This window comes from Sinohyriopsis cumingii, chromosome 6 (genome assembly GCF_028554795.1).
Source record: "Sinohyriopsis cumingii isolate HCF-2022 chromosome 6, ASM2855479v2, whole genome shotgun sequence".
In the NCBI taxonomy this organism is placed as follows: Eukaryota; Metazoa; Mollusca; class Bivalvia; order Unionida; family Unionidae; genus Sinohyriopsis; species Sinohyriopsis cumingii.
In genome coordinates, this window is record NC_142966.1 from 138,945,103 (window position 1) to 139,089,281 (window position 144,179).

The 144,179-nt window shown below is 36.0% G+C and overlaps 5 protein-coding genes across 5 annotated transcripts; 2 read left to right on the forward strand and 3 right to left on the reverse strand.

The window, feature by feature from the left end:
- Positions 1-29,009: 29,009 nt before the first annotated feature.
- Positions 29,010-33,725, reverse strand: LOC149798099 (uncharacterized). The gene is made up of 7 exons (XM_089960536.1): positions 33,650-33,725; positions 33,429-33,507; positions 32,467-32,632; positions 31,605-31,708; positions 30,970-31,095; positions 29,932-30,207; positions 29,010-29,330 (listed from the first exon to the last, which is right to left on the reverse strand). Exons 2-7 carry the CDS (start codon positions 33,484-33,486, stop codon positions 29,284-29,286), a joined length of 777 nt encoding a protein of 258 aa, XP_089816662.1. The 5' UTR covers positions 33,487-33,507; positions 33,650-33,725; the 3' UTR covers positions 29,010-29,283.
- A 9,184-nt stretch (positions 33,726-42,909) lies between these two features.
- LOC149798100 (uncharacterized) lies at positions 42,910-61,452 on the forward strand. Its single transcript, XM_089960839.1, has 8 exons — positions 42,910-43,365; positions 46,967-47,138; positions 47,842-47,945; positions 50,215-50,340; positions 52,807-52,992; positions 53,881-54,002; positions 57,937-58,057; positions 60,950-61,452. The coding sequence occupies exons 1-8, from the start codon at positions 43,287-43,289 to the stop codon at positions 61,450-61,452; spliced, it is 1,413 nt and encodes a 470-aa protein (XP_089816965.1). The 5' UTR covers positions 42,910-43,286.
- A 6,918-nt stretch (positions 61,453-68,370) lies between these two features.
- LOC149798101 (uncharacterized) lies at positions 68,371-89,885 on the forward strand. Its single transcript, XM_089963187.1, has 9 exons — positions 68,371-69,030; positions 69,988-70,085; positions 75,651-75,773; positions 76,099-76,284; positions 80,298-80,413; positions 83,658-83,775; positions 85,306-85,652; positions 86,802-86,861; positions 87,535-89,885. The coding sequence occupies exons 1-9, from the start codon at positions 68,816-68,818 to the stop codon at positions 87,877-87,879; spliced, it is 1,608 nt and encodes a 535-aa protein (XP_089819313.1). The 5' UTR covers positions 68,371-68,815; the 3' UTR covers positions 87,880-89,885.
- A 4,603-nt stretch (positions 89,886-94,488) lies between these two features.
- On the reverse strand, positions 94,489-110,596 carry LOC149798102 (uncharacterized). Its single transcript, XM_089960538.1, has 7 exons — positions 110,471-110,596; positions 103,332-103,512; positions 101,620-101,783; positions 100,927-101,025; positions 100,093-100,239; positions 96,107-96,437; positions 94,489-95,553 (listed from the first exon to the last, which is right to left on the reverse strand). The coding sequence occupies exons 2-7, from the start codon at positions 103,498-103,500 to the stop codon at positions 94,769-94,771; spliced, it is 1,695 nt and encodes a 564-aa protein (XP_089816664.1). The 5' UTR covers positions 103,501-103,512; positions 110,471-110,596; the 3' UTR covers positions 94,489-94,768.
- A 21,610-nt stretch (positions 110,597-132,206) lies between these two features.
- LOC149798103 (uncharacterized) lies at positions 132,207-141,217 on the reverse strand. Its single transcript, XM_089963188.1, has 2 exons — positions 140,637-141,217; positions 132,207-135,132 (listed from the first exon to the last, which is right to left on the reverse strand). The coding sequence occupies exons 1-2, from the start codon at positions 140,665-140,667 to the stop codon at positions 134,789-134,791; spliced, it is 375 nt and encodes a 124-aa protein (XP_089819314.1). The 5' UTR covers positions 140,668-141,217; the 3' UTR covers positions 132,207-134,788.
- Between the last annotated feature and the right edge of the window lie 2,962 nt (positions 141,218-144,179).

The following is a 144,179-nucleotide window of genomic DNA, read 5'->3' on the forward strand; positions in this document are numbered from 1 at the left end:
GCGGATGTATGAGTCGCAGAGAGGGTTAGCGATAATTTTCTTTTTTTATTTATATAAAGACACCAATGCATCTGCTGATAATAGTCCTGTGGAGCGTCTAGAAGATTCAGATAATGACATGTACTTTCCGCAAAAATGAATTTCTTATGGTTTGACTGTACAACTGTAGAACGGCGTTTCACGTGCAAGCTCAAACGCATGACAGACTCCAGTCTACATGATGCTGTACTAAAAATAACATATTTACAGATGATCACAGAATTTTGGAATCAAGCATCTAGTTTCCCAGCTATATGTTTACACATAATAATTTTCGAGTATAAAAGCCATTATCTTTTGTACAAAGAGAAAAGAATTATAGAAATAATGAATGCCGTTTGAAGAGAATACTGAGATACAAATAATTCTTGATAGAAACTTACCAAGCATTTAATGTCTTTACAAAATATTGCTTTTGGCAAGTATGCTAATAACAGTATTGTTGGGCATTACATAAATTGTTTTGTATCGTGCATAACGTTTCAATTACAACAAAATTTATAAATGCCTGACTTTTCCTATTCGAAGTGTTTGTATCCAGAAATTCAAATATATTGTTATATCTGGGATTAAATCAGTCTGACATATATGATTTGATTATTTCTCTTGGCATTCTGTCTAATCTACCCTGCAAAATTCATTTTCAACATTGAAATAAAGTCTTATCATTCCACTTTGTTTGAGATTTTTTTAGGACAAGGTAACGCCCTTCTGCTTAAATGTTGTCTGGATTAAGATATGATAAACCAAATAAAGCTTCCTGAGGTACGATGTTAGATATGTGGTGGAGTAGTGATATGGGGGGGGGGGGGGTCAGTGTCGGGGATTGATGTACTTTTTCTTTATCTTACTTCTGTTCCAATTTTAATAACCAGAGGTTACAAATAATCTTTAACTGACAGGGATCATTTTCTTTGGAAACTGAGAATCTACATGGAAGGTGGGATGTATTTCTGCTACCATACATATCGTAAACTGACAAAAACTGGGACTATATTTCATATTATACGATCTAAAATGCAAATTATACAAATGTAGCTTTTGTTTTTGAAGTAGACTGATTCTGCCCGTGTTTAACTTTATAACATAAATGCATGAAACCTAGCCATTGCTTAACTAACATAATTAAAGACAATAATATTAGAGTTCATTTGTACGATTGTGGCGTTCAAAATGAGAAAATACAGAGCAACAAAGTTTGTTTCATACATAATGATAGGAGTGTTCGATCTGCTTTGCAATCATTGCACAGTGCGTTGTAATGAAAATAACAACTATGCTATAATAAAGGCCCATTCTCTATCTTCAGAATCTGCTAGCATTGAAAAATCGGCTTTAGCTTTAGACCTCCTGCTTCCAGTGCGTAATAATATTGTTCCGGTGTGTTGGCATAGTTGCTGGCGGGTTGTGATTGTTCAGAGAGAGAGAGAGAGAGAGAGAGAGAGAGAGAGAATTACAGTGTCCAAGGGCACATCAGCACATTCCTGGCTATATATTCCCATGTTCTACTATTTTCGCTGCGCTCATGCCAGCTTCATTCTAAAATGATCTGTAGTGTAAAAACAATTGTGTGCCCCAATGCTTTGCATAATCTTGCTATATGGTAGCTACGCCATTCCACTAAATGGACATTCAAAATAATGTCAATTGCATGTTATTACATCGCTTGGTCTGTATTATAAACAAGATGTAGTTGTGTTGGTTTTTTGAATAAAAAAAGAAATTCTTCGTTCGAATAAAAACACAATATTCCGCGTATTACATGATGCTGCATATACATGATGTTGCGTATTCATTTCCTTTCAGTAATTGAAACAAGCAATGGTGAGAGAACTTTCTCACAGCCAAGTTTTCTGGATTCAAGTATGACTGCAGCATGTAACAGACCGGAGCCTTACGAGGCTGCAACATTTGTGACCTTGATTAAGGAAGGTGTGTTTAAACAAATTCTAACTTGTATGTGAACACATTACCCTCCCCCCCCCCCCTTTCTTTTTCTTCTCTAGCTCGGGTAAAACAATCATTTCTGTTATACATTAAATTAAACTCCCACTCCCAAGCTCCCCATTTTAATTTAATTGTCTCAAAGAACACATCAATGGTATGATGGACAATCGATGCGTCTAGTATATCTAGTATACTATTGCTTTACAACCCTGTTATTCGGAAACACCCATTACCTGTTATTCGGAAACACCCATTTTATAACTCATTTATATCTTTCTCACTTTCCCTTTCCATCCCTATATGCATATTCACCTACCTACCCATATACATATTGTAATAAATTAGGAGTATCCGCAAGTAGTATATGGGGCCACCCTAGCGACAATGGGAATTAGCATTACAAAACCCCTTGGGCCACTCTAGCGACAAGGGAAATTTAACATGGAGAAAAACCCTGGGTCACTCTAGTGACAAGGGGAATTGAACATGGAAATTGAACATGGGAATGTCACCTGGGGATCAGTGGGAATTAAACATTGGTAACGTCATAGGTTTATAGGGTCAAAACCTTTTATAGGGTGAAATGTATTTGTAGGGACAAAGGGTTGATAGGGACAAACATAGACATACAGAAACAAACAAATACACATTGAAACACACAGAAAAGAGGACAGAAATATTCTAAAGAAAGACTGACAGATAGAATAGAGACTCGATAAAGAAAAGTCTGTTGTATGGGTTCAAAACATTTATTCAAGTACATATATACATGGGCTCTCTGGCCTGTGCTTTGGTCTAAGCACTATCCATTAAATACATAAACATTTGAACATAAAAGAAACATATTTACGAGTTGTTTAGTTATTGACTCTAGTAAACTAATGTTTAAAATTAACGTTCACTCCTTTCTAAAATCACTTCATATGCAACGAATTTACATTAAATGTTCGTTTATAAGAAAAAGTCAAAACAAAACAAGTAACAAACAATCAAATAAGAGAAAGTTCGTGTTTGTCTCTCTATCCGTTACACACGTTGTTTAATATCTGGTCAGCTACCACTTGTGTCCCAGCATAGATGTTTCCGATCTCGTATTCCCTGTCAGTCGTAAATCTGCTGTTACGTCCATCGTGCTAGGTACACTTATCGGTAAGCAGATCAAGAGCAGTGATCGTCTTCTTCCCATGGAGGTGCAACATATGCCATATGAATAGTCACTTTTCCATCGGTGATGTCAAATTTTTCTCTCACCGACCGCACGTCTTCAATAGCCCTCAAAAGTTTGGAAGAAGTTATTTCTGCAGGTGTGCTAAATCCGAGACATACAGGCGAGTTCAAACTGTCGTGATACATAGATAGGCTCAAACGACCTTCATCTTTGACTTGGCAATGACATTTGAATTCCTCTAACAGTGAGTCAAGTAGATCCGTAATGAAACCTGATACTTCCTCGGCTGGAACGTCAGACGCGAAGTCTTTAAATTTCATCGTGTAGGTGTAAGTTGTCGTTCTAAATTTTCTCGAGGTCGCTGTCTGGGTCATTTGTATGCTAAAATACTCCCTTAGGTCTATTGAATCCTTTCCCTTCTTGAACGCACTTTGCTGTGACGGTATGGTGGTGAAAGAGGTCAATGATGTTTGTTCCTTCTCTTTTTTCTTCTGCGTAGAGTTGTTCATCTTTCTCGTCGCTTGTCCTCGCAATGAAGTGTCGTTCTTGGAAGTCGTCCCTTTTTATACTGGGTGATATCAGCATGTCCATAAGGTAAAGTTTTGTGGTCTGGAAGTTTCACTGGTTGCACGTAGTTTGTCATGGCATTAGTACATAACAACTAAGATTTGGTATTGCATTGGTGATGTGATCGTGAGGCATAGAATCACACCCGAGTTTCTCGTTGGACTTGAGTCTTACGCTCTATACTTGCTGTTTGAAAGGATTCATTTTTGTCGATTGGTCTTGGTAGTGACAATGAACTATTGGTCTTGGACGCTGTCCCTTTTTATATGCTGACCAATATCGATGTGACCGTACGGCAACGTAAAGTGATTGGGAAGTCTCACTCGCTTCTGGTACACGATTTGATAGATTTTTTCCAGGGGTCGATTGACGATGTGGTGAGTGGGTAAACGTACAATCTTGTTCGGTTGGTGAGTGGTCACTTTAAAGTTTCCATCCTCTCGCGATTGCAAGGCTTCTTTCAATACCCCAAAGTTGACCACTCGACTGGTACGATAATTCAGAGTCAGTCCTTTCACTTTGCACTCCGTGTGCACTTCTCCTTGTTTGTCCCGGTATTGGTAGCCGTAATTTTTAGGACCTCCACTCGCGAAACTTAGAATCTTGTCGTCGGGATGTTCGTCTGTCCAGGCTCCTAAACGGTTTTCCTCGATGTTAGGGTGTTGCTGACCCGGTCGATCGATGTAGATGCAACTGTCCGTGTCAAAGTACAGGACGCGTTCCCCTAACAGTTCTAAAACTTCGTACAATTTTAAGCGAGCATGAGCTGTCACGTAAGCCGCAATGATGACATTTTCAAAAGGGTCGTCTTGTACAAAGTCCAGATCTTCTTCGTAATTGACCAAGATCAAATTCTCTCGAACGACGTCCACGTGTTTCATGTATTTGGTTTTGTCGTGAATCATCTGGAAGTAGCGGGAAGGTTCTGTCAAATATTCCGTCTTGGGTAAACACGGTCGTTGTGCCATTTTACCCCACAAGCAATTTAACATCACTTTGGCAAACGATCGCCTGCCTTCGTTTTTCTCGATGTGGTCTAAAGAGATGCCTTCTTGTTCATAGTATTTCTCTTTGAATTGTATTTGGTCTTCGGGAGTGTGACACCAGGAAGGATAGCCGCTGGCTTCTTGTTTCAGTTTCAAAAAGGCATCCACGTAGTCAGCGAAAATGCCTTTCTGACTGGGATCACCCTTGTGGTATTGTTGTGTCTTGGGAAAGTGGCAAATTTCGTACACTTCTAACAGTTGGTATCCCATGTCCAGAGCTTTGAACAATTCTACGCTGACCCAGGTTCCCGTCAAGGCACGTTCTTCCTGGGTGTGCTGACAAGGTTGGTCTTGGTTGCACGTTTCGGCACAAGTACGGCACAATGGAAACATCAGTTTGCCTTGACAATGGTGAGGTAAGACGGGATGGTATAGGTTCGTGGGAGGCAAAACTTTACACTTGATCAAGCCTTCGTATTGTCGAATGTTTTTCAGGTCGATGTGTTCCGTTAACAATTGCGGGTGCCCTACAGGAAAGCGACAATATTTGCACACGTAGGGATACAGCGAACACACGTCCAAGTATTTGATTTCTTCTCCTTTCTCTTCGTCGGCTTGGTACAGCAAACAGGTGGCATTGGTCCTTCCTCCGTACAAACTATCCCTCGGGTTCAGCGGGTCCATGAACTGGTAACTTTCCACGAGGCGTTTAAACTCGGGATCGGTTTTCAAGCGGTGATCGTATTCGTGTTCCCACATTTCCACCACTTGGTATCCTTCCTGTTCCAACTTTAGGCGTCGCTGACAAGTGTCCTGGTACAAGTCTTCCATGGTTCGTTGTAAAAACTGATTTTTAGTGCTACGATCAGGGTAACAGACGGGACATCCGTGAAATAAGCAACCGTTAAACTCGTACACGATCTTGGGGTTTTCTAAGTCCCAGCCATCTACCGAATATGTTCCGATGGTCTTTTCACCCCCTCCGTTGCGGGCATGCTGAATCCATTTGTTTTCCTTGTCGCACAAGTAATGTAACCAACGTAGGGCTTTGACCGAGTATTGACGTTTGACAAAGTTGGTCGTTTGAGGGCTGATGACAGCCACGGTGTTTTCAGGCATGAATCGTTGTCGATACACTAAGGAACACGCTTTGGCAATGGTGCAAGCTTCTTTCAAAGGATCGACCCCTCCGTGTTCCATGAACAGTTCTCGAAATTTTCCACAGCAACGCCGTAAAATGTCCACGTCGGAACGACAATACTTTAGCATTTCTTCCTGAAAGTCGAAAGGGTCCGAGGCGTGAGCCTGGTACCAAGCGTAGAAAGCTTCTCGTTGTTCGGTACGCATGTTGTCGGGGTCGTAATAGTGAGCCTCAGGTAAATGGGGTAGAACGGCGTGTTGATTGACTTCCGTATTGAAAAAGTGTGGAAAGTACCCTTTAGCCATTTCTGTCATTCCAAACGTTTCAGGCATTCGACTCAAAGGCATGGCCAAATAGCTCATCGAATCTTTAAACTGTACTTGTCCCACTTGCATGAAAATGCTTTTGGCTCCGTTCAAAGTCACTTTAGGACGTTCGGTGCCATGTTCCGTATAGTATCTGAGAAGAAACTGTCCATCGTATCCGGAGAAATTGTGAGCCATCACCGTGGCATGACGATGACAATCTCCGTAACGTTCGATGTCCTCTTGGCTCCACGTCTTGTCGATCCATCGAGCGAAATCGGCTAGCGTGTTCGGTCCCCGAAAGATTTTTTCACGTCCTCCAGGAATCTTGCTGCAGTGAGGGCAATGACTCACGATAGGTTCTTGAATGCACTTCTCGCACGCTCGATGAGCCACGCAGAAATTAGGAATGTGAATGCCAGTCTCTTGCATGCATTCGAAATCGAAAAAGATGAAATTGCTTTTCTTCTTGTGACCATCCTCTTTCTCTGGTTGGGGTTGGTATTTTTGCACGTAGCATTGGTGTTTCAAGTCCACGATGTGATGACAAATGTGACATTTCTTTTTTCCTGAACATACGTGTGCCTTGGTACTATTGGTACGTATGCCTTGTCCACACGTAGGGCACAATCTCAGGAGTTGACAAGCACATTTCTGCTGTGAACCTTGCGTCTTCAGATGTTGTTGGTAACAGGCAGGGCTGATAAACGTGCGCAGACAAGCAGGACAATGCAATGGTTTTTGCCCTTCGCTCAGATAGGGTGGAGAGGCCAAACATCCTCGGCATTTCGATCCACAATGTTTGTGTTGCTCTCGATTATTATAACCACGGTCACATTTCTCACAGTAATATCTGTATCCCAGGAATCCGGGGATGGCGGTAATGGTATCGAAATGTTCATCGTGATAATAGACATGAATGTATTTTCCGTCCTTAAAGTCTTGGCTCGAAACAACAGAGGTCCGCGCACTTCTTGAGGGTGCACTTTCAAGGTGTATCGTGGAGCTAGGGCATCTTGCAATTTTTGCATCTCAGGAATGCCACAGGGTGTGTCTCTGGACAGTCCGGCTTGTTGTAACAGGAGTTCTGCTTCATTTCGTTGTTTGGCTCGATCGGATCGTTGAATAGTTTTCCAGGTTCTTTTCCATTCTACCGTGTCGTTCTTGTTGGCATAGGTTCGTCCCACCGCGATGGTACGGGCTAAACACATCTGGTCTTGAGGGTTGTTAATTCGGACGAGACTTGTTTTGGTGTTGCGAAGGTCGTCCACCAATAAGACCTTTTTGCGTCCAGTCCCTTAAGGAGGAGAGACGTTGGCCATTTTCAGTGTGGCTTTACCATCGGTGATGTCAAACTGATCATTAGATTGTTGTACGTGTTGAATCTTGTCCATGACTTTGGAAGGGGTTAGTTCTGCGGGTCTGCTAAACTCGATCCAAACAGGGGATTTCAAGCTGTCGTGATCTATGGATAGTGTCAAGAAATCGTCTTCTTTGGGTTGACATTGTTGCTTTAGTGTGGTGAGCAAAGAATCCCACATCTCGGTGATAAACCCTTCTGCTTTCTCCAATAGTACGTCGGACTTGAAATCTTTAAACTTCACCGTGTAGGTGTAAGTCGTGGTTCTAAATTTTCTAGAGGGTCGCTTTTCCGTCTATCGATCGTGATAGTACTTTTCAGGGTTAACTGGTGGACTTTGGTTTGGAGTGGGCTCTCTGTGTCTGGTCGCAGACGTGGAAGGTGTTGGTTCAGGTTTGCTCATGTCTTCGTTTTGAGCGAACACTTCTTTTCGTGTGTGAGGCGATACGTCACTTCGCTGCCTCTTACGTTCTTCTTCTCTCTCACTGAAATCGTGCGATCGTTTCATCTCGATTGCTGATTCAGAAATGATTTAACCAAGTTCATTCTCTCCATATATACCCTCTCTACCTCTTGTTGTCACAATGACTTGGTATATTTCACAAGGGCAAGTGAAAGCCAAGCATATAGGAGCCCAACGACAGCGGTGCGTCTTAAACACCTCATGCATCTTGATGACCCTTCGATTCAAACCCTACCACGAAAGAAAAAAGTTGCAAGAAAAAAACCCAGACAGTTGGTGTCTTCAAGAGAGCTAGAGACGCCGGCACTGTGTCGCTGGGACACGTACGTACTCCAGAAAACTACGCCACTCGACAACGTTGTCTCCTTCTCTCAGTCACTTCTACTTTGTCGCTGAATACATTCTACCAACTCTGTTTTAACACACGTTTCTTCATCTGATATTTTTAAAAAAATATACTAAACGCATTTTTAAAAGAACTACCCTTTTTCGACAGCAGTGACGGCGTCTCCTGCTGCTGTTACCACTGTTGCTGCACAAAGATGATCTTTCCTTAAGATCAAAATATGAGACAGAGCAAGTAAGTTGTGAAGTTGAGCGGAGGTGTCTAAACAACAACTGTCAAGCCCCTATGTTCCATTTCTGTTTGTGATAATAACTTGTGATACTTCACATTTTCTAAAGTGGAAATCTTTACAAACCGTACAAAAGTTATATGACTTTGGCTTCTGACAGTTGTACAGACTCTTCACTTTATAAGTATCACGAGAAAATAGTGTATCCAAGTTTTACCATTTTCCAAAACACCCACACACTTGCAACGTGACCAGAATCTGTACTTCTTTATTTGTGGATATCCAACAGACCCGTCCCAGCATATATAGCTGGTTAAGAACTGTAGGAATATCACCTCATTTTTTTTCCAGAAATATCAAAGCTTTTATGTGTATCTTCCCTGTTCCACCCTTTATTAGTGCTTAGGTATATTCCCTAAACAACACAAACAATTTGGAACAAAATTAAATTTTGAATTAAGGTTTCTCTCTGTTTATACATTTTTTTTCAAGTTGTTGGTACATGGCATATGACATCCAAATACTTTCTCAAACTGAGAGGCATTTCTACACATGTCATTGCCGTTGTTAAATTCGGTTTTGTTGGTTAGTCATCGTTAATCTTTAATTCTATTTTTATGATGTATTTCTTTTTTGCTAGAAGATTTAATTTATTTATGTTGTTTAGTCTGCTGCTGCAAAAAAGAAAATGCATGTATCTATAGCAAAGTGTTTCAGTTTGTTCAGTTTTTTATTTCAAGCTCTACAAAAGGTACCAAGTTTGTCTTGCAAGGGGATTGAAACTTTAAGTTACGCGGACGTGAAGGAAAACATACCTTTGTTACTACAATTTGCTGTCTTTGTGTTCGTTCTAATCATGCTTGCCTTATATCTTTTTGTTTTAGGATCATATTTCTTCTGATGTAAATACATACATCAATGGATAGACAGCTTGGGTTATCATCCTTGAGGTTCACTGTACTTTTAGTTTCTTTACTTCATACAAACCCCAAAATCACTAGCTTGAAGGGAAAAAAATAACAAAAAACTGACACCTGGTACTGTAACACATCTGTCTCTGTTGATGTGAGTGTGCTTGACAAAATGTTTGAGTAAGATTAAAAATGTTTGTCAGTTTCAAAACTCGAACCAGTACTCTAGCCGTTTAATATTTTCATGTGGCAAGAAGGAATGGTACAATACGCAACAAAGGGTTTGTACGTTTACACTCCAATCTGTCTGCACTGCAATGGTAACAACGCTCTTGCGTTGACATTATTTTGCCACACTACCTAAGAAAAAACAATTCATCACTCATCATAAACGATTTCATTGGCTATACATATTTTCTTACCGCTTTCGCTTCGAATTGACTTCAGTACCTTTTCGCACAGTGACAAGATCGGACGTGTTTTTTGCTTTTTTTTTATTCTGCGGCTGGTCGCTACACTACTTGCTCTGAATTTACAACCAAACATTGTGTTACGCATTTTAAGTGACTTCATTGGGCCAACCGATATTTTACACTTCTGTCTCTATTCATATGAGTGTGCTTGTCAAAATGTTTGAGTAGGATTAAAAATGTTTGTCAGTTTCAAAACGCGAACCAGTACTGTGGCCGTTTAGTATTTGATCTGGCAAGAAGAAATGGTACAATACGCAACAAAGGGTTTGTACGTTTACACTCTCCAATCTGTCTGCACTGCAATGGTAACAACGCTCTTGCGTTGGCGTTATTTTGCCACACTACATAAGAAAAAAAACAATGCATCACTCATCATAAACGATTTCATTGGCTATACTTATTTTCTTACCGCTTTCGCTTCGAATTGACTTCAGTACCGTTTCGCACAGTGACAAGATCGGACGTGTTTTTTTTTTTTTTTTATTCTGCGGCTGGTCGCTACTCTACTTGCCCTGAATTTACAACCAAACAATGTGTTGCACATTGTAAGTGACTTCATTGGTCAGTCGATATTTTCCACCGCCTTAGCTTCAAATTGGTTTCACTTGTTATTCGCACCGCGAAATAATCAGACGCGTTTTTCTGTACCTGACCATCAGTCACTTCACAAACAATAAAACTAACACACAAATGATCACGCCATGGGCGACTCATGGAAATTATGTTAGTCATGTTACGAAATATATCACGACTTGTTTGGATGTACTTTTCTGTGGTCACTCTTTAATCACATGCGTCTTCAGTTCACTCTTGTCATGTCTTTTAAAGGGTGTATTTTTTCTATGGATGTGATTGTTATGTTCTATATGTTCTTTTATGTTTTCAGTGATTTTACTTTATATCTGTATTTTAATTTAGATGTATAGACTATGTAGTCTGAAATAAAGAATTCTTATCTTATCTTATGTAAGTGGAATGAGTGTTTCTTTGAAACTTTCATAAGGCAAATATACCGTAAAAAAACAAACGTACGTGTCGTGATATTTTTAAAGTAGGAATACATGCTTTCTCTCTCTCTCTCTCTCTCTGTGGTTTTGATTTATACCCTAATGAAATATGTTCCCGTTTGAAGATACCTCTCCAAAATTGTGATCAGTGGTCACCATAATTACACGAACTGTTCCGTTTGTCATCTTATTTTTTTCAAAAGTTTACACTCTAAAAAATTGTAGAACGATTTTTTTTCTTCCATCAGTAAATCTTTGGATAAAATAGAAGCTTGAGTTTGCACAATTCTGGTATCTTAACTTTATCCTATTTTGGAACTGAAACATGTCACGGAATTTTTTTTTCTTCTAACATTAGATTTACAATGTTCGTCTTAGGAGGATAGGATGAACATTGTTACATTTTTTCCTGAACCCATGTTTTGACTTTAGAATTCAGAGTTAACCATAGGCAGGGTTATACAGTGCAATGTCGCTTGCTTCATTCTTGAAAAAGCCGTGTGATTGTCTTTTTTCTGAAAAACTGTAAATCTAATGTTAGAAGAAAAAAAAATTCCGTGACATGTTTCAGTTCCAAAATAGGATAAAGTTAAGATACCAGAATTGTGCAAACTCAAGCTTTTATTTTATCCAAAGATTTACTGATGGAAGAAAAAAAATCGTTCTACAATTTTTTAGAGTGTAAACTTTTGAAAAAAATAAGATGACAAACGGAACAGTTCGCGTAATTATGGTGACCACTGATCACAATTTTGGAGAGGTATCTTCAAACGGGAACATATTTCATTAGGGTATAAATCAAAACCACAGAGAGAGAGAGAGAGAGAGAAAGCATGTATTCCTACTTTAAAAATATCACGACACGTACGTTTGTTTTTTTACGGTATATTTGCCTTATGAAAGTTTCAAAGAAACACTCATTCCACTTACATAAGATAAGATAAGAATTCTTTATTTCAGACTACATAGTCTATACATCTAAATTAAAATACAGATATAAAGTAAAATCACTGAAAACATAAAAGAACATATAGAACATAACAATCACATCCATAGAAAAAATACACCCTTTAAAAGACATGACAAGAGTGAACTGAAGACGCATGTGATTAAAGAGTGACCACAGAAAAGTACATCCAAACAAGTCGTGATATATTTCGTAACATGACTAACATAATTTCCATGAGTCGCCCATGGCGTGATCATTTGTGTGTTAGTTTTATTGTTTGTGAAGTGACTGATGGTCAGGTACAGAAAAACGCGTCTGATTATTTCGCGGTGCGAATAACAAGTGAAACCAATTTGAAGCTAAGGCGGTGGAAAATATCGACTGACCAATGAAGTCACTTACAATGTGCAACACATTGTTTGGTTGTAAATTCAGGGCAAGTAGAGTAGCGACCAGCCGCAGAATAAAAAAATAAAAAAACACGTCCGATCTTGTCACTGTGCGAAACGGTACTGAAGTCAATTCGAAGCGAAAGCGGTAAGAAAATAAGTATAGCCAATGAAATCGTTTATGATGAGTGATGCATTGTTTTTTTTCTTATGTAGTGTGGCAAAATAATGCCAACGCAAGAGCGTTGTTACCATTGCAGTGCAGACAGATTGGAGAGTGTAAACGTACAAACCCTTTGTTGCGTATTGTACCATTTCTTCTTGCCAGATCAAATACTAAACGGCCACAGTACTGGTTCGCGTTTTGAAACTGACAAACATTTTTAATCTTACTCAAACATTTTGACAAGCACACTCATATGAATAGAGACAGAAGTGTAAAATATCGGTTGGCCCAATGAAGTCACTTAAAATGCGTAACACAATGTTTGGTTGTAAATTCAGAGCAAGTAGTGTAGCGACCAGCCGCAGAATAAAAAAAAAGCAAAAAACACGTCCGATCTTGTCACTGTGCGAAAAGGTACTGAAGTCAATTCGAAGCGAAAGCGGTAAGAAAATATGTATAGCCAATGAAATCGTTTATGATGAGTGATGAATTGTTTTTTCTTAGGTAGTGTGGCAAAATAATGTCAACGCAAGAGCGTTGTTACCATTGCAGTGCAGACAGATTGGAGTGTAAATGTACAATCCCTTTGTTGCGTATTGTACCATTCCTTCTTGCCACATGAAAATATTAAACGGCCAGAGTACTGGTTCGAGTTTTGAAACTGACAAACATTTTTAATCTTACTCAAACATTTTGTCAAGCACACTCACATCAACAGAGACAGATGTGTTACAGTACCAGGTGTCAGTTTTTTGTTATTTTTTTCCCTTCAAGCTAGTGATTTTGGGGTTTGTATGAAGTAAAGAAACTAAAAGTACAGTGAACCTCAAGGATGATAACCCAAGCTGTCTATCCATTGATGTATGTATTTACATCAGAAGAAATATGATCCTAAAACAAAAAGATATAAGGCAAGCATGATTAGAACGAACACAAAGACAGCAAATTGTAGTAACAAAGGTATGTTTTCCTTCACGTCCGCGTAACTTAAAGTTTCAATCCCCTTGCAAGACAAACTTGGTACCTTTTGTAGAGCTTGAAATAAAAAACTGAACAAACTGAAACACTTTGCTATAGATACATGCATTTTCTTTTTTGCAGCAGCAGACTAAACAACATAAATAAATTAAATCTTCTAGCAAAAAAGAAATACATCATAAAAATAGAATTAAAGATTAACGATGACTAACCAACAAAACCGAATTTAACAACGGCAATGACATGTGTAGAAATGCCTCTCAGTTTGAGAAAGTATTTGGATGTCATATGCCATGTACCAACAACTTGAAAAAAAAATGTATAAACAGAGAGAAACCTTAATTCAAAATTTAATTTTGTTCCAAATTGTTTGTGTTGTTTAGGGAATATACCTAAGCACTAATAAAGGGTGGAACAGGGAAGATACACATAAAAGCTTTGATATTTCTGGGGAAAAAATGAGGTGATATTCCTACAGTTCTTAACCAGCTATATATGCTGGGACGGGTCTGTTGGATATCCACAAATAAAGAAGTACAGATTCTGGTCACGTTGCAAGTGTGTGGGTGTTTTGGAAAATGGTAAAACTTGGATACACTATTTTCTCGTGACACTTATAAAGTGAAGAGTCTGTACAACTGTCAGAAACCAAAGTCATATAACTTTTGTACGGTTTGTAAAGATTTCCACTTTAGAAAATGTGAAGTATCACAAGTTATTATCACAAACAGAAATGGAACATAGGGGCTTGACAGTTGTTGTTTAGACACCTCCGCTCAACTTCACAACTTACTTGCTCTGTCTCATATTTTTGATCTTAAGGAAAGATCATCTTTGTGCAGCAACAGTGGTAACAGCAGCAGGAGACGCCGTCACTGCTGTCGAAAAAGGGTAGTTCTTTTAAAAATGCGTTTAGTATATTTTTTAAAAATATCAGATGAAGAAACGTGTGTTAAAACAGAGTTGGTAGAATGTATTCAGCGACAAAGTAGAAGTGACTGAGAGAAGGAGACAACGTTGTCGAGTGGCGTAGTTTTCTGGAGTACGTACGTGTCCCAGCGACACAGTGCCGGCGTCTCTAGCTCTCTTGAAGACACCAACTGTCTGGGTTTTTTTCTTGCAACTTTTTTCTTTCGTGGTAGGGTTTGAATCGAAGGGTCATCAAGATGCATGAGGTGTTTAAGACGCACCGCTGTCGTTGGGCTCCTATATGCTTGGCTTTCACTTGCCCTTGTGAAATATACCAAGTCATTGTGACAACAAGAGGTAGAGAGGGTATATATGGAGAGAATGAACTTGGTTAAATCATTTCTGAATCAGCAATCGAGATGAAACGATCGCACGATTTCAGTGAGAGAGAAGAAGAACGTAAGAGGCAGCGAAGTGACGTATCGCCTCACACACGAAAAGAAGTGTTCGCTCAAAACGAAGACATGAGCAAACCTGAACCAACACCTTCCACGTCTGCGACCAGACACAGAGAGCCCACTCCAAACCAAAGTCCACCAGTTAACCCTGAAAAGTACTATCACGATCGATAGACGGAAAAGCGACCCTCTAGAAAATTTAGAACCACGACTTACACCTACACGGTGAAGTTTAAAGATTTCAAGTCCGACGTACTATTGGAGAAAGCAGAAGGGTTTATCACCGAGATGTGGGATTCTTTGCTCACCACACTAAAGCAACAATGTCAACCCAAAGAAGACGATTTCTTGACACTATCCATAGATCACGACAGCTTGAAATCCCTTGTTTGGATCGAGTTTAGCAGACCCGCAGAACTAACCCCTTCCAAAGTCATGGACAAGATTCAACACGTACAACAATCTAATGATCAGTTTGACATCACCGATGGTAAAGCCACACTGAAAATGGCCAACGTCTCTCCTCCTTAAGGGACTGGACGCAAAAGGGTCTTATTGGTGGACGACCTTCGCAACACCAAAACAAGTCTCGTCCGAATTAACAACCCTCAAGACCAGATGTATTTAGCCCGTGCCATCGCGGTGGGACGAACCTATGCCAACAAGAACGACACGGTAGAATGGAAAAGAACCTGGAAAACTATTCAACGATCCGATCGAGCCAAACAACGAAATGAAGCAGAACTCCTGTTACAACAAGCCGGACTGTCCAGAGACACACCCTGTGGCATTCCTGAGATGCAAAAATTGCAAGATGCCCTAGCTCCACGATACACCTTGAAAGTGCACCCTCAAGAAGTGCGCGGACCTCTGTTGTTTCGAGCCAAGACTTTAAGGACGGAAAATACATTCATGTCTATTATCACGATGAACATTTCGATACCATTACCGCCATCCCCGGATTCCTGGGATACAGATATTACTGTGAGAAATGTGACCGTGGTTATAATAATCGAGAGCAACACAAACATTGTGGATCGAAATGCCGAGGATGTTTGGCCTCTCCACCCTATCTGAGCGAAGGGCAAAAACCATTGCATTGTCCTGCTTGTCTGCGCACGTTTTTCAGCCCTGCCTGTTACCAACAACATCTGAAGACGCAAGGTTCACAGCAGAAATGTGCTTGTCAACTCCTGAGATTGTGCCCTACGTGTGGACAAGGCATACGTACCAATAGTACCAAGGCACACGTATGTTCAGGAAAAAAGAAATGTCACATTTGTCATCACATCGTGGACTTGAAACACCAATGCTACGTGCAAAAATACCAACCCCAACCAGAGAAAGAGGATGGTCACAAGAAGAAAAGCAATTTCATCTTTTTCGATTTCGAATGCATGCAAGAGACTGGCATTCACATTCCTAATTTCTGCGTGGCTCATCGAGCGTGCGAGAAGTGCATTCAAGAACCTATCGTGAGTCATTGCCCTCACTGCAGCAAGATTCCTGGAGGACGTGAAAAAATCTTTCGGGGACCGAACACGCTAGCCGATTTCGCTCGATGGATCGACAAGACGTGGAGCCAAGAGGACATCGAACGTTACGGAGATTGTCATCGTCATGCCACGGTGATGGCTCACAATTTCTCCGGATACGATGGACAGTTTCTTCTCAGATACTATACGGAACATGGCACCGAACGTCCTAAAGTGACTTTGAACGGAGCCAAAAGCATTTTCATGCAAGTGGGACAAGTACAGTTTAAAGATTCGATGAGCTATTTGGCCATGCCTTTGAGTCGAATGCCTGAAACGTTTGGAATGACAGAAATGGCTAAAGGGTACTTTCCACACTTTTTCAATACGGAAGCCAATCAACACGCCGTTCTACCCCATTTACCTGAGGCTCACTATTACGACCCCGACAACATGCGTACCGAACAACGAGAAGCTTTCTACGCTTGGTACCAGGCTCACGCCTCGGACCCTTTCGACTTTCAGGAAGAAATGCTAAAGTATTGTCGTTCCGACGTGGACATTTTACGGCGTTGCTGTGGAAAATTTCGAGAACTGTTCATGGAACACGGAGGGGTCGATCCTTTGAAAGAAGCTTGCACCATTGCCAAAGCGTGTTCCTTAGTGTACCGACAACGATTCATGCCTGAAAACACCGTGGCTGTCATCAGCCCTCAAACGACCAACTTTGTCAAACGTCAATACTCGGTCAAAGCCCTACGTTGGTTACATTACTTGTGCGACAAGGAAAACAAATGGATTCAGCATGCCCGCAACGGAGGGGGTGAAAAGACCATCGGAACATATTCGGTAGATGGCTGGGACTTAGAAAACCCCAAGATCGTGTACGAGTTTAACGGTTGCTTATTTCACGGATGTCCCGTCTGTTACCCTGATCGTAGCACTAAAAATCAGTTTTTACAACGAACCATGGAAGACTTGTACCAGGACACTTGTCAGCGACGCCTAAAGTTGGAACAGGAAGGATACCAAGTGGTGGAAATGTGGGAACACGAATACGATCACCGCTTGAAAACCGATCCCGAGTTTAAACGCCTCGTGGAAAGTTACCAGTTCATGGACCCGCTGAACCCGAGGGATAGTTTGTACGGAGGAAGGACCAATGCCACCTGTTTGCTGTACCAAGCCGACGAAGAGAAAGGAGAAGAAATCAAATACTTGGACGTGTGTTCGCTGTATCCCTACGTGTGCAAATATTGTCGCTTTCCTGTAGGGCACCCGCAATTGTTAACGGAACACATCGACCTGAAAAACATTCGACAATACGAAGGCTTGATCAAGTGTAAAGTTTTGCCTCCCACGAACCTATACCATCCCGTCTTACCTCACCATTGTCAAGGCAAACTGATGTTTCCATTGTGCCGTACTTGTGCCGAAACGTGCAACCAAGACCAACCTTGTCAGCACACCCAGGAAGAACGTGCCTTGACGGGAACCTGGGTCAGCGTAGAATTGTTCAAAGCTCTGGACATGGGATACCAACTGTTAGAAGTGTACGAAATTTGCCACTTTCCCAAGACACAACAATACCACAAGGGTGATCCCAGTCAGAAAGGCATTTTCGCTGACTACGTGGATGCCTTTTTGAAACTGAAACAAGAAGCCAGCGGCTATCCTTCCTGGTGTCACACTCCCGAAGACCAAATACAATTCAAAGAGAAATACTATGAACAAGAAGGCATCTCTTTAGACCACATCGAGAAAAACGAAGGCAGGCGATCGTTTGCCAAAGTGATGTTAAATTGCTTGTGGGGTAAAATGGCACAACGACCGTGTTTACCCAAGACGGAATATTTGACAGAACCTTCCCGCTACTTCCAGATGATTCACGACAAAACCAAATACATGAAACACGTGGACGTCGTTCGAGAGAATTTGATCTTGGTCAATTACGAAGAAGATCTGGACTTTGTACAAGACGACCCTTTTGAAAATGTCATCATTGCGGCTTACGTGACAGCTCATGCTCGCTTAAAATTGTACGAAGTTTTAGAACTGTTAGGGGAACGCGTCCTGTACTTTGACACGGACAGTTGCATCTACATCGATCGACCGGGTCAGCAACACTCTAACATCGAGGAAAACCGTTTAGGAGCCTGGACAGACGAACATCCCGACGACAAGATTCTAAGTTTCGCGAGTGGAGGTCCTAAAAATTACGGCTACCAATACCGGGACAAACAAGGAGAAGTGCACACGGAGTGCAAAGTGAAAGGACTGACTCTGAATTATCGTACCAGTCGAGTGGTCAACTTTGGGGTATTGAAAGAAGCCTTGCAATCGCGAGAGGATGGAAACTTTAAAGTGACCACTCACCAACCGAACAAGATTGTACGTTTACCCACTCACCACATCGTCAGTCGACCCCTGGAAAAAATCTATCAAATCGTGTACCAGAAGCGAGTGAGACTTCCCAATCACTTTACGTTGCCGTACGGTCACATCGATATTGGTCAGCATATAAAAAGGGACAGCGTCCAAGACCAATAGTTCATTGTCACTACCAAGACCAATCGACAAAAATGAATCCTTTCAAACAGCAAGTATAGAGCGTAAGACTCAAGTCCAACGAGAAACTCGGGTGTGATTCTATGCCTCACGATCACATCACCAATGCAATACCACATCTTAGTTGTTATGTACTAATGCCATAACAAACTACGTGCAACCAGTGAAACTTCCAGACCACAAAACTTTACCTTATGGACATGCTGATATCACCCAGTATAAAAAGGGACGACTTCCAAGAACGACACTTCATTGCGAGGACAAGCGACGAGAAAGATGAATAACTCTACGCAGAAGAAAAAAGAGAAGGAACAAACATCATTGACCTCTTTCACCACCATACCGTCACAGCAAAGTGCGTTCAAGAAGGGAAAGGATTCAATAGACCTAAGGGAGTATTTTAGCATCCAAATGACCCAGACAGCGACCTCGAGAAAATTTAGAACGACAACTTACACCTACACGATGAAATTTAAAGACTTCGCGTCTGACGTTCCAGCCGAGGAAGTATCAGGTTTCATTACGGATCTACTTGACTCACTGTTAGAGGAATTCAAATGTCATTGCCAAGTCAAAGATGAAGGTCGTTTGAGCCTATCTATGTATCACGACAGTTTGAACTCGCCTGTATGTCTCGGATTTAGCACACCTGCAGAAATAACTTCTTCCAAACTTTTGAGGGCTATTGAAGACGTGCGGTCGGTGAGAGAAAAATTTGACATCACCGATGGAAAAGTGACTATTCATATGGCATATGTTGCACCTCCATGGGAAGAAGACGATCACTGCTCTTGATCTGCTTACCGATAAGTGTACCTAGCACGATGGACGTAACAGCAGATTTACGACTGACAGGGAATACGAGATCGGAAACATCTATGCTGGGACACAAGTGGTAGCTGACCAGATATTAAACAACGTGTGTAACGGATAGAGAGACAAACACGAACTTTCTCTTATTTGATTGTTTGTTACTTGTTTTGTTTTGACTTTTTCTTATAAACGAACATTTAATGTAAATTCGTTGCATATGAAGTGATTTTAGAAAGGAGTGAACGTTAATTTTAAACATTAGTTTACTAGAGTCAATAACTAAACAACTCGTAAATATGTTTCTTTTATGTTCAAATGTTTATGTATTTAATGGATAGTGCTTAGACCAAAGCACAGGCCAGAGAGCCCATGTATATATGTACTTGAATAAATGTTTTGAACCCATACAACAGACTTTTCTTTATCGAGTCTCTATTCTATCTGTCAGTCTTTCTTTAGAATATTTCTATCCTCTTTTCTGTGTGTTTCAATGTGTATTTGTTTGTTTCTGTATGTCTATGTTTGTCCCTATCAACCCTTTGTCCCTACAAATACATTTCACCCTATAAAAGGTTTTGACCCTATAAACCTATGACGTTACCAATGTTTAATTCCCACTGATCCCCAGGTGACATTCCCATGTTCAATTTCCATGTTCAATTCCCCTTGTCACTAGAGTGACCCAGGGTTTTTCTCCATGTTAAATTTCCCTTGTCGCTAGAGTGGCCCAAGGGGTTTTGTAATGCTAATTCCCATTGTCGCTAGGGTGGCCCCATATACTACTTCCGCAGTTGTATATAGCTCTCCATTTTTAGGATTCTTATAATTTTATGATTACATGTTTGATTATGGAAAGTCGGTGCTGAGGAAATAGTCATCAGCCCGAATAATTAGCCAATTACTAGGAGCAAACGTCACTGAGTGTAGTGTTGGTGAGATTTCACGATGGCATGGCTTATTGTTAGTGCGTTCAGGTAAAAGTCGTATAAGTGAGCTCAGCAGTCAATATTTAAATCTAATTCTGTGGATTGATTGTGTGACTCTACGTGCAGTATTTATGATTGGGGACTGGTAAATCGCACATTGGAATAATTGAAATGGGACTGTTCCTCATCTGGAGGCGCCCTTTATTGTTGCTATGATGGTAAATATGGTGTAGAGTTACAGGCGAAATGAGGCTTAAAATCATGATTTGACTGGCCTACAGTAGCGTAGAAAAAAGAGTTCCCTGTATTAGGTGGTTGAGTTGTATATTTTTCTCGGCGTGAAATACTGACGCTACGTTACGGAAATGAAATGAGGAGTGAGGAGAAACCATGCAATTGTGAGGTTGGAAGGCAAATTGTGAAGTTATGAGATTTGTGATAATGTATTAATTAGAGGAAAATTATTTATACTGTTGGGGCGTTGGAATTTCCAGTTTACAACAGTAGTTGTATAGAAGTCCTTTGACGATATTTCTGGGTCTGCCGCTGTTGACGGTGAGCTTAAATTTTAAGTTAAAACGAAGTAGGTACTGCTAATTCATGTCCGCCATGATCGGGAACCACCAAGAAACCACATTATATCCGTTGTGTCATACAAAAACTGAAGTTTTCATTTACATTAGAATTTCTGTTAGAAGTAATTTTAACCATGCACCGGTATTTTATACAATGTGGGGATTTTTTTGATATCCCTAGAGGTTGTATTACAGTCAACAACGTTTAAACATAAAATATCATATTTCGATAATTAACCCCCCGAATCTGTGTTGAAAATGATTGACGATATGTCTGTCTGATGTCACCTGTTCATTAAAATGTGCAATTTTGCTGCATGCAAATCTTTCTAACACAAACATGCGTACACTTTTAGTAACAACCATATCTAGCGCGAAATTCAAAATGGCCACAGGACAGGTTTATGTTATTCCACGCAGATTACGAGTCACCAAACATAAGATTTGCTCCGGAAATATAATGTACATGTCACCAAAAGAACCTTTCAGCCTCTTGTGGGTCGGTGGTTTTTTCCGGGGTTTTCCCGGGTTCACCTCCACCATTAATACTGGCCGCCATGTATGGCCTATCGTGTGCTGAAAAATGGCGTTAAACACACCAACAACAACAACCTTTCAGACGACGGTAGTTTCACAGCCGCAAGAAATACCGGTAAATGCATAAAACGTACACTGATGTGTGCAGCCAAATTGGCTGCAGAATTTTGCAGCATTTAATGATTATGTGATATCAGCAACTAAACCGAAAATCAGTATCATCACGGGGGAAGGGCGGATTTATCGGCCTTAAAATATCGCACCTTAAAGTTATCCCAGATATGCACAACATGAAATCAAGATTTCTGTTTCAATTGATCCTATTCCCTGCCACCAATTTTTTAAAAGTTCAATTTTCTTTCCAAACTAAATAATGGATTCAATATAGCGTAGCATTCAAGACAGACGGAAAGCTAATACTAGTTTCTTTTGATTTAGGTGCAGTAGAAAACAACCTCGTTCAGGAGACATGTCCAACGGATTGGCTGGCCGTGTTTGATTCTGTCAGTCTTTCTTCTTCCGGTGGTAGCCCTAAGTGTAATAACGTCAACCTCAGCGTTTGTGAGGATAGAACACAGTTTAGATATGTTCATAATAACTGTAGCAGCAGTCTGAAATTTTCTTGTGAGTTTTCATTATGTATTCTTAAAATGCATACACAATGAATCAGTATCAATGATGATGTAAAGGCGAAACTATGTTAGATATTCGCAATGTCTTTTACAGAACGTTTTCTTAAAGAATAAGTTTTCTCCTACAATATCCGACATTAAAAATATTTAACACGTACGTCTTTGTACAGTTTCATTAACATACACTGTTTATTATTTTGGGGAATCTATCAACAATATTTGTTTTGCTAGTAGACGAGCAGATTATGGATATCAAACAATATTTCCTATCAAATGCCCATATTAAATAATTTACAAAATTCACAAATCCGCTACACAAAGCAAATATACGTTTGACTAGCTTCATTTTAGGGATTAATTTTATATTGGAAGTGGGGTTTGCTTCTTGTTGTTTGAATTATTTTAATTACTTTGTGCGCTTTATCAGTTTTCGTGGATTCTGTGTAACTACCAATCACGAAATAAAGACCCAACTTGGGACAATCAGGGAAAATAAATCAAGTTACATGTCTTGCTAGTTAGACTTTCATAAATTTTAAATTTCTTTATTTCTGTGTGGATATGAAATGCTCACTTTATTATTATTATTATTATTATTATTATTATTATTATTCAAATGTACATATTATGGATATGTTTATGTTCTTTGTAAAGCGACTGGGACATATCACTGCATGCATCACCTGAGCAATGAGACGAGCGGAATCAGTTATCTGCAGGTGTGGAACAATGACACAGTTGTAGTTGCCAACACCACGTACAGAACTATGTGCTATGTCAGTTTAGGTCACGTCCTCCGTATAATACCTGTGTTCTGTTCTCTACAGAGCTGTGTGCTGTGTAAGTGCTGACCACGTCTTCCTCCGTATGCTGATGGTGTTAACTTTTTAAAACGTTTAATTTCCTCATTAAGGGCGGATTGAACATACTTATCAATAATATGTCATCAATAACGGCCTAAGCAATCATGGGTCCCGATTTTGATCATTTTAACCAAACCCCACCCCCGGATTTACGAGCTGGGCCCCCTGTAAGCACGGCATTGGGAAGTAAACTTTTAAACAACTTTAAAACAAAGTTTTAAATAAAAAAAATTTCCATCGCTTTAAAATTACTTTCTCTCTCTATATTTTTAAAAGTTACCAACGCGCGGGCCCATGTAAGCGTGTAGCCGAATTGGGCCAAATCGGTCCAATGGGCCTGACGCCAGCCCTGTCTGTCTTGAAAATCTTCTTTGGCTTTTTCTGAGTTCTAGAGCTTGGCTTAGTTCAGTTTTAGTGTTCTTCTCTTAGTCCTGGAATCTAGTCTATCAAACGCATCCAAATGGTAAGTAGCACACTTGACAGAAACCCAAACTAACATGTTTTATTGGCGCAATACTATTTTTGCAAATAAAGACGACATCCATTTGACTTAGAGAGCTCTAGAACCAGCCCCAAAATTTTGACAAGGAAATGTGTGAGTGGCACGATCGCAATGATTCTTTCCAAGCTTCTTTGCGTACATATATTCCCTCGTTATATGGAATACTGATATAAAAGGACCATGGTCGCCATGACATAGGATCAAGGGAGGGGGGCATTTACCTCACCCTCCCTGATTTCACTTCTAAACATGTTTTGGCCTACATCCATAAAACCAACCACTGTATGTGTGCCCACCCCCACCCCCCACAAATAATCTGCAGGATCCCGTGAAAAGAATAGTACAATTAATGATGCAAGCAATAAAGCAATGTGTTCGATGGCAAAGCATCTCTGAATTTACTTTTCATGAGATAATCCCGTGTGTCCAGACAGTAAGAAGTAATGTGTGGCCATAGGATGTCACGTGATTGGTCTAACAACTGCGATAGGTTTTTTGGATGACCATTACCAAAAACTACAGACATACCTGGATGTAAAATCTTCCTGCCTGCAGGGTTCCACGGACCTTGTTTTTTCCTTGGATTTTCTGGTGGTGGTGGAGAGTTACATGCCGATTTACAAGCATTTTACTGTTGACATTTTCAATGTTCTTGTCATATTTCCATGTTGAATCATACTCCAACGCTTTGTACAAATTCATATCAGTCAATTGTCTGTTCCGTTTATGCAATCCTTTCACTCCATAACAACAACTGACTTTAATTTCTAGGCATATAAGAGGATCAAGGGCACCATGAATGCCACCAAAAGGCCCGGAATTTGTGCTGTGGACCAGAATACCACAGCAGTCGCATCCCCTGGGGTCATTGCCGTGTATGATAATTTATCACGTAAGTCTACCTCCACGCGCGCATGTTCGTGCGCACACACAGACACATACACACAATTTCTCCGACTACAGTTAAGTTTACCAGTAATAGTTTCTAATATCAAGCCCGGAAGGGGGGGGGTCCAGAGTTTCCGGAACCACCTCACCCCAGGCTATAAAACAGTATACATACACACAAACATACAGTGACTTGTCTATATATATATATATATATATATATATATATATATATATATATATATATATATATATATATATATATATATATATATATATATATATATATATATATATATATATATATATATATATATATTATGAAAGGTTAATAACTGCCGCCTCCTGTCAAATTTTCATAATACAATATTTTAGCGCAATATATTTTTAATTTTCAATGTTGTATTTATCTTTGTTTTAATGAAATATGTTAGATAAGGAACACTTTTTAAAAAATCTAACATATATTTCAAATATATTTCTTTGCATTAGTTAAATATATAGATTCCGATAGTTTGAGATCATTTTCTTTATCTTATCAAAATTATTAACAATACTAATTTGACTCTTCTTTTTTCAGTTTCGTGTGGTAAGTATATCGTGTGGTAACTGGTAAGTATATCATGTGGTAAGTATATCTTATTAGCAGTAAGCATATCGTGTAGTAAATATTTAATTTGGTAAGTACATAGTGTGGTAAGTATATCGTGTTATAAGTAGTAGGTATATCGTGTGATATCTTATGGTAAGTAGATAGTGTGGTAAGTATATCGCATTTAATCATTTGTTGTCATTATTTGATATTCACTTTAGCATAAGAAAACACAGCGAAGTCAATAATAATTATTCATTATCACGATAAGTGTGGAGCCACAGGTTCCATATTCGTCTTTCTAATAATAATGATGACTATGAAAATGACGATGACTATGAAAATGATGATGATAATAGCTTGTCAGTGCAATCATTGTACTGCATTTAAAGTGTTACATTTTTTTTTGTCAAATCTTTAAAAATAAATCTAAATAACCATCAAGCCCACTGTCAGAATGAATTACGTTGAAATCGTCATCAAATTATTGACTAGTTTTATTAAAGATATTACGGTGTATTTTAGGCCTTTGTGGTTTTAAAATTTACCTGTATTAATCATACGGTGACAGAGAGTCAGTTATGTATACCCAACTTCGTAATAAAGCAGATAAAATTAATTGCAGATATAGACACACACTAAAAGCTTTTTTCTACTCCTTTATTTTGATGTATGCTTTATCATTTTGTCGCGACAGTCAAACAGTTATTTAAATTGGTGTATTCTCTTTATAAATAACTACGTTTTATAAGACCACCTGCTGCTGATACATACACGTGAATCAAAACGTTTTACTTCCATCACAGTAACCCTTCCACTATCAGGAACCAAAGAGTCTGTTGTATTTGATGCCACCATTCTTCTAGCCGTCTTGATTTCATCAGCATTCCTTGTTCTTCTGGCTCTGGTCATTTCCATCACAAAATGTTATCGCCTAGTTACAAAACTGAAATGTCCTCAAAGGAAGTCAAAACTGAAGAAGCCTCACCTTCGAAAAACTGTACCGAAAATTGGCAACATCGTTTCGAGTAGCCAACTTCCGCTTCAACTGACCCAACGCCCACTCCAGAATAACTTCACCGGAAGGAAACCTATCAAGACTGGACCATTTGTCGAAATGCATCTTCAGCCGCCACCAAAGCATCATTATACGTACCAGTTGGAATTGCAACCACGTAAGGGACGGGTTTTCTATTCCAGAGGATCGTCCTTGGCGAGTCTGTGGAACTGGGTCTTGAAAGAAGAGGATGAGGGAAAGAAGGAAAAACTAGAATTGACCGACTTAGATGGGTTTGAAACATGTGCGTGAAATATAACCCTTTATTATTAAAAATGACGAGCACCAAAATATGAAACAAAGATAATTATATGCCATGATTTAACTGTTAGAATGTTTTACTTATGTAAATGGAACTTTTAAAGCACGCATTATTTCAATAAATATATTAACACATTTTCTGAATGTAATACATTTCATAGAAAGTTATATAATGCATTCTGTCTGTTTCCAAGGATATGATTATTTCAGGATTTTGGCAGAAACATTAAATTCTGATGAAGATGGGCAAAACTTCCTCGTACCCATGGAGGATAGAATCGTCGTTTTTATTTTACAATGAGAACTCAAGAATAAACAATGTAACATTTGTTAAATCCAGTACTCGCAAAAATGTACGAGAGCTGTTTATACGTGTCTAAAGCAAATGTTCTTATGTATGTTTACTGTTTTATTCATTATAATTGTAAATTAACAGAAAATCATCAAAATGGTAATTTTTTTCTTTTGAAATAAAGTTTTCTTGTTTTTCGGTATGAAAAAAGACTGAAATATAATAATTGTATCGCAACATTTCATTGGCTATGTGTCGATCTTTATTTTTGCATACATACATGCATACATACATACATACATACATACATACATACATACATGCTGTTAAGTTAATTATTTCTGCCAAAGAAAGGAAAGCACGGCAACTTTTTCAGTCATCCGATACAATGTTGTATTCTTTTTATTTCACTCCTGTTACTTTTATCTCATTAATGATTCGGGAAAAATGTTACGCTTTGCTATTTGATACAAAGTTTCTTTGTACTTTTCTTTAAAAATATAGATTTCACTGACTTGTACATGAAATGGCCAACACACACATATTCTTGGTATTTTTATAATGTGCCTTTTGTAAAAAATTTAACACTGTTGTAAATGTACATGTACGTGTGATGCCTTTGCAGACCGTATTATGACCGAAAAACGAACTGGAAATCTTTTGCAAACATGATCCACACACCTTTTCTGAGTCAAAGACTCCCCTTTTTCCAACTAGTGTGCATCACACACCTATCCCAATCATACTGCAAGTTTTCGAGCATATCTTCATTATCTTCATATCTTCGCAAACTAGCTAGTGAGATAACACAACAGAATATATGTTTTTCTTCATTCGGCTTACAAAAGGGAAAGAATGAGTAGAAAAGGAGGAATAAGAAGAATAAAATGAAGACGATAAAGAAGATGAAGCAATTAAAATACATGTTCAGACAGTAAGAAGACAGCAAATAGGCACAATGTTTGAAGTGAATAACTTCACCATACATGTGTGGAGCAGAAGAAAAAAAGAGGATGGAAAGAAGAGAAAGAATTAGGAAGAGAAGGTAAATAAGATAAAGGGACACCATGGTAAAAGAGTATGTGTATGAAGTAACTACACTATAAATGTAAGGCATGACATTTGATAAAACATCCACGGTCGATATTATATATTCTACATAAATGTCGTATGGATGTCCAATAGCCGTAATCTTGTTTCCTGGCAAAATGTGCTACACAAACGACTACATAACCTTATCATAAAACACATTAGACGTAAATCTGTTTCCCGGCAAAATGTGTTATACAGACGACTACATAACCTTAGCATAAAACACATTAGACATAAATATGTTTCCCGGCAAAATGTGTTATACAGACGACTACATAACCTTAGCATAAAACACATTAGACATAAATATGTTTCCCGGCAAAATGTGTTATACAAACGACTACATTACCTTAGCATAAAACACATTAGACATAAATCTGTTTCCTGGCAAAATGTGTTATACAAACGACTACATAACCTTATCATAAAACACGTTAGACAAATCTGTTTCCTGGCAAAATGTGTTACACAAACGAGTACATGACCTTAACATGAAACACATTAGACATAAATCTGTTTCCCGGCAAAATGTGTTATACAAACGACTACATTACCTTAGCATAAAACACATTAGACGTAAATATGTTTCCCGGCAAAATGTGTTATACAAACGACTACATAACCTTAACATGAAACACATTAGACATAAATCTGTTTCCTGGCAAAATGTGTTATAAAAACGACTACATAACCTTATCATAAAACACGTTAGACAAATCTGTTTCCTGGCAAAATGTGTTCTACAAACGACTACATTACCTTAGCATAAAACACATTAGACGTAAATCTGTTTCCTGGCAAAATGTGTTATACAAACGACTACATAACCTTAGCATGAAACACATTAGACATAAATCTGTTTCCCGGCAAAATGTGTTATACAAACGACTACATAACCTTAGCATGAAACACATTAGACATAAATCTGTTTCCTGGCAAAATGTGTTATACAAACGACTACATAACCTTAACATGAAACACGCTGGTACTTTTAAACTGTTTTGAATTAATATTATTTTTCTTCCTTTATTTATTATTGTTATACAGGTCAAGTTTATTAAATTAAATGTTCAATTTTGATAACAGATCTTTGGAGAGTAAATTGTTGTTCAAAGACGTTTATAAAAACAATTGGAGGCTGATGATATCGATAATTATTTTTTTTTTATTCAAATGAAAGAGGTGTGTATTGATATTTTACAAACGACATGGTTCTAAATTTGTAGAAAACCAGCTATCGCAGCACCATGCAGTGATACTACTATCTTACGCAAATATATATCCCATATTGTTTTTTCTTTCGGTTCAAAGAAACGCATGTACATTTTCAGATTACACAAGCTTTGTGTTTCCTTGTTTCACAAGAAACATCATATAATGAATCTGGAAACATTATCCAATTACACGTCATAGTGTATTTTACTGCATTACTTTCTTTTCCTCTTCCTCGTTGCTGGGTTCTGTATCTGTAAGGAAAAAGAAGTCAGACAAGTTTATCTTATTCCCCCCCCCCCCATAAATGTATTTCTACGACAAGGATTATGTAGAAAGATAAATGAGTCTCCTCAAAAATCTGTCTAAATATTTAAGAAAGCATGATAGTTAATGAATTCAATAATATTTTTGTTAATATTGTATCGAAGTAAAATTGTATACGCCTATATTTTAATTAATATTCTGCCTTAATATTTACAACCAAATCAACTGAATGTAACAAATCTGAAGGGCATTTGACTTTGAGCTTAATATTTAACCGTTATTTTCAAAAGTATTGATAATTATTCAAATTCTATTATGTACTATGTTACAAGTATGACTGAAGATTGACGTGAAATGCATAAGTAAAATACACACGACTTTGAAGGATATATCTCACAAAGTCACAATATTACAATCGCACACACACACACACACACACACACACACACACACACACACACATATATATATATATATATATATATATATATATATATATATATATATATATATATATATATATGGTTTGTTTTAAATTTATTTTATATTGATTATTTCCGATCTTCATTGAAAATTTATAATACTTACGTTCTTTTTGGAAGACTGATGTTGAACTTGTGAAATTTATCATGTATCTCGATGATTTTGACTTCAGAGGAGATTTCTGGCGACAGTAACAAAAAGCCGCCATGACGGCAAGTGCTCCAATGACCAATACGCCTCCAACAACCCCAGCAATCAGAGTTGCATATTCATCCTGGCCCTTATGTGTGTTGCCTTCGAAATAGAGCTGCACAGTTGGTCCAGTTGTCTGAGCACTTGATACTGGTGTTTGGAAAACTGTAATCTGTGAATCGTTCGTCTCTGAAAGTAAAGATCTCAGTCGGTCTTTATATGGCTTATTTGAAAACTTTAGGGCATGAAAATCTACATTAAAAGACTTGATAAACTATTTACATCTAGATTATGACGAGTTATAAAATAACCAATACACGTGCTTTTCAGCAGAAATTTACTATCAATGGAGCACTTAGTGTTATTGTTGTTGACAGCATGTTTTCATACTTATCAGTCTTGGACCTCGTCCGTCACAAACAGCTAAAGCAAAGCCCTTTTCAATAGCTTATCTCATACAATAATCTCAGCTTATCTCAAATAATAGTCTCAGCTTATCTCAGATAATAATCTCAGCTTATGTCAGATAATAATCTCAGCTTATCTCAAATAATAATCTCATCTTATCTCAGATAATAATATGCAATCAACAGACTGTACAATTACTCTAAACCATGCATCAAGTTGTAGTTGTTACTCTTCGTGTCTTGCCCACATGTTTAAGTTGAAACAATGTAAAAAAAAAATTGTACTCTCTGTCTCTGTCTGTCTGTCCGTCAGTCTGTCCCTTTCTCTCTCTCTCTCTCTCTCTCCATAGAGAATACATAACGTTTTGCAATTGAACTGAGGCATTGAGGAATCGACAACAATAGTAAGCAGTGTGTTTTTTGTTAGATGATGTTTGGAGCAGCTGATAGTAGAAGCAATACATGAGCAGCAACACAGTGGTGGCAGACACCGTAGCTTGAAGAAAAGTGTATTAACAACAAAGGTTGACTTCTAGCAACTTACCTATCTTGTCCAGCGTAATGAGGGTTTCCTCCTCGTAGGGCTCAGGTCTGTTGCAGATATCGGCAAGAACTGGGGTGTTCCCTGCAAACCTTGTAACCACCCGTTCATTTAGACTTGGATCCACAACTAACCTCAAAACAAAAACATTTACATTAAAACTTTGAAACAAAGACATTAACACCCTTTTTTAGGATGACTCAAGAACCTATTACATTTGCTTTCCACCTTGCGTGTAATAGATTAGTGATTATCTATATGGCCTTGTTACATATGTCTTTGTCACCATTATTTTCTTTTCTTGATATATTTAATATCTTTGACCATCAGAATCATGTATTGTATTAAAAGCTTTCTAATGTCACACATGTAAGACCATTTAAGAAGACAGTATTTATTTTTTTAAGAATTTGACAATATCTTATGATTTACGTAAAAGGTAGTTTTGTTCCAAATGCTGGGTTAAAATAATTGATTTGTATAGATATCAAATTAGAGGCAAAAATTTACAAAAATACAGCCAATGTTCCAAAAGGCAGAAATACTGTGTGCATTTTTGCTAAATTATCAATGTATTCGTTTTGTTAGAACTTAAAAGGTTAAAACCCAAAAACATTAAGATAGTAATTTGAACTCACCAGATGCCAGCTGATAGGTGAATTTTGCGTTAGATACTTTGTAGAATTCAACACACAGGTAAGCATCAAACTCAAATGTGTTAAATAAAAACGTCGAACTTGATCTGGAAGGAAAAAATGATACAATGTACGCGAAGAGGCAAGCTGATAATTAAGAAGGAAATAAGTCCAAAGAGAAAGAAGAAACGAGAATACGAAGGTTCGGTTAAAATATGCTTATGGGGTATTCCAGGAAGGTGAATATATTAGACAGAATGGATTACTAATGTAAATACAAATCTTAACCTTGAAAGCAATTCCTGTCATGATCGCTTGCAGTGAAGCAGTTTCACACACACCTGCTGATGAAGGACTATACCAGTTTTTGAAGAGAAATTAGAATCTTCCGAGACTACTAATCCTGCATTGTAAAGTACCATCGTTCACATTCACAAATCCAAATTTAACTTTTTTGCATTTAACGCAAAATTTGACCTATTCTTCCAAAGCAAAAAATAGTTTACTGCCTTCCAGTGGAGGTGCGATATTGACCTATTTGTAACTAAATGAGAGACATGGAAATGATGTATTAAATTGCTGCAATAAGAACGAATACATATGTATATATGTCTATATTTAATTGACTACACTTGCAATATACATGTTTCTGGTAATAATGTTAATTTTGCATAATTGAATACCAAATTACATACTTTAATATTGTTGACTTTACTATAATACACAGATAAATGCTCCCATCCACTACGCATTTGCCGTTGCTTCATTGTGTCACATTCACGGCTCTTTTGGATGAATAAAATCTAGAACTTATGTACGTTTGAACGGAACGCTCCATGCATTATTGCGTGTTTTAATCACTTACTTGAGAATGTATTTTCCCTGGTAAAGGTCGTGACATTTAAATGAAATGACATTCAGCATGACCGTCAGATTGATCCGATAATCATTAACTTCATCCGTTGTGATGACCAACTGACCACCGTCCGAGCTTGACCACATTCCGACGAGACCAGTGGGGAAAAAACAAGCTAGAAAAATGATGGAATAATTTTTTTCATTTAAAAAGCGAGTAAATAAACAAATCATAACAAGATACAAAGATAAGAAAAGGAAAGCTGGTTTAGATCAGGGTCTCAGACTAAAATCACCACGATGGCCATTGGCCCAACGGCCGCATAACTGAAACCTTTTCATACAACGAAAGCGGCTCACATAAAAGGTAGCTAGTTGAACTGTTTTAAACAAGAAGTAAAAGATGTGACAATCGAATTTTTATCAAAATTTGCTGGCTGTGAAGAAAAAAAAATGCATTATTAATTTTTTTACAAATTCCGGGTGTCGTTGGGGGGCCGGTGGTTTAGATGAATACAGAAGATTGGGAAGGCAAATTATTATTGTTATTATTGTTATTATTATTATTATTATTAGTAGTAGTAGTAGTAGTAGTAGTAGTAGTAGTAGTAGTAATAGTAGTAGTAGTGGTATTATTACTACTATTATTATTATTGTTTTGTAGTAGTAGCAGTAGTATCATCCGAAGGAACAGAAATAGTGAACTACTAATTTGGTAACATGAACTGAAATCATCATAGTCGTCATCATCGTGAATAATAATAATAATAATAATAATAATAATAATAACAACAACAACAACAATAATAATAATAATGACAATAATAATATCATGAACAGTAGTAGTAGTGTTATTATTATTATTATTATTAGTATTACTCCTGCTACAAATATAACTATTATTATTAATATTACTACGACTGTAGCAACACAAATGACGAAAAGAAAATTATTATTGAAGACTGTACTTACCGGCGCCAGTTCCATATATATTCATTAGCAGAAACAGAATTAGGACCCGTATCAGCATTCTACCAAGTGTCCTGTAATTCTATAAAAAGAAACCGTTTAAAATTTTAAATCCGTGAAAAAAAGAAACCATCAGTTTCAAATTTTAAACCCGAATTAAAGTTTGATTCTGAAACAAAACAGTAACCGACATGTAGTAAGTAAACGGAACAAAGTTTTCGTGCCAGAGAAACATCGGTTTAGCAAATATAGTCAAGGAAGTGCGCCCTTTGCTCATAAAAGGCAAATAAACTGGTTTTGACGTGCAAGAACTACTTTTAGGGTCACTTAGCGCACAAATAAAGAATTAATATTTAACACAAAATTTACAAAGCGAGCATTGTCACGATCGCCATCAAAAGAGTGTCATTGTTCTAACTCCAGCTAACAAGCTTGATGAAAGCAATCATTGTGTTTAATTCTTTCACGGTACAAGGGAGTCAACAAAGAATCAAAGAGCGTGTATAATGCCCAGAAACTACCCTGTAACCGTGTATTAACCATACACTAGGGTTCAATTAAATGTAACGGCCCTGTAACCGTGTATTAACCATATATTAATGTTCAATTACATGTACGCGCCCTGCAAAAGTTTGTCCCTTGTGTTAGTATTACTGTGGACAATACAAGATTTTCACTAACGAGAAAACACTTCAATCACAAAATGATAAATAATATAATATTTAAAAACCAGGACATAGATCTTAGTTTAATTTTCCTTCACCTGAGTTTGATTCTCAGAAAGGCAGTTTATTTTTTAATGAACAGTTTAATTAAACAGTAAGTTAATACAAACTGAATCATAAAGTCACACGGTGGCTTCTGATATGAATATTTCGTCTAATTCGGAAACGTTTACCCGATAAATTTAGCCTCGTTTCTTTGATCACGTTTCCGCTTTGTTTCTTTCTTCATCTGGAAACAATAAACTAGACGAAACGACTGCTGACCATTTAGCATTACTTAATATGAGCTTCGTTTAAATTATATTTTGTTGAAAGAAGAACACAAAATGTAACACGGCTTTACGAAACTTCCTGTCCATGTGAAACACACGAATCTTAATTCAAACTGTCCTGAGAATCATTCTCCGCAGTCTTCTGCTTGATCAAGCAACAATACACGAGATTGGATGGAAACTGTTATTTAAAGATAATACTGTAAGATCTCATACTGGTCAAGGTCAATATTTTAATCAGGCCTTAATACACGAGACTGGACGGAAGCGATCCGTTTAATAATTAGATGACCAATCGGCAATTTTATAGGTGGTTAGCATCTATCAAAAGCATTGTTATTTAAAGACTGTATTGTAAGAAATTCATACCGACCAAGGTAAACATTAAGCTGAGCAAAACAATCGGTCTCTCTACAGAAGTCTTTTTTGTCCAATCTTAATGTCTGCAATGCCACCTTTATAAAGCATTCACTTGTGTAATGTGGACATATCTTAAGGTTCTCTGTTTCAGAGCATATGCAGCCTTGGCCTCTGACGAGCAAATAGTTATTTGTTTGGAAACTTCTTCCAATTGTACATTTTATGTTCACTATCGCGATAATTGGAATAAAATTAGTTCCTCAGAACGAAGTCCAATTTGTCCTACAAATATGTACAGCATTACTTGGGTGTACAGTTTAAAGTTGGAAATACATCTCTCTCTCTCTCTCTCTCTCTCTCTCTCTCTTTCTCTCTCTCTCTCTCGGGATGGAGATGGCATCAAATATTTGCTAATAGAGTTCTCTGTAGACATGAGGTGATGCAAATGTAACAACAATTGTTTATGATCCATGGCAATCAGGTTTTATTTTCTCCCTAAAATGTTTGCCAATATCCGACGAAATGCAAGTTGGATTACATTTGACTCCGATGTGTGTAACTGAAAAAGTACAATTGTACAACCAATCCATTGCACATAGTTAACCAAAGTAAAATTCAAAATTTCAATTGGATATTATCCAATCAGCACAAGAAATGAACTGCAAATTTACATGGAAATTGAATAATGTTCATGCTCCCATTTAGATAATCTATTTGTGGGTGACTGCCCTAAGAGGGACAAATGCAGAAAGTCTTTATATTTTAAGGACAAATCTGCCTTGGTTCAACTGTTCATCGGACCCTCTACTCGTGAGTCATATTGATATCGCATGACATGGAAATGTAATTGAATATAAACGATTTTTTGTGTAGGCCTCCTACGACATGGCTACTGATAAAATAATGTATTGTTTTCATTTGATTTATAAGTGATTATTTTTTAAATTCCTAGCTGCAGGAGGGGGCACACTACAGAGGTTCATTGCTTTTGTTCACGGGGAGAAAATTGGTCCTTCCACCCATCTAGTTTCTAAATATGGTCTACACGTGATAAAACCGGATGACTGCGTTTATTGTTAAATGATTTTGATAACAGAAATAGTACTTTGACCTCATTCGTGGCATTTAAACAATCTCTGTCGAGACACATTCTAACTATGTTTAAAGTTAAAAATAATACGATTTCAAGTGGCTTATACGGTATCGTAACGGCTGCAATCAATAAACGAATCGCCGTTTTAAAACGCGTCGAAGTAGGCAACATAAAGTTCACTTCCTGTTTAATGAAAAATAATTTTCAGATTTTGCTAATCCATACATCTGAAAATATATTAAAAAAACAGTTTGGATGAATACAAATGAGTATTGAAACAAATAAGCAAACAAGGGATAATGAAATAAATAAAATCATTGACTTCTTTTTCTTCTTCTTCTTCTTCTTCTTCTTCTTCTTCTTATTATTATTATTATTATTATTATTATTATTATTATTATTATTATTCATACCTTCAAGGGAGGTCAACCCCAATTAGAGGTTACTTTGTATCACACAAAAGTAGTGTATTTTTTACACATTGTTTTTCCCATCAAGAAAGGCTAGACGTTTTAGATATCTGCAGCTCACTGACCAGGAAGGTTGAGGATGGGGCTGTATTATTATTATTATTATTATTATTATTATTTTGCTGAGAAGCACAAATAATGCGATTGAAATGAAATAATCAGTGTCGTCGTCATTATTGTTATTACTACTACTACTACCAATTCCGCTGGTAACAGCAGTACTACAGCTACTGATATAGCTACTAGTACCACGATAACTAGTACTACTAGTACCACGATAACTAATACTACTAGTACCACTATAACTAGTACTACTAGTACCACTATAACTAATACTACTAGTACCACGATAACTAATACTACTAGTACCACGATAACTAATACTACTAGTACCACTATAACTAGTACTACTAGTACCACTATAACTAATACTACTAGTACCACGATAACTAATGCTACTAGTACCACGATAACTAATACTACTAGTACCACTATAACTAATACCACTAGTACCACTATAACTAGTACTACTAGTACCACTATAACTAATACTACTAGTACCACGATAACTAATGCTACTAGTACCACGATAACTAATACTACTAGTACCACTATAACTAATACTACTAGTACCACTATAACTAATACTACTAGTACCACGATAACTAATACTACTAGTACCACGATAACTAATACTACTAGTACCACGATAACTAATAATATTCCTAAGGCTACAATGACATCAAATGCAAGGAATTTTTATTATTATTAAGCAATGGACTCACCAGCAACAGTGACGTATATATTCATCAACTGAGACCAAACAAGGACCCAAATCATCAGTATAGAATCTAAAAATTGTCCAATTAATGTTAAAAAAAGCTATCTTAATTTCAATTTTTAAGTACTCATTAAAGTTCCATTCTGAATTGAAATAGTTCGCGAATCGCAAAGCGTAAAACAAACAAATACAAAATACATCAAATTAAAAATTGTAGCCAGGGATGTGTGCTTTTTGCTAATTGAAAGCAAATTAAACTTGTTTGTCGAACGAAAACTCTTTTGGGGTCATTTAGCGCATAATTAAAAAAATAAACAATTAACACAAAATGTATAATGAGAGTATTGTCATGATGTCACCAAAAGCGTGTAATTGTTATTAGTCTTATGTCACTTGCATAGGCTCGAACAAACAGTAACATAAGAAAGAGTGAAAACAGTAAGCTTTTAAAAATACATTAATTTATTTCATTGGAAAAATTCTGTAAAACTGACAAAATATGAACTTACGGTTTATATGAATCAAATCGAAAAATAATCCAAGAATAATCCAAGAATAAAATTTTAGAAGTCTTAATAACAAAATGTTCTTCTAAATTTACGTTCGAATCCCGGCGAAGAATCCAAGATGGAAGACGATGACGTATGCTGCAATCTGTAGTGGTGAAGTCTACAGTTCCTTGTAGAAACAAGAATTATCACTCCGGTTTCTGATAGCTGAATAAATTTTTATTTTAAAAAAATGTTCTTGTTCCACAATATTACATGAGTACACGTATTTTCCAGAAAAATAACAGAATTAATCCCTTTGAATCCAAGTAATTTGAAATAACTCCTAACAGCACAACATATAACAGTTTAACTGCCCAGCTTTTACTGAGATTAATTCTCCAAAACATGGGTAATATGGGCTTTCTAAAACGTAAACAAGGGTCACGTGATCATCTTCTGGAAGTTTATAAAAGCAAATACTTGTTACAGATCACGTTTACCCAGTGACCTGACGAAAACCAATCATATTTACTCTAAGAAATAAAAAAAAATGTTTATATCTTAAAGACAAAGTTCCATCATGACATTGGAAACAACCAATTAGTTTAAAATAAAATAGAACTTGTTTACGAAGGTTTCTACAAATTCTGAAACAAGATCATGATTTAGATCAACACCTGGTGTTTATAAACTAACATTCACGGTCAAACTATTTTCTAAAAATAGTATCATCTCTAGTGAATAAATTTACATTACAATATCATGTAATGAAAAATAAAACAAATTAAAACTGGCAAACAATTAAATTGAAATAAATATATAATAAATCAGATATAATTAAATCAAATACACATAACATTAGTCCCGCTAATAACTTTGATGAAAGCAACGATTGTGTTTAATTTCTTTCACGGTGCATGGGAGTCAACAAAGATTCCAAGAAAGTGTAACCGTTTAATTAACCATACATTAGGGTTATATTACATGTAAGCGCCCTGCAAGAGCTTGTCTCAGAGGCTGACGAGGTTTTTCGTGGGGTTTTACGACATTTTTATCACATGAACTAAATCTACTGAAAAATCAAATGAAAAAATCTATACATGGCAATCAGTATCAGTATATTTGGTGGAGGAAGAACCCGGAAAGAAGCACCATTCCAAGAAAAGATACTGGCAAGTTTTCTCACATACACGCGGGGCCCCGAGTGGCCAGGTCGTCTAAAGCGCTCACTGTTACGGATCATTGCCATCTCACCTCTGTCTGCGTGGGTTTGAGTCTCGGGTTCGGCCAATGTGGCTATGTGAGCTATAGTAGCTTCTCGTGTGTAGGTGGTTCTTCCCGGGGTTTTCCTGGGTTCTTCCTCCATCATTTATACTGGCCGTCATGTATAGCCTATCTTGTGCTGAAAAATGACGTTAAACCCTACAACAACAACAACAACGACACATAAACGCGTTGGTCAAGCCGAGACTAGACAGAGGTTAAATGTGTGAGTGATCTGTAAACGTGAGTTCCTTAGACGACTCGGCAATCAACACACCTTAGACCAATCGGCAATCAACACACCCCTGTGTTCGATATTAATTTGGACAATACAAATGGCTTCATATTGGTTTATTGTTTTATTCCTATTTTCATCGACCCCACCTCTCATATTTGTAATTTTTCCATATAAATAGTGTTTCAAACTAAAATAGTACAATAATATTATTTTTAATTTATTTTAATTTATTCCTGGTTAGCAAGATAGATGTGTAATGCATAGAAAACACTAATAAAATGACAATAAAATTATATTTAAAGATGATGGTATAGAGCTTAATATTATTTTCCTTCTCCTGGTTTTGATTTATAGAACGGAACGGACTTTGTAATAGAACATATCTACTTTGTATTCTTCAATTATAATATGTTCAAATACACTAGCAAGCTAGTTAATCTTTCAAAACAATATCCTTCTTGGCTTTCTTTCTTCGACTGGAAACAATAAATTAGATACACAGCCCATTTAATCTGAATTGTGCTACTGGTATGCACTATCATTATTATTTTTAAAAGGAAAAATGTAACAGGGCTTTATGCAGGTTCATGTATTGGGCGAGACACATCAATCTGAAAAAAAAGAGGTTCTGATATTTATTTTCGGCAGTCGTTTGCCTGATTAGTCATCAATACACGAGCTTGGATGGAAAGGAACTGTGTGATAATTGATTAATGTATCGACATTTGTATAGCTGGTTAGCGTCAATCAAGTCTTTTATTTAAGGATTGTATTGTAAGAAGATCGTACTGGTCAAGGTCAATAGTTTGATAAGGTCTTACTACACGAGACTGGACGGAAGCGAACCATGTGATAATTAGATAACTGTTAACCTATCGTCAATTTTATAGGTAGTTCGCATCAATCAAAAGCCTTGTTATTAAAGACTGTTTTGTAAGAAATTCATGCCGATAAATGTAAACATTAAGCTGTGCAAAACAGTCGTTCTCTCTACAGAGGTCTTCTTTAGTCCAATCTGAAGGTCTGCAACAGCACCTTTATAGAACACACACTTCTGTATTGTGGACATACCTTAAAGTTCTCTGATCAAAGATAACAGTTTTGGCCCAGATCGAGTTCTCCGTGTGGAAACGTCTTTCTTTTGTTTCCATTGTTTCCATTCACACTCGCGAGTTTTGGGATACAACTAATTGCTCATATTTAAAGCCAAGTTTGTCCTGCAAATATTTACAGAATGTTTATGGGTACAACTTACAGGTGGAAAGACCAGCAACCCCACCCACCCACCCACCCACCCCTCTCTCTCTCTCTCTCTCTCTTTCTCTCTTTCTCTCGCTATGCTCTTTCTCTCTCTCAGACCGCTCCGGTGGCAGGGTGGTTAGAGCGTCCGCCTCGGATGCGGGAGGTCGCGGATTCGAACCCCGGCCGAGTCACACCAAAGACTTACAAAAATGGTACTAACTGTAGCACCGCTAGGCGCTCAGCATTAAGAGGTTAGTGTTAGGACTGGTCGGCCAGGTGTCAGAATAATGTGACTGGGTGGGAAATCATGCTACACGTCTGCGGCATTATTATAAACTGCCACAATGCAGATATCGTAACGATATGACTGAATTTTTTTTAAAGCTACGTTAAAAATCCAAATCTCTCTCTCTCTCTCTCTCTCTCTCTCTCTCTCTCTCTCTCTCTCTCTCTCTCAGTAACTGTAGCTTAATACATGCTGTTGAATCATTTAAAGGTCTACTTCCAATCGAAACCGCTTCAAATAATTGGCACTAGATCTTTTAGTCGATGTGGCGTGGTGCAGATGGAAAATCAATTTTATATGATCCACGGTAATTCTTTGTTTCCATCAAATTATTGCCAATATTAATCTTGCCACCAGACGTAATGTAAGTCTTATTATCTTTTACCCTGTAGAATGAAATTTAAAAAAGGTTTAATAATACAAATACTAAAATACAAAAACCTGCACTTAGTTAACAAAAACAAAATAGGATTTTTAAAAAAGTCAAGCCTCAGGAAACATTCCTTAATAGAATTCCAAAAGTACATGGAACATGAATAATATTCAAAACCTCATTCAAAAATTGCTTTGAGGTGGGTGGGAACTTCTAAGAGGGGACAATGCAGAATTTATGTTATTTTGTTCCAATCTACAATCGCTCATTGAGAATCCGACTCTTGTATCATGAGTAATGCTGTTCAAAAAAGATACATACTTTTGAAATATATCGGAATGTAAATGAAACTCTTTGCATGCCTCCAACGAACAGTGGCATGGCTACTGGTGTAATAACATAGATATAATAACGCATTGTTTCCCTTTGATTTATGAAGTGATTAATTCCCTGGAGGCGACACGATACAGAGGTTCATTACCGAGAGAAAGTTGGTCCTTCACCAGATCGCCGCCTGGTGTCTAAATCTCGTCTACACGTGATGAAACGGGAGACGTGTGTTCATTAGTAAATTATTTTTTATCACGAATATAGTACATTGACCCCAAGAGTGGCAATATAGTATTCTCGGTTTAGACATGTTTCCAAATAATTTTGAAAATTTGAACTATTTGATTCAAATTTGCTTTTGTACGGTATCATAAGGATTGCACTGAATACATGAATCGCCATTTTAAAACTCGTCGAATGTAAATGTAGTGATCGATTCTTTCAGAATTTTCATTTAGTATACATATATCTTTCATGTAATTTCTAAAGAATTCCTGTAGCTCGTCTACTGTTCCGTCCTATATTGTTACATGTGAAACATATATTCTTCTATTATCACATGTGATAATTATACTCTTCCATTATCATATGTGATAATTATACTCTTCTATTATCACATGTAATAATTATAATCTTCTATTATCACATGTGATAATTATACTCTTCTATTATCACATGTAATAATTATAATCTTCTATTATCACATGTAATAATTATACTCTTTATTATCACATGTAATAATTATAATCTTCTATTATCACATGTAATAATTATACTCTTCTATTATCACATGTAATAATTATAATCTTCTATTATTACATATAATAATTATACTCTTCTATTATCATGTGATACTTATACTCTTACATTATCACATGTGAAAATATAAGATTTTCCATTTTGCCTTTCGACCTTTCATGTACCAATGTCTCGTTGTAGCAAAAACGATATATCTTAACTCGTGGCTTACACGTAGTGTGTTGCATTGCATCGGATTTTTAAGAAAAGACGTTTTCTCTCGAATTGTGGATATTTTTCTGCAATACAGTAGCAATAGTAATATAACTTTATTAAATTATGGTTTTGTTCACACGTTTTCTTTTCTTCGATTTTAAGTTCCTTCACTAATAAGTCATTTCTTTCCCCCAAATGAAAATTACTCTTTGTTAAATGTTCTCCTTCTTCGTTATCACCGTTCACCTCAAACACAGCCATAATTTAGATCAGATTCAGTGTACACGTAGAATGTCACATTTTACAGAAAGTGAACGAAAGAAAATAATTGTAAATAACAAATTACACGTATGTAAGCAACGTTTGATAAATTCAAGCCATAAAGACACATTTTCTTCTTTTACGCAATATTTAGTTTTAACACCCCCTGGCGAACAGAGTTCTGCTCAAGAGAGAAGCTTATTGTTTAATGTACAATGTCCAATTATGATTCATATCAGGTGATTTTCATACGTAGGCCAGTGTTCGACACACTCCTGAAGTTCAAGAAAAGTTGAATTCTTTTCTAATTTGTGGCAGGGGGAGGTAGAAAAATTGATCTTGCCTATCTAATGGGTGTTCAATAACAACGCCATGAAAATTATATTCTACAAGTTAAAGAAAACAAAGCACATTATACCTAGTGGTAAGTGCAAGGTGTGTTTCCCTTGGCTGTTATTAATGATATGAAACCCAGTCAAATTGCTTTGTTTCTGCATCACTAAGTTATTTAGTGCGGTCTCTAAAGTGGAGATTCAATGAAATAACAAATCCAAAGTTTGGATCCACGTCAACTGGACAAGAAATCTTCGATAATTTTAAGCGATTTGACAATTCTCTGGTTTGGCAGAATTAAGAAACGGCAAGGAACAACAGTAAATTCTAAACTTTCGTTCAACTAAGTGCATAGTGCTTGGTTGTATTCCATAAAAGTAAATGTACGGATGATGCACAGAGCCAAAATGCCTGTATTCTCCACTTGGTGTATCGTGTGCACTTTTTGTACCCTCTGGACCTATCTGAGTAAGTATTTCCTAGTCATTTGACAAATATCATTACTTTGCATGGCTTCGAATAAATTTAAAAGCATGCATTTTGGAATTTAATTACAAATATTATTAGATCCATACAGATCAGAAGGTTTTATCGTAAAAGTAAGTACATTGACACAATTGTTTAAAAGTAAATATTCATGTGGTCTCTCAACTCTGTAAAACAAATGGGGTTTAGTCAAAATAAAGTAACAAGAAAAGGAAAAAATCATAATGTTTATTAATTGAAAAAGAACGGAACAACTGATAGTAACTTCCTGTAATCTTTGTTTCATATTTAATATATGATTTCACAAAACAGCACATTGTTGGAATTAGAAAGTTTGACCCTTTTCCTGCTTTAAAAACTAATGTTACACAAATTTGATTTTTATGAAGTCTCCGATAAAAACTATGCGTTTCCTACCTAAGATAAGTAAATAAATAAATAAATAAATAAATAAATAGACGAATAAATAAATAAATAAATAATTATAAAGACTAATAAATAAATAAATGATTATATAAACGAATAAATAAATGAGAAATAAATCTAAGAGACCTTTGAGAATTCAAAAGCTTAGAAACCAATATTTAAAAACGATGTGCTACCGAAATGTCGGTAAATTGAACATCTGTGCATTATGCAAACCGTCAAAAGAATTTCGAGTTTTCGGTTTGTGCATTTTTTGTGACGGTCTATAAAGATAAATTGTAGATTGTTTTGATTTCTAACCTGCTCTTATTAAATAAATGACAGGGAACAATTGGATATTTAAACATATTTTTTAATAAGATAGAATAAATATAAGCTAAAGAAGTGTGTTTTTCCTGCTGAAATAAAATTCCAAACTTTGTCGGCATCGTAGTCTAATTTGTACCTGAAGTTACGCTCGGCATTTGTCTTTGTGTAATTTATTTTATGTTCGATCTGTTGTTTCATTTCTCTCAAGTATTATGCATAGTATTGTGGAACTCCAATTATTATCTTGCAACCAGTCTTCCTACCAACCAGTCTCTCTATCTATCCATTTGTATTTGGGAACTCCAAATATTATCTTGCAACCAGTCTTCCTACCATCCCGCCTTTCTATCTGTCCATTTGTATATGTGTGTATTAATGCAGCTATGTCTTTCTCTATAGTTGTTCATTTAGTGAGATGACAAGATGATGAGTTATCTGTCTTTCTAAGTATATTTCCTGCTTACGACATTTAAGTCTTTCCTCTACAACTAAATCTTATGTAAAGTAACATGACTTATTTGGAAACAATCTGTCTCTTAGTCTGAGAAACAGGACTGCAGACATAAATGTTGTCCAGCCTGCGTACGCATAGTAAGATATTAACAGTTTCCGTCGGTGTCGACGCCGTCCACACTGTTAAATGGCACAAATTTGTATCTTCAACATCAGTTACTGCATTTATATGAAATTTTAGGATAATATGACGTTAGCTCTAAAATGTATGATGTTATATGCAGAAGTTTCTGTCTCGTCTGCTTAAATAGAAAGTTAGCTGTATTTTGAGGAGGAATTTGTTGTGTTAACGTTTTTGAAAGTCTACATGAGTGAGTGCGTTCAACTCAAACAAAAGAATACTGTTGCTAGGGTCCTAAGTCTTGATTGTATCGATTTCTTAAGCAGAAAGTTTGTTGCATCAGTGTAAACAATGTTAGCCTTTTTTATGTTAAAGATTTTGAAAGTCGCATAATTTCTACATCAGTTGCTGCATTCAGGTAAATCGTTGGATAATATCGCTATGGATTCTACAGTTTATGCCGTGATATGCTAGGAGCTCCTATCTTGTCTGTCTTTCTGCTTGAAAGGAAATCTTGTTGCACCATTGTAAGCAGTGTAACAATTCTGTGTTAATGTTTTTTAAATCAATATATCTTCTGCATCACTGCTGCAATCAATTGTTTCCTATCTTTGAATGGCAAAAGTATTTTATATCAAAGAATGAAACAGTAAAAGTTATGTATGGACCAAAAATATATATAAAAATACAGGTTACCACTTGCTTACTTATTTAACACTGCCGTGGTCTTTATTTTCCAAATACATATTATTAGAGAAGCAAGAGAGCTATGGTACCGCAATTTAGAATTTTTGTCTACAAAAGAAAGAAATAAAATAGTTGAGCCCATATATGTGGATAAATTGTATTTTTACTTGCCCACTCAAAAACACTAAGGTCACATAAAAGCAAGTGATCGCTGCTGTATGGAATCATGAGAACGGAAAGTTGATGAAATATGCAGACTCGTTCACACATTATTATTTTTGTACAAAGTCCAATCAAAAATATCTCTCCCACCCAAAATCTCTCTCTGTCTCTCTCTCTGTCTCTCTCTCTCTCTCTCTCTCTCTCTCTCATGATATATACATATTGTAACTGAACAACTTTGTCAAAAACCAAAAACTCACCGTTATTTTTGACTAGCTGGATTTGTTTTATTCTACATGATTTTTTAAGACCTCTGAATCTCTACAAAAAAATTCTGAATAGTTTGTTATAACGTTTTTGTTATCTGAAGCTGTGGTTAAACTTAATACCGATCGACCGAAAACATAAAGTTCTATCAAATTATCTGCAATTGAATGTACAGCATGAGAATCACCTGCAGATATACGGAGAAGGAGAACGTTTCTGATGTACAAAGAGCATACTCTAAAATCTGGGTTTTGGTAAACTCTGCCTGATATCAAGATCGACTTGGATAAAGATTACAAATGTAATTCGCCCTCAGATTCAAGAATTACGAAGTGATTTATTCGTTTTAAAGATAGTTGCGAATCCGTGAAAGATGCACCACGTTGACTGGTGTCTATGATTAGGTGAGTGGGCTTTGGATGTTGTGAGGCGGACAATTGATGATGAAAATCAACACATAATGGAAGATATTTCTATCGTCACAAGCAGGCATTCGCCAAACGTTTTAAATATATCGAATAATTATTTGAAGCCCCGAATGGTTTGTACCCAATGGATCCCGCATTATTGACAAATGATGAAAAACAGACTTAGGTTGAAATCGTAAAATATGAAAAGAGCGACCAGAGATGTTTGAATGAAATTCTCACAGGAATTACTTTTTGAGCCCTACTCAAGAGAAACTAAAAACAAGCCTGTGTCAGAGAAAACGAGCATAGGCCACAATTCGTCAGACTGTCAGGAGGGATTTATACGCAGTATTTTTTCGATACAGAACGCCCGGTCATTGCGGTACCTGTCTCGGAGTCCTGAATCTGATAGTGTCTCTGTACGGTGTAAAAATGTTCATAACTTAAAATACCTTTCACATTTTCAATAAGATCATACTTCTTTATAACACGATGACAATTTTTATGAATGTGTGCAAATAATCATGCATATGGTACATACAGGGAATGTATACCATAATATCTGTGAAACCAAAATCAGTGGAAAAGGTAACTGTGTGAGGTTTGTTTTAGTCGGGTATATTTTTTAAGCTTATTTTTGCTATCTACTCTGAGAGATATCATCGTTTCTGCTACATTCGCAGTCATTTTATTATTCGAAAGTGAAGCGTATTTGCATTCATTTTTATGTCTTTCTTTGAATGGTTAGACGCTGCATGCACGTTTCCAGCAGATCTGAGGGGTTCTTGGTACAGTTTTGAAAAAGGGACCCTCAACTTCACCGAAGATACCTTGGTGAAATATCCGGCACAGCTGACCATATCTGCAAAGGACTTTTCATATAAATGCGACCAGGTGTCTGGTAACAAGTACTTACTAAAGTAAGTCATCGTTTTTTAATAAGAATATTGATTTACATTTTTAACTATTATTATGCAATGAATTATTTTTCGAATTCACCTGTAACATTGAATCTGAAATGAAATCGGAACGCTAATTTAGTTTTGATAGGATACCTTGTTTAAAATTAGTCACGTAAAACCACGTGCTACAGACTGACAATCACCATAAGACTTCGGAAGATGGTGCATTACAGAATGGAAATCTGGCCACGTTTGTTACAATACCTTGCTTGAAATCAGCCACATAAAACCACATGCTGCAGTCTGACAATCCTCATTAGACTTCGGAAGATGGTTTATTACAGACATCGAAGAACGTTTATCACAACATATGTGATTCGAATGACTCTCATGAATTGCTTGAATATTTACATGTTATGACATTCCCAAAACTGTATATAGATATATAAAATTTGAAAGACTAAAATGTTCAATTACCCCAAAGGGAATAAATATTTGAATAATCTTTCACGTTACAAAAATTTGAATTTACAAGTGCCGTTTCTTACGTCGAGAAATGCAGATATATTGTGATCTTTCCACCACTAAAATTCCACACGGTATAATATTAACCCTACACATGCAGGTTTTATGTTTTAAAGGAAGATATGTTTTAATGGATGATATGATTGTTTTCCAGGTAATACAACGGTCGCTAATGAATTTATTTTATTTTTTGCAGGTCTACAACAACTTTTTCAGCTTACTATTTATCCTGGTACGCCTATTTGTGCTTCGATCTTCACCTAGTCAAATCTAACAAGTATTACTACCAGCTTGGAAGCCGTGAGTTTGTATAATACTTTGTTACTCAACCAGATATATTAAAGGGCACCTAATTATTTCCATTTTCTCAGGCTTTTATCTCTCTCTCTCTCTCATGTACGCTGTATCAATGATATACCACGAGATGTATACATTTTTCATTAAAAGGAAACGAGGATTGCCGAGTCTCCTTGTAATTAAAAATTGAAACATTTATACATAGATAGATAGATAGATAGATAGATAGATAGAAAAAACAGATTTTCTTTAATGTGTAAATGTACTATTTAAAAGTACAGATTCAGTTAAAGACGCATGTACCTTTATCTTGTGGGTTTGGGAATTGCGCGTAAATCCCGTTCCTGTGTCTCGCTGTACCACATGCTTCATCTACTTACCACAGATACACCTATAAAAATACGTTGTATCTTTTGTTTAGCTAATATTGCATGACGACAATGAGGGTGTAGTTTATTTGTACCATTACGCTCTAAATAACAAGTAACGAGCGATATTTCATATATAACGGCAACATAGTTGTATCTGCGTTGCAACCTAATCGTTGTACAGTGCATTGTAATGAAATTCACAACCATAAAACATGCAATGTTCACTCTCTATGTTCCAAAACTGTCAGGGTTGTGTTGATACAATTTTTATTTATTTGTTGCAAGCATTCAAATCGGTCAAATCGGCCACAAAAATTTAAAAAATCGAAAATCTTTCTTGAATATGCAAATGTATCTGCGTTGTTATCAAACGATGATAAGTTTTACAGTCAAGCCTTAAATGATTCATTGTTATGGAAACTAAAGGTTACATGATGAATGGTTTAGACATTCCGTGTGACCATTACCAGTAACAACATTATCGTTTCCATATGAAGAAAAAAAACCCCATAGAAATCGATCAATAGCCCTCTCCCTGTCTCCTGCTTCCACCGTATTTATCATTATCAATGCGTATAACTATCATTGCCAGTGTACTGCAATTGTTTTTGTTTTTGTTTTTTTTTGGGGGGGGGCAACAGACAGATCCCCCCATTTCCAAAAAAAAAGTATTTTATGTTTTTGTGTTTTCCCCTCAGATATGTAGTATGTTTTATTTAAAATAGAATTTTATATCAAAAATTTAGTCTTAGAATTTTTGATGGGGTTTTTATGTTTCCTCAGTGTTATCTAAAAGGTTGTTCGTCCGAGCCTGTTTTTTTCCACTGCAATTGTTCAGTGTGAACATGTGTAGAGACTTTTTCAGCTGAGTATTGGTATGCATATTAGATGAATTAGAAATATTTGCTTTCCATAGAGTTGATAAAGCCTGAAAGAGGCGCATACTCTTGTGCCGCATCCCATTGTTGTTCTGAGAAAGGTTGCATTTAAAATACACTGAAAAGGACCAAATAACCAATTTTGTCAATATGTATAATTCGTCATACTATGTCACATGTATAATTTATCATGCTATGCCATTATGTAGCATTCGTCATACAATGTCAAAATGTATCATTCGTCATACTGTCAATATGTATCATTTATCATACTATGTCATGTATCATTCGTCATACTATGTCAAAATCTATCGTTTGTCATAATGTGTCAAAATGTATCATTTGTCATACTATATCAAAATGTATCATTCGTCATACTATGTCAAAACGTATCATTCGTCATCCAATATCGTTCTCTTAGGGCTCATTGTGCTCAGGAATATAGGAAACTTAAAATTAGTATTGTTTGCTAACTGTGATAAATCATAACCTGCTTAGCTTGATATTTTAAACCAATACCAAAGAAGCCCATGTAAAAACCATTTGATTCAACCATTCTGCAGTCATTTAGTGTACGAATAGTAATTAATTATCAGAATTACAATACATTGGGAAAACAGGAGACTTCTCGTACTGCATAAGGGCAATCTGTCCCTTTAAAATTTTATTATTTTTTGTACAAAAATTTTAATTTTTTTTTAAATCCTTACTATAAAGACAAAATGTGCTGACGTGCCGCTACACTCTATTCGTCTCCTACGATAGGCCACGAAGCTGTGGTTATTCTGGAATAAAAAATATTGCGTTTGTCCATCTTGTAGGTTCGATGGCTCACCTTAAGAGTAAACTGGATCCTCAATAGTACCCATCAATGTTTTCCCGACTATTTTTCCTTATAAACAGGATACGGTCTTTTTTTTTTTTTTTTTTTTTTTTTAATCCTATCAATTGACTAAGAAAAGGCAAGTCCATGTATGATACGTTCAGTGTTGAATCTTCATGTGTACATTCATTTCCTTTCAGTGATTGAAGCCAGCAATGGTGAGAGAACTTTCTCACAGCCAAGTTTAGTGAACGTAAATATGACTACAGCATGTAACAGACCGGAGCCTTACGAGGCTGCAACATTTGTGACCTTGATTAAGGAAGGTGTGTTTAACCAAAATTTCAACTTGTATATTCAAATTGTATATCTGTACCCTCTCTCTCTCTCACTCTCTCACTCTGAGACACACACACGCACCCACCCCTCACCCCCACCCGCACATACATAGCAAGAAAAATATTAACCCCATGATCCTGCAAGAGAATACGTGAGAGTTCGGAGGTTTTCTTCCCCGTGTTACAGTCGAATATTATTTTATTGTTTGGCTTAAGAAACATATATTTCTCCTGTGGAGGACGATTCAAATATAGCTTTGTTTTGTTTTGTATTGTTTTTTACCACACAATAAAATACATATGTTGTTGATGTTCTTTAAATTAAAATGCAACGTCCAAGACCCCCACCTCCTTTTTTGAAGCTACTTATCTGAAGATTATATAAATATGTTGATGACATGTACACTTGAAAACCGTAGGGTCAAGATAACCTGATCTTTTAAAATGTATCATGTATTAGAGGCCATCTGATGTTCTCAGACAACATGGGCATGTCATGTCGAGTGAGAAGACGCCGTTTTGATTCAACTTTATTTTCCCAGATTATTTTCAAGTTATTAGTGTATGCAAAATATAAGATATAGATGACGTAGTAAAACGGAAAAAGTGATACATATATGGAAAGACAGCAAAAACATGTATGTATGTATGTATGTATGTATGTATATACCTGCTATTAAACATATATGTCATACTCAATTTCTCTCTTTTCACTCTCCCTCCCTACATATCTATCCACCCACCTAAACAACTAAATACATGCGTGCATACTATTCAATATTTTTGTATTTAATCGTATTTTCATATTGGGGGTGGGGATGGCAATAGATGAGAGGATATTTACAGGACAGTGTTTCCACTGTTTTATTTGCTATCTAACAAAACATGAATTTGTTTAGTATTTAATAACACGGTTACTCTGTGAAGAAAAAAAAAGATAACCAAACTGTCTGTTATCAATGTGTAATTTTTGGGGTACTCGTCACTGCAGCCAATCAGGTGTCATTGAGCACGAAACAATCTGAACCTTTTCTGTGATAATTTTCTTTACACTTAGATGATTACAATTGTGCCCTGTAGACGCTTAAAATGAAGAGACCTCTATGGGATTTTCTCCCTGAGTCCATGCCTGGGGTTCCGTCCCACAGACGTCCCCATGTTTATGCCCCCGACCCTAAACTCCTTTCAGCCCACCCACCCCTTGTCCCTAACAATATCTTTGGATGCGCAGCTGCTGATGCGGAAATAAAAACCCAGTTTTACAATAGTTGTTGTCAGCCATGTTTGGGAACCACCAGGAAACAACACTGTTGCATCATATCAAAAGCTCATATATGTGACTAAAGTTAGTCTACATGTACTTTGAGAAATTTTCTTTCTCAGAGGTAATAAAAACCGTGCACTGATATTTCATCATTTAGGGATTTTCATTGCGTGAGAAATTCCTTTACAATCAAAAATCATTGGACCAAAAAAAAAATATCGCATCTTAAAATTATCCCACACCTATGCAACATGAAAATAGCATTCATTGTTCAGTTGCTCCTGCTCCCTGCCACTAATTTAGCTCGAGAAATTCAATTAACCTCCTCAATCGTTAAACAAGAAATATTGTACTTCTTACGACTCTAGATCTTAATCTATGTAAAAGAAAGAAACGAAACCAGTAAGTTTAGTAAAATAACAAATCATTTATTCCTCTAAGTTTCGAAATGAAAATTTTAGAAACACGAGCGTGAATTAAATCCCCAATAATCCTTAATGTCCTATCACAAGTCCAGAAATATAGAATTTTCTGAATGCATTCCAATAGTCTTGAATATCCTGATGTACCAGAATGATACAATCCATGATGTCTTTGAATGTTCTCAATAATCCCAAAGTTGTGCTTTAGTCCAAATAGTAAATGAGCACTTTGTAATTCAAATGAATAATTTAAATAAATAAGTCTTCTTAAAATATACCTGAACATAACTGTAAGTAATTCCACAAACCAATCTTAAAATAGGAATGAATAATTTGTTTGCAAAAATCTCTCTTTATGCATATTTCACTTGACATGGGAAGCAATAATATTTTCTGGAAAATTAATGGAACATTCCACTAACTCAAAAGCAAGGTTAGGCCTTGAACTCAGATTATAATAAACATCTTGTTTACCACTTACAAGCATTACAAATGTCAGATAGGTAAAACTCTATCCTCAGCCCTCAATCACAATCATAACAACAGTCAGGTACACAAAATAAATTAAGTATTAAGTATATATTACACGCATTAAAGTTGTCCCGCACCTGCTCAACATAAAAGGAATATTCCTGCTTCAATTGCCCCTGTTCCCATTGCCATTAATTTTCATCCAAGTTTCTTTCTTTCCAAACTAATAATGAGCTGAATTTAGCTGAACCTTCACGATATTTAGGAAACTAATATCTTTTTTATCTTTCGTTCAAGGTTCAGCAGAAAACAACCTCGTTCAGGAGACGTGTCCAACGGATTGGCTGGCCGTGTTCGATTCTGTCAGTCTTTCTTCTTCCGGTGGTAGTCCAAAGTGCAACAATGTCACCCTCAGCGTTTGTGATGATAGAACACAGTTTAGATATGTTCATAATAACTGTAGCAGCAGTTTGAAATATTCGGGTGAGTTTTCATTATGTATTCTTAAAACGGATACATAATAAATCATTATCGGTTATGATATTAAGGCAAAATTGTTTTAGATTTACGTACAGTTGTACAGATTTTATTCTTCCGGGACATTTGTTTTCTCATACGAAGAGCCAAGATTAAAAATATCTAACACGTACGTTTTTTTAGTTTCATTAACGTAAAATGTTTGTCTCTTTGGTCAGTCTATCGACAATATTTGTTTTGCAATTTGTACACGACAAACTGCATGTAAATAGTAAAGCATAACATTCTTTTCGTTCACAGGTCATCATAAAATACCTTTCAAATGCGCTGCACATTTCAGTGTAAAGATAGATTTAACTAAATATATTTTATAACCATTAATTTATGGTGGAAATACTTTTTCATGTTGTTTCAATCGTTTAAATTACTGTGAACCAACTTTTTCGTTTTTTTTTCAATTTTTTTAATTGGATTTTGTGGTAACTACCAAAGCGATTAAAGACATAAATGGGCATTATCACATATATACTATCAAGTTACAGTTCTTGTTAGTTCATTATGTTTTTCACATTTCAAATGTATCGAATAATGTATGCATATATAATGCCCAGTTATTAACAAACTGGAAACACATTATTATTATTATTATTATTATTATTAATCGTTATTATTATCATTATTATTATTATCATCATCATGATTATTATTATTATTAATATTATCATTATATTCCTCATCATCGTCGCCATTATTATTATTATTATTATTAATCGTTATTATTATCATTATTATTATCATGATTATTATTATTATTATTATTATTATTATTATTATTATTATTATTATTATTATTATTATGTACATATCATGGATATGCTTATGTTCTTTGTAAAGCGACTGGGACATATCACTGCATCCATCACCTGAGCAATGAGACGAGCGGAATCAGTTATCTGCAGGTGTGGAACAATGACACAGTTGTAGTTGCCAGCTCCACGTACAGAACTGTGTGCTATGTAAGTGTAGGCCACGTCTTCCTTCGTATACTGTCTGTATTCTATGGTTTTAAGCTATGCAGTAGAAAGTAGCAAAACCAACAAGTTTAGTAAAATCAGCAAAGAATTTATTTTCCCTGGAATAAAAGGTGAAAATTCAAAAGATACTTACATTATTTTGTATCAAATCCAAAAAATCCTACATGTCCTATCACAGGTCCAAAAGTATAGAATATTCTGAATGAATTCCAGTAGCTTGAATGTCTTGATGTAACACAAGATTGTTCTCCTCAGTGTCTTCGAATGAATCCGCAATAATCCCAAAGTAATGACGTGGTCCAAACAGTCAATGAATAAATTATAATTCCAGTGAATAACTTAAAAGAAATAATTCCTTTTAAATTATATCTGAGCACAATTCTAAGTGATTCCACAGACTGGTCATAAAACAGGAATGGAAAATTGTTAAACAAATCCCCTTTATATACAGACTGTCACCTGATATATTATGGAATAATATTTTCTGGAAAACTAATGATTTCTAATGGCATATTCCATTAAATTTTAAATAAGTTTAGGCCCGGGGCATAAATTGTAGCAAACGTCTTGTTTACCACTTGTAAGTAGGCAAAACATGATAATAGTCAGGTAGGCTAAACCTCTACACTCAGTCACGGACAACATATACACTCAATCACGGACAAAGATCAAGCAAATGGCATAAATTAAATATACATACCAATACTTATCATTCATTTGTCATGTGTACCTTTGTTGACTTTCTCTTCGACTCAGAGTAAAGTTGAGTTCAGTTTAGTTTAGCTTGACTTTCTATTAGGACAAGAGTTTAGGTTAAGTCTGACTTTCTTTTAGGCCTGGAGGTTCGGTTAAGTTTAACTTTCTATTAGGCCTGGAGTTTCGGTTAAATTTGACTTTCTAGTAGATTTATAGTTACGGTTAAGTTTGACTTTTTACTGGACCTTGATTTTCGGTTAAGTTTGATTTTTTATTAGGCCTGAGTTTCGGTTAAGCTTGACTTTCTATTAGACCTAGAGTTAAGGTTAAGTTTGACTTTCTATTAGATCTTGAGTTATGGTTAGTTCAGCTTACCTTTATAGATTTTTACTTGTTAATTTCTAAGCTATAAGATATAAATTGTTGCAGTTATTGCCTCATTTGAAGCTATTCAGTGGAACTTCAACAGCTGGAGTAAGTCCATACTGATAGCCTGTTTCGACGAAAGTCATCAGGTTGAAAGACGTACATTCTGCATTTAGATTTGACAAAGTCGTCGGACTGAAAGAGGTACAATATGCATTTCGGCCAATGTGGGTATGTCAGAAAGCTTGCCAGTAGCTTCTCTTGGGTCGGTAGTTCTTCCCGGGGTTTTCCCGGGTTCTTCCTCCACCATTAAAATACTGGTCGCCATGCATAGCCTATCGTGTGCTGAAAAATGGCGTTAAACCCAACAACAGCAACACTAACAATATGCATTTAGATTTGACGAAGTCGTCAGACTGAAAGAAGTACGTTTTGCATTTTGATCTGAACTTATTACTTCAACTTTCCTCAGACAATATTGATGTTTCCCCACATTTTTTGATCTTGGTTATTAGAGGCACAAATTTTAATCCTGCGACTTCTAGCATATCTTTCCCATATATATGGCATTCGTCCTCATGTATTCAGGCGATTCTTTTAATAACTTACCGTTTATCTGAATATGTACTTAAAAGGGGAACGTACTACATGGGCCAAAAATGACCCCACCTCAAAATATATTCATTGTATAATCTATGGAAGATGTAATAGGTAGTTATGAAAAGAATTTTAAGAACTGGATAAAAGACCTTTTACAGGAAAGGTATGGGACAATGGTCACCTCCCTTGCAGTCGTGTAATTTTATGATAATATGGCTTAAAACTTGCATATATACAATTGTATTTTATTTGTTTTTCACAAAATAAACTGAATACAAATATGTTTGAAGAGAAATATTATTCTAATTAGTTTTATAACTGAAGCATAAATACATTGTATTATATGTTGCTCGTGAAACATAGCAACAAACGTATAGGGACCTTGGGCGCCGCGAGTGTTCGAGTGGTCTAAAGGTCTACGTTACAGATCACTGCCATCTCACCTCTGTTTGCGTGGGTTCTAGTCTCGGATTCGGCTAATGTGGGTATGTGAGAAAGCTTGCCAGTAGCTTCTCGTGGGTCGGTGGTTCTTTCCCTGGTTCTTCCTCCTCCATTAATACTGGCCGTCATGTATAGCATATCGTGTGCTGAAAAATGGCGTTAAACCCTACAACAACAATTACAACTAGAGGGGCCTGACTTCCAGTACCCACATAAATACCTCACAACATCTAGTAAATGAAACGTTTGCTAACATCCCACACATATGTTTTAAGCTGTGTATGTAATAAAGTGAGTTTTAAAATTACACAAAAGCACATTCAGATTCCTCAAAAGTTATGATTTTGTGATTTATGTTTGTTTATGATTTCATGAGATGGTGTTATATGATATGAGTTAATATCGAAAATGTATTGAATGGATTTATCAAACAAGATAACACAATCATCTGAATAGTGCGTCACACTTCCTGTGCTCGTGAACCCGCAAATTACTATTATCCTCCATTTTTGTGAAAGGACGGTGTTCAAACTCTGTGATACTTAAAATAAGCAACAGAAAGAAGTGAAACGAACAAGTTTTATAATAGCAAAATTCAACAAACAATTTATTTCCTTAGAATACAAAGTCAAAAGTCAAAAGACACTTACAGTATTGTGAATTAAAACACAAATATTTATAAATGTTCAACCACGAGTAGAAAAAGTATAGAAAGTTCTGAATCAATTCCGATATTGAATGTGATGATGTACAGATAGTTTTGAATGTGCTGATGTACCATTAATTGTGATGTATCACAATGATACAATCCAGAATGTCTTTCAGTGGATTCACAATAATTCTAAAATCGAATTTTAGTCCAAAATGTAAATTAGCACTTTGTAATTCCAAATAAGAATTTAAATATATTATTCCTCTCAAATTATATATGAAAGCGAATGTAAATGATTCCACAGACTGAACGTAAAGAAAAATTACTAATTTTCTTGAAGACAATCTTATATGCTAATTATATGCTAATTTCATTTGACCTATGACACAACAAAATGGTTAGGATGTGGGTCAGACTTGGGTTTCCAGAACATTCAATGTTTGCAAATAAGGCTATACTTTGAACTCAGATATCAGTAAATAATTTTTTTATTATAACTTACAAACATGACAAAAACCAGGTACGCAAAAAAGCTATTCTCAATCAGGGACAAAAGTCACGCACACAGCTTTATTTGCGCTTGAGGACGCCATTTGTGTCCCCATTATCGTCCAATTAATTTAGAGAGAGTTGAACTCAACTGCATTGAGTCGTGGAACAAGCTTCACTGGTCTGACAAAGAAATGTGTGCGTGGGATTTTCAAAATTATTATTTTCAAAGTTTGCATGCATTTATTCCCTCCTTATATGGAATACTGGTATGGATAGATGTTACAGCTAGTGAAACATTCACTGTGTCAGATAATAAAATCTATCTGGCTTTACTTTCCACAAAATAATCTATTGTGTCCTGAAAGTAAGAAGTAATATGTGAACATACTTTTTCCTTTTGGATGGCTCGAAAATAAACATCTGCTTGACCTTATGGACCTTAGCGAGAAGGTAAATATTCCTGCCTCCAGTTTTCCCAGAATCACGTATTCTTCGTGAATTTTGTTGTTTTGTTTTCTTTTTGTTTCTATATGACAAATTTCAAACAGTTTACTTGTGACATTTTCAATGTTTTGGGCATATTTTGGTGTAAGATCATTTTGACACCTATTTCATTCATGCTTTTATCCTATCGCTCCATAAGAATTACAGCTGACCCTTAATTTCTAGGCATACAAGAGAATCAACGGTACCATGCATGCCACCAAAAAGCCCGGAATTTGCGATATAGACCAGAACACGATATCAGTTGCCTCCCCTGGGATTATTGCCGTGTATGACAATATATCACGTAAGTTTCTCTCTCTTTCTTTCTCTCTCTCTCTCTCTCTCTCTCTCTCTCCACATACACACACACTTTTGCTTGACAATGTTATGTTAACATTAAGTAATAGTTCATAATAAATAAAACTCATGTAGATAAGAATAGACATATGATGTTGCACTTTCAAAAGTAACTGAAACTATTCTTGTTGCATTTACATAAAATTTTACACAGTAGTATATATCATGGTGTTATCAATACAGTAGTATATGTCATGGTGTTATCAACACAGTAGTATCTATCATTCTGTTATCATGATGTTGCCATACATAGTTGTATCTGTCATGGTGTTGCCACAGTACACAGTAGTACATGTCATGGTGTTGCAATACACCGTAGTATCTGTCATGATGATACCTTACACAGTAATATCTGGCATACTGTTGCCTTACACGATAGGATCTGTCATGGTGTTACCATACACAGTAGTATCTGTCATGGTGTTGCCTTACACAGTAATATCTGTCATGGTTTTGCCATACACAGTAGTATCTGTCATGGTGTTGCCTTTCATAGTAATATCTGTCATGGTGCTGCCATGTACATTAGTATCTCTCATGGCGTTTCATATGAAGTTTGATATTTGGTAACAATGGATTGTCTTGTTCATTTTTTATTTGTTGGTATTGTTATCTTGTCCGCCCAGAAAACGCAGCAGCGCCAAGACTAATATGCATTGAATTTACTGACATCTTATAACACATTTTGTAATATACAGGTATCATATATCGACTTTGAAAACTGTAAATGAAAAACACCTTTTTAAACTATATAAGTATATTGAATGTTACGAGTCTTTGCTCTTAAAATAGGTAGCAGAAAAGAGTGAAGATAACTAACTTTGTAAAATTAGCAGATAATTTATTTCCCTAAAATACAAAGTGAAAAATGAGAAAAAAAACTTACGGTTCTTACGGTTTTACGAATTAAATGCAAATCGTAATCCAAGATTAAAAAGTCACAAGTCCTACCAATGAAAAGTTTTAAGGGAATCTCAGCTCAAATCCCGATGAAATTCAAGATGGAATGCGATGACCTATGAAATAGTCAGCGTTGTACTTATGTGTCAGCAGCGTCTTGTTGAATCACAGAAAATATTATTCCAGTTTTGAACGCCTTATAAATTCTAGTAAATGTCTTTGTCCAAGAATTATCAGAGCACTTTTGTATTTCCAGGGAAAACAATCACTTGATTTCAATAATTTGAAGGAAAAAAATTCAACCCAAACTTGTCACAACATAATAAAACTTAACGTGTCAAATGTTTTAAGCCCGAGTGATATAACGTTTATCAGAACATCAGTTATACATCTAACTAAGACGCAGAATAGATTCCCAGATGGGGGGGGGGCAAAAGTTAATCCTTCTGGGATAAAAATAGAAGCTTCTTTACCAATTTACACATGCTTAATGACACGTACTCCAGGTATGACCTTGACTCAACCTACTGATTCTTACTCTGAGAAAGATAATATTATTTTTAAAGTTGTTTACCAAAACTGTCATTGATTTTAAAGCTCAGCAACTAGTTACAATGTTTCAATTCTGGTCACTGTCAAATCCAGTAAACAATATTACATTGTAACATGTAATCGATTACAAAATTTAAAACTATCAGACAAACAATTAAATTAAATATACATAACATAGATATCAATATAAATATGAATTTTACATAGATGCTTTATTTTAATATTTGGTATTTCATTTGTTTCTTCGTGAATATCTATAAATATACAAATGTAGTCTTATGTACGTGAGCCTGATATTAAATAGGGTATAATAAAAATAGTACACTGCGTTGATGGCTAAGAAAATGGCTAGGCATTATACATATTGCAATATGTAATGCTTAAAATGTAATGCTTTAAAAACACACAACACAGTTCTAGTCCAACATGTGTTTCTTAAGTAATGCTTCACTCTTATGTAAGCCAATCATATGTATGTATGTATGTATGTATGTATGTATGTATGTATGTATGTATGTATGTATTTATATCAAACATAGATGCTTCATACGAAAAAGCTACTGCTTCACACTGGGAAGATTTGTTTGTATTTAATGTTTTCATTAAATGTGTAAAATAACATTGATGTTTTGTTTTGCATAAAATTGACCAAATATTATTGAAGTTTCGAATACATTTTTACTTAGTAAAATTTTAATTTTAAAGCAATGGCTGCTTTCATTTGCTTATAAAAATTATCAACAGTACTAATTTTAGTCTTCTTGTTTTCAGTTTCGTGTGGTAAGTACTTCATTCTCGTCACATTTTTATTTTATATTCACTTTAACATAATGAAACACACAGTGCTGAAATTCAAGTGTCTAAAATCGCACTTAATTATTTTAATGAATGCGGATACAGAAGTTCCACTTGAACATTTTCATTGACGATGATGAAGAGGACGATTGTCAGTCTAATCAGTAGAGTATTTAAATTGTTACAAAAGGCCTATCGTATCTGTAAATATACGTGTCCTTCTTGTCAGTTTAGAAGATTAAGCACATCTTCAGAATGTATTGCGGTGCAGTCTTTATTAACTTACTTTTATGAAGGCACCAAATGACTTTACATTTTATCAGTGTGGAATTTACGGTGGTAACTGGTATCCAAATTTGCCATTATGAAGTTAAAATCAAAACTGCATATATAGACAACTAAGTAACGATTGTTTTCTACTCTTTCTTTTCATGTATATTGTATAATTTTCTCTCTCTCTCTCTCTCTCGAATCACTAAATTAATTTAAATTGTTACAAGCTATTTATTAACGTGTCTGTTTTATAAGGTCACCTGTGATGGGTCGATTGATATATGTACTTTTAAATCGGAATCTTTCACTTCCATCGTAGTGACCGTCCCAGTATCAGAAACCAAAGTGTCGGCTGTGTTTGATGCCACCATTCTCCTGGCCGTCTTGATACCTACAGCCTTCCTTCTCATTCTGTCCCTGGTTATTTACATCACAAAATGTTATCGCCTATTTATGAAACTGAAATGTCCTCAGAGAAAGCCAAAACCGAAGAAGCCTCGTTTTCGAGAAACTGCACCTAAAGTTGGCGACGTAGTTCCGCGTAACCGATTTCCGCTTCATCTGAACCAGCGCCCGCTCCAGAATAACTTCACCGGAAAGAAACCGATCAAGATTGGGCCCATTATTGAACCATATCTTCAGCCGCCACCGAAACAGCGTCTTCTGTACGAGCTGGAATGGCAGCCAAGCAAGGGACGTATTTTTTACTCCAGAGGATCGTCCTTGATGAGTCTGTGGAACTGGGTCTTAAAAGAAGAGGAAAAGGGAAAAAAGGAAAAACTAGAATTGACCGACTTAGATGGGACAGACACGTGGGCGTGAAATAGAGCCCTTCAGTAAAAAGAAAAATCTGTAACACAAAATTCAAATATAACACACGTATAAAATATTTTTCATAATTTAACGGTTACGTTATATTTCTTATGTTCATAAAGACTGGAACTTGAAAAAGACACAATAGTTAAAGAATTGTTATTTTTTAACACCTTTTCGGAATTTGAATAAAATTTTATAGAAAGTCATATGCTGAACGCTGACATTTCTTTCAAGATTTTGGAGCAGACATTAAAATCTTATAAAGTTAAATAATTCTTTGCAGCCATAGATGATATCAGAATCGTATATTTCTATTTTAGAACGAGAATTCAAGAAATAAAATGTAGCATGTCGTTAAACGTACTACTTCCCAAAATGAATGGGGATGTTTTATTAACGACTGTTAACATTTCTGCATCTTTTGGTGTATCCTATTATTCCCCGCTTCCAATACCTGACAACATTTCGCGTAAGAAACAATAAGCATTATGTTTCATTGCAAGAAGGTAAAGGAAAGCCCAACAATACATGAGCTTTGAAACTGAATATTTTTGGGATAACTATTAAATAACATCGATACATGACGACTTATTAGATAAGCGTGATTACAAACATTGTGTGCTCCTCTGTTGGTAGCCTCGTCGTGAAATATTGTACATACATTGACCAGTTCCACTGTATTCATTTTTAACAACGATATCTACATTCTCACTGATAATTTAAGAAGAAATGTGCAGCAAAGGGAAAGATCGCTTCATTCTTTGCACACACACACACACACACACACACACGTGCGTACTAACTTTTCAGAAAGAGGAATTTGAAACCAGTGTACGCATCACAGACTTACTTTGAGTGAACATACTACTAAATGGAAATCTTTTCAGTCGGTCTTTTAATTATTACCTGACAGTTGGTCCTTTAATTATTACCTGACAGTTGGTCCTTTGATTATTACCTGACAGTTGGTCCTTTGATTATTACCTGACAGTTGGTCCTTTGATTATTACCTGACAGTTGGTCTTTTAATTATTACCTGACAGTTGGTCCTTTGATTATTACCTGACAGTTGGTCCTTTGATTATTACCTGACAGTTGGTCCTTTGATTATTACCTGACAGTTGGTCCTTTGATTATTACCTGACAGTTGGTCCTTTGATTATAACCTGACAGTTGGTCCTTTGATTATTACCTGACAGTTGGTCCTTTGATTATTACCTGACAGTTGGTCCTTTGATTATTACCTGACAGTTGGTCTTTTAATTATTACCTGACAGTTGGTCCTTTGATTATTACCTGACATTTGGTCCTTTGATTATTACCTGACAGTTGGTCCTTTGATTATTACCTGACAGTTGGTCCTTTGATTATTACCTGACAGTTGGTCCTTTGATTATTACCTGACAGTTGGTCCTTTGATTATTACCTGACAGTTGGTCCTTTGATTAATACCTGACAGTTGGTCCTTTGATTATTACCTGACAGTTGGTCTTTTAATTATTACCTGACAGTTGGTCCTTTGATTATTACCTGACAGTTGGTCCTTTGATTATTACCTGACAGTTGGTCCTTTGATTATTACCTGACAGTTGGTCCTTTGATTAATACCTGACAGTTGGTCCTTTGATTATTACCTGACAGTTGGTCCTTTGATTATTACCTGACAGTTGGTCCTTTGATTATAACCTGACAGTTGGTCCTTTGATTATTACCTGACAGTTGGTCCTTTGATTATTACCTGACAGTTGGTCCTTTGATTATAACCTGACAGTTGGTCCTTTGATTATTACCTGACAGTTGGTCCTTTGATTATTACCTGACAGTTGGTCCTTTGATTATTACCTGACAGTTGGTCCTTTAATTATTACCTGACAGTTGGTCCTTTGATTATTACCTGACAGTTGGTCCTTTGATTATTACCTGACAGTTGGTCCTTTGATTATTACCTGACAGTTGGTCCTTTGATTATTACCTGACAGTTGGTCCTTTGATTAATACCTGACAGTTGGTCCTTTGATTATTACCTGACAGTTGGTCTTTTAATTATTACCTGACAGTTGGTCCTTTGATTATTACCTGACAGTTGGTCCTTTGATTATTACCTGACAGTTGGTCCTTTGATTATTACCTGACAGTTGGTCCTTTGATTATTACCTGACAGTTGGTCCTTTGATTATTACCTGACAGTTGGTCCTTTGATTATTACCTGACAGTTGGTCCTTTGATTAATACCTGACAGTTGGTCCTTTGATTATTACCTGACAGTTGGTCCTTTGATTAATACCTGACAGTAGGTCCTTTCATTAATACCTGACAGTCGGTCTTTTGATTAATACCTGACAGTAAATCCTTTGATTAATACCTAACACTCGGTCCTTTGATTAATACCTGATATACTGATAAAACGAGTAAACACGTGGGAGTTTGTACATGCAGAATCACATGCTAGTAGTCTCCAACTCAAACGTAACTACTGTTTGGCTAGCAAATCTTTGAAGTAGAACAATCGATTGGCAAGCAAATTTTTAATGTAGAATGAACGATATTCCCGTTGATACTACTTTTGATCGCAACAATGCAGTTTTCATGTAAACTGTTCGCTAACAATTTAGTTTCAATGTGTTTTCGTAAAATGTAGATTTAGTGTAAATCAGTGCATCTGTTCGGTCGTAAATGAGACTGCATTCGCTCTACACTAAAAGCGCATGATTCTTACCGATGTTTGGAAAATATCTACCTTCAGGTGTACAAAAAGCTATAAGAACTGGGATGACTGCAATAGGACAAAGGGAAAATTACAGTGATATCCTGGAATAGCGAAGTTACAGTATATATGGCGTTTGTTCCACAGTGTAGTCCCATCAAATTTCTTAGACCTAGGCCTGCCGGCTCATTATGCGACGGCTGATCCAGGTCTATGCAGCTTGCAGTTACAACAGATTTATAAGTACGTCCTGATTTGCAGATTTCGCTCGTCATTTGCTTTACATTCTCCGTACATACTGTAAATAACGAACATCATGCATTATTTGTTTATAAGCTTTCCCCTTATGTATAAAAATATTTGTAATACTTAAAATAATTTGGAACTGAACAGATTTGATAAGTGTGTGAGCAATATCCGTATAAATGATAAATCTTCTTGTATATAACTTCTTGTTTATGATTTCTGAGTATATATATATATGTGTGTGTGTGTGTGTGTGTGAGAGAGAGAGAGAGAGAGAGAGAGAGAGAAAGACAGACAGACAGAAAGACAGAGGGGAAGAGAGAGTGGTCCCTGATGCATTTGAATAATGTCTTGTTTGTACATATATGTTGAACGGATTCTTAGAGATAATGTATATTTTATAAGCGTATTAAATATTTTAGTCATTGACTATTATTATTATTATTATCATTATTATCATTTTTATATTATTATTTTTATTATTATTATTATTATTATTATTATTTTACTTTTGTGAGCGTGGGTGAAATGTTTTTAGCTTTCTTATTCTATGATAACACTATTATAAATGTATCCTTGACAGAACAGATTTTCTGTGTTTATTTGCAATGTGTATTTTTTATACCTGTTTTATCCACATATTATTATATATATATAGTCTCTCGAACCTTCTAGCCTATCAAGAAACTAGTTCAAGGGAGACAAATGTGATCTATATTTTTACTCGTACTCCACTGTCACAGTTTATACAATAGTTTGTATGTAATTAATACTTGTGAAGAATAATTACATTGGACAACTGTGTGTTTATTTTCTTTATAAACATACGGCATGATTTCCTTGTGTAATCTTATATTTTCAATTCGCCTGTTTGAAAAAGTGTTTTATTTTAATATCTATATTATTTCATATCAACTTTTATTTCCTCTGTGTAGATTTAAATTCGGCCTAAAATCCATCATTGCTGCAATTTAGGATATTGTATTGTTTCTAATTTACTTTCAATGCCTATACCTTTCAACGAATCCCAAAACTGAAAACGATATTTGATGGAAATACATACTTACAAATAAATATATGAATAGAGAAAAGAGGGGATACAAGAGAAGGAAGATGTATATACGTGTAGTTCTCTTTACATGTCTAACAGTCAGAAGACATACATATAGACGATCTATTGGCTTAATACTAACTAATGAACAAAAATAAAAATGGGCATACATGTAGACATAACAGATAGACCTAAGTGAATATCCGCGTACTCTACATTTCTGACATTTCGCAAATTTCACGATTTTATCGGCGCATGTCAACTAAGATTTCGACATACGAGGGGTATTTGAAAAGTTCTAAATATTTTGTTATAACCATTTTGTTTCTTTAAAGAAATAATAGACCAAAATAAAGTTCTATGAAATGGTCCCCAGCTGCACGTGCAGCACGCCAGACGCATACAGATATATGTGTATGACGTAACAAAGGTAAATGACAGTGACCCCAAAATGTAAAAGGAGAACAATTCTGCTACTGTGCAGTCCAGTCGCTTCATGGTATTCTCTGACTGTTGTCAAGGCCGACTCGAATCAAGTTTACGGATGTAACTCTCTGTCATATCCCAAAATTCAGGGAGGTTTCGTTGTTTCAAAGATGGTCCTGAATCCATGGAAGATGACCCACGTTCTGGAAGACCGTTATCTGCGAATGGTGAGTGTGCAATGGTTGCTGTGAAGGTGGCAATTGATGAAGATGTTTGATACACAGTGGAAGATATTTCTCTATGGCAAACAAAACTACTTTTAATATATTGAAGAATCATTGAAAGATCAGAAAGGCTTGTGTAAGATTGATCAGGCATTTGTTGATGGATGATGAAAAGCAAACTCAAATCGAAATCTCGAAACAGCTACATGCTAAATATGAATATATTTACCAGAGACGTTTGAATGGGAGTTTAACACGTGTTGAAACATGGATATTTATTTTTGACTCAAGAGAACATAATAAAGTTCATATCGGAGAAATCTAGGAGAAACCGCAAATCGTTCGATGTTGTCGAACTGTTAAGTGTATTTTATGCACATTATTTTCGATGCAAAAGATCCGGTCATCTAGACACCTGTGTCTGATTTAGTGTTACTGGATATTGTTAAACTTCCAAAGCGATGGCAAAAGTTATGGAACACATCCGTATGTGTCCTGGTAACGGAGATATCCATCTACTCCATGACAAGTCACAGGCGTAATAATCCAGCATTCGTCACGAAATTCCAGAAGGAGCGCAACATCCAAACTTTGGCACATCCTCAACACAGCCCTGATTTAGCTCCAGCTGAGACTTGGCTTATCAAAGATTCGATGAGTTTGACAATTTGAAAGTCGCCATGCTGTTGTAAGTGCAGTTTTTCAGTGCACAAACAACACACCAAAATGAACACAAAACAACATTTAACAATTGGATAATCAAACGAAGAATAATAAAGAACTTGCTGTACAGCGCACGAAAATTCAAAACATTTTTAAATCCCCTCCCCGTAGAGCATAGAACGTACTGACAGTGATCAAAACACATTTTAATGACACGAATACACCTAATAGTATACATAGGTGAAAATAAAATTAGAATGCTGTGAAATATTGAAAATTGCAGCACGTGTCTGCGAACCGCTCCAGCTTGTATGGCTGCCCTACTGACCTAATATGTGCCTACCATCGTATTTACCTTCCTACCTACCTATCTCTCTACCTGTTTTAAATTCTACATAAATACATACATACATACACACACACACATACATACATACATACATACATGCATGCATACATAAATACATACATACATACATACATACATACATACATACATGCATACATACATACATACATATATACATACATGCATGCATGCATGCATACATACATACATACATACATCACGCATACATACATACATACACACACATACATACATACATACATACATACCTCACACATGCATGCATGCATACATTACATACATACATACATACATACATACATACATACATACATACATACATACATACATACATACATACATACATGCATGCATGCATGGCATACATACATTCGGACAAAAGGACGAAAGGAAAGAAAATGAGTACACAGTTGTTAGTGTCGTAACAATAAGGTAATGAGTGTGATATTTTTTTTATTTCTATCCACGCACAGTTAGATGATATATCAGGGGTCTTAAACTTAAACTACCCTGAATGCCACATGAGGGCATTTTTGATGGCCCAAGGGCCGCACCACTCTCTTTTTTTTATATCTCTCATGACAACTTGTGACGCCAATCATTTTTCCTGCTACATGATACGGCTTGGCGGGCCGCGTTTTTGAGACCCCTGTGATATATCAAACTGCATAAAATCTTAAAGTTAGGTGAGGAGAGGCACGGGACTGCATGGTTAATAAATGCACGTGTTGAGGATAGGCACGGGACCACATGGTTAATAAATGTACGTGTTTAGAATATGCATTGGACCACAGGCACGTGTTTATGGCAGGCACGGAACCACACATGGTTAATAAATGCACGTGTTTAGGAAAGGCACGGGACCACATGGTCAGTCTATGTACATTACGGTACAACTATATTTCTATTACTCCTCAATCTTCAACTGACTTCTGATGACGTATTAATGTGATAATTATATTTCACACGTCAAGTATGTCGAACAACCAAAAGAAAAACAAAAGGTACGATTACGCTTAAACTATTTTGTCGCAGGTCAAGTTAAACAGCACTGACAACACAAGCAGAGGGTTTCCTTTTCAAAGCATAATAGGAAGAAGTGAAGTGTGTAACTTGACATTGTTCATTGCCAGATCGTTTTGTTCATGCTCCCGTACTGTGATTGTTATGACAATGCACTACACACAGAGTTAAAGCTAAGGGAAACACAACTCCACCATAAACAATAGCGGATCCCAGTAGTACCTTTAAGATTTATGTAGTAACTTGAAATATTAATATCTTTAACATTAAATGTTTCCTTAGTGGCGTTAAAAATCAAGTGAAGTATAAATCTGATATTTATTTTCTTATTATCTCGTACAAGAAAAGGACAGAACTGGAGTTTTTCGGACAGTTACATGCGAAGTTAAAGAGTTCGATTTAGAGTTTTAATGCCTTCATTTTTTCAAGAAGGAGCTGTGGATTCCCTTCGAAAAAAAGAAATGAATTGGGATCAGGTTGTACTGTGTAATCGACATAATGTACAGAACGACCTCATCCAATGATAATAATTCCTAAAAATACATAGAGATTTGGTCGCAACTGTGCACTCTTGAGGAATGTCCCTTCACAGGGTGATAAGGTTGATCAGTAACAATTAGAAGAAGAAAGAAGAAGAAAAAAGAAGAGGGAAAGGAAAGAAAATGCATCGATACATTTTCTTCCTGTGTTTTGTGCCATGCGTGTATTCAGCATGTCAGTTTCCGACGGATCTACGTGGACAATGGCGGAGTACAAGTAACGGCTTGCTGACATTTACGAACACCACAATGTCTAACTATGCAGCCAGCTTTACCTCCGTCATTCTGTCCTTCACATGTAAAGAAATATCTGGATCAAATTATGTCGTTATATCACAGTAAGTACATCCACATACAAATTTTAAAGGACATAATTAATTACGGCATATATATATATATATATATATATATATATATATATATATATATATATATATATATATATATATATATATATATATATATATACACACAGCTTATCGGATCGTTCATTTTTTATAGGTAATTCTCTTTCAGCGACTTAACAAATTAACTTAAAGTATAATAAAACGCACATTAACAAAAGATCATAATATGACTATATGAATCCAACATGGATGACTGGACCTAACGTCATTGTAATACCTCGTAATGGAACACCACAGCCGTTCGTTTCTGTCACAGAAAAGTAAACTATTGACAACACACATAAACACACACACACACACACACACACACACACACACAGCGGGTTAGAATTCGCCTCCAAAGGAATGCATCTCATATGTTGCGAAATAATCGACAATATTCCGACTGTGACTTCGTCTACTTCCTCAGCCATATTCTGACATGTAAAAAACATTGGCTCCGAATATAGTTCTAAATGACGGCGAATTAAGATTTCTTCCTTGACTTGACGGTAAAGGCCTAGATTGTTTAGATGGGAGAGTGTCTGTGAAAAACAAAGCCTAGTGTAAAAACAGCATTACATTTAAGAGATGTTATTACATTATGGTATTAACAACGAACCTGTACATATATATTCTAACATTAAGTGGTACATTGTCTGCACCTAAAGTGATAATCTGTCGATCGAGGCCCTTAAAGTAATAAGGTAGCCATCAATCAATCAATCGAGAGAGACAGACAGACAGACAGACAGAGACCATATGTATGACTGTTAATTGATACATCGTAACTGCTGTGTAAATCACATTGAGGCTCCAAGGCAGATCGAACTATCGTTTTAGTCAATTTTATTATTATTATTATTATTATTATTATTATTACTACTATTATTATTATTATTATTTCAGACAGTACACCTTCTCGTCGCTTATCACGGTGTATGCCTATTTATGCATGCAGTTTGAAAAGTTGTCGTCCTTCAAATATTTGTATACTCTTGGTACCAGTAAGTACACATTATATTCCGAAGTTCTGACAAGTCATAGCCAAGCGGGGAGGGAGGGAAGTTCATACAGATGGGTTGGGGGGTGGGTAGCATGACAATCGATTCATGTTGAAACAGTACATATTCAAGGTAATTATCAACCTTAATCATATGATACAATTGCAAGATTAGAAAACTAAGTCAGAGGAGCTGAAAGTACTCGTTTTAATATTTTGACTTCTTTAACGTACGATTTCACATGAATATTAAGGTGCATACAATTAAATAAATATATCCCAGTCATTTTTTTTCTAGACTATTTAATGCGATTTATGAGTAAATTTGGTTATATTGCTGTATATTTTATACACCGATTTTAGTTGTTTAATTCTTAGTTTGTCAGCTTTGAACAAAAATACCATTAACTTCTTGGCTGTGAGAAATTTGTAAAAATGTATGAATATATCACTATGTATGTATGTATGTATGTATGTATGTATGTATGTATGTATGTATGTATGTATGTATGTATGTAATGCAGATTGGAATGATGATACGGGGTCTTTACCCGTGTATAAAATTTCACCCAACTGCGAGAACCATAGACCCATACTTACAGTCATACAATACGTCGTGAAATCAGGGTCAATGGTTATTTTGTTCTCTTGAGCCCAAAATTATAACGAATCATACGAACTCTCATCAGCCGAAGCATAATATCATATACTCTTACTTAATATCGCACAATATCATGAACTTTTATCAGTAGGCGCATATCATGAAATCGCATTAGCTAGTGTATAATATCCTGAACTCTTATCAGTCAGTGTATAATATCCTGAACTCTAATCAGCCAGTGTATAATATCACGAACTCTAATCAGACAGTGTATAATATCATGAACTTTTTTCAGTTGGCGCATATCATGAAATCGCATTAGCCAGTGTATAATATCATGAACTCTAGTCATACAGTGTATAATATCATGAACTCTTATCAGACAGTGTATAATATCATGAACTCTAATCAGACAGTGTATAATGTAATGAAATCGCATTAGCCAGTGTATAATATCATGAACTCTAATGAGAAAGTGTATAATATCATGACTTTTTATCAGCCGGCGCTGACATGTCGATGCATGTATCATACTGATTTACTGTTTCATACCGTATTTGCGATTTTATTTTTTGAGATATGTGAACACCATAGTGTTACGTGTTTATGCTCTTACAAAGAGTAAACAAGAAAAAATTGAAGACAACAAGCTTTGTAAAATTTAACAAATAATTTATTTATCAAGAAAAAGAAGGTAAAAATGAGAAAACGAACTACGGTTTTACAAATCAAATCCAAAAATAATCCAAGAAAAATCCAAGAATTGAAAAGTCGAAGTCCTAGTAATAAAATGTCCTAATGAAAATGAGTTCGAATCCCGATGAAATCTAAAATGGAAGGTGATGACGTATGCCGTGGTCAGCGTCGTATATTGATGTGTCAACAGTTCTTTGTTGAATCACAGATACTAATATTCCAGCGTTTGAATTCTGTGTAAATTTTGATAACTGTCCTTGTCCATGAATTAATTTAGAGCACAAGTATTTCCAGGGAAAATAATCTCTTGGAATCCAAATAATTTGAAGAAGACAAAATAATTAGCCCAAAAAAACTGGTCACAACATAAAACACCTGGACGTCTCCAGTGTAAAGTCAAGTAATGACTATTACGTATCAAAACATCAATAATAAATCTATCTAGGACGCAAAACAGATGCCCGGATGTGGGTCTATCCACAGGAAAAACCTAATTGATACATGGTATTTGTCACGTAGTCCAAGTAGGGCCTCAATTTCTCTTTATGAATCTTACACTGAGAAAGAATAAAAAAGTTGTTTACTTCAACTCTTACTGATTCTGAATCAAGGTCAGGAACTAGGTCAGCATTAGATACAAAGTTTATATTATTAGTTGTTTACAAAAAACAGTCAGGTCAAATAGAACTGAACTGAATTTCTGGAAAATGTCAAATCCAGTAAATAAACCTACATTACAATAGCATGTAATGGAATAAGAAATATTTAAAACTAACAAACAAACAATTAAAATAAATCAAATATAAATTAAATCAAGTATACATAACAAAATATTATATCACTTCTGTCAATTTGATTGGTCCAAATAAGCCTATGAACTCCTAACGCATTATTCTTACTGATGATTGATTACGATCATCAGAATTTTCATCGCGCCGACTTCTGGAACTGCTTTTACTACTATATTATATATAAAAACCCACATATTTATATGTGTCACGACTGCCAAGCAAGATGTGGCGGCATCCTAATTTGTTTTTATACTTTTATCTATTTTTATTTTCAAGGTGTCTTTTTAACTCGCATATCCCAGTACTTTATTATCCTTTTTCCTTTTTTAATCCTTTTTGTCTTGATACTTTATTTTATCACTCCCATCCCAGGACGGGCAATAGCTAGTTTATAATAAAGATAAAGTTTTCAATGGCTACTTTGTAAATGTGATTATCTGTGAGGCGCCGCAACGGACAAAAGCTGGTCCAATGAGAAAGTTTTAGTTGAAATTTCGATGTAGTATGTCGATAAATCCAATAACACGTCTTGGATCAAATTGCAAGTGCATAAAGTTCCATTTTCTAGATCGAAATTTTAGATTTGATATGTTGAATTATACAGTGGTGGTTTAAAGTTCTGTTTCCTATGTCGAGGTTTTACAGTCTATATTTTGAATTACACAGCCATGGTTGAAATTTCAATATCACATGTTGTCGAGAATCCCTCATTCACACGTTGAATGTAACTGTTTGAGATGAAAGTTCCATTTCATATGGAGAGTATTTAGATTTCATCTGCTGAATTTCTCAACAACGAGAAGCCACCTCCTTGTTTCAAAATAACGCGGTCCGTTCAGGACACTACCGAATAAATTAATAATAATTCTCGAACTGTGAAGAGTAAATTTCAAACTGTAAATGCATGAAATGTAATGGCGCCTCATAACTGAATACATGAATGATGTATCTTAATACTCGATATTATTTTGAATTGTAAAAGTGGACATTGTGTAATGTTACTTTTAACAACACATCATTTCACCATATAAAAATAGAATTTCTGATAAGCACAATAAAATGTCCAACCACCGCTGTGTAATTCAACAGATACAATCTAAACACTCAACATACGAAATGGAACGAAACTCTCGACATATGACATTAACATTTCAATAACCGCCGTGTAATTAAGAAGATACAATCTAAACACTCAACATTGGACATATAATTTTCAACCAGCGCTGTGTAATTCAACAGATGAAATATAAATACTCAACATATGAAATGAAACTTTCAACATAAACTCTTTGAACCAATACGTAAATTAAGAATTATCGACGTATGACATCGAAATTTCAACCACCGCCGTGTAATTCAAAGGACACAGTCTAACACCTCGACATAGAAAATATAGCTTTCAACCACTACTGTTTAATTCAACAGATAGAATCTAAAATCTCGACCGAGAAAATGGAAATTTAAGGACAAGGAGTTTTGATGCAACACGTGAACTTGGAATTCTGGACATATGACGTTGAAATTTCAACGGCAACGTTCTGATTGGACCAGCTTTTGTCCGCTACGGCGCATTATAATTATCTAACCAGCTGGCACTCTAGGTATGGTTTTACTAAATTGCATTCGGTAGTCAAAAGCAAAGAAATGCAACTAAAGGGTGAAAGAAAGGAAAATCTGCCGAGAAGAACGGAGTCAATATCTGATGATGACAATGAAACCTTATCCAAGTCTGGTCAACAAGATGAACACCGGAAAATCTTATTATCACACTCTTGTTTTTATTTTTAATACAGTGCATTTCGGTTTCAGAGGTTTGGCAGAACATTGAGATATGCACTTGAGGAGTATACAAGACAAAAAGACTCCAACGGTCAGACTTGTCATGAATCTTCTGAAAAACAAATGAAAACATGAACCTGAGAGCAAAATATAATAAACTCAGCTGTTCCAGTGTATACTACTGAAATTTTTGAACTGACAATGCAGAGCATCATAATACGCGATCAACTTCATTATGCCGGCGCATATTATCTTAAAAGTCTGATCTGCCCACACAACATCATCATCTCTGATCTGCTTGCGCTTTATAACTTGGCCAACCTGGTTATGTGCTCTTTCGTCTGCTGATATGTTAATATCGTTCTGCACACTGATATTTGCGCGCGCTTATTCTGGTATGATTGATATGAAACTTACTTGGAGTTTTTTTTCTAATAAGAAAATGTGGCCAGCATCACATTTGTATTAATGTTGAAAAGGAATCTGACCGAAATCAACCTCTAACTGAAATCGACATCTGATCGAAATCGACATCTAATCGAAATCGACATCTGACTGAAATCGACATCGACATCTAATCGACATCTGATTGAAATGAACGTTACAATTGACCAGCAGACCTTAATCCTAATCAGTTTTATTTCAAGGTTTCTCAGGAGTGACAGGAATCACAGTAGGTTATTGTTATGTTTAGTGAAGGAACAATGGACGTCTTTTGTTCAGATATTCACAGCAAATCTTTAGTATGAGTGAAACTGGACACAGCTGCTAATCATGATAATGACAATGAAAATGAAGGGCCCCGAGTGGCCGATTGGTCTAAAGCGCTAGCAGTTGCCGATCACTGCCATCTCACCTCTGTCTGCGTGGGTTCGAGTCTCGGGTTCGGCCAATGTGGCTATGTGAGAAAACTTGCTAGTAGTTTCTCGTGGGTCGGCGGTTCTTTCTGGGGTTTTCCCGGGTTCTTCCTCCACCATTAATATGCCTATCTTGTGCTGAAAAATGGCGTTAAACCTTATAAGAACAAAAACAACGACTAAAATGTTGATTGTTGTTGTTGTGGGGTTTAACGCCATATTTCAGCACACGATAGGCTATGCATGGCGGCCAGTATTAATGGTGGAGGAAGAACCCGGGAAAACCCCGAGAAGAACTACCGACCCACGAGAAGCTACTGGCAAGCATTCTCACTAAAATGTTGAGACTCCCAAGGTTACAATCTCACAGAAGGTGTATCTATACCCAGCATGCGTACCGAATTATACTCGTCAATAAGTCGAGTCCATAATGCTCCGGCAGATCTGGGTCTATGCAGTTTGTTATGAGTAATCAGTAGAACAAACAATATAGAATTTGATCTTCAGGTGCATTATTGCACGGCAGATCAATGTTATTTTGTTGCAGTTGTATTCGACTCCTACGTGAGTAGGACGGTCAGTTTAGTTTACATCGACTTATACGTGAGCAGGACGTTCAGCTTAGTTTACATCAACTTACACGTTAGTAGGACGGTCAGTTTAGTTTAGTTCAGTAAATGATCAGATAGATCTGTGTAGGACTGTAAGTCGAATGTCTCGAAAGTCTGCATTCTAACTCCCATTAAGCATGCGTAGTCTGCCGCCAACTAAAAATATAAAGCATGTCAGCATGTGCAATTTCTTTAAGAAAGATATAACTATTTCTTTTCTCTCACACTTTTCAGCTAAAGATCCCACAGTCGGGACGCGTTACTACTTATCTACCGTCAGTAATGAAAACGCCAGTAAAATATGTACTATGACGGACACCAGGACTGCGGGGGAATATGAACTTCTTGTTCTGAGTAGTAAGCCTCTCTCTCTGTCTCTCTCTCTCTGTCTCTCTCTCTCTGTCTCTCTCTCTCTCTCACACACACACACACACACACCAGGTCAACAGATTGCTGTATTGGTTTGTTTTGAATATGTACACTGATAGACACTGATTGATCAATCAAGTACACTGATTGATCGATGAAGTACTCTGATTGGTCGAACGATCGGTCGGCTGGCTGGTATTGGCTCGATGAATATATAATTTGTACAGCCGTTAGACAAAAAGATAAAGGGAGGTAAGTATGGATCCCCTAAGGTCTCGCTATAATAAAGATATTGTGTTCGTTATTATTTAAGATTCCACCCAGACGCAGGCAGTGACGTGTCCCACAATTACCCAGAGCTACTTTACAGTCGTCATCAGCAAGTACAGTAATTTTAGCAGCAGTTGTCAGAATACGACAATGGAGGGGAGAGGAAACAGCTCGACGGCCGTCACTTTCAACTACTCCTCCTGTGCCGACACAAGTCTTGTCTTCTCATGTAAGCGCCAAATGCAAGCCTCCTCGTCCCATGTGTTTCCCCCGCTCTTTTGTATGTATATCTTCTTGCCCCTGTGTCCGTCCATGCCTCTGTCTTCAACCTAGGTCAAGAGTTAGAGCGCCAGTTGTGTGACTTCTGATATTTCGGGGGAAAGGGCATTATTTCGGCTGTTAATTATTATAGTGCAGTGTTTTACAGTATATGTGTCATTTTATGTATTCCCGCCCATCCCATCAAGTTTCTTGCCACGAGTTTTTGCGCAAAATAAATTTCATATAAAGGGAAAGAAATTAGTAAGGCATGTTGATATTGTAACACACAAGGTGTCTCAGTACCGAGCCAGTCAAACATTGTATGCGGTGAGCCTGGCACGAGGTCTATAGTTTCTCTTATTTCCAAGGATCTCGAAACAACGGCTGTTTTTAACTGAAGGGTTGATAAACGGGCAAAGATCAAATAATTTGGCATAATTACTAATGTACAAACAGACATAATTCCATAACTTCACACTTGCATGGTTTGTCTTACTTCACATTCATATTACGAAACTAATCCATGCCACCACGATGTTTCACGAATGCTCTACATTACGTCTTACACACAAAGAAACTCAATTTATTAGGTATTCTTAAGACTCTATGGTTTTAAAGTAAGTAGCAGAACAGAGCGAAAATAAACAAGTTTTGAAACATTCAACAAATAATGTATGTCCCATGAATACGAAGTGAAAATTTAATACATTATTTACAGGACTGTCCTGAAGTTTCTATCATAAGTCCAAAAGAACAAAATATTTCTAATGAATTCCACTGGTGTTCCGAACGACTCTAATCTTGCTGACATACCAATAGCCCAGAATAGTGTTGATGTGATAACAGTCTTGATGTGTCACAATAATATAATTCAGAATATCCTTGAATAAAATTAACAGTAATCCCAAATTGTGATTTTGTCTGTAAGTATGTTTGAACATTTTGTAATTTCAGTAAATAAAATAAATAATAAATCCTGTCAAATATTAACCGAACGCAACTAAAGACTAATTCCACTGCATATGTTAAGATAAGAAGGAGCAATTCTAAAGTAAACAACATTTATATAAAAAGCTAAGAAACAATAGCAGAGCGAGGATGAGGGTCGTTTTCTCATTAAATTCGTAAACAACATGCTTCTAGAAAATTAATAACTTCCATATAAAGCTCGACCTTGAACGTAACATCTGTAAACATGTTCACTTCAAAGTAATAATGATTTTAAAATATAATCTAAAATCATATACAAATATTATCTATGCAATTTGTTTTTTTAATGAAAAAAGCTTTAGTCAAGTAGGCCCAACTCATACCCTCAATTATTGATAAAGTCATCACACAATGCAAATTAAATATACCTAACATATAATCATGGATAAAAGCCAACACACAATACAAATAAAAAATACAAAGCACATCCCCTCATAAAAAGAAAGATAATGCTTTCTTTAACACAGTAATCAAATATGATACATTAATATATATATATTTACATAGGTAGATGTCTTATGAATGACACAAAATATACCTAAAGCAATATTGTAATTCTATACACGCGAAAGTGCATCTTTTCCATTAATGTGCATAATGCAAATGTTATATTCCTGTAACATCGAACTGGATCTAACAGTCTCTGATTTCTGTTTTTTCTTTGGTTAATGAAAATAAGGGGGCTGTGTTCACTGAATACAATAATTGGAGAAGGGGCTGCACTAATACACACTTCAAAGTGCTGCAAAGTTCTCTTTGTGGAATAATTTGCCTGGTGCTTGGATACTGCTTTAGAAAAATAGCCCACTGGATGATCTACATAGTCTTCTTCAATATTCCACATTTGCATCAACAGACGTTTTAAATGATTGACTGAAACTTTGAGGTGAAAGAACTGGTGCACTCTTAAGTAAGCCCTTTAGTTTTCTTACTCAACAAATTGGTTAGGGGTTCAGCAATTATAGAAAAATGTGAGCAAACTTTCAGATATTATCCAGCCATAATCATAAAGCGCATCAGTTGCTTTTTACTGTTAAGCGCATGGAATTCAGAGACAGCCCTGATCTTAACCTGTATATGTTTATCTTGAATTGTTTCACAATATGTCCTAAAAATACAACACAAAAGCAGATATAACCATTTTCATTAAACGATGGAAAGTTGAAGGCGTACCTTTCGTACCAAATGGCATCATTTTATATCGTTATTGCTTATCTGGGGTAACAAATGCCGAAATTCCTTTGTTCTTTCCGCGAGTAGAATTCGCCAGAATCATTTCAAAAGGTCAAACTTGGTGACGTATTTGCATTTCTGATTTACTCAGTGCAGTCATCAATTATTGGCATTGGAAATGAATCTGTTTTGGTAACACGGTTCACTTGTTTATAGTCAAGACACATGCGGAAAGCATTATCTGGTTTCGGTAACTTTTACGAAATCGTTCTCCAGCAAATATTGAATTTTTTCTTTCAAACATTACTGTTTGAGAGGATTCAACCGAATAGGATGTTGTTTTACAGGAGCAGAACTCTAATTTCAAGTCATGATTGATTTTATGAGTTAGAACATCTGAAAACATGTGGTTATATTCACACAATAGCTGTTTCGGTTGATTCTTTTATTGTGGATGTAGATGTGAAGGTCTCTGGTCCAGAGTGTTAAGTATTTCTGAATTTTGATGATTCTTCATACAAAGTCACTACGATCCGATCGCATGCTATCATTTAAATCCTCACTAAGTGGGACAGGCACAACTAAATTGATCGAATAGTCAACATGGCTGTCTCTATCAACATACTCTTTATAATGTTTATATGGCAAATTTGTGTCTATATTCGCCTCCCAGGAGTGTTAATGATATCACTTAAGTCATTACTTTCTTTTCAACAGCATAAGGGCCATAATACATAGGCAGAAGAGGATTTTGAGCACGAGATCTAGAACTCTATAACTAGGCTGAAATCTCCTTTCTTTTGTATTTCTGTCGTACCTTAATTTCACATTTGACTGAGTAGAGTGTAGGTTCAGATGCCTTTGACAATTTATATTTAAGGAAGATTGATCTCTGAATCTTCTATTGAAAGAAGTTTAATTTTCAATAACTTCATTGGCCCACTAACATTATGTCCAAAACCTAATTTAAAGGGATAAAAACCTAATAATTCTTGAACTGGTTCCCTAATACCAAACAGCAAAAAACGAACACCTTCGTCTCAATCTTTTCCTATATGAAAGCAATATGACCGAATCATATTTTTCAAAGTTTTGATGAAATCTTTCCAAAGCCCATTGACATTCAAGATGATAGGTAGAAGATTTAAACTGTTGGATGCCTAATTCATGCATAACTTGCTGGAAAATTCCAGGCATAAATTTTATGATCAGATTCGACATATTATGGATGGGCAAAATGTGTATAAAAAAACAACTTTCTAAAAGCTTTAACTATGGGTTTGGTTTAAATACTCATTGAAGGAATAGCCTGTAGAAATTTTGTGAACGCTCACATTATGGTTGCCTTAGTCTTAGTTAACGACGCCGCAGTCTACCATTATTCTGCTAAATGGTTCGTCAAATGCAGGAAGAGGTTGCAGATGAGCCTAGGTATTCTCAGTTGGGTTTTCCTACCATTTGACTGGCGTCATTTTAAGTGTTAACCTTATTTTTTCTGAACAATTGTGACTTCTTCATTTATCTTATGCACGTGTGGCACGTGATTATGACGTTTAACGTTACGTTTATTTTGTTACTAAATATTGAACATAACTAACTTAATGTATACTAGGGATATATATCATTATTTTTTAATGTAATTTACTAAATATTCCAAATCATTATTGGCAGAGATAATATTTTAGTTTAAAAGATCTTTGTTTTTCCGATTGTTTTCGAAACGTTGAGTTTTTAAAGGGGTTACCTCTGTCATAATTCTTTTTTTACATAAAAAATACTAACATGTGGAAATCGTCCTCTTCTAACCCTCTTTTGCAGCCGGGGGGAAGTTCTTCTGCATGTATTCTTTAGTGAGCGGTAGCTACACCTATCTGAACCTCTGGAACTCGGATTCCAGCACTAACGGGGTCAACACTTTCACATTTACTTGCCTGGTAAGTATGACCACATTGCGTTCCAATTTCTGGAAACTGAAGTCTCAAAAAGTGTGTTAAACAGTGCAACAGTTTTTCTCTCTTTTATTCACTATCTCAGTTATGAGTTTTTGTTTGATTTGAAATTGATACTTTCATCAAGCCTGAGAAAATTTGTTTAGATTATATATTTATTTTAAGGCAATTAGGGTTGCTTGATCTGTCTATCACATCAGCGAAGAACTAAACTCCATCCTTCTACTATCATTTGTCCGTCGATTGTTGTTTATTCGAAATTCCATTTACACGCAAGCCAATCTTGTTTCGGACAATGAGTACGTATCCGAGGACGTAATGACACCTGTTGTACTGAGTTTTTCAGACCAAGAGTTTGTTTATGACGTATTGGCCAGACACCTGTACCAGACAGCATGTGTAAATCCGATGCTTAATAAAATTTACATTACCTTTTCCCTAATTGTTTGATATTTAAGCTGTCAAATGAAGATATGTAACTAACTGTGTGATAACATTTTCAAAGAAAATTCGGTTTTTCAGAAAAAGATATGGCGATAAGTATGCATACTTAAACGCCTCTGACAATTCGTTAGCGACTTGTGCATAAAATCAACATTTCAGTATTGCTTGAAATAGATTTCTATGATATTCTGCGATTGAACTTGACCGACATATTTGTACTGGTAATTGATAATTTTTACATACGGGTTACAACATACTTAAAGCCAATATCAACTAGGTGAGAAAAAAAAATTGGTTGAGTTAGGTTATATCCTTCATCTCGCCTAACAAGAGTCTAATTTCATCATCACAAAATTGCTCAAAATGAGTCTGGGAAAATTTTGGGAATACATTACATCATGTTATTAGTTATTTAGGTTTAAAACGAAAAATAGCAGGCTAGAAGGATTTTCTTCGCTATCAAAGTCAAATATCTAAAGGGATATAACAGAGTCAATCATCTACTCGAATGAGTCAGTTAGAGGTGTTTGATTGGATGAATGCTGGTGATGACGTCAATTAGAAATTATTAATAGTTATGATGCCAGTAGGTAAGTATAAATATTTCTAATCAAAAGGTTAACATTGGTCTGCAGCGAAAAGGCCGTATCAATGGAGCTCCGACTGAAGTGACCCCAGATCAGGCCCTTAACGCACTGAGAGGCCTCGGACTTACAATCACAATGGGATAGAACCCTAGTTCCCAATCAAAACTAGCCACACCTTTACTGATCTAGGACAAAATTACATTCCTGAGAGAAGACATCACAAAAGCAAAGGAGATAGAAATCGACGAAGTGCTGTTCAAAAGGATTCAACAGCAAACACCGACGAAGCAGTCTCAGCTAAGGGCCCAAACAAGAGGGACCCATGATCAAGTCGAAGTTCAAGAAAGGGCAAGTACTCCAAAAACACTGCCTCCATCTGTGGTTATGAAGGGTCAGCATACCTAGCTTCAGCAACCAAGGGCCCACAAAAGACGGACCCAAATCCAAGTTCAACGAGAAGAATAGGAATGCTCCACGAAAACTCCATCAGCCATTTGGTCTCCGTCGGCAACGGGACATGGTCATCCGTCAGTTTCACCTGTAATTTCATGAATACAAAGTGTGTGACTGAGAGGGCATCTGGCGAATCAATGTAACATTCAACTGACCTATAACAAGTGACAGCAGCGAGAAAGGAACACCTTTCCCCCATACCAAAGTCGGCGACAAAAGTTTCATTGGTAGTATACACTCAAACGGGTCAATATGCATATGCGCGGGAGGAATCCATCAAAACGAATATTGGCGACCCGTGGAAAGTGTCAATCTCTGCAAGAAAGGTCGCAGAGGATGTTGAGATCACCGTGGATATCGAACAAACCATACCTACCAACAACAAAGCTCCAGGCTTTCAAAATCAAGAATCAGGAAGGCAATATCAAAAGGAGAGAAATTCCTGGAATGCCTTGCCCTTTGCAGTAACGATTGCCTCCAGTTGTCAATATTTGGTTATGCCAAAAATATGAACAATTGGATAATGGCAGACATCATTGACCCGGGCCCCACAAAAGATCGGTAGAGGGGGCGCTACCAACCGTCAGCACACCTGCTTAGAGACCAAAGACCATAACCAGCCTTTTAAAGGTGACCACTTAACCCATTGCCTTAGGGTTTTCATTTAGCTAGAAAATCCTTTTAGATAAAACTTATTATGATTCTAACAAAGCTCCATTCGGCCACCTGTCTCCAATATCCCTATTAAATGCCTAACATGGTGTTCAAATTCAATTAGTTACTTTCACCTAAATTACAGTTATTAGAATTTTTAGGGAAGCTGAAGTACACATTTGCTACTATGTAGCGTGACTCTAATTAGATTTGTGGCATACACAGAATTGGTAATAGGGAACAACCCAAATTAAGCAGCTTGCCAAGATTTGACATAATTATTTACGACTTAGCGTTTCGGACATATGCCAGCCGATGTTTGGAGTTTCCTGCTGAGTCATTTGCCTCCTTGCCACTCTCGGACGAGTGTGTGGATCGATTCCCACTCGTCTGCGTCACCAAATGCTCCTCAGAGCGTGTACGCACGGATCCAGGGAGTCGCCATACAGGTGGTATATTCCAACCGGGCGACTTAACATTTGGAATATTGACATCAGATTGTCAAACGAGTGAATAATCCGATTTCCACTCGTTTCTAATATCCACAAGGTACGGGATATTATAGTGTGGTACCGTGGTGTCGTTAGGTACGTGGCTTCTTTCCCACCTGATGACTAATTAAGCAGTACGCTTTGCACACCTGAAATTGACGGGTGGTCGCATTAATTTTACACCACATGTCGCGAAATTAAGCAGTCTGCTTTCTGGTTTAAGCCTGATGGATTTTAGAGTCCTTACTACATGGCACATATTCACTAATTGGCAGGAAAATATATATTAATATAATTCAGTCACAATTTATTCAGTTAATCATAAATAAAACGTCAAAGTTACCACTGGGCAACGAAAATCAATAAATGAATAAGTAAATAAATAAATAAATACGAGTCGGAAACTTGATAATATGCTGTTCATAATTAATCCCTAATCATTTTGAAGTCCATTGCTGATTTGGTCAAGACAGAAAGTACAAGTCTTTTAAACATTGCACAAGGTACTTGATGGAGTCACTTGAAAAAAATACGAAGCCATTTCAAATGTAAATATGAAGGCTGATATTTTAGAAATTAATGCTTAACTTTATTTTTAAGGTTCTGTCTAAATCTGATGCCACATTAAGCGCAACGGAGAGTCCGAAGGCATGTCAGTATCAGCAAACCCCGACATATGTAGACTCCACTGGGAGGTATTACACACTGACAGATACACGTACGTATATACACTTTCCCGTCTCAAAGGCTAGCTTTAGTATTTTTCATTTCGATTTCCTAAAAAGGAGTAAAAATCTATTACCAATAGGAGATTTATCCTTTAACTGTTTAACCGAGGTCATAACCAGAAAAAATTCAACGAAATTCTAATTAAAATACCTTTCGTCTCTGACCTCTTTCTTTCATAATGTTAGCTGTTTATGTATTCTATATATTCTATGCAATTTTATGTATATTCTCCTTTCAATTATATATATATATATATATATATATATATATATATATATATATATATATATATATATATATATATATATATATATATATATATAGAATACAAAATTAAATGGTCCTTTCGCGTTTTCCAGCATCTGCAACAAGTTGAAACAAACTAGTTGAAACATAATAAATTTAAAGGCTTCATTCCTGTAGAAATAGCAATGTAAAGTTTTGCAAACACAACGGTTTTTCTGTTTTATTTGTTTGTCTTTATGTTTTGTATCTGCCTTTGAGAAAGACTCTTTCAGAGTCGAAAGCGTTCAGGCTAGTTAAATACTCGTTTTGCACTGTTCGTTGTCAGTTTATTGAGAGAGAGAGAGAGAGAGAGAGAGAGAGAGAGAGAGAGACTGTTTAAGATACATTTTATATGTATGATTTTTTTCAACGCTGTGTAAGAATTTGTGGACTCGTATGTTGACAGTTTGAATACTACTGTTCAATGAATTGTTTAATATGATTGTAAGATACATGGTGGTCATGCAAGTTGACAGTTATTTTCTTCCTCAAATTGAAATGCGTTTTCGTTGTAAACAGTGTATAGTAGTTACAACTTTAAGTCTGTAAATAGGTTTTAAGTGCAATTTTTTCTCTTTTATTGCACATTAACCTTCCATTCTTTTTGTTACTTTTCTTTTTAAGAGATTGTGTATAAAAATATTGACAAAAGATACATATAAGCTGTGGTTTTGTCCACTTGAATTATGCCTTAGGTGTTGAATCTTATTTTTATAGTCCATCTTTAGATTATCTTTTAATCAGTATTAAAAGCAATTTATTTGTTTTATTAGGCTCTGAGCTGTCTTCTTACGGAATATCAGTAAGAAAACCGACTTGTAAAAAAGATACAAACTATAAGTGGGAATTATTAATATAGAATTTAAAATATAATTTAAGAAAACATTTTCACTATGTCTGGATCTTTAATTTTATGTCGTGTATTATTTTATGACAAAATTCAGATTAAAATGCAGACAGCAACATGTCTGTAGGAAGGAAATGGGGGGGGGGGGCACACGTGACGAAGTTCCCGGAAGCACTTGCATTTTAGTCGTTTCTAGAGTACAATTGTAACCATCAAACTGTAAACAAAACTTCCTCCAGGAATTGTTCAGGATGTTTCGATCTCATTGTGTTTTGCTTTGGGGGATTGTTGTTTGTATTGTTTCGGTTACATTTGGTTGGGCTGGAGGCCGCTGCATCCGCCTGTTCATGTTTAACTCAAGCAGCCATGACTTATTTTTTTTTATAGTGTATGCTACCTCTGACCAAAGTGCCAGTGAGAATCTGGCGTGGGTTGCATTATTGGTGGTATTCAGTTGCCTAGCCGTCGCAGGCGTTATCGTCGCTATCCTCATCAGTATCTTCTGCATTAAGAAGCCGCTCCCAATAACGCCACCACCGTCACCGCTGCCAATTGTAAAGAAAAGGAGAAAGAAAATCAAGAGGAAGGAATGGAACTTGGTTAAGATCCCATCAAGGAAGGGCCGATCCAAAAGGTCAGGTGTCCGTACGTACACCGCTTCCGTGTCCCAATCTCGACGGTCCCCGTTCTCTTTCAGCCGATATGACACTGAGTTTATCAGAGAATTCTCTGTTGTAAGATTTCTTATTATTATTATTAGTAGTAGTAGTAGTAGTAATAGTAGTAGTAGTAATAGTAGCAGTAGTAGTAGTAGTAATAGTAGTAGTCATAGTAGTAGTAGTAGTAATATTAGTAATAGTAGTGGTAGTAGTGGTAGTCCTATACATTTATCCGAACATTACATTTCTTTCTTCAAAAGTTTTTTATGCACTGCGTTATAAATTTGTTTATATCTTGTGGCATAAGACTTTACCGAAAGTTTATCAGTCGTTTGATACGTTTCTGACAGCACACATTGGATTGCTTCACCGTTTGATTCAATAAATTGAACATAGATTTCAGACCTTTCGTCACTTAAATACAATGGAGATTTTCTGCTACAACAAACTGTAGTGCATTCTTTGCCGATAAGAAACAATGAAGTTGTCGATAAGACACAATAAAGTTTCCGACAGGATACAACAAAGTTGTCGATAAGATACACTGAAGTCGTCGATAAGACGCATTGAGGTGGTTAAAAAGATACATTAAAGATGTCGACAAGATACATAAAAGTTGTCGATAAGATACATTGAGGTTGTCGATAAGATATATTGAAGTTGTCGACAAGATACACAAAAGTTGTCGACAAGATACATTGAGGTTGTCGATAAGATATATTATAGTTGTCGATAACATACATACAAATTGTCGATAAGATCAATTAAAGACGAAGGTAGTCTCAGCACTAAACAGCATCAGTCAAGTTTGTTGCAAAATACGTTACTGGGGCCTGAAGATCTAAGTCCAATAAAGTGAGATTTGAGGGTGTATTAAATTGTAAAGTTGAACTAAAATATATTTTTAAAATTTAGCGATAGTCAATTACTGGGTCTCATGGCAATACATAATGCTTTCTTATGCTTAAGATGTGTTTAGTGCAATTTGTTTACAAAGTTTAGATAAAGGAACAAACAAAATTATGAGTTTTAATTTATTTCCGTAAGGAGTTACTCCCCGTGGACCAGTTAATATTATTCGTATTCATCATGAACACCTGTGATTTTTCACATAAGAGACATACATCAAAAACGCTGACCTGTTATTCTTTTTGTAGTTTTTCAAATATAAAATGTATAAAATAAATTACCATGTTATCTAGTGTGACTCCATTTCATTTTCAGGGAAAAAGGAATAGACCACCAGAATACGACACACACAGTAAAGCAAGTTCTCAGCCTCCTGTATGTTTTTCCTTTTAATTGTGAAACAACATTAAATTCCATTCATCATCATCATCATCAGTATAATCAATAGTGTTTTTGTTTAGGATATATATTTCATCTCATGTTGTCATATTATGATTCATGCAGTCAATAGTTTTTATCTCATGTCATATCTAAATTCCTGCAGTCAATAGTTTTTATCTCATGTCATATCTAAATGCATGCATTCAATTGTTTTTATCTCATGTCATATCTAAATGCATGCATTCAATTGTTTTTATCTCATGTCATATCTAAATGCATGCAGTCAATTGTTTTTATCTGACGTCATATCTAAATTCATGCAGTCAATTGTTTTTATCTGATGTCATATCTAAATTCCTGCAGTCAAAAGTTTTTATCTCATGTCATATCTAAATTCATGCAGTCAGTTGTTTTTATCTCATGTCATATCTAAATTCATGCAGTCAGTTGTTGTTATCGTTAAACAGTAACATTTTGACCCATAATAAACATTTGATGGTACATAATACATAAAGAGATCTAAATTCGTCGCATTTAATATTTAACTTGAATCAGTGAGCATTAACAGTAGTTTCTAAGCAGCCCAATCTCAGCTTCAGAACGATCTAACTGATGCAACTTTATATTAAGATGCAACAGCTTGAGTGTGTGTTTCTCTTTTCTTCAGCAATGGCAGGTTAAGTGGGAGATCGATCTAAAGCCTTCGCCAAGATCAGAAAAAAGCGAGATCTCACCACCCGTGGAGGAGACTAGCAGTCAAGCACCACATGACACGATCCTGGAAAATAATAAAACAGTGCCCATCCGTCACGTATCATTTGAAGAAAAGCCTCCCGATCCACCCAGCCGGTCGGACACCATTCTGGATGACTTTGGCTGGTTACAGCCCAACGAGAGGAAAAATGAACCTGTATATGATCAAACGAATAAGATGTGGCCCATGCTCTCCAAAAAGAACAGCAAAGTTTGGTATATAAATGTAGAGGAAAAAGAGAAAAATCCCAAATCTTAGATTAAATTAGCATCTGTACAACTGTTATTCATTTATCTTATGGAAAATTGCGTAAAACACATGGCATAAATACTCTGTTTGCCCGTGTACAACAGTTGTGTAATAACATATGTCATAAATACGCTATTTGCCCGTGTACAACAATTGTGTAATAACATATGACATATATATTATATTTGCCCATATAAAACAATTGTGTAATAACATGTCATCAATACGCTGTTTGCCCGTATACAACAATTGTGAAATAACATTTTTCATAAATACGCTGTTTGCCCATGTACAACAATTGTGTAATAACATGTCATAAATACGCTGTTTGCCCGTATACATCAATTGTGTAATAGCATATGTCATAAATACACTGCTTATCCCGCATAGGACAATTGTGTAATACTATATGTCATAAATACGCTGTTTACCCGTATACAATAAGTGTGTAATAACATATGTCATAAATACGCCGTTTGCCCGTATACAACAACTGTGTAACAACATATAAATACGCTGTTTGCCCTTGTACAACAATTGTGTAATAACATATCTCATAAATACGATGTTTGCCCTTGTACAACAATTGTGTAATAACATATCTCATAAATACGTTGTTTGCCCGTGTACAACAATTGTGTAATAGCATATGTCATAAATAAGTATGTGTGCCCTTGTACAGCAAGCATACTACTGCTAATATTTTAGATTTACCGACTAATCTGACGGCAGATCTTGATTACCATAAACTTTCAAAAGGTCATCATTTGAGTCATTTCACGGCAGATCTTGACTACCATAAACCATCAAAAGGTCATCATTTGAGACAGGAACGAGGCAAAACCCACGAATGATGAGCCTATTTGTCTGATTTCATATCCTCAATCAGAATGCATGGCTGATTCTTTCTTTCACATTCCCTAGTAAAAATTAAAACTTAGAATGTGGGGTGTAAACAAGATGGCACAAGTTTGGTACAGTTAAAAGAACAAGTATCCACCCCAAACTGGGGATCATTAAAAAAAAGCGGATAGGACTTGGTGTAGATTTCTTAGCTAAGGGTAAAATTGGAAATGTGGTTAAAACACACGCACGAACACACACTCTCGAACACACACTCTCGAACACACACATTCTTCCGGACGGATATACATTTTACATGTCTTCACCTTAAAAGAGGTGTAAAGGTGTCAGCCGGTATGCATTGTTTTTCTTTCCATTAATTTAATTTAATCATCATTTACAACGCCGTCTTGCGCGCAAGACATGTTATTTGTTTTGTTTTTCTCTGTTGGGTGAGGGGGTTCTCTTTTTGTTGTCTTTTTTTTCTTTGTGGTTTCGCAGCCCTTTCGATGGCGTTCATTTGCACAGCGATGAAAACCAAAGCAAGCACGCAGACCCAGACTAGCCGCAAATCCACCAGCGTAATTGGCAACATGTTCACATTCAGCAGTAAATCAACTGTAGACAAAACATCACAGCAAATGAAACCTAAATTGAATGTGATGCAGTTATAGATGATTTGGTTTTCTGTATGCGGCAATTTACCACCAGATTTATAGAGCTGTTGCAGTGGTGCTATCCTACAAAAGGGAGATAATCCACTGTAAAAAAATCGCATGCCAAGACAACTCATAGCATACACACAAAATAGTTTTTGCTGTATACTCAAATTCATAAATAGCATTTATTACAAGATCTTTAAACATTAGGGAAGAGTTTGCACATGCTGACAATAATATGTTCATCTGTAGTCTTTACTCGGCTTCATATTAAATTTCAACCCTGAAACTTGTAAACATGCAGAACCTGCTAATGACATCATTATTTCATGATACCCGTCCCTATGTCCTTTACCTCTAAACAGCGCTTTATTCGAGAAAGTATTGTTCGGGTACATCATGTGTTATGTCTGATGGAAACATTAGAGTATGCAATAGTGATAGGCTATTGTATGTAGATAGTCTAGCATTTCAAATTCACGATGAACCTTTTATAAAATTTAAAAATATTCACTCCTTATTTGTTGTCTTTTAGTATCCTGTGTTTACGCTTTTTGTCAGGAATGATTTACCTTCATTTAAAAACATTAAATTACGTTTTTAGAACTTAAAGGTCAGAGGTCATTCGGAGTGGAACAGTCTCAATTTTTGGACTGTCATATGTGTAACACTGAGACCGAATAGACTTCTTAATTTTTTCTTCAACAATTTTTATGACAAATATGAATGAATACCCCCCACCCCACTATCCAGTGAGCATAATGTAATTCTTCCCTTAATGTTTTGCATGAGGCCGAAGAGCTTGCGAGTAGGCTATGTCAAAATATCGGGTCCCACCCGAGCCATCACCCAATGTAGTACGCTATTGATCACATAGTCTGATTTATAGCTGTCCTTTATTTACTAGATGACTAAGCATTGTTGTTATGAATACACTATACATATTCAAAGATGCACACTTAACCATGCTTCACTCATGATTTCATTCATGACGCGCCTGAATACATCGAGTCATTCGGATGACGTCAAAATGTTTAATTAAGGACTGTTATTATGATGGCCTTATTACGATCAAACAGGACAGTCCCAAGTGCTATAAATAGCTACGTCACAGAAAACCCCAAACGTCTATTACTACGCTCAGTTAAGATTTTTTTTTTAATGATGCAAACAAAATAACATAACAAATAATTTCAATTTCAATTATGAGTTTAACGTTTTGTTTTTTTTTTCTTCTGAGTTTATCGTGGTATAAACTGTCAGTTGCCGACTCACACAGCTGGATGACGTACGTTATAAAAGATCTACAACTTGACGATGTATTCAAAAAGTATTGTACAGTTACTTCTTATGTTGAGTTCATGAGACAAAATTAGAATGTGTGTGTGTGTGTGATCTAGATTTTTAATGTAGCTTTAACAATGTTTCAGTCATATCGCAACAATATCTGCAATGTGAGAGTTTGTAGCACTGGGGTATCATGCCGATCATGTAGTATAGTGCCCCGCCCAGTCACTGACCCCAGGCCGACTAGTCCTAACACTAACTCTTAATGCTAAGCGCCAAGCTAGGCAGCTGTTAATACCATTTTTGTAAGTCTTTGGTGTGACTCGGCCGGGAATCATACCCACGACGTCCCGCATCCACTAGGCCACTGGAGCGGTTTATATATATATATATATATATATATATATATATATATATATATATATATATATATATATATATATATATATATATATATATATATATAGCCAGCGTTTAATGTTAAATTTAAAAGGATTCAGGATTAAAAATTAATAGTTCTCCAGTCATCGATCTTAAGCTAATAAAGTGATCTATAACTGTACCTAGGACAAGCAAAATTACAAAACCTGAGCTAACAAGGAAACCATGTTTCTCTGGGTCAGGATCCTTTATATTTCAGCTTATTGCACCAGTACTATGGACTCATAAAATTCGTAAATAAAAACATAAATAAATAAATAAATAATTTTGTAGGTTGAATGAATTCTCTTGATCGTTATCAAAGAAAAGATTGCCCTTCAATACTGGGGAATTTAAATAGTCATGTAGTATATAAAACTCTGTATATAAGTTTTGATACTTACATAAAATTGTATTTATCGTCGCACACAGAGATGAATGTACGCAATATGTGGTATTTACCGTATGACTTTCTTGCAAAGGATTTTTTCTTACTTTTTGTTGAGTTCTTGTTTAACTGAACCATTTGCGTGTCATTATCCTATCGTTTGCGATGTATTTCTTATCGTATGCACTGAGGAACATCTATTTTTAGCATCATGCAATAGGTCTGAAGAATAAAAGTTTCAACCATATGTCATGTGCGTGAATAGCCCATATACATTCAACCCGACCCCTCTTTCCTCACTCTACATGTATACCAGGTTCCAAAAACGGTGAAGCGGTCATGATATGCAGATAATCCATATGCGATTATCTGGATTAGAGAATTTAGGCAAATTTTAGGAACTGGAACGAACATCGAACAATAAATCTCCGAGTTAAACAGGCATGTGGCCACACGATTTCATTGCCAATTTCAGAATAATCGTCGACAAATGTATTTAATCCCTATTTTCATACTGTCTGCTGCAGATGACGACATCGTGCAAATCGTCCATTGACACGAATATATATATATATATATATATATATATATATATATATATATATATATATATATATATATATATATATATATATATATATATATAATACAAATCATATGGCGAATAACAGTCCTTTCAAGTGCACTAGATCCAGCAAGGGATCCCAGTGTGTCAGGGATTAAGATAAATGCAATAAACTGACAACGAACAGTGCAAAACTAGTATCTAACTAGCCTGAGCGCTTTCGACTTTCAAAGGCAAATACGAAACACAGACAAAACAAAAACAAAAAAAAAAAAACAGAAAAACCGTTGTGTTTGCATAACTTTACATTGGTGTTTCTACAGGAATTAAACCTTTGAATGTATTATATTTCAACTAGTTTATTTCAACTTGTGCAGGAGGCTGGAAAATGCTGGATGTATAAATTTTTCATTAAAAGAAAACTCGGCTTGCCGGGTTTCTTTTAATGAACACTTTATACAGCAAGTGGTACATTATTGATACAGCATACATACTATATATATATATATATATATATATATATATATATATATATATATATATATATATATATATATATATATATATATATATATATGTGTATGTTATTTATATCACATAAAAATACATTTATTTGCTATTTGAACGGAGTTAGATTGACGAGAGGCATTTGGGTATTGACTAACTTAAAGAACTCACATCCCTACCGAGTGTGTCCGCTACAAAATGTAGTTCTGTCTTTTTTGTGCCTATTCACAATCGCCTTTTCATATTGATAAGTTGATTGTTTTCAATTTTGAGTTTCTGTTTTTATTCACATTGATTAAATCAATATAAGTTACGCTTATGATTTATACTTGAAAGATGATTTTAATGAAGAAAGTAGAGCACTAGGCCTACATACAATTAGATTCTTGAATACTGAAAGCTCATCAATGCATTGACGTACAGGCGCATGGAAATTAGCGTGGAATAGAATCTAACCGAAACGACGAACCAACAAGAGGTAATTAAAATATTTTAATATATTGACAGTTCATCTAAGTCATTATTCTGCTTTAATTAACATTACTACCGACCATAAATCTCTCTCTCTCTCTCTCTCTCTCTCTCTCTCTCTCTCTCTCTCTCTCTTCCTTTGGTCGGTTTGACTAAACATTTACCATCATAGGTCCAGATACGTTGTTGTATTACGTAAGTGAAAATCGTCTACTATCGTCTTTTCATGGATTTTCGCCCTTATCTTGATACGATCGTCAACAGATCGAGAGAGAGAGAGGTGGCCTTTTGGATATTTTCATATTTAATTAATAATAATCTATTTTTAGAACCTTATAATAGGTTTAAGAAACAACAACATCAAAAAAGCCTTAACTACATTACATATGTGTGCCCCGTAACCAAGACATTTACCTTACTGTGTCGACCGACATTTGCAACTTTGTATCATTGATTATATAAACACTTTAGATAGGTCCCAAGGGAAGTGCAAACATACCGTTATGAAGAACTATACTGTAGGTTACTTGGTGCAGTTTCAGTTTCAAGGTTTCTTTTATCCAGCCCAATTTCTTTTCTCTCTCACTCAGGATTTCTGCATATTGTGTCCCTTGTGCATGAGAAGGGAGGGGTAAACGGAAAAAGAAGGGATTGAGATTAAATTGTGTACCAGGTTAAAATTCATTTAGCAAACGGGGATTATTATTATATTTATCGTTATTTTCATACCTCACTAACGGTTAATGAGTGGAAATACCAATAATATTGGTATATCAAATTTCTTTATACCAACACTTTAAAAGCCGTGTTATTTTTAATGTATGTGGTATAAATCTCTCTCTCTCTCTCTCTCTCTCTCTCTCTCTCTCTCTTGATTAATTCCACCGAAAATGGACATTTTTTAAAAGATGTTCTCCGAATAAGAAATACTGAAGAAATGAAGTTGAGAAAGAAATAGGAGAGGCAGGAAACTATATGATTCCTGACGCCATATTCTCAAGACCTTGTCCACAGGATTTAAGCTCAAGCTCTGAATTTAGATATCATGTAAGATTTGCCGACGTTACGACGTTATGGAAATTCAGCAGCCTGGACAAGAACCCAACTTAAGAAAATATTGATTTCTTTGTGGTTCTAGTCAATCTAATTCTAATTAAAATTAAAGACTGTATAAGTTCTGGGACTCACAAAGCATTTGATATTCAGTGTGAGACTGAGATTTTAGTCCAAAACTTTATATTAAACGTTTCTCTTGATTAACTCAGTATCGAACTCAGTTCAAGGTCAGAGTTGAAGGTTCTTCAGTCCAGGATCTTACGCCGTAATTTGATTAAAACAAACATTTTTTTAAAAAAACGGAAGAATATCGAAATTGATATTGATTTCAGTATTAATGCATGAATAAATTAATGAATAAACATACAGGTTCGATGATAAGTGAGAATTTGGATGAAAAGAAACTAAATAATTTACACCTCGATGGAGACAATGTTTTTATGCTCGTTTAAAGACTGATACATCCACATATTGTCACATATTGTAACTGAATGAATGGTACATATAAAACATAACGATAATAATGTTTATATTTACATCACACTGAATTGTGAAAAAAGAACAGATACTTTGTATTTTTACTGACGCTGTACTACATCGTTATTCCACCTTTTGGAACTTTTTTTCTGCAGTAATGACTTCTAACTCCAGTCACAGGAACGATCTAGTTCATGCTATTTATACTATTAAAATTGTTTCCTCCTACCCGTCACCACCCTCAAAGATCATGTTGAACACTGACTTTGCTCGCGGCTGTGATTCCGGTTCTTTCTTCCTCCTAAATGAAGAAGTTATTCGATTTTTGGTCAAGGCTAACGGTTTTCGGCTTGCCCACTGTGCAGGTTCCTGTAAATGCTCTGCTTTACGCGAATCATGGCTGTTGTTGGCATTATGTCCTAGGTTCTTTTTAACATGTGTTTCTATTGCACTAGCACTATTATTTTGATTCTTGGAAAAGCGTTCATCTTTCACATTTGTTGGGGTAATTGGTTCCCGTACATCAGAATTTACTTTAATGTGCAAGACTTCTCTGTTTCCTAATGGCTCTCTCGTAGGTAAAATAGACACAGATGTCTTCTCTGGTTCAAATTTAAAGTCCCTTGTCTTTTCCCTTTCAAAATTAAAGCAAGTCAGTGGGATTGCATCCCTTTCGAGCTGATTTTCAGTCGGCTCCCTCCGTTCACCTGTCTTAATTTTACCCGTTTGTCCTTCATCTGCCTTCTTCCCTTCAGCCTGTGCATTCTCTGCTCGCTTCTTAAGTATGCTCACCTGAATGCTCGGCATACAAGTGGATCGCTCTATGAAAACTGTGTTTGGTGCATCGGTTCTCGGAGAAAGTATATTATTCCTATACTTTTCCAGGACAGAAGGTGCCGGCCTAGGAGGTATAGGTTCCTGCTGTTCCCAGAAAATAGCTCTTTCGTACAGAAATTCCAGTCCATCTAACGCCCTTGCCAAAATATCTCCTTCCGTCGGAGTCTTTGTTCCTGTAGGTAGATTTGAAATGTAAACGTTACAATAAAATGTTCTCATCATAATAACATAAAACGCATGAGTTGATTGTTTCAAAACTGGCAATGCATTGAAAATTGAATAATCTTTACTGCCATGTACATCGGACTTATGTCAGTGTGTCAACAAGGCTACTCAATCAAGCATTTAGGTATGTAGAAATGTATCGAGCAGACGACAGTTCTTTTTGGCCACCTTTCTAACACAGATGTCAAGGATACAATCATCAGACAATACATTCCTAAAAATATTCAACATCTTTTATACAATATTTAACGTGTATGAGGAATGTATGGGAAACTTCGTGGAAACTTGGTGGAAATGGCAAGGCTTATTAAAGAAATGAATTTCCAACTGTAAAGTGGCACCGAATGACAATCATTGACAATTTTGAATTTTTGATCGGAACCAAAACTTCCAAAAAGATTTTTTTTTGGGGGGGGGGGGTCACATTCTTATTCCAAGTACTGCGCCTCTGATATGTAAAGGATGTAATTGCCAGAGTAAAACTAATAATATTCTAGTTACTTATTACGTAGTCGAAGTACTTCTTGTCGCGGTATAGCTCCTCCAAAAGGTTTCTCCACCTGCTTTCCACCGTTTTTTGCTTCAGACTAATACGATCGAAGTAATCCATATTGGCTGAATCGCCGTCCGCATCTTTCCAAGTTTTTGAATGGCCCGTACAGATTGTTCCTCCCAGAGTAGGCAGTGACTGTATGCTCAGGTCGTTCCGCGTCATGGGCATGATTTGTTCTTCCTCACATTTCTTCCGAACAGCTTTGCATGCTTGTAAGATTTTAGCATTCGGTGGTAGTGATTTTCTCTGTTTCCAAGTGGCCGAATATGATCGGTACCGCTGTAAATAATATCGAAATATTAGTTAGTCTTCGCTGGTCATGCGAAATATGTAACATGAAATATTTAACAGTGAAAGTATTACAAATCGTTATAAGATCGAAGATAAATTTCAGACTAATTGAAAAAAATATAAATGGTTCCTTACTGTAATCTTTAATCGTAAAGTTAGTCGCATATATACGTAATTCCTCTGTTTAGGTCAATTTATATTCTTTTCTGATGATCCAAATCTTATGAATTTGTAAAGAATATATAAAACCTCTAGTTTTGCCAAGGAAATTTATCCTGACGAAAAGTTTTTAGAACATAAATGTACAAGCAAATGTGATTTTAGTAAACTATCCTCATATATATATTATTTTAATGTAAAAATGGCAGGAAAACCTAAGATTGCTGCATGTATTGATTATATTCAAAAAGATTCTTTTTAAAAACAATACGGCAATTGTCAAGTATAGCGTATTTTACAGAAAGAAGGGTTATCAAAGCCTACGAGTGTTTACACCAACAATCATGCGCTGATGTTAAAGACAATTACTTCTCTCTCTTCTTCACATCTCTCTCTCCCCACACAAATATATATATATATATATATATATATATATATATATATATATATATATATATATATATATATATATATATATATATATATATATATATAATATATATATATATATATATATATATATATATATATATATATATATATATATATATATATTATATATATATATATATATATATATATATATATATATATATATATATATATATATATATATATATATATATATATATATATATATTTAAATTATTCAGTCGAATTACAAAGTGCTCATTAATACTTTCGGACTAAATAAATATTTTGGAATTATTACGAATTCTGTCTAGGGTATTTTGGATTATATTTGCACTGATACATCAAGACTGTTAGCACATGAACATTATTCCAGGCTAACGGTAATCAGCACTGTCAAAATTGGAATTCATTCGGAATGCCACTGGGAAAATTCATTCCAAATACTCTATACCTCTGGACTTGTGATAGAACATTTAGGACTATTCTTGTTTTTGTAATAATGCTGGCTTAACTACGACTAGATGGGAACATAAGGTCTACTATAAAATTCAAATATAACTCAATATAGCAGGATATGTACGCAGGCAATCCATGTGACCTAAATGGAGATTGCCAATTTGTTGCTTATTTTGGAATATGATTTTATTGTACGAACTATTGCTGCCGTAAATGGTAGAATTTTGCCTCAGCGTAAATGAAACAAACACTTTGGTCAACCTGGAACAGTTAGAAAAAACCTTTAATATCGGAAGATCTATGAACAGAGGTTTCTTGCACTTTGAAAATATGGTTAACTGTAAAATTTCTTGGAACAAGATAAACAAAATGTTACGAGTAATACTAGTTTTGTGAATTTTAATTAAAATGGAAACTAAAATGGAATGGTACCTAAAATGGCATAGGAACGAAAATGACATGGTACCTAAAATGGAATGGAAACGAAAATGGCATGGAAACCAAAGAACTCGAAGTGTTTTTTATCAGTCATCGATTAATACAATATGCAAACTAATCCGTCCCTGTTCTAAGGAAAGGTATATGAGAGTTCTCTCATCAAAGACTGAATACAGTCATGAGAAATGGTTATCAAATCCATCCTTAACGCATTCCTTCTTACAAGACTTCCCTGCCAACAATTTTTTTTAAAAAATTCAAACAGATGAACCAAACGTTATTTTAAGTTAGACACAGGCAGAGAATTCTGGGCTGTTTCAGGAAGGAAAGTCATGGGACATGTCGGTCGAAATGGTATTTCCTGATGTCGTTCAAACATCCCTCCGCCCTGATATTATCATCTGGACACCAGCTGCAATGAAAATGATCCTGGTGGAACTTGCTGTGCCGTGGGGAGAGAGGACAGAAGAGGTTTATGAGAGAAAGAGGACGAAGTACCAAGAGTTGGTACAGTCTTGCAAGGACTGAAGATGGGAAACATGGTTATTCCCTGTGGAAGTTTCTTGTAGAGGAAATAAAATGAAGGGCACACAAGACAGATGTGCAAGCACTGGGCAGGGCCGCAGAGAAAGCATCTAGTTGGCTCTGGTTCAGACGTGAAGACAAAAAATAATGCAGCAATCACAGATGGGAAGTACTTGGTCACTACTGCCGCCCCGCCATCTGGAGGGTGTTCCAAGATAAGGAGCGAAATATCAATAGAAAGATGGGCACTCGACTAATGAAGTCTGTGGAAAGCAGTTCCACCGGCTGTATATCTACAAAGTACTTGTACATGACCTATTAATTGTCGTAAAGAACTTGTAAAAATGTACAAATAAGAATGATCGAATGTCAGATTTCTCGAAATATTCTTCTTCACGGATTTCTTATCAGTAGTCTCCTTGTCAAGGGCACTAGTGTCCAGGGCAGATACTGGGAGCAGTCGTGTTATTACTAGTCTCTTTATCACGTGCATCCGTTTTCACGGCACATATTTATATTATTCAGTTTATTTTCATTGGTCTTTCTTCTTCTGTAAACAGGAGATATATATAAATGTGCACTGCAACAAGGAAAGTCAGCCTAGCACAGAATGCACGTGATGCACAGAATGCACGCGATAGATGCAATATTACTAGCACAGAATGCACGTGATAGATGCAGTATTAAAGAGATGTGTGTATTTTGTACTTGAAAAGTATAATTTGTCAAACTGATGCGCTTCGGTTAAATTCTGAGAACTTTGCCCTGAGTTTGATGAAAAATTGCTTTTGAGCGAAGGAAAAGAGATAAAAATGCTATTGCAACTTCTACCACAAGTCGTTTATATGACAGTTTTCGATTTTTTTTCTAAATATGGGTATGGTTTCTGAAACTATTTGAAATGCTCAGAAACAAATTTAACACTCCTAACTTATTGTTTTGGAACATTTTCAATGTCATGTCAAATTTTAAAGCAGTTGAAAACAACAGCATACAATCGTGAAAATTAATTTAATCTAGTCTTTTTCATTATCTGTCAGCACTACAGAAGGTCTAAAGCATTGGTCGCTTGAAATCTAATATACGCGACTGTCGTGGCTCTAACTGTACTGCGTATCTCACAAAGCGTTATAAATGTACAAATAGATTAAAAACGTATACTTGATGAAGGGCATACTTACACCGGAAAATTCATTGCACCAGAGTTCGTGCAGTGATGTGTGCATAAATGACATACTATAACATACTGCACTTAGCTGCTAATACGTAGAGACGCAGCTGCGTACGCAAATTTTGACAAGAAAAAATAATGCATTTCAAACCACTTATTTTAATGATAATTTAGTATTGCAATCAACCATGATGTGAGAAATATCATTTAATGATTTCATGACCTGTGTTTACATTGGATATACGCACACTTTCCTTGTTGTTGCTATGTGACGAGGAGAATGCCTTCGTCATTCTATTCTTGCTTTTGAAAAAAAATGGTGTAGCTATACATACATCTACGTGTGTGTGTGTGTGTGTGTGTGTGTGTGAAGGCACTGGAGAAAAAACTTATTTCCAGTTATTGCATATCACACACGTCAGATTTCATAGTTACCATGGTTATAAAAAAACGTGTTTTTTTTTCGAAAGCATTTCTTACTTTCTCATTTTCAGTCGGGTCAGGTTCTCTAAGGTTCAGGAGACGAAGCCTCACTTCATTCGGATCCTCTCCTTCTGATTCCAGATCTTGCAATGAGATCTCATTGTCCGTGATAACACTTTCTCTATCAACTTCCGGTTCTGTGCTCTACCAAAAAAAAGTCTCCCTCATAGTAATGGCCGTGAATGACGCCATAGATCTTAATCATGAATTCAACCATTTTCGGTGACACATTTGTTAGAGTTCTGACGTAGATAGATAGCTTGGTTAAAAGTCCCCATTCTTTTGGGGGAAAACTTTACAATGTTGCAATATTTTGAATCGAAACAATTTAGGTCGGAAATTTTTTACTGCCTAGATGCTCTTAGGGCGATACCATACATCACTAGCATTTTGTTCCTTTACTAAGGTTTTTGTTTGGGGTTATTTTTATATAAAATTACCATAAGTTTAATTATATTGAGAAAAGTGTTCTAAGTCAAGGTATCGTCTCATAGACAGTGCTAAGATAACGGGTTTGATAGACTGCAAAGAATTTTAACATATATACCATTTTTGCAAATATGCATTTGGTTGGATATGACTCTAGTTATAATAAATACATTTTAAAAAGATTAAGCGTTGTCTGATATTTCCTGCTAGGTTTCTACATCGAATCACATATTTGCTGGAAAGTGGTACAATTGTAGCTACATAAATAGTATAGAACGGACATGACCTAGATTTGTTAATTTATGCAATAATTAGAAATACTTTGGAATGGTATGCTGGATAAATAATAGTAACCCATAATTGATAGTATTAGTGATATGATAATGACTACTGCTTATTTACCTTTCCTCGTTTTGAGTGCTGACTATCGTATTTTTGTTCATTCATAACTGCAACAAGAGGTGTAGAGTAGACCGTATTTGCTCTTATCCGTGAGTAATGCTACAATGGAAAATGAATTCATGGAAGGCACTGCAAAAACACACGTCATTCATGAGGACGAGGCTTCTCAACCATGAAACAAAGTGCACTTTAGGCACGTTTGTGCCACGTTGTTACTTTTTAAAAACAGTACTAGTATAAAAAAAACGCGAATGTATCAGGCATGCGTTTCTTTAATATCATATTTTGTTAAGTATTGCTTTCTTGCAATACAAATGTTTAGCAAAGCATTAGCAGTAAATGTGGAAATAATGAAAAAGGTAACTAAGCCAATACAAATAAATTAAATTTCGATCCAAATCTTAACCGTGTAAGAACATTATTTTGTTAATTATTAAATTTTATTTTCTTCCTTTTATGAAAACCGCGTTAAACTTAAACATTCAATCTGTTGTGTTAATTCGACCAAAAGATTTATTGCAATCATGTGATAATCTGACGATAAGATTTACTTTAAGTTGAGATCTCTATTGAACACTCACGAGTTATACATACTGTATATGCAACTGCAAACAACATAGACCCTAATCTTCGTGCGTATTATGCGACGACAGACCTGGGTCTAGGCCTTTGCAGTTAAATCCTGAATGTTACCTTCAGATTCCTGCATTTTTGTGTATTTGCGTTAGAAGAGATCCCATCCTGTACCTCATCCACGAATTTCGTAGTTCGTTCGCGCGGGTCTTTTAACTCCACTTGAATAACAATGTCTTTTGCTGTGGAACCTCTGCCTTCTTCATCCTGATCTTTTAGACCTTCTACGAAGAAATTGGGATGGTCAATCTGATTATAATCAGATCTTCTCTGACCTACGTAAAGATCTGACAGCGGGCTTAAAGGTCGTGTTCTGGTTACCTATGTAAGTACCATAGCTAATTTTATCAGCCAATCAGATGAAGTTCTATATCTTCGCGTTTGGGAAACTGAGCAGCATGGCTGAAGAGCATCCATATGTGCCGAATGACTTGATTCACTTTCAGATTTCTCATCTTCGCTAGCCAATGTTCCGATATGTTAGCCATACGTACACCTTCACGATCGAGTAGATATTTTAGTGCTTTGTCCTGGCGACAACTATTGGATTTCAGGAGTTGCCTCCCTTAGTATGCAATACCAACTAACCAATAGTGTGTAACAGTGGAGCATGGTATATCTGCCGAAAATGTTGGAGGCAAATGAATTTAAAGGAAACTTTGTAAGTTTCACATCGAAAGTGTGACTACGTACCAGAGAGAAGCCATTACATGTGTGTTTGAGTGACAGGTATTAGTACAAACATGGACCGAAAGTGCGACTACGTACTAGAGAGAAGCCATTACATGTGTAATTGAGTGACAGATATTTGTTCATACACGGACCGGCAGTGGAAAATTGCTTATTTATGAGTCCATTCAAGTTCTGTGTCACGAAGGACCAGTGTTCAAATCTGAACAACTTAATTTGAGTGGATGAGGTGGCTTGCCGCCGCATCGAATGAAATTCGCAGACCAAAATCACATGAATATCTGCTCGATCCACTAAGATGTAGATAGGGTTAACATATCGGGACCTTGGCTAGCGAAGACGCAGATTTCTGAAAGCTGCATCTACTTTGGTTAATTCAAAGGTCACCAGAACATGTGTCGTAAGCGGTCTCTGTCAGATCTTCACGAAGGACAATATAGATTTGATTTTAATCAGATTGTTGGGATGGTGTATAGAAACCGTCCTAAGCAATTTAAATTGAAAGCCATGAAGTGATCTCTAAGAACGACTCAATTTGTACACAGGAATTAATATCTCTTCCTATGGTTAATCCGAGAAAAATGTAATAATAATAATAATAATAACAAAGGCATGTGTCTACGTCTGCCTTAACATGCTGTAAACCTTTTGATTTTTAACTTTTACAGCGTTCGCAAATGCACTGGTTGCTGACAGTTCGATAATATGTCCATAAAAAACATTATTTATCTCCATGCTTTCTCAAGGTTTAAATCCAAAGAAGTCTGGACAATTTTAAGGTGGATTTGGCACACGTGTCCGTTTTATGATTTGTGAAAATAGGTTATGTGATACTATGATATCCATAAACGGGGTACGTAACGGTCTCATCTAAACCTGATAAAGTTACTTAATTGTTTCTTTTTTTCTGTCTTCATTGTGTTCTTGACTTTAGTGTGCTCATAAGACACGTTCGCTATAAACAGAACGGAAATCTTGGATAACATGTACAATTTATACAAACTTTTATATAGGTTTTCATCCAATACGATTACGTCATATACCTGGTACTTGAATAGTCTATTAAGTGAATGATATGGTACCTTGGCCTATAGAAATCGTATCACATGATTGGGCCGCTACTTTTAAGCGACGAACGCTTTTGCGAAGACGTGCCATTTCTTTCACTTTGTTGAAAGCTTGAGTATTTCTCCTGGATCCATGATCCAGTTCGTTCCTTCTGTCTTTTTCTTTTCTCTTTTCCATGAACATGTGGACCTCTAGCTGTTGGTATAATTAAAAATAAAAAATACAAACTGTGTTTATGAATTGTCCCACCGCAGTTCTTGAAAACTAATAGAATAACAAAACTTGACATGGGTGTGACAGACGTACGGACAGACAACGATAACACTATCCGTCCAATATCATGGTGGGGAATACAAAGGTCACATCAGAGTTCAGTTTTACTTGCATTCATCGAGGAATGTGTCAAATATTTACACATGATGTCCTCCTCCAAATATGTTGAATTTTTAATAGGCCATACAATGCCGAAGAAACTGGAGCAAAGTGCCTTTCGCGAGGATACACAGGTTGGACGGGGTGTTTATCGTACGTGCGACATTTGGATTACAGGTTCAATACCCACCCAGTACAGCGAGGATCGGTTGCCGATACGAACATAATTTTTTAAAATATATTACGTAAAAGACTTTCTTCTCTCGATACAAAGCATCAAAATTATTTCTTGTCTCTCTTCCACCTATAATAAATAAAATATACTAATCAACGTAGGTCCTTAATTGCAAATAATCCTCAGTTTAAATGTCTAAGAAAAGAAAAAGAGGTTGCTAAGATATTAGAATTTTCAGAGAAAGTCTGATAATAAATTCTTAGAGCATATATTTCCACTATTATAGACACAGAATCCACACGTCTGATACTGTGAAACAATATTTAATTCCTAATTCTCAGATTTAAGCATGCGTGTGTTGTTTCCACATCAATTGTTTAATATATAATGGCAATATTAAAAATAAAATGACATTTAAAGTGTTCGTATAAAGCAAATTGATATACCAATATTATTGGTATATCAAATTGCGATCCGCCTATTACGCGATAATACGTATATATTAACATTCTTTCAACTACAGGCCTATCTATCATTGATGAATTTCCACTCATTAATCATTAATGACGTATGAAAATAACGATGACAAGTATTAATAGCCCCCGTTTCCTAACTGAATAAAAAAATCTACACAATTTCATCGCAATCCTTTCATTTTTTTCCCCATTCCCCTATCCCCATTCCCTTATTCCATATCATGCATAAATGGCAACATAAGCAGACATATCGAGTGAGAGAGAAAAACAATTTGGGTTGGATGAAAATCTTAAAAATGATTATGCACCAAGTAACCTACAATAATATAGTTAGTCGTAACGGTATGTTTACACTTTCCTTGGGATCTATCTACTTTGTTCATAATATACACAGTTACAATAGCCGGTCGACACTACAGGTTAAATTTGTCGGTTACGAGGCACACATACTGTAACGCATAAAATGCTTTATTGTTGTTGCTGTTATTGTTGTTTCTTGAACCCATTATACTGATCCAAAAATCAATTAGTATTAATTAAATATGAAAATGTCCTAACGGCGCCCCCCCCCCCCTTCTCTCTGGACCATCGTAACAAGATACGGGCGAAAATCCATGAAAATACGAGCGTTGAGAATTTTCGCTTGTGTCATATGACGATGCTTCTGAATCTATGAATGATGGTAAAGTTAAGTCAAACCGTCGAAAGGAGAGAGAGAGAGAGAGAGAGAGAGAGAGAGAGAGAGAGAGAGAGAGAGAATTGTACGGTCAGTAGTAATGTTAATTTAAGTAGAATAATAACTTAGATCAACTGTAAATATATTAAAATGTTTTAATTACCTCTTGTTGGTTCGTCATTTCGTTTAGTTTCTATTCCACGCTAAATTCCACACGCCAGTACGTGAATGCCTGAGCGTTCAGTGTGTTCGTGATCCCTACTTTCTTCATAAAACAATCTTTCATGTTTAAATCATAAGTGTGTTTTATATTAATTTAGTCAATGTGAATAATAATAGAAACTTTACAAGAAAATAATCAACTTGTAAATTTGCAAAGGCGATTGTGAACAACAAGAAAAGGCATAGAACTACATTTTATAGCGGACACACTCGCAGGGATGTGAGGAGTTCATTCACTCGGTCAATACACAGTTACCCTGAGCTAATCTTAACTCCCTTCAAAGGGCAAATATGTCTATTTTTATGTGACATAAATAAAATATATGTATAGTATGCACGCTGTATCAATGATATACCACTCGTTGTATAAATTTAGAATTAAAAGGAAACTCAGCAAGCCTCGTTTTCTTTAAATGACAAATGTATACATCTCGTGGTATATCACTGATACAGCGTACATACTATACATATATTCTATATATATTATATATGAATAATTACATCCCGGTCTCTTGTTATTTGCTGAAGCGAATAATCCTGGAGAAAATCATACTTAGATAAAGAAAGATAGCATGTATACCATTATCTATTTTATCTATATTGTGAACGTGTTGTCCATTGTGCACAATATGCCTAAATAGTCATACTATTTATGCAATAGTGCGTCTGGGCCTAAACTGATAAATATAAAAATAACAAAACCAGACTTCCCAATATATTAAAATCTGTGAAAGGAATCCTTCCTTATCGGTGTCAGGATATACTGATGTCAAGTAAAGAGTATTAAAAGTGAAGAATGCTTTATTTGTTGTACAAGAAGCGCGGTTACTATGGTTGCAAATATATTGGTAATTTAAAACTATAAACCCACTTTGCTCAAAACTCATTTCTTACCCCCCAAAATAATATGACAATTTGCTATATTTCCCGCAAAAAAGAACCTGCTTAGAACTCGACCCATCAGGCCTAATAGACTCCATTATAATATATAACAGTGCTTTTTAAGAATTAATTAGCGTATACACGCAGATAAAATGGATCATACTACTTCTCGTTCAACAAAGCAACTGTTGCAAACGCAAAAAAATCGTTGGAAAATCATGAAAATGACGTGGTTTAATTTTGTGAAATTTTCAGACAATTTTTTATATACATATATCAGTCTGTGCCACGTTGTGAATCTGGTAGTAGCTCTGACAATTGGAGGTGAATTTATATGGTGTAAGAATAGCATAATATTCTTGTGAAATTCTGAAAAGTCCCAACAATCCTTAAGATCACGTGACGTCACGATCTCTGTTAACGAGAGGCCGCGGCTTTGTAACAGGAAACGCATGCTGGGCTGCGTTGAAACTGAGAACACGTGTCGTTTTTCCTTTAAAAAAAAAAAAATCCCTGGCATTTACAAAGCCAGGGCTGTTTACCTTTTTATACCAATGACACCCCGAGTAAATGCAGTTATGATTAAAATTTGTTGGCAAGAGTAACAAAACTTTACAACCATACGAACTGCAAATTATTATTGATCAAAGGCCATAGAGAATGACTTTTGGTCCATTTTACAATGTTGAATAAGAAGAAAACAGGTTCCCGCCCTGTAGAGTATAGAAAAGTTCTAGTTTGTATGTTTCGATTATGTTAGAAGTCTCTGATAATAAGATTTTTTAATATTTAGTGTCAGAGAAGAAAAAGAAAGGGCTAAATGGTAATTTTAAAGGGGATTACTATTTACACACAATCATAAATATGTCATTAAAGAACCTAGCTCTCTCAATCACTTTGACCAGTTAAAAAATACAATTAAAAAACCTTATCTCACCAACATGTGACTGACGCTATTTTCAGAACTGTGTCACAAAAAATCGTCAACGGGTTTGATCAATACTTTCAACAAAAAAATTTAATTTGCCCAATCAAGACGAGACAATCCATTATTTTTATTCTAAAACCCAAAAGCTGGCACACCAAGATATGACTGCTACCTTTATTTTAATTGCAAAACAGAAAAAGTCATCAGAAAAGTAAAATCTAATCATCAAAACACAACTAATATTCCAAGAAGTAAAAATGTATAGAAATAAACTGAAATCATTGTTAACGTCTCTTGGTACCATCAAAACGCCAAAATAAACAACAGATTAAGTAAAAACTTACGACTAAATTATTTTTATGCATGTCATTTTTAAGAGAAAAAAAAATAGTATCACATCCATAGAAAACTTGCAGTGTTAGTATTCGTGAAATTTCAAACAATGATAAATGATTAATTCAGATTCATATGGATAAAGCAAATATAGATATACTGTGTTTTGCAATTGCTACATTATGCATACGGTACAATTGAGCAGAGATAATGAATTTACATGCAGAAAGTACTGTCTACGCCTCTTACACTATCTTCAGCACCATAAAGAAACGTTCTTTAAATAATTTATACGGATAATTTTCCTATTTACACACATTGTAACAGAATAAAATATACTAAATCTGTGCTACAAATTAAGCCGCATTGTATTCAGTGAAAGTTTTTGTCATTATTTTATTTTAAAGAAGTTTTTCCTTAATAAATGAAGAGCAAGAAATAGGGATCTTTGTCGAAAAGAAAAAAATTATCAGGATTTAATTGTAGTGGGATTGCTTTCTTGTATCATTCTTTCTATAAAATTCAGATACAAATTACTTGTCATCGGACTTATTTACACCATTCCCAATGACCGAACCATTCTCTACAACGTAATATTTAACAGCCATCCCCTCAACAAAAAAAAAAAAACGAAAACAAAAAACAAAAAATCAACCACACAAAAAAAACAATTCGATTAAACTTTACAATTTTTTTTTACAGTATTAGTTAAAACAGAGCAAATGTGGCGGAATAACTCTAAAATCAGGAATTCTTTTTCCGAATTTATATATTTCCGAGTTATGGCATTAAAATAAAATAAAAAAAATTCAATACTGTATCTTAGATAAGGATATACAATAAAACACGAATAAAAAGGGATATGTATCAGTTTTTAATTCCAGAAAGATTTAGATACAGAACTTTGTAAATTAATAGATGACAACCAAATATGTGATGAAAATGAAAAACAAACACATTTATTTCCTGGACATCAATAGTAAAAGGTTCTTTTCTGGAATATTTAGCGACGAGAAATGGATATGACAATAGCAATATAAGTTGGAAAAAACAGTGTATCCTGATGGAAAGATACAGCAAGTTGATACGCCAGTGTATCCTGATGGAAAGATACAGCAAGTGTATACGCCAATTAATATCTGATTGAAAGATACAGCAAGTTGATAAGCCAATAAATATATGATGGAAAGATACAGCAAGTTTATACGCCAGTGTATCCTGATGGAAAGACACAACAAGTTGATATGCCAGTGTATCCTGATAGAAAGATACAGCAAGTTTATATGCATATTAATATCTGATTGAAAGATACAGTAAGTTTATACGCAGTTAATATCTCCAGGAATTAATAAGCAGACTGGCACACTTAATAGATTGTCCATGTGAAAGAATGCATGTACATTTGCATCGATTTGTACGATTACCTGGAACACTTACTCATTATAAAATTTAATATTTCCTAGGAGCATCTTGTACCCAATTTAAGATTTCCTGTTAGCACCTTGTACCAAAGTTAGTATTTCCTGCTAGCCCCTTGTACCAAAGTTAATATTTCCTGTTAGCACCTTGTACCAAAGTTAATATATCCTGGCAGCGCCTTGTACCAAATTTAATAGTTCCTGGTAGCACCTTGTACCCAATTTAATATTTCGTGCCAGTACCTTGTAACCATTTCAATATTTCATGGTAGGACCTTGCCCCAGGCCTAGTGGTTAGAGCGTCCACCTCGGATGCGTGAAGTAGTGGGTTTGATCCCGGCCGAGTCATACCAAAGACTTATGAAAATGGTACTAACAGTTGCTTCGCTTGGCGTTCAGCATTAAGAGGTTAGTGTTAGGACTGGTCGGCCTGGTGTCAGGATAATGTGACTGGGTGGGACATCATGTTACATGTCTGCGGCATGATGTCCCATTGCTAGACATCGCTATAAACTGCCACACTGCGATATGACTGAAACATTGTTAAAGCTACGTTAAAAATCCAAATCACACACACACACACACACACACACACCTTGCCCCAATGTAATAATTATTTAAGATATAATACAATATGTATTACAACCAGTCCTTAAGAGTATAACAAAATATAAAATATTATTATTATTAGTAGTAGTAGTAGTAGTAGCAGTAGCAGCAGCAGTAGTAGCAGCAGCAGTATTAGTAGTAGTAGTAGTATCTTCTAATTGTTGGGGGGATTATGTTATTTCATTGGGGGATGGTAGAAGGGTAAACAAAACGCTTTATATGACGAGGTTTTTGTTTTTTAGATTTCTGTATTTTGATCAAAATGTTCGGTTGCATAAACACAAGTATCAAGCAGTATGGAGTCAACATAAAAAAAATGATTAAATATTCCGAATTGAACAAATGGTTAATATATCGTATAGAACGTTTGTCACTCGGGTATGTATTTTATACAGAACAATGATGAATCGCCATTTGTAGCTTGATGTTAAAACACACACCGAACCACTCATATCTCTGGATAAAATCAAAACACGTGCATTTGTCCTACCCCGATTTGCGTGTTGCTTTCCTGATATATATGAACGCCGATTTGCGTGTTGCTTTCGTTATATATAGGAACGCAACACACCTATCATATTGGTTAACAGGAAAATGAATATACATGTACATAAAGTGGATCGGTGTATATATATATATATATATATATATATATATATATATATATATATATATATATATATATATATATATATATTGTGAATTTCCCAATTTCAAAAAGTTACATATTATATTAACAAAAGCGTTGATTTACTCACCATTTCTCTAGAATTCTTCTCCACATCCCAGTTCTTACTCTAGTATTTATATTTTTGATCATCTTGGTTGCTGACAATTTTATTTCAATGTTCTAAGCAACATACAAGTTGAATCAATGTATTAGTCAAACTATAAACTTGCATAAGGAGCAAAATATTCCGGACAGATTACAATGATGGAATACCACTAGAATCTTAGAAAAAGGAATCCGATGTATTGATCACTATCTATGAATAGGACCTTTCACAGGTCACTTCTAAAGGAAACAAATATGAAAAGCTTAACAAACTGCGTATGCCTTACCGCCGTCTGTATCTCTCCGAATTTTCGCCCGTTCCTCTGCACCCCTAGAGTGCTTTCAAAATGACTAAAATGAACACAAGCTGTTACTCGATCATGACAACAGTAACACACCGGTTTCGTTTGTAAAGAGTTTGACAGAGGAAATCCGATTCAAAGTAATTCAATAATTTTTGTTAATGTTATCAAAGAAGACCCCAATGTGTTTATCATTTTACGTCATGCATCAGTAAACATTCCTAGTGTGCAGTCGATTTTGAATGCTTGGTTTCTATTGACGGTCTTTCATGCTGTATTTTGTAACTTGTATAGTTGTATTTGTACACTATATTTACTGAGGTGTAGAATAAATAAGAAAATATGTACAATGTCTAGGAGGGAATTATCACTTTAAATACCCCCCTTTCAGTGCCTGCAGCCACTAAGCCCCTAAGCGAATAAGCGAACTGAAATTTATACGCGGTTGACAGATGTCCCGCTACAATGCCTGAAAACTGACCTATATGCAAAATCTAAAAAAGGTATATTTAATACAAATAATACTGTCATACACGTTAGATAATTCGTAGAGTACGAATTAAAAATTATCGAACCTGTATGATAGTATTATTTTATTATTTATCATTATCACATTTGCATATTGTTTCGTTGTAGAATCAGTGTCGTCGATGGATTATTGCATCCACTGTGTTTGATATCAGTTCATGATAAGATATCAACTTATTTCATCATCGGATTTTCTAACTTTATATTTTGTATTTTATAACAACGTAGCCTTTCATGAAGGCAACCAACACACCAATCTCTGACTCCCTAGTTATCGGTGATTTTGGCCAAGTTTTTAACGACGGAGCCTTGCAGCTTCAAAGCAACGTCGTTAATGCCCATGCTGGCACAAAATTGTATCTCGCGCGTAAGATTCTTTTGTCCACAGGAATCTCCGAAGTTTCGTAGTGCCAACCCAGAAATGTTCTCAGCAAGTTCTGTGCAACGTCGTACTGAGAAGATTCAATCGAGATGGCAGATTTGTGTGGGCTCTTGTTTACGTAGGAAACTTTGCGAATCTTTGCCCGTCACCAACAAAATCCTCCAACCTGTCCACGATTTAATTGCCCTGCAACTGGTATACAGATACGCAATCAATAATGGATCTTTTTTATGTGTCGAGTGTGGAAGTAAAGCATCTGAAAATTCGACTAAATGGGTATTTCTGCGATGTTTAAAGAGTGTTGAGCATCTGGTAAACACTGGAAGATAATTCATTATGAAATCGAAATCTATAAATGTGAATATGGTAGACTTATAAAGAATGGTAACGGTATTAGCACGCATTTACGGACGATAACGCAAGATCAGCTGTCCCGTCTATGTTGTTTCCCAAGGATTCAAAGGAACATGTTGATCAGGAACTATTTATTATACGACAGCCTATTAAAAGCATAGAGCCTCACCCTACTCCGTCTCTATAGATAGTGCAGAAAATTTAACGTTTAATAATCCTGATAATAACATTGGATTTGCACAGTTTCGAGGACAACTTCATGGAGCCTCTTCTTGCTTTTGTGCGAAACTCCTTTCAGACATGTTCAGGTTTTATAGAGATGTTAGCAAGGTTATATATGGAGCCAAACAAACAGTTATACCAATAATCCAACTCCAACGATGCAATTTGGCAGGGCGCACTCGTCCATGATGGCAAAGTTGAATTGTCGAAATTGACATTGTGGATGCCTCTGACAACCCATTCTCGGGAAATGCTTTTCTTTTTTCTTCTTTTTTTAATGGCCTCCGGAGATACGACAACACGGCCATTGTACAAGTTGCCAACAGACTTATCAGAACGCGAATCAAAACACGTGTTGGGTGTGTTTCAAATTTTGGCTCGTATGACAACTCCGTAACAAGCTGATATTTTACCGGTCAGAAGTATTTGAAATTAATTTGCCGTTAAACGGTCATCAAATATCCTCAGGAGAAATTTTGTTTGACTTCCCATACCTTCATGTTGCAAGTCCGTATCACAAGCTGTGGTCGTACATGCACCAGCATGAGAACATGGACACGGATGTGCATATTTCGCAAGAAGACTTTACAACGTTGTACCATATGTTTTCCTTTCACTGTAGCACCTAACCTGTACAAGCTGTCCTCGGTCGACATGCACTCTCATGCACGTGTAACAACTGATGTTTCCGTTACAGATGCATTACATTTGTAAATAATAATGTACGTCCAGGAAATTAAGTCTTAACCAAAACAAACTTGGGAAGAAAAAAAGCGCAATAAAAAATGATTTCTTCGATAATGTTAACTGGATATGTCTCCCTTGTTGCTAACAGCCACTTATTAGTTCAGTGCTACCAAGCCAAAGAACACATAAGTAACATTAAATATTTTGATGTCAGAGGTAACGAAAATGCAAAATGTGGTTGAATATTTCTATTCCTCTCGGCGATTCTTAAGATGTTGGCAGCTATGGCGATTAAAGGATCTACAAAGCAGGAAAGGTCTTCGATTACCCGGGCGTTGGGGTCAAAAGCTACAGAGAGGAAGTGGTCTTCTGTTATGGTCTTGCCTTTGATGACTAACGAAGCTTGCCTGTGGACCCATTTTGACTTGCTCACGATGACAAAAATCAATAAAACGCTTCCGAGGCGTCCTTATGGGGGATAAACTTGATCAGCACATGTGAGATTGGCATCCTTAATTCCGATTCTTCAGCAGCACGTTTAATTCATTGGGTCGCATACACGTGACAACACCTCAACATCTGTTGTATTTTAACTTGAACGGGATTGCACCGCCACGCGAAGTTGTTGATTATTTACATGTTGACTTTTATTAGTGCGCCTCTCGACGAAAGATTAGTTTACCGCTTTTTTTTTTCAACGCTAAACCCGCGCAGACACCCATTATGTGGAATCTCGCAGTTGAATCATATGGAGGCCGATTACCGCCATAATTATATGAGTGAATTATCTAATCTTCCTTGATGCATTATTGTAAATGACTGTTTGTAAGTGCTAATTTTATAGTTCTATCCATTTACATTGTATTCTTACTTCGTTCAAATTGTACGTGACAATTTGCAAGTGTTACTTTCCTTCTACATTACTGTAAACGGCCGTTTGCAAGTGCTACATTCATAATTATATTCATGAATTTTCTATTCTTCATTGGTGCAAGCTGTAAATGGCTGCTTGCAAGTGCTTAGATCTCCTTTCCTTCTGTGTCATTTTATCTTGCAGCTTGCTTGCAAGAGCTTAGATCTCCTTTCCTTCTGTGTCATTTTATCTTGAAGTTTGTCAGCTACTTAATTTATTTCAAAGTTTGTCGTATGGCAAACGCTATGCCGGTTATTACAAGTCTTGTATATTGTGTTTATAAATTTGCCATATTACAATTACATCATTCAGACTGCTGTTTTCATACAAATTTGGCCTTGTAAATATTAATTTTTATCAATATCGTCTTTATTTATCCAACTCCTTTTGCCATATATTGTCATAATGGCATACTAGAGATTAGCATGGCACTATGGCAACAGACTGCGCTCTAAATTTCCAAATTTTTTCCTTAACTGGAAATAATTACAGCTCCCCACGGAGTTTTAGGACAGTCATTTTGTGTCGAACATTGTAACCCTTTCAGACCCTTTTTTTAAGTGTACGTTTGCAACCAAGTTTTAATCGTTCTCTAAAATCATGTGCTTTCTCGAAGATCTATTTGATTTATAGTACCTTACGAAAACGAAAACGCATACACTACAACATAAATCTACTTCTTAGTTATATCTCGGATTGCTTTAGAAACAGTGATTATTGTAGCAAAGTACGGATCAAAATGACAATAATATATTCATTCCTACCTTTCCTATCGAGCTTTCATCAGTCGACCCCTGGTTGTAAGGATCGTATTGTACGTCACCCATTTTGACGCACCTCACATAGATCTATATTTTCCTGCGATACTAATGTACATACACTCCAGCTACGTCAATAGCACATACAATACATAACACTACAGAAGATTTAATATATTGTTGTTCTTGTTATTGTAGAAAGAGACCCACCGGTTATATTACATGTATGTAACTACTGAGTGTTACTGTAGAAAGAGACCCACTGGTTATATTACATGTATGTAACTATTGAGTGTTATAGAAAGAGACCCACCGGTTATATTACATGTATGTAACTACTGAGTGTTATTGTAGAAAGAGACCCACCGGTTATATTACATGTATGTAACTACTGAGTGTTATTGTAGAAAGAGACCCACTGGTTATATTACATGTATATAACTACTGAGTGCTATTGTAGAAAGAGACCCACTGGTTATATTACATGTATGTAACTACTGAGTGTTATTGTAGAAAGAGAACCACTGGTTATATTACATGAGCAGCAAAGGAGGTGAACAGACCTTTTGCTTAAACGTCATTTGCTTAAAATAAAACCTCATACGAAGAAAATGTTAGAAAAGTCAATAACGTCAAACCAAAGCTTCTAACTTACCGAGAGTCTCTCTTGGGAGGTTAGTTTTTGTTTTTGTTACTGTATCGCTGTCGTTTGTGTTTTTCTAAATTTGTATGTGTTTTGTTTACCCGCCGGACGTTTCATTGAGGTCGCACCTCCTATGCTGCTATTAACCAACTATGTTATCAAGACCCACACGATATCTTGTTCTGGGATCATGTAAATTTATTGTTATAAATCTGTGTGGGGTTGACTGTGCTCGCGAAAAGAAGTTTTTAAATTGAATTATGTCCATATCTCTGCTGCACCAAGTTTGATGAATATTTCTTAAAGTCTGTGTATCGACTCCATTAAACACAAAATATTACAGTTATCACTGATCACTTTTGGTATGTGTGTGTGTATCGCTGAGTAACATAAATCACATCAGTGTTTTTATATCTGCCTTGAGAAAATATTCTGGCTGGATTTGATTGTTTGTTCAGCATCACATCACAGTATACAACTAAATTATGAATAAATCCGTCTAAATCATCAACATTCGGCGATTCATCAATATCAGTTATAAAATCAATAATATCATCGCTATCTTTGTCCAACAATTTTGCATTTTTATTAAAATCTTTAAGTACATCGTAGCATCTCTGATCATCAACTGAGCTACTAATACAACTTATCCCATTTGAGCCATCTCATTATCAAATTAAGTAATAATTGCGTCTTACCACTTCCAGATGGACCTATTGTTATCATTCTGATAGAATTTGGTAGCGCTGGATGATGTTTGACTGGCTCTTCTTTCCGTGTTGCTGAGAAATCAATGACATTCATGTTATATAAATATAATAAATATATATGAACTTATAGTGTTTGCGTTGTAGAGTTAAAAACTCCAACTAGTGATTTATATACTGTTACAAAAAAAAAAAAATAAAGGAATAACATTCGGTGGAAGATGTGCAATATGTAACATAAATTTTGTTTCGTTTTTTCCTAAAATTCAACATAAAGACGGTGGTGATATTGCTACATTAATGTTAAAATTTCCAGGAACTCCATAGGCCAAATACCCAGGAGAAGAGCATCTTCCTTGATATAATTATTGTGGTCCTGGTACTCGACTTGATATCCGACTTGACGAGCGAGATCAACCCAAACCAGTTGAGTATCCTATAAATGATATTGATAAAGCATGTCACGTTCATGATGTAGCATGTAAAAGTAAAAATCTACAAGATAGACATATCGCAGATGTGAAGTTGATTCATTCGTTAAATTCCATAACAAATAAAAATATCAGATAATCATTAGCTAATTGGTTGGTAATATCTGTGATGAAAAGTAAACAAGCATTAGGGGCTGGTAATTAATTAATCAATTATTAAATAATGAAATCGATTTATTATAGTCCAAGGGAATACTGGAGAGGTAGAGCAGCAATTAGTAAACTCGCTGATGCAGCAAATATCACACGTTCTGCCGCCGCAGCTTGGTGAGCACGACAGGCAACATGGCAAATTTACCTACCACCACCAAAACGAATTCAGTACGCACATTTCGATGTCAGCATTCCTAATGAAGTTCATCAGGCTGATATTTTGTTTTTACCACATGATACTATCAAAATTGAAAGACGTCGATTAACGTACAAATACGCGTTAACTGTCATTGACGTTGCAAGTGGATATAAAGAGGCAGAGCCACTATCAGCTAAAATAGGTGCTGAAGTTGTGTCTGCTTTTGAACTAATTTATCAACAAGGACCATTACGATGGCCACAACTATTACAAGCTGATCCTGGCAAAGAATTTTTTGGTGCAGTATCATCGTTGATGAAGCGACATAATGTCAAAATACGGCGAAGACATACTGCAATTCACCGTGATCAGGCAATTTTTGAACGATTTAATCGAACACTTGCTGAGCGGTTATTTGGATATCAGTATGCGAAGGAAATGAGATCTTGCGAATGGGTTGCAAGATTACCAAGTGTGATAGCTGCGTTAAATAATGAAATTACTCGAACAACCAACATGAAATCTATTAGCGCGATCACATCAAAACATATACCCGTACAACGACATGAATTTTCAGCGCAGCCAGTATTAGGTAATATTACTGTAAGATATTTATATGAACCCGGTGAACTTGAAGGTGGTAAAATAGAGCGACTGATCCTATTTGGAGTATTACAACACATAAAATTTCCAGCGTGGTAAGATCCACAGGTAGACCCGCAATCTATAAATTAGATTCAACTACTCCTCAGCGAGGATTTGTACGTGAACAATTACAAGTAATTATTACGGATGCACAATTACCACCGCGATCACTCAACTAGCACCTCGACGTCTATTACACTCAAGACAGATTAACATCACATTTTCGCGTGTATGACCAAGACTACTATCTTTTCTATCCACAGTAAATTGTTCTGGATTATTACTCGAGTCCTGCCATAACATTATACAATTAGAGCTCGCACAATGATAATTCTGCTGTTGTTTCAGCGCTATGATAAATTCAGCATGGAGATCAAAGTCTCGTTTATTTTCATTTGTCACATTGTTTATAACTAGCTAAATTTTGTTCTTATTATATCACCCTGACATTCGTCAAGGCCTCGACATTATCAAGGACATCGTCAGTTGTTTCTGTAACGTCTATGACAATTCTCTGCAGCTGAGATATTCTCCGGAACTGTTGATGCCCTTTGTATGGAAAACCCTATTTACGATCTGACGATCGGTAATGTTGAAGGTTCTTGTCTTCCAACCGTGGCAGATTTCAGGATACCTTTGGACCAGGCAGTCGAAACGCGAGCGCAAACCCGACGAAACAAAACCGCGTTTCAGAAATTAATAGTCCCTGAATTGATCTCCGGAATTTCGCGTGATGAATTCAAACGAGAACAAGAAAGTGACGAATCCATCAAAACTATTATTGAGAAAATCGCGTCCGGCGCAATTAAACACTGCAAGGGTGGGGGCAGCTCGATATTCGTTCGGAGGAACGAGCTAATTCATAGGGAGTTTATCACTCCGGAGGGTAAGAGGTATTGGCAAGTGGTCGTACCCCAGAGATACAGATCTTAAGTACTTAGGGTGGCACACGAGTCTAGCATGGCAGGACACCTAGGTAAGGCGAAGACCACCAGCAGAGTAGTCGCTGAATTCTACTGGCCTGGTGTTAATGGCGATGTCACACGGTTCTGTAGGTCTTGTGACGTATGCCAGAAAACCATATGTAAGGGAAGGGTTACAAGGGTACCCTTGAGATAGATGCCATTAATAGATACACCGTTTAAAAGAGTGGCGGTGGATATTATAGGCCCAATACAACCAGTTACCGAAAGGAAGAACCGGTATATTCTTACTCTTGTGGATTACGCAACCAGATATCCCGAAGCTGTAGCGTTACCAACTATTGAAACGGAACGGGTGGATGAAGCATTGGTTGACATCTTCAGTAGGGTAGGGGTGCCAGAAGAAATCCTTACGAAATGTGGTGCCCAATTCACCTCAGTCCTCATGGGTGAAATAAGTAGGCTGTTATCCATCAAACAGTTAAAACACTACCCCATGCCATCCGATGTGCAATGGACTGGTTGAGAAATTTAATGCTACCCTAAAACATATGCTACGAAAAATGTGCGCGGAACGTCCGCAAGACTGGGACCGCTATTTGAACGCGATTCTGTTCGCGTACTGTGAAGTACCGCAAGAAAGTTTAGGGTTTTCACCCTTCGAATTGCTGTACGGAAGAACACTTCGAGGCCGAATGCGGACACTACGTGAACAAAGGACAGGTGACGTCGCGAGCGAGGAAATAAAAACTACCTACCAGTACGTGTTAGATCTGCGAGAGAAACTAGAAAGTACATGCCAGATGGCACGTGACGAATTAATGAAATCGGGACGCAGATATGCCAAGTATTATAACCGCAGAGCGCGAAATAGGAAATTTCTTGTAGGAGATCAGGTTCTATTGCTTCTTCCTACTAGCACAAATAAGTCACTAGTCCAGTGGAAATGTCCCTACGAAGTTAAAGAGGTCAAGAATGACATGGACTATAAAATTGACATAGACAGTAATTTAAAGACATTTCATGCAAACATGCTTAAGTTGTACATCAAGAGACAGAGCGACAATGTAGAAAAAGGGGTCTTAAATGTCGTTTGTACGGCAGTCATCGACGACGACGTGGGAGAATCAGATCACGAGGTTTCCCTTGAGTGTCCCTTGGGTGTTGCAAAATAAGGGGTAGATCAAGTCGATGTGAATGCGGAGTTGACCAAACACCAGCGTCAACAAATAAATGCGCTTTTGGTTAAATACTCGGATGTATTCACCGACAGACCAGGTTGTACAACCTTGATAGACATCCAAATTAAACTGAATACACCTGACCCCATTAGAATCAAAGGTTATCCGGTACCATACAACGCACGAGCAGCTGTGGACGAAGAGGTGAGTAAAATGTTAGATCTGGGGGTGATTGAACCCTCCAACTCGCCATTTTCTTCTCCCGTAGTGCTAGTCAGAAAAAAGATGGGACGAACCATTCTGTATCGACTTCCGACAGTTAAATAAAATCACTGTGTTCGATGCTGAACCAATGCCAGATATGGAGGGTCTATTTGCGAAGTTGTCGGGTAACTGATGGATTTCCAAAGTAGATCTGTCCAAGGGATATTGGCAGGTTCCCATTGTTCAAGAGTCCCGTACTTTGACAGCATTTGCGACCCAGAAAGGATTATAGCAGTTCAAGGTAATGCCATTTGGTTTAGTAGGTGTCAGTGCCTCCTGTTGTCGTTTGATGCGCAAGGTTTGGCAAGCGTTGATAGCTTTGTCGACGACATATTCGTGTACACGAATACTTGGAGTGAGCACGTGTCCGTCTTGGGGGAACTCTTCGATAGACTCCGCAGAGCGAACCTCACAGTGAGACCCACTAAATGCAGTATTGGCTATACAGATTTAGATTGTTTGGGTCATAGGGTCAGTGGTTCGGGTCAGTTGAAACCTTACCCCAAGCAAGTGGAAGCGATTAGAAACGCACCAATGCCGGATAAGAAAACGCAAGTTCGTTCATTTCTAGGTCTAGTAGGGTTTTATAGAAAGTTTATACCAAACGTTGCAGCCATTGCTAGCCCATTGTCTGATCTGACAAAAAAGGGGCAACCAAACAAAGTAGAGTGAGAACCGCCACAGGATAGAGATTTTTGCGCGCTGAAGGAGAAATTAATCAGTGGACCTATATTAAAATTGCCAGATGTTAGCAAACCTTCTATTTTAAGAACAGATGCCTCTGAAACTGGGTTGGGAGCAGTTTTACTGCAAGAGCAAGATAACAATAAGTTACCTGTAGCTTACTCGAGTAGGAAATTGCTACCCAGGGAGAAAAACTATTCCGTTATTGAGAAAGAGTGTTTGGCCGTAGGGAGGGGAATTGGGAAGTATCATGCGTATCTTTTTGGGAGAGATTTCGTTCTCGAGACTGATCACCAACCCCTACTGTATTTAAACAAGGCCAAGGTCGCTAACGCTCGATTGATGCGTTGGGCGCTGACACTACAACCTTATCGCTTCCGTGTAGAGGCAATAAGAGGAGTTGAAAATATAGGGGCAGACTACTTGAGTAGGGAATGATTGGAAATTGAAATTTTTTTACCCAGTACAGAAAATCCAGTTTGCAGTATAACCGGTGTAAATACAGTAACATATCATTAGTAGTTATTTTTCTTTTATTCTGTGAGGGTTTTTAAAAAATAATGTGTACATTTTTTTTCTTAGGGGGGAGGTATTGTCACAGAATTAGGCAAAGAAATAACTTGATTTTGCCTTAGAACTATTTGACTATTTCTCGTTGGACATGCGTACAACGTTATCTAGGGTGAATAAGTGTTTTTCCAGGTAAGCGACTGTATTAACATGTACCTCGACGTAAATTACTTGTGCCGAAGGAACATTAATAACATGATATGCACGGGTATTTTACCCTGACCTTTGCTCACTCTCCTATGGATTTAAGTAAGATCGATTTCTAAACCGACACTGGTCGTTTTGGATCACGTCAAAGAGTGTACGCTCTCCATTGTTCTCCAGCCATAGGGGTAAGTGTTTAATTTACCTTTCATTTGATATGCGAAGCTTATTTGGTTTGTAATGTCTTAACGCGTAATAATGATTTATTACAACGCAGATTTTAACTTTGAATTACAAGTCACTGTTAGAGGTTAAAGTATTATCCTATATCTAGATAGTATACAGAAACTGTTATTATGACCAATTTGGTTTTATTGTAGCTGATTGTCGTTGTGATTGTAACTGTCGCTGTGATCGTGACGGTCACTGTGATTGTGACGGTGAATATGACTAGAGCTGTCTGAATCTGGAGTTTCCAGAGTATTTAAGGCTGCGTGCTGTCGATACGTATGTATGTATGTACGTATGTCTGTGCCACATACGTGGACGTAGCAAATTCAAAAGGGTGATGTATACTGTCTGTACGTTTGTATACATATGACTGTACATGTGGTTGATCCTTAGGGTGAGAGCGGCCGATAAGAGTGTGGGCCAACCAAAGGAATTGTGCGACTGTACAAGGGGTCTAGAAGCATACGTTTGGTTCAATTATTGTTCCAATTGCATTTTTATGTTCATAAGATTATTTTCAATCTTAGTTGTGTTCATAAGATTATTTTGAAACTTAGTTGTGTTCATAAGATTATTTTGAATCTTAGTTGTGTTCATAAGATTATTTTGAATCTTAATCGGAGTTCATATTCGAATTTATGGGAATCTCTCTTGTAGTGTAGAATACTGTTTGAAACGTATCTGCAGTCCGTGAGGTTTCTTGGATCTGAACTTCATATTGATTTCATATTTTTGGTTTATTTTCAATGTGTCATTTCATGAATTTCCATCTTTCTCACATTGTGTTTGTCTTATTCATTTAGTCCGAAAACCCACTCGGTGTTTGTTCTGCGACAAACATGAATAATTGTTGTTGAAGTGTATCACGAACTATCTTTCTACTTGCAACTACAAAATCATTTGGTCTCCATAAATTCTAAAATTTGTTAATAGGGGTTTCTGAAAATATTTTACGCACTATTTAACATTGAATTTTATTCGGTTGTAGTCTGGTTAACTTTTTAAACACCCTTAATTCTGCATCAAGAGATCTATGTTCATCATTTCTTTCTTCATAATAATCTACAAAATTCTTTAACCAATCATGCGGAGATAACCCAACAAACGGTGGTGGTTGACCATTATCGCCACACATTATTACAGCTGTAGATTTTGTTAATAACCAATCAAAGAAATGTTTTTAATGTTTCTAACGACACTGTATATATATATTTCATCCCAAACGATAATCGGAATATATTTCTCTCCCATTCGGTCAGGAGTCCACGCGTCACCCTTGTATCGAAAGAAGCCAGAATAAGTACATGATTTAATATTTCTTTCTTTCATTTCTCTTGCTAGTCTGTGTGTAGGAGTTACAACGATCATATCAACAGAGTTTGACTAACTCTGCCGAAATAGTCGGCAATCACGCAAGTTGTTTTACCAGACCTACCTGATCCATTAAGATAAACTGTTTTATGTCTAGCCTCGGGATCATACACTGATGGTGCCGATGATAACTGTAATGTCTGATATTTTTTGCAGGAGACTGAGAATAGTCGAGTATATTTTCTTGTTTTATTCTACATTCGCCCAATGATGATGCATAACTTACTTTTTCTTCGATACAAATACTTCCATCTGATCTAATCAATTCATCGTCGTTTACAGAACTATGAAATAACCTTACCGATACTTATTTCGTTAATAAAATCGAATATATCTCCGCGGTAAAATTTAAGTTCGATTCCGTGGAAATATTGTTACTGCGCTAGTCCATGCGTGCGCATTGTGATCAATAATTTCAATCGAAGCTCCTTTTGATTTATATTTTGATTCGTATAAAATGTGTATATATATGTGTGTATATACGTGTATATATGTGTATGTGTATATATGTGTATGTGTATATGTATATATGTAGATACATACATACATACAAAGTTAGATTAATTATTTACCAGGACAAAATTAATAACGCTACGCAAAATTACATAACAACATAATTATTTGTCATTGACCTTAAGAAAGGGAGATAACCGTTGGATTACTCTGCCAAAGGGAATGGAGTTATTTCCTATCAATAATACTGATTAATATATCAGGAAAAGATAATTATTTTATCTCATGTATCATGTGAGTGGGTAAATGCGGAAAAATTAATATATATATATATTTCCCCACTCACTTGATACATGAGATAAAATAATTATCTTAAATATATAATTATTATATAATGAATAACGAAAATATTAATGATATTATTTCTGCTATTAAAAAACTAGAAAAGGACGGCATAAATATATCTGATGAATTAAATCCTGACAAAAATTATTTTGGATTTTGAAACATTGCAAGAATGTAAATATGAAGGTGGATATACGCTACCATCTGAATACAAGTTTTCGTAAGACGAAAGGACGATAACCCCTGAAAATTAAAACTAGTTTAATCTACGTTCATACATGCAAAAATAGAAGACTTTCAATCATGATAATTTTCCAGAGCTTGAATAAGAAATAGAAAGTTGATAACCTTCTTGAGGCGGAAATTCTATCCATTCCCGCCACCGTCCCACCTCCGTCCCATTTGCCTCTTTATGTACCGCTTTATCAACCGTACCAATAACGACAAAATTAGTTGTTGCATCTATCGGTCAGACCTGCTTTTTCAGTCAGTTAGGGCAAAATAGTTCACAAAAATTTTAAAAACTAAACTTATGGCAATGTATTGTCTTTATCGGTTTTAATACTGGTGTTCAACAACTGTTGTCTTCAAGTCCTTGATAATGTGGGAAACAATGGACTTCAAGCCAGGCTCATGCAAGTGTTGGTTGATTTGCTTGGTAGTGGAACCTCTTGTGTGTAACAGTGTGTTTAGTTAACCCTCTTGTGTGTAACAGTGTGTTTACAGTGAAACCAATTATGTGTAACAGTGTATTTACAGTGAAACCCCTTGTGTGTAACAATGTGTTTATAGTGAAACCCCTTGTTTTCAATGGTGTGTTTACAGTGAAACCCCTTGTGTGTAACAGTGTGATTACAGTGAAACCCTTTGTGTGTAACAGTGTGATTACAGTGAAACCCTTTGTGTGTAACAGTGTGTTTACAGGGAAACCCCTTGTGTGTAACAGTGTGTTTACAGGGAAACCCCTTGTGTGTAACAGTGTGTTTACAGGGAAACCCCTTGTGTGTAACAGTGTGTTTACAGGGAAACCCCTTGTGTGTAACAGTGTGTTTACAGGGAAACCCCTTGTGTGTAACAGTGTGTTTACAGGGAAACCCCTTGTGTGTAACAGTGTGTTTACAGGGAAACCCCTTGTGTGTAACAGTGTGTTTACAGGGAAACCCCTTGTGTGTAACAGTGTGTTTACAGGGAAACCCCTTGTGTGTAACAGTGTGTTTACAGGGAATCCCCTTGTGTGTAACAGTGTGTTTACAGGGAAACCCCTTGTGTGTAACAGTGTGTTTACAGGGAAACCCCTTGTGTGTAACAGTGTGTTTACAGGGAATCCCCTTGTGTGTAACAGTGTGTTTACAGGGAATCCCCTTGTGTGTAACAGTGTGTTTACAGGGAAACCCCTTGTGTGTAACAGTGTGTTTACAGTGATACATTATGAAGGCCATAACTGACAATAAAATTATAAGCAGTAAACAGTCAAGCATGGTCTTTAATATGAAACGTTGATAATGAAAATAAGTGACTAGGCTGATTAATTAATTACAGTGTACAAAATGAAATTCGAAGAAGGCGTGTGAAAGAGTATCCGTTTATTGGAGATCCATGGAGTGATGGTGGGATCTGAATCTGGCTAATTAGCCTTGTTATAGTGTATGTATACATGTAAGATGTTTTAATTCACATAAAATGTAACTCCAGTTACTTTGTAGGGCTTGTCACATTCCCAAGAAACGCAACTAACTCGATCTGCGAAAGTGCATAGAGCGATGCTATGCATACGAGTTTTCCGAATTTCCGATACAAAATTTAAAGAAAAGAGGAAGAAAAAGTCTACATAAATGATAATACCACAAAAGGTAAACATGTCACAAATCTTTGACAAGAACATAAAATGAAAGTTTGATGTGAAAGATATAGAAATCCTTAGAAATAGAATTCAATTTGTCACATAAACCACATTATTTTATAAGGTCCAAAATATTTCCTGGTGGGACACAATGAAAAGGCTTCTTAAACGAATTCACGTCGAAATTTTTATGTTTTACAGGGCAAATGTTGATAGACTAGGGAAGAACCTGTTAAACAATCATTAGACACTGTCAATATATGCACTCGGATCGAGATTAACCCTTAGTAAGTATGCATGGGTCAAGTATGTATGTCCAATATGTGAGCAGGAAGAATGAATGGGTCATGTATGTGTGTCCAATATGTGAGCAGGAAGTATGCATGGGACAGGTATGTGTGTCCGGTATGTGAGTAGGAAATATGCATGGGACAGGTATGTGTGTCCTATATGTCAGCAGTAAGTATGCATGGGACAGGTAAGTGTGTCGATATGTGAGCAGGAAGTATGCATGGGTACGTGTGTCCAATATGTGAGCAGGAAGTATGCATGAGACATGTAAGTGTGTACAATATGTGAGCACTTAGTATGCATGGGATAGGTATATGTGTCCGATATGTGAGCAGAAAGTATGCATGGTACAGGTATGTGTGTCCGATATGTGAGAAGAAATTATGTACGGGACAGGTATGTGTCCAAGATGTGCGCAGGAAGTATGCATGCATCAAGTATATGTGTCCAATATGTGAGCAGGAATTATGCATGGGTCCAGTATGTGTGTCCAATATATGAGCAGGAAGTATACTTATGATAGGTAAGCGTGTCCGATATATGAGCAACACGGTATCGCCTCATCTCTGTAAATTGTCTGACATGAGAGATTTCACTATGTGTTTTATAGGATTTATGTTTAGAAAATTTTTTGTGATGTTTATATTCCACATATTTTGCTCAGTTTATTGTTATGTATATTTAATTTGCATTGTTTGTTAGCTTTTATCTATGATTATGTTATGTCTTCTTTTGTAATTGACATAACATAGTTGACCTTAGTCCGAAATCAAGTTAATAGCCTACCTGACTAGTGATGTTTATTTGTAAACAATATAATACATAGTTATTATTTATCTGTGATTACAAGTTAAATATTCAGATCATTACTAATGGCGGTAAACGTGTTTATTTGAATCTGAGTCTAGAACATTAGTTTTCCACTTTGAAATTCCTATACATTTTGACAGTAATGAATCTTTTAGAAAGGAAACGGACCTAATTTTTTGATCTATTATTGTGTCTTAGTTTTAATATCAATGTTGTTAACTTGAAAAATTACTCAATCTTACCTTAACATCCGAAGTGGAATCAGCCTTATTGTTGCGTTCCGAATTTTAATTTGGGTTGATTTATTTGTTTAAATTATTCACTGGAATTACAAAATGCTCATTAATACTTCTTAGACTAATTCATTAAGTTAGAATTATGATGAATTCATTGAAGGACATTTTGGATTTCTGATGTATCAAAAGACTTATCACATCGCTACATTCCATAAAATTGTCACATTAGCACATTAGAGACTATAGGTACATCAGCACATTCTATATTTGAATTTCTTTGAAACAACACTGGAATTAAATTTGTACTGTATAACTTTGGACTTGGGATAGAACTTTTAGGACTATTTTGGATTTAGGATTTAATTCACAATGTTTTAAGTTCTTTTTAATTTCACTTTGTATTCTAGAGAAGAAAAAAAACATTGTCGAATTTTACAAAACTGGTTTATTTCCGCACTTTTCTGTTACTTAGTTTAAGACCACGGATTCGTAACAATGAAGAATGTGCCGATTTACATAATCTTTGAGGTCAATCTCTAGAATATTTCATTCATAAATATGTAACTGAAGGGCAGCAGTGGCTGCTTTATCTGTACTGCCATTGCCCTTTATAACAATGTTGCTAGGGAGCTAACAGTACATATTACATTTTTCATATTTAACCAGAATTTGTCTTTTCGACTTGGAAAATTAACGTTTCTCACATCAAATGTTTTTCAATGCTTTTGGTAACATTAAATTGTTTCTAGACGAATATGTAATTTCAAAAGGTGTTTGTGCCTAAATAGACATCATATTTGAGATTGAATGCATTAAAGGGATTAGATGGATTAAAGGAACTATATGGATTAAAGGGATTATATGAATTAGATAATAGTTTGGTAATATGAATCAGTCAGCTGTATTTAAGACCTAAATTCGACCCATAGTCAATTTTTTATTATCGTATTATAATTCTTTATTACCAGAATACGATATTCTGGTCTGTTCCCAGTCTGTGTTTGCCACGATTTGTATTAAACCCACGACTTTTCCTACATGTTGTCCGTGATGTGAAACTGTATGATAACACAGTCTGAGAATTTTAGAGCATGACGACCCTTGAAACCCAAGTAAACAAAATGTTTTGACCTGCCGGAATTGTATCTAACTCGGTTGATCCCGTGTATTTAAATGTTTTGACCTGCTGGAATAGATATCTAACTCGGTTGAGCCCGTGTGTTTAAAACATGGTTACGAGCAAATGGATATTTTGTATGGCGCATGATTTATGATCGTGTGTATAATGGGACTGATAGAGGGAGGGATTCTATAGTAAGCAGAATATAATAGCACGTAAATTGGGATTTTACAAATACATTCAGCAATGCAAATAGTGCCTATGAATTTGAAATCAATGCCAATTCATTTGCTTCAACAAAATAAGGCCAAGTAACGGTCAAAATAAAATATACTGAGGTCAGAAGTTTTTTCTGGAAAGTTAAACCGTTTTTTTTTAAAGAAAATGTACGTGTCGGCTTGTCTAAATTCATGTATAGAACATTTTGTATAACTAGAGACAGAATCGTGTCAGAGATCTAAATGTCTTTCTTACCCTAAAAAACAACAACAAAACAACAGAATTTGCCAATCTAAGAAACTCTTGAGTACTCAACTTGAAAAAGATCTACATGTTTTTCTTACCCATAGAATTTATCAATCTCAAATCCTTTTGTTTAACGAGGGGCTGAAATTTGGAGAAAATAATAAGCAGATATTTCTCACCCCAAAATACCTAAAATTCATTGATCAAGAAATTTCTCGTTAGACGAGGGACTGAAATCTGGAAAAAATATACATGTATTTCTCACCCGTTAGACGAGGGACTGAAATCTGGATAAAAATATACATGCATTTCTGAAATCTGGAAAAAATATACATGTATTTCTCGCCCCTAAATCAGAATTTATTGATCTAGAAATGCTTTGTTTGACGAGACAATGAAATCTGGAAAATTTTTGTTTGACGAGGGAATGAAATCTGGAAACGTCTTGCTTAACGAGGCACTGAAATCGGGAAGAGTCGTACATTTCTTTCTTACCAATAATATATGGAATTTGTCTAACATATTCAGTCTGGGTATTATTTTATAGTATGGTGTTTGGAATGTAGGTCAATATAAAAAATACAATTATCAATTTAGGCAAATGTAATAAATAAAATTATTTAGGCCAATGTAATAAATATAATTATTATTTTAGACCAATGTAATAAATAATAAATACAATTATTAATTTATGCCATATAAAAATACAACTATTAACTTCAAACCAATGTAATATATAATAACAGTTATGAAGTAAGGGCAATGTAATAAATACATTATTATTGCAAGAGAAAAGATCAAAGCATAGGAATACTTAGGGGAAAAAAAAGGAATTCTAATTATAGTATTCCTAATTTAATGATATCACTTTTCAATATGAATCATGCCGTTCAGTGGGGAATCATTGACGTCAGGTGAAATGGAAAGTAGTAGTCAGTGTAAAGTATATCTTTCATTGGAGAATCATTGACGTCAGGTGAAATGGAATGTAGTAGTCAGTGTAAAGTATATCTATCACTGGAGATTCATTAACGTCAGGTGAAAAGGAATTTAGTCCCAATATTTAGTTTAACTTCCAATCCCTTGATATGACGACAATTTAAGATTAAAGCTAGACTTGATTGGACCCACTGACACATGACACTTCAGCCGGTAGAATTAATATGTTAGAGGATAATCTACAGATGCAGTGGCAAACCCTACGTTATTGACTTTTCTTGGCGGAATTTGCATAATAAGTCTCATACTCATTTATAATCGAACAGAATGTCATCGGGCAAAGTAAACAGGAGAAGAACATTATAAACCACTGGGTTTCGTTTTAATGCTTTATCTTCTACACTGTACCTCTTAAAATCTCCGATTTTAAATGTGTGAAATAAGATATGCTTAAATTAACAGATGTTTCAAATAACTTGTTGAAATAGATGTGCAGGTGTACAATGATACGTAGGAATTAGCGGTTAAAGAGTTTAGAAGCATGGCGTAGTCGTATAAAGATCGCTTTCATTGCCATTTGAAGGGATAATTGTTTAAATGATTTGGAAATATGTGGATTCAACGTTAAAATCAGTAATAGCTGATTCAAGTCACGTAACATTCGAAACTGATACACTAATTATAATGATTCCAAAATATGTTTAAAAGTTGTAATCATGCATATATATTGCCTTATGACTGAGATATTTGATTTATTGCATTCCTTATTGTAAAGTGTGCTATACTACACTTATACCACACTTCTACCACATTTACTGTTAAAGTTCATCAATTATTCGGTGGCCTAGTGGTTAGAGCGTCCGCCTCGGATGCGGGAGGTCGCGAGTTCGAATCGTGGCCGAATCATGCCAAATACTTATACAAATGGTACTTACAGCTGCCTCGCTAGGCGCTCAGCATTAAGAAGTTAGTGTTAGGACTTGTCGGCCTGGTGTCAGGATAATGTGACTGGGTGGGACATGATGCTACATGTCTGTGGCATGATGCCCCATTATTGGACATCGCTATAAACTGCCACACTGCAGACATCGTAGCTGAAAAATGTTTCAAGCTCCGTTAAAATTCCAAATCACACACACACACACACACACACACACACACATCAATTATTTATAAACCGCCCAAAAGCTTATTGACAGGCAACACGAGGTTGTACTCACTAGGACCGCAAAATGCTATCTCATCTAAATCAATGGCGTTATATGTATATAAATTACTGAACTAATTTACACAGTATTGTACATTTAAGAAAAACAAAATCATAATAATTTAGCCAGGGAAAAGTTTATCCGGCATTATATTTGACGTATATTTGTTTTCTGGCTTGTACGCAATGAATGACATTGAATTAACCGTATCATATGGATATGCCAGTCAGCTGAGGGGCGGTTATTAGGTGTATAAAAACGAAATTACACTGACTTTGCCCAAACAAAACTGCCTTCTCTCTAAGCGTTGCTCTTTAAGCCATCCATATTTAATTTGGATCAAATTGATCTCAACTAGATTGTCAAATCAATAATTAGTGCATGAGTATATATTAATAGATATTTTCGACATTACTTTTGACATTGATTGATAGTAATTTTTGACGTTGATTAATAGTACTTTTTATACCAGTGTATAAAAGCGAATAAAGTAATTCACTTGATTTGAATTATCGATCGTTGACGGTAATGTTCTTTTCATTTTCACATATCAAAGTGGACACGAATTTATGCTATCTGCATTTGTTCGCCGTGTGTATTTCGTTACCATGGTGACACGCATTATATTAAAATAATAATAATAATAATTAATACCTGCAGATTGTTGAAGTTATTTACCGTAGTGTTTTAGAATTTTCTACATTTACTGACATATATAGAAAATTATATTTGGCTGTTGTTTGACTTAACCTCCTCAACCAAAACGTATATCCTTCTTGCACGCGTAACACTCATAATTGACAATTCGTAAATGTTGTGAGGTAAAATCATCTATTAAATACCAGCTTTGATTAATTGGACTGCAAAAGGTTTCCAAAACCTCTCTTACTTGTCATGTGCTGCTGCTGGCCATTAAATTTGTTTTCTTGTGGCCATTCGTCCTGCATGGACACCGGACTGCAGGTCACAACATTACATGTTGCAATGGTAAAGTCCCTAATACCATCTTTCACGATGACCGGTCGTTTGAAAATGTTGATTTATTTTTTGATCGGCTGCTATGATTGGTTGCATAAATTTAGATAGTTGCTTAGATTTTTTTTCGTCAAAAAGGGACATGCACCAGTCTCCTTTTAAATTCGAACGTCATAGATAGACTTTCACAAAGGATTAAGTTAATCTATTAAACCATACAAATTGATCTCCTCACAACGATATCAGCAAGACATATTTATGTTATTTTTGTTTGTCTGTTAGTAAGGAATATAACATACGTCGACGAGTGAAAAAAACAAAGAAATAATGAGGTGAAAAACACAAAAGCTGTTGTCAACATACATACATACATACATACATACATACATACATACATACATACATACATACATACATACATAGCTTAGTTATTAGGGACACTTTGTATATTTACGTATGGTTATTTTGGAGCGGTTTTCCTGAAGCAAAATAGTATTTCTTTATTGAACTGTCTTTCTCACCTTCACGATGAAATCTATGCCATATTAACATATTGGTGTACTAGGCACATTTCATGTAAATAGAATAATATGTCTGACAATATTGGACTGTATACATTACACAGGATATCATTATATGACCATAGGAAATAGATACAGTTGCCTAGACAGCAAAACGTTACATCATTATATGACCATATGAATGGATACATTTGTCTAGACAGCAAGACGCTAAACAGGATATCATTATATAACCACAGGAAATGGATACGTTTGCCTAGACAGCAAGACAGTAAACAGGACATCATTATATGACCATAGGAATGGATACATTTGTCTAGATAGCAAGACGTTACACATGACATCATTATATGACTATTGGAAATGGATACGTTTGCCTAGACAGCAAGAGAGTAAACAGGACATCATTGTATGACTATAGGAATGGATATATTTGTCTAGACAGCAAGGCGTTACACATGACATCATTATATGACTATAGGAAATGGATACGTTTGCCTAGACAGCAAGAGAGTAAACAGGACATCATTATATGACTATAGGAATGGATATATTTGTCAAGACAGCAAGACGTTACACAGGACATCATCATATGACCATAGGATTGGACACATTTTCCTAGACAGCAAGGCAGTAAACAGGATATAAATTATATGACCATAGGAATGGATACATTCGTCTAGACAGCTAGACGTTACACAATACATCATTATATGGCCATAGGAATGGATACATTTGTCTATACAGATAGACGTTACACAATACGTCATTATATGACCAATGGAATGGATACATTTACCTAGACAGTAAGATTATTACACAGGACATACTTGTCTTACTAAAACAAAACAAAAAACAAACAAAGCAAAGAAAACAAAACCAATACAAATGGAGACGGACTAATATTGTCATATTGTCGATATAGTCACATCAGGAACACTAAGGTGAAAATCCTTTCCAACTGTTTTACGGTATGCATGTGTATAATTATGTCTTACGTTTTACACAGGAATGTTAGAAAAATGCACTAGAGCTCTATGCGCATGCCTTGGATCAGTATTGCTCTGCAGTCGCTATCATTTTGCTCCGTCGAATTAGACATGTTTCTTTCGCGTCTGGCGATTTATGACGAGTTGATATGATAATGTGTTTTGTCTTCCAGTAATCTCGATGTATCTGCCAGTAATCTCAGTGTATCTACCAGTGATCGCAATGTATCTGCCACTAATCTATATGTATCTGCCAGTAATCTCAATGTATCTATCACTAGTGTCTCATTTGTAATCAATATGTAGATCAATAAAGTGACGTTAACAACTCGAGAATTAATCTGTACACAATCCGCTATTCTTAAACAATAATACTCGTGCTTACAACCTAGCACGCCATGATGCCATCGATCAGAAACTATTTTTCTACGAGTAAATGACATTTACTGTTCCATGATTGTTTTAATATTTTCTTTGGTAAAGTCTTTTAAACTGAGGACAAAACATGAAATAACGTTCTTTCTGCAAAATTAAACGACCGCTTGGCGTGGCAGTATTTCGACCCAGACAGGTATTGCGTGGCAGTATTCCGACTAAGACGAGTATTGCGTGGCATTATTACGACCCAGACAAGTATTTTTGTGTGGCAGTATTATGACCCAGACAAGTACTGAGTGACAGTATTACGACCCAGACAAGTACTTAATGACAGTATTACCACCCAGACCAGTATTGCGTGGCAGTATTCCGATCCAGAGAAGCATTGCGTGGCAGTATTACGACCCAGACAAGTATTTTTTGCGCGGCAGTATTACGACCCGGAGAAGTATTGCGTGGCAGTATTTCCACCCAGACAAGTATTGCGTGGCAGTACTTCAACCCATACAAGCAATAGGAAAACAGCGCTGTGTAATTCGAAATTGTGCAATAAAATTGCCTTTGGGATGGTCAGTTGAGCACCTGCTTTTTTTTCTTAGCCATGACATACAACACATACTTTAACCTTTTATTCTTTATAGTCATTAGGTTGCACTAGTTTGAATAAAATTGAACAGTTTTATTTTTAACTCATTTAACCTCTGACGTTAATTTAATCCCTAGTGTGTCCGATTAAAATTAGCACCAACTTCCGTTCTTCGTGGCACTTACTGCGCTTTCAAGAATATTTCTTTAGATCCATTGTTGACCTGTCTGATATGTATGGCAAGCAGGATATGACGTTTGTTAGAGTAAAAAAACTGACACCCTCTGAGGAATTAGAGGCCATGATTGATTAAATATTATTGTCAAAACTATATTAGGTTTACACCATAAGATTAAAATGTGATATGACGCTTCGTTTTACCGATTTTACAGGGCATCTGCACTTGATTGACCTTTGACTTAATTATGACTCTTCAGAGAAAAGACCACAAATGCTCTCCATCAATTTCATAACGCAACTATTTACCCAAGAACATGACGGTATGTTTATACTTCTACGAACAAACGCCATCAAAATAACTAGCACCATGCTCACATTTTAAATCGTCTCCTTAGGAATTCTAGTTGACGTAAGAACCATAAAATCTGCATCAACACTGTTAAACAATGCTTTATTGCTATCCATTGGTGTCTCCATTTCGTCGCACGGGTATTCAGACTACATACCGCATACTTATATTGTTGGACTGAGCAAAGAATGGAGTCCTGTATGGTATAATATCAAACTCCATTCCATGTATGCTGCATGTCACTTAGAAAGAGAAAAACAATCATCCTTTGATCGAAGATTTAAATCCGTTGAAGGAGGCGATATCCATACTTAAATATTATTTTACGATTCGTGTTCATAGCCATAGATTTTACCTGTACTATCCCATAATATATTTATAAGAGCCTTGCATTTTACCTGTACTATCCCATACCATATTTATAAGAGCCTTGCATTTTACCTGTACTATCCCATACCATATTTATAAGAGCCTTGCATTCCTATCAGGAAATGTTGCGGACACCAGCATGCCTTACATATGTTTGCTTTCTAATTTCCCATCATTGGGTTAATCGTGTCAGCATATCGGTAATCTAACTCACATTATTGTGATGCACAAGTGCTATATACATCCTAATGACCGGATATCACGTGCTGTAGTTTCCGGAAGATGGTGTTCCGTGCAAGCTTACTCGCACCGATGTTGGCGTTTCTGAGATTTCAAGATAAGAAGTCTTCTCGAATTCTCTTTCAGCTTCAAGCAGTTCAATCCTTGAATTCTGCAAGTAGGCTGAGGACATGCCACTGATGCCCTTTCTGCGCATGTTAAGTCTCTGTTTCCTGAGATTTTCTTTGGCCTCAAGTTTTCGTCTGACCTCTCTATAGTATAGAATAATTAACCCGACCAGAAGCCCTAAACCAATCCCAGCGCTGAGCACGAGCAGCACGTAGTTGGCAGGACCAAAAGACACAGGCTTAACAACACTCACATCTGAAATTGAAAATAGAATTTGCGGAAATAAAAAGAACCTTTGATTATATGGAAATCATGCCATGTTTGCTGTATGCAAACATTTATCGGATCACTAAAGAAGTATTGACGATGATGGCTCAAACTCTATCGAGCGGCCAAACAAATTTTGTACGCTTTTGCCTGTGTATAATGGCTACTATTATACAATCAATTACCACAAACACGAATTGTGTCAAATACCCCCTATAAGGTAGTTTACAACTAATAAAAATCTGTCCCCAGGCAGCTACAGAAAGTTCAATTTAATGATACGAACGAGTGTCTTCACAAATCGTACTAGTCAAACAAGCTAAAACCGCCTTGATCATGTAAGAATCAGCGCCTCAATCACCTGCTTCCAAGGTTGACATCTGAATAAGCATTGTATATCGACGTGAGATCGTCATCGTAGCCATTGAACTCGTTCGTAAAATATAGATTTTACAAACATACTTCGATGTTAATTTCTATTTAATTTTAATTAGAACTTTACTTCGTGGAAAAATACAGTACTTAAGGCTTACATTTCTGTTATATTACACTTCGATAACAAGGTTAACTTTTAAAAGATTTGTTACATTACTAAAATTTTTAGAAAATTGAACAAACTCGTGCATCTCTTATGCAATTAGGATCATCTATAGCTAGCGTTATAGTGTTCGTGTTATTATATATATATATATATATAATCTGAAACTAGACTAAATGTTTAATTTGATCCCAAATCACTCGATAGGCTCTATCAACACGCTATAAAATAGTAATTATTGTAAATCAGGTCTGTTTACTTAGCGGTTAACATGTCGTGACAACGAGGTGGGACTAACGTTCTATTTGCCATTAAAATAACTAAACTAACACAGTAAACAGGCCTTGTTCAGTTTGAATTTGGCTACGTTCCCAGAACCACATACAAAAGAAAGCAAGGCAAAAGAGAGCAAAATCTGTTACAATCAGTAATTATTTTTATTTCTCGAAACTGGAGCCAAATTTCTCCCGATTTTTCTCCTGGACTATATTTAATTATTCTCCTTTTAGCATAAGACTCAACAAACAAAACAAAGTATAAAAGTCGAAAAAGTATTTTATGTTTATAATCTAATTCTATAATTACTCTATGCACAAATAAGTCAGGTGCACGGCATTTTCTAGGTTCCCCGGGTGGCCGAGTGGTCTAAGGACCTGAGTGGCCGAGAGGTCTAAAGCGCTCGACTTTGCCGATCAATGCCATCTCACCTCTGTCCCCGTGGGTTCGAGTCTCGGTCTCGGCCAGTGTGGGTATTTTTGAGAAAGCTTGCCAGTAACTTCCCATGTGTCGGTGGTTCTTACCGGGGTCTTCCCCGGGTCTTACCGGGGTCTTCTCCGTGTTCTTTCTCTACCAGTTATACTGACCAGTTTTATAGTCCATCCAGGCTGGAAAAAAATGGCGTTAAAATAATATTTTATTAAAAAAATCGAGAAGAAAAAAAAACGTGTAACTTTATTCTGATTGTTTTCCCTTCATTTCAGATCTCTGAGATCGTACTATGCGTATTACTTTCTGCGTTCTGCTGCACGATGGTGTGACTGACTGACTTCTATTTAACGGCAAATAAATGCCACGATTAATTATAGTATATCGACTTGCCCAGATACTTGAACCATGGTAACCAACCTAGGATGGTTTGGGTAGAATTCGAACCCGCACTCCTCAGGTCGTGTGTCCGACGCTCTAACCACCGATCACCCCGGTTTCTACTATTTCACAACCCACAAGAACTTGGGCATGTCATGAAATGTATGCTGCTACAGCTAACGATTATGTTGTTTTTTTAAAAGTGCAGTTCTTCCCATTACTTAAATCCCAGCCAAAATATAAGTTAAACAAAGAATCTAAAGACTTCAATAATCACGTGATAAAGATACAAGTATTACAAGGAGAATACAGAATACAGAATTAATCACTTGATATAGATACAAGTATTAAAAAGAGAATACAAAATACAGTATTAATCACCCGATAAAGACAGAAGTACTACAAAAAAGATAACAGAATACGGAATTAATCACGTGATAAAGATACAGTTATTACAAACAGGATACAGAATACGGAATTAATCACTGGATATATAAAGAAAATAGATTCTTAGTGTTTTACGATACCGGTTCTGTATGTTCACATCAAATCTGAGTCTTTTGCAATACCGTTTCTGGATGTTCACTTCAGATTACTTCAGATTATAAGTGTTTTACAATACTGTTTCTGTATGTTCATATGAAATCTGGGTGTTTTGCAATACCGTTTCTGTATGTTCACATGAAATCTGGATGTTCTGCAATACCGTTTTTGTATGTTCCCATAAAATCTGAGTGTTTTACAATACCGTTTATGTATGTTCACATCAAATCTGGGTGTTTTGCAATACCGTTTCTGGATGTTCACATCAAATCTGGGTGTTTTGCAATACCTTTTCTGTATGTTCACATCAAATCTGGGTGTTTTGCAATACCGTTTCTGTATGTTCACATTAAATTTGGATGTTTTACAATACCGTTTCTGGATGTTCACATCAAATCTGGGTGTTTTGCAATACCTTTTCTGTATGTTCACATCAAATCTGGGTGTTTTACAATACCGTTTCTGTATGTTCACATTAAATTTGGATGTTTTACAATACCGTTTCTGGATGTTCACATCAAATCTGGGTGTTTTACAATACCGTTTTTGTATATTCACATCAAAACTGGATGTTTTACAATACCGCTTTGTATGTTTACATCAAATCTGGATGTTTTACAATACCGTTTTTGTATGTTCACATCAAATCTGGATGTTTTACAATATCATTTTTGTATCTTCACATCAAATATGGGTGTTTTACAATACCGTTTCTGTATGTCCACTTCAATCCTCGATATTTTACAATACCGTTTCTGTGTGAGTCAGTTTACTGTGAAATGTTGAATCACCGATCACAGAACATGGATGACATTGTTCTCCCTATATTAGAGAAATTTAGATGTCTCTGATTTTATCAATAGTGAACCAGTTAAATGATTAATATTTTGCTATTTTGTCAATGGTGTGCCAATTATATGACTGCTAATTTGTCAATGGCGCGCCAATTATATGAATGCTAATTTGTCAATGGCGTGCCAATTGCATGATTGCTATTTGTTCAGTGGTTGTCAGTTATACAACTGCTAATTTGTGAATGGTGTGCCAATTATATGACTGTTATTTTGTGGATGGTGTGCGAGTTATATGATTACTGTTTTATCAATAGTGTGTCACTTCTGTATCAATAGTGTGCCACTTCTGTAATTACTTTGCATCAATAGTGTGCAACTTCTGTAATTACTTTGCATCAATAGTGTGCCACTTCTGTAATTACTTAGAATCAATAGTGTGCCACTTCTGTAATTACTTAGAATCAAGAGTGTGCCACTTCTGTAATTACTTAGCATCAAGAGTGTGCCACTTCTGTAATTACTTTGCATCAATAGTGTGCCACTTCTGTAATTACTTTGCATCAATAGTGTGCCACTTCTGTAATTATTTTGCATCAATAGTGTGCCACTTCTGTAATTACTTTGCATCAATAGTGTGCCACTTCTGTAATTATTTTGTATCAGTAGTGTGCCACTTCTGTAATTACTTTTGTATCCGCAGTGTTCTAGATAAATGATTACTATGATTACTATTGTATCAATAGTGTTCAAGTTATATGATTACAATTTTTAAAAAATTCGGTAATTCGAATCAGATATTCACTGACATAAAGCTTGTCAGTTATATAGGTGTGTTTAAACCGTAAGTGAACAATTTAAAAATAAAAGTCACAGCAGCTTTTCGCTGTCTCACCTTCAAACAAATGTATGGTCGACTTTTAAAGTCTCCATTTCTTTCCTCATTATGTCCCATATGAATGGTAATTGTCTGTAACTACTTCTACTGTATTACAACACCAGTATCAATATTAGTAACAGTAATGATCGGTTTGCAGGTAGTGTTCATCGCCTTAAATTTCATATTTGCGACTTCGCGAAATATACTCTTGATCTATCGAAGTGCGTTCGCTTTACTGCGCAGTTATTCTCTCTCTCTCTCTCTCTCTCTCTCTCTCTCTCTCTGTCCAACACTATCTCAACTAGTTTCCATGTTTCCAAAGCGACCATCAATTATGTACTACATATACTTTTTAAGATTAGACTGACATGTTTTCTCGAGGTATGTTTAAAAAAGTCCGTACAAACGAAAGCAATAATCAAAACATATACCCTTAGAACATATTTATCGTAATGTAAAGTACATACAGCATATAACATATTCTCTTGAAACGTATTTATTGTTATGGAAACGACGTCCATCATATAACATATTCAACCTGGCAACTTCTGTGGGGCAATTTGAATCCATACAATTTAATTTTTTAAAAAGCAATTAAACCTACATAGGTGGCAACCTCCTAAACAGACCACCGTATAGTAAAGGACACTGTTTATTAACCTTGTTTCCTGACTTAATTTAATATTCAATATCCATATAAAGGACACCCAGATCAAGGACACATTTTGAAGACCCATGTGTGTTCTTTAGGGGACTAAAATCTTAATGGGGGTGGGGGCTAGAATTTTATTTTCAACCAGAATATTTTTTCTTCTATCTGAATATAATTTTTGGTTCAAGCGTTATTTTGGGTCTACAATTTAAAGCGGGGGTAGCTCCATCCCAACCCCCATCTTACATGGTCGGTATATATAATCAAGTCATAACGAGCGACGTCGCAACAGTACCCATAAATCCTCCGTATCACGTGTTTCCTGTACGTCAGAATGTAATGCTCTTCCTCAACACTAACGTCTTATAAAATTGTATTTTCGTGCGGACCAGCTCATGCTGTATGAAATATCTGGCAATATGCGCTTATTGACCGTATCTCTGGTAGATTAAAATGGATATCACAAAAATATACATTTAGTTTCTGTAACTTGATCCTGATACTGAGGAAAAGAATTTGTCGAAGTAGCGACTAAATTTATTCATAGTGGAGTATTTAAATAAGATCTGTCCACTCCCACCCTCTCCAAAACATCGGCATTTTTTGGCACACCTTAAACACGATCCGATGAGTGTCATGCCTTCGACTGAATTTATTACAAATTCAAATTGCAGCTAATTTTGTTGCTTATTTTGCAAGGCTGCATGTAAGCAAACACATTTAAATATTTTCTAGCGACGATCAACACGATACATTTGGTAAAAGAAATTATTTAAGAAAAATGGTGGTGAGAAAAGAAATAATGTAAAAAGAAGAGACTGAATCAATGATAGAGGAAGGGAGGAAAAAGCAGCGAGCGATCAAAAATATTGCCGAGCGATTGAATGAATGAGTGAAGAAGCATTTTAATATTTCGACCGCAGATTGAAAAGGCACTTTGTCATTATTAAATGAAAGATTAATCATAACAGACACACAAGTGCGTCGCAAAACACAACTTACCTTCAATGGCTGGTTCTGACATGTTCGACATAATTGAAAAATATGTAATCGAGCGGTTCCATCCAAAACATTCTTCAAATCATTACGCCCATAAAGCCTGATCCATCAGCATGTTGTTAACAACAGACGCACAGCTTCTATAATAATTACATTTTTAACTCGTTTTCATGTTAGCAATGCATTTCATTGACTTTTACTCGAGACGAGGCACTGTTGTCTATAGCAGGTGTTATAAAAATCATTTCCATTGGCCTGTTCTTTCAATTGAACATAAAAGGCTGTTGAGTTGATTCTTTTGAAAAGAGTGAATAATAAATGCGCAGATTTAATGTAAACAAGTCTAGATAATTTCAACCGCATTATTACGATCAATTAAATGTTATTATGGGAAACGTCTCCGCGGTATGAAGTCTTATGACTGCCACCTTCCTTTTTTAGGCCGTTCAGATAGACGTGTTCCGTTCCTGTTTCTATTAAGTCAAAACATTCGGTTTTCATTGATTTTAGCACTCCTCCTTTCTTAAAGTCCTCATTTGCTATAACAAAGGAGTTTATGAAAATTAGTGGAGGAAAGTTTTGGAAGCACATGTTACGATGCTTCTACTAAAACAGACGTGGCAACGCTGAATGATTCTGTTGATCTTGAAAGAACCTACAATGACACATACCACGTATATCGATTTTTTGCGTGAATGAGGTCGAAAGGTCGTTTCTGATCGACTGAACGCCGATGATAACGTAAATAAGAAAATGGTAAGTCAGCTAGGCAACCTTGAATTAACTCATTGATGCAACGCTGAGCAAACAGACCGTCGGCTCAGTCAGAACGCCCTGTATAATTATATTAATTAATGGATATTCTTAAATTTAATAAGACAAATTTTATGATTACTTTCCAGCATGATCGTTTAGACGTTCCTGAATGTGCGGTGAAGCTGTCATGCACTGCATATATCCACGTAGATGCAAAAAATATCCAAGTTCAGATTTAACACATTAGGATATGTAACAAAAACAACAACAAAAACATCAAATCTAACGAAACTAGGACCTTTAACACCAAAATTTGATAATCCTAAAACTATATCATGATTAACAATTTATTGATTAAATCAGTCTGCATATTAGGCCATAATTAGTAATATGAATTTCATCAAAACGATACAGTTATGTTCATAATAAAATAATGGAAAGAAAAATAATTTCCAACTGTATACTTAACAAGTTCGTAGCTTACTTCTTTTTTAAAGCTTGGTCAGTAGCGTACTTACGGGGTGACGGCAGCGGACGGGAACGGCTGCTCCGGGAGCCAAGGGTTTCGGGGTGCCTAAAACCCTTTATGCCTTCAGCGTCGCCCTGGCGCCATATACCCTTAGTACGCCAAGAATATGGTAAAATATTAAATACCGCTTGCACTGATCCACGCACTAGATGCACAGTGGACGTGTCTGTTTAATCTATAAATTGGATACACTCCAGTGAAATTATCACATGTGTATCCGACTTTAATAACAACTATTATTGTATTTGTAACGAAAGCATTTGTATTGACAGTGATTTCTTAATTATTCGTGTTTAAGGCTGGAAATTATATTACATCTACAAGTACTATATAGTTTAGGTAAACACATTCATTGTCCTAGCTGCCCTGCCCATCTAAAGCATGTCGCTCTAGCTCAGGGGTGGGCAAACTACTGCCCGCGAACCGCATGCGGCGCGGCCCGCCAAGGGCTTTCATGCGGCTCTGTTTATGCTACTCTGTTTATCAAATAAATGTGCTTCTTTTGAAGTTTAAGTTTAAGTTTTCAAATATTAACAACATATTAACAACTGAAAATTAATTAGATGTTATTTAGAAAAAACATCTTGTTTTTGCTATTTTAAATATTAATTATTTTACTTAATGAACTATGCGGCCCGCGACAAGGTGTAAATTTGTGTATATGCGGCACTTGCACTGGAAAGTTTGCTTACCTCTGCTCTTGTTTAATACGAGTATAAGCGGTAAGAAAATGGACAGTTTACTTTGAATGGAAAATAAAAGGATTTATTTACACCGGGCAATTGCCATGTTATTGGATCGCTTGATAAAATCAATTTTCACTCGACAGATTACGGACGGTTAGCGTTTTTAATTGACGTGATTGTAAGGTAATGAAACAACTCTTATGGGCGATAAAGTCGGGATTTGTACTCGAAAACCCATTATTGTATGACATATCATAGATTAATGTATCCAGCATTACATTTTCCCAGCCTGTTATTTATTTGGTACTTCCACAGTTCCTTTGGTTTTTTTTTGTCGTGTCGTGTGCATAAGCACACTCCTGATCAACAGCTGGTCCCACTACACATTGCTGGAATATTGTACTGTAAATCACTACATTTTCATGAACATCACACTTACGCGAAATTAGGGAGGCAAATAACTGTGTGATTATATTAATCACGTTAAAAGCAAATTAAATTGCAGTAAAATATGAATTTTGCAGACAAGCACTTCGCACCGCCCCCCCCCCAAAAAAAAACAACAACATAATTTATGTAGCTAATCTAGAGGGTAGGTCCAAATTTATGATAATTGTATTTGAGATATGGAGCTTAACTTCAGCACCCCCACCACGATAGCATAACACCCACCCCCCAATTTTGAACCAATCTCTTTCCATAAGACGTTGCTTCATAGAACGAATCAAACATTAATCAGATACTTCATCTAACCATAAGTTTCTTACACGTATATATTCGGTAAGTGAATTGCAACATCCTATGTCCCCTCTTTAAACAGAATGAAACCGTCCATTTTTTCGGGGGTGGGGGTGGTAAACATGGACAATGAAGCCGTGTCAATCGACACATTTAATGGACAATGACAAAGACACTTATTTTAAAACCAGCCCTGCCGGTGTGTGAATAATCTCCTTTCACCTTAAAGGAGACGGTGACAACTCGCACCTGTTGACCCAACTCACATCTAGATCTTTGCCTTTTGACAGGAAGATGGGTGAAGAAGTTACACCATCAGAGATATCTCGACTGCGTCTGTTGTCTAGTGAACAACTGGTTGTCACGACAAAATCAGGTGTGTAAATATAAATTTAATTATGTAAATTATACAAACAACTTGGGCGGACACTGATTTTGCCATTCAGTAAATGACAATAAATTTAACATTATTTTTTTGTTGCAAATACATCATACTTTTCCCCATCTAAAAAATGATCCCTTCTGATAACGTATAGTAGGAAATCTTGTACTAACAGCATAATACTATTTATGTTAGCAGTACGGTTAGCACTACTTCTTTTCCATTATGGGGTCCACGGCTGGCCGAGTGATAAAAAGCGCTCGCCTTTTTGATCACCGCCATCTCACCTATGCGCGCGTGGGTTCGACTCTAGGGTTCGGCCAAATGTGTTTGGGGGGGGGGGAGAAAGCTTGCCAGAAGCTTCTGTGGGTTGGTGTTACTTTCCTGGGCTTTTCCAGGATTTTCTTCACTGGTTATCCTAACCGTCATCCATTGCCTATCGTGTGCTGAAAAGT

Coding starts and splice junctions, on each gene's coding strand:
- LOC149798099 (XM_089960536.1), bottom strand. CDS start 33,486: ATGCTGATACGGGTCCTAATTCTGTTTCTGCTAATGAATATATATGGA. Junction 32,633..33,428: donor TATATATGGAACTGGCGCCG/GTAAGTACAGTC, acceptor TCATTTTTCTAG/CTTGTTTTTTCCCCACTGGT. Junction 30,208..30,969: donor CATTACGCTGGACAAGATAG/GTAAGTTGCTAG, acceptor CTTTACTTTCAG/AGACGAACGATTCACAGATT.
- LOC149798100 (XM_089960839.1), top strand. CDS start 43,287: ATGATGCACAGAGCCAAAATGCCTGTATTCTCCACTTGGTGTATCGTG. Junction 47,139..47,841: donor GGTAACAAGTACTTACTAAA/GTAAGTCATCGT, acceptor TATTTTTTGCAG/GTCTACAACAACTTTTTCAG. Junction 50,341..52,806: donor TGTGACCTTGATTAAGGAAG/GTGTGTTTAACC, acceptor CTTTCGTTCAAG/GTTCAGCAGAAAACAACCTC.
- LOC149798101 (XM_089963187.1), top strand. CDS start 68,816: ATGCATCGATACATTTTCTTCCTGTGTTTTGTGCCATGCGTGTATTCA. Junction 80,414..83,657: donor CTTTCACATTTACTTGCCTG/GTAAGTATGACC, acceptor TTTATTTTTAAG/GTTCTGTCTAAATCTGATGC. Junction 83,776..85,305: donor TTACACACTGACAGATACAC/GTACGTATATAC, acceptor TTTTTTTTATAG/TGTATGCTACCTCTGACCAA.
- LOC149798102 (XM_089960538.1), bottom strand. CDS start 103,500: ATGTTCATGGAAAAGAGAAAAGAAAAAGACAGAAGGAACGAACTGGAT. Junction 100,240..100,926: donor AGCACTCAAAACGAGGAAAG/GTAAATAAGCAG, acceptor TTTTTTTGGTAG/AGCACAGAACCGGAAGTTGA. Junction 95,554..96,106: donor GTACTTCGACTACGTAATAA/GTAACTAGAATA, acceptor ATCTACCTACAG/GAACAAAGACTCCGACGGAA.
- LOC149798103 (XM_089963188.1), bottom strand. CDS start 140,667: ATGTCGAACATGTCAGAACCAGCCATTGAAG. Junction 135,133..140,636: donor GTCAGAACCAGCCATTGAAG/GTAAGTTGTGTT, acceptor TTTCAATTTCAG/ATGTGAGTGTTGTTAAGCCT.